We start from the raw sequence: 144,179 nt of genomic DNA, 5'->3' as shown, positions 1-144,179 counted from the left end.
CCACTGAAACAGTCCATTGTTATATATTTAGGCCCAGGCACCCACGCAGAGGAGAGAGGTCCCGTAACAGAGAATCTGGCTTCATGCCAGTAGAGAATCAGTCTGCATGTCATAGAAGAGAATCAGGCTTCATGTCAGCCACCACTGCAACAGTCCATTGGCATATATTTAGGCCCAGGCACCCAGGCAGAGGAGAGAGGTCCAGAAACAGAGAATCTGGCTTCATGTCAGCAGAGAATCAGTCTGCATGTCATAGCAGAGAATCAGGCTTCACGTCACCCAACATTGGAACAGTCCATTGGCATATATTTAGGCCCAGGCACCCAGGCAGAGGAGAGAGGTCCCGTAACAGAGAATCTGGCTTCATGTCAGCAGAGAATCAGTCTGCATGTCATAGCAGAGAATCAGGATTCACGTCACCCAACATTGGAACAGTCCATTGTCATATATTTAGGCCCAGGCACCCAGGCAGAGGAGAGAGGTCCCGTAACAGAGAATCTGGCTTTATGTCAGCAGAGAATCAGTCTGCATGTCATAGCAGAGAATCAGGCTTCACGTCACCCAACATTGGAACAGTCCATTGGCATATATTTAGGCCCAGGCACCCAGGCAGAGGAGAGAGGTCCAGTAACAGAGAATCTGGCTTCATGTCAGCAGAGAATCAGTCTGCATGTCATAGCAGAGAATCAGGCTTCACGTCACCCAACATTGGAACAGTCCATTGGCATATATTTAGGCCCCGGCACCCAGACAGAGGAGAGGTTCATTCAACTTTGGGTAGCCTCGCAATATAATGGTAAAATGAAAATAAAAATAGGATTGAATGAGGAAGTGCCCTGGAGTACAATAATATATGGTTAAGGGGAGGTAGTTAATGTCTAATCTGCACAAGGGATGGACAGGTCCTGTGGGATCCATGCCTGGTTCATTTTTATGAATGTCAGCTGGTCCACATTGGCTGTAGTCAGGCGGCTGCGTTTGTCTGTAATGACGCCCCCTGCCGTGCTGAATACACGTTCAGACAAAACGCTGGCCGCCGGGCAGGCCAGCACCTCCAAGGCATAAAAGGCTAGCTCTGGCCACGTGGACAATTTAGAGACCCAAAAGTTGAATGGGGACGAACCATCAGTCAGTACGTGGAGGGGTGTGCACACGTACTGTTCCACCATGTTAGTGAAATGTTGCCTCCTGCTAACACGTTGCGTATCAGGTGGTGGTGCAGTTAGCTGTGGCGTGTTGACAAAACTTTTCCACATCTTTGCCATGCTAACCCTGCCCTCAAAGGAGCTGGCCGTGACACAGCTGCCTTGGCGACCTCTTGCTCCTCCTCTGCCTTGACCTTGGGCTTCTAATTGTTCCCCTGTGACATTTGGGAATGCTCTCAGTAGCGCGTCTACCAACGTGCCCTTGTACTCGCGCATCTTCCTATCACGCTCCAGTGCAGGAAGTAAGGTGGGCACATTGTCTTTGTACCGTGGATCCAGCAGGGTGGCAACCCAGTAGTCCGCACACGTTAAAATGTGGGCAACTCTGCTGTCGTTGCACAGGCACTGCAGCATGTAGTCGCTCATGTGTGCCAGGCTGCCCAGGGGTAAGGACAAGCTGTCCTCTGTGGGAGCTGCGTTGGGTGCCACCCCGCTGTGACCATGCTTCATCCTCATCCTCCTCCACCTCCTCCTCATCCTCGTCCTCCTCGCCCTCCAGTAGTGGGCCCTGGCTGGCCACATTTGTACCTGGCCTCTGCTGTTGCAAAAAACCTCCCTCTGAGTCACTTCGAAGAGACTGGCCTGAAAGTGCTAAAAATGACCCCTCTTCCTCCTCCTCCTCCTGGGCCACCTCCTCTTCCATCATCGCCCTAAGTGTTTTCTCAAGGAGACATAGAAGTGGTATTGTAACGCTGATAACGGCGTCATCGCCACTGGCCATGTTGGTGGAGTACTCGAAACAGCGCAACAGAGCACACAGGTCTCGCATGGAGGCCCAGTCATTGGTGGTGAAGTGGTGCTGTTCCGCAGTGCGACTGACCCGTGCGTGCTGCAGCTGAAACTCCACTATGGCCTGCTGCTGCTCGCACAGTCTGTCCAGCATGTGCAAGGTGGAGTTCCACCTGGTGGGCACGTTGCATATGAGGCGGTGAGCTGGAAGGCCGAAGTTACTCTGTAGCGCAGACAGGCGAGCAGCGGCAGGATGTGAACGCCCGAAGCGCGAACAGACGGCCCGCACTTTATGCAGCAGCTCTGACATGTCGGGGTAGTTGTGAATGAACTTCTGCACCACCAAATTCAGCACATGCGCCAGGCAAGGGATGTGCGTCAAACCGGCTAGTCCCAGAGCTGCAACGAGATTTCATCCATTATCACACACCACCAGGCCAGGCTTGAGGCTCACCGGCAGCAACCACTCGTCGGTCTGTTGTTCTATACCCCGCCACAACTCCTGTGCGGTGTGGGGCCTGTCCCCCAAACATATGAGTTTCAGAATGGCCTGCTGACGTTTACCCCGGGCTGTGCTGAAGTTGGTGGTGAAGGTGTGTGGCTGACTGGATGAGCAGGTGGAAAAAGAGGAGGAGGAAGCTGAGTAGGAGGAGGTGGCAACAGGAGGCAAAGAATGTTGCCCTGCGATCCTTGGCGGCGGAAGGACTTGCGCCAAACACCTCCCCACCTGGGGCCCAGCTGCAACTACATTTACCCAGTGTGCAGTTAGGGAGATATAGTGTCCCTGGCCGTGCTTACTGGTCCACGTATCTGTGGTTATGTGGACCTTGCCACAGATGGCGTTGCACAGTGCACACTTGATTTTATCGGATACTTGTATGTGCAGGGAAGGCACGGCTCTCTTGGAGAAGTAGTGCCGGCTAGGAACAACATACTGTGGGACAGCAAGTGACATGAGCTGTTTGAAGCTGTCTGTGTCCACCAGCCTAAATGACAGCATTTCATAGGCCAGTAGTTTAGAAATGCTGGCATTCAGGGCCAGGGATCGAGGGTGGCTAGGTGGGAATTTACGCTTTCTCTCAAATGTTTGTGAGATGGAGAGCTGAACGCTGCCGTGTGACATGGTTGAGATGCTTGGTGACGGAGGTGGTGGTGGTGTTGGTGGTACATCCCCTGGTTGCTGGGCGGCAGGTGCAAACGTTCCTCCAGAGGCGGAGGAAGAGGCAGAGGCGGCAGCAGCAGAAGAGGCCGAGGCGGCAGCAGCAGAAGAGGTAGCAGGGGGAGCCTGAGTGACTTCCTTGTTTTTAAGGTGTTTACTCCACTGCAGTTCATGCTTTGCATGCAGGTGCCTGTTCATGCAGGTTGTGCTAAGGTTCAGAACGTTAATGCCTCGCTTCAGGCTCTGATGGCACAGCGTGCAAACCGCTTGAGTGGTGTCTTTAATATATGATGGAATTTTCTTAACTGTGGGTTTAAGGATTTTATCAATGTATTCGGATAGGTTAGCTGTAATATAAACTATTCCAGAGACAATAGGCCGTCCTGGCGGGTTTTTTGGCATCCTTGTGTAGTTTAGGTAAGCAGTAGAAAACTGGGATACGTTGTTGTGTAGTTTGAATGTATTTTCCCTCCTGTTCTGATAGAATGTTTCTTTGTATGCCCTTTTCACACAATTGTATGATATTTTTATAGTATTCTTGAGTGGGATCAATCAATAATTTTCTATATGTATCTACATCAGATAACTGTCTTAGACACTCCTGATTGTATTTCTCATACTCCAAAATGACTGTCACACCTCCTTTGTCCGCCGGTCTTATAACTATATTGTTATCACCTTGTAATTTTTTAATGGCGGCTATCTCGTTTTTCGATAAGTTATGATATTGATGTTTATTCTTAATTTTCTTGACGTCATTCTCTATGGATTGACGGAAGATTGACATTTCTACACTTATTTCTTGTCTAGGGTATTTTTTTGTTTTGATCTTAAGGTTTGTGTGTAGAGTTGAGCGGACACCTGGATGTTCGGGTTCGAGAAGTTCGGCCGAACTTCCCGGAAATGTTCGGGTTCGGGATCCGAACCCGACCCGAACTTCGTCCCGAACCCGAAACCCATTGAAGTCAATAGGGCCCCGAACTTTTGGGCACTAAAAAGGCTGTAAAACAGCCCAGGAAAGAGCTAGAAGGCTGCAAAAGGCAGCAACATGTAGGTAAATCCCCTGCAAACAAATGTGGATAGGGAAATGAATAAAAATAAAAATAAAATAAATAAAAATTAACCAATATCAATTGGAGAGAGGTCCCATAGCAGAGAATCTGGCTTCACGTCAGCCACCACTGTAACAGTCCATTGTCATATATTTAGGCCCAGGCACCCAGGCAGAGGAGAGAGGTCCCGTAACAGAAAATCTGGCTTCATGTCAGCAGAGAATCAGTCTGCATGTCATAGCAGAGAATCAGGCTTCACGTCACCCACCACTGTAACAGTCCATTGTCATATATTTAGGCCCAGGCACCCAGGCAGAGGAGAGAGGTCCCGTAACAGAGAATCTGTCTTCATGTCAGCAGAGAATCAGTCTGCATGTCATAGAAGAGAATCTGGCTTCACGTCAGCCACCACTGAAACAGTCCATTGTTATATATTTAGGCCCAGGCACCCAGGCAGAGGAGAGAGGTCCCGTAACAGAGAATCTGGCTTCATGTCAGCAGAGAATCAGTCTGCATGTCATAGAAGAGAATCAGGCTTCACGTCAGCCACCACTGAAACAGTCCATTGTTATATATTTAGGCCCAGGCACCCACGCAGAGGAGAGAGGTCCCGTAACAGAGAATCTGGCTTCATGCCAGTAGAGAATCAGTCTGCATGTCATAGAAGAGAATCAGGCTTCATGTCAGCCACCACTGCAACAGTCCATTGGCATATATTTAGGCCCAGGCACCCAGGCAGAGGAGAGAGGTCCAGAAACAGAGAATCTGGCTTCATGTCAGCAGAGAATCAGTCTGCATGTCATAGCAGAGAATCAGGCTTCACGTCACCCAACATTGGAACAGTCCATTGGCATATATTTAGGCCCAGGCACCCAGGCAGAGGAGAGAGGTCCCGTAACAGAGAATCTGGCTTCATGTCAGCAGAGAATCAGTCTGCATGTCATAGCAGAGAATCAGGATTCACGTCACCCAACATTGGAACAGTCCATTGTCATATATTTAGGCCCAGGCACCCAGGCAGAGGAGAGAGGTCCCGTAACAGAGAATCTGGCTTTATGTCAGCAGAGAATCAGTCTGCATGTCATAGCAGAGAATCAGGCTTCACGTCACCCAACATTGGAACAGTCCATTGGCATATATTTAGGCCCAGGCACCCAGGCAGAGGAGAGAGGTCCAGTAACAGAGAATCTGGCTTCATGTCAGCAGAGAATCAGTCTGCATGTCATAGCAGAGAATCAGGCTTCACGTCACCCAACATTGGAACAGTCCATTGGCATATATTTAGGCCCCGGCACCCAGACAGAGGAGAGGTTCATTCAACTTTGGGTAGCCTCGCAATATAATGGTAAAATGAAAATAAAAATAGGATTGAATGAGGAAGTGCCCTGGAGTACAATAATATATGGTTAAGGGGAGGTAGTTAATGTCTAATCTGCACAAGGGATGGACAGGTCCTGTGGGATCCATGCCTGGTTCATTTTTATGAATGTCAGCTGGTCCACATTGGCTGTAGTCAGGCGGCTGCGTTTGTCTGTAATGACGCCCCCTGCCGTGCTGAATACACGTTCAGACAAAACGCTGGCCGCCGGGCAGGCCAGCACCTCCAAGGCATAAAAGGCTAGCTCTGGCCACGTGGACAATTTAGAGACCCAAAAGTTGAATGGGGACGAACCATCAGTCAGTACGTGGAGGGGTGTGCACACGTACTGTTCCACCATGTTAGTGAAATGTTGCCTCCTGCTAACACGTTGCGTATCAGGTGGTGGTGCAGTTAGCTGTGGCGTGTTGACAAAACTTTTCCACATCTTTGCCATGCTAACCCTGCCCTCAAAGGAGCTGGCCGTGACACAGCTGCCTTGGCGACCTCTTGCTCCTCCTCTGCCTTGACCTTGGGCTTCTAATTGTTCCCCTGTGACATTTGGGAATGCTCTCAGTAGCGCGTCTACCAACGTGCGCTTGTACTCGCGCATCTTCCTATCACGCTCCAGTGCAGGAAGTAAGGTGGGCACATTGTCTTTGTACCGTGGATCCAGCAGGGTGGCAACCCAGTAGTCCGCACACGTTAAAATGTGGGCAACTCTGCTGTCGTTGCACAGGCACTGCAGCATGTAGTCGCTCATGTGTGCCAGGCTGCCCAGGGGTAAGGACAAGCTGTCCTCTGTGGGAGGCGTATCGTCATCGTCCTGCCTGTCCCCCCAGCCACGCACCAGTGATGGGCCCGAGCTGCGTTGGGTGCCACCCCGCTGTGACCATGCTTCATCCTCATCCTCCTCCACCTCCTCCTCATCCTCGTCCTCCTCGCCCTCCAGTAGTGGGCCCTGGCTGGCCACATTTGTACCTGGCCTCTGCTGTTGCAAAAAACCTCCCTCTGAGTCACTTCGAAGAGACTGGCCTGAAAGTGCTAAAAATGACCCCTCTTCCTCCTCCTCCTCCTGGGCCACCTCCTCTTCCATCATCGCCCTAAGTGTTTTCTCAAGGAGACATAGAAGTGGTATTGTAACGCTGATAACGGCGTCATCGCCACTGGCCATGTTGGTGGAGTACTCGAAACAGCGCAACAGAGCACACAGGTCTCGCATGGAGGCCCAGTCATTGGTGGTGAAGTGGTGCTGTTCCGCAGTGCGACTGACCCGTGCGTGCTGCAGCTGAAACTCCACTATGGCCTGCTGCTGCTCGCACAGTCTGTCCAGCATGTGCAAGGTGGAGTTCCACCTGGTGGGCACGTTGCATATGAGGCGGTGAGCTGGAAGGCCGAAGTTACTCTGTAGCGCAGACAGGCGAGCAGCGGCAGGATGTGAACGCCCGAAGCGCGAACAGACGGCCCGCACTTTATGCAGCAGCTCTGACATGTCGGGGTAGTTGTGAATGAACTTCTGCACCACCAAATTCAGCACATGCGCCAGGCAAGGGATGTGCGTCAAACCGGCTAGTCCCAGAGCTGCAACGAGATTTCATCCATTATCACACACCACCAGGCCAGGCTTGAGGCTCACCGGCAGCAACCACTCGTCGGTCTGTTGTTCTATACCCCGCCACAACTCCTGTGCGGTGTGGGGCCTGTCCCCCAAACATATGAGTTTCAGAATGGCCTGCTGACGTTTACCCCGGGCTGTGCTGAAGTTGGTGGTGAAGGTGTGTGGCTGACTGGATGAGCAGGTGGAAAAAGAGGAGGAGGAAGCTGAGTAGGAGGAGGTGGCAACAGGAGGCAAAGAATGTTGCCCTGCGATCCTTGGCGGCGGAAGGACTTGCGCCAAACACCTCCCCACCTGGGGCCCAGCTGCAACTACATTTACCCAGTGTGCAGTTAGGGAGATATAGTGTCCCTGGCCGTGCTTACTGGTCCACGTATCTGTGGTTATGTGGACCTTGCCACAGATGGCGTTGCACAGTGCACACTTGATTTTATCGGATACTTGTATGTGCAGGGAAGGCACGGCTCTCTTGGAGAAGTAGTGCCGGCTAGGAACAACATACTGTGGGACAGCAAGTGACATGAGCTGTTTGAAGCTGTCTGTGTCCACCAGCCTAAATGACAGCATTTCATAGGCCAGTAGTTTAGAAATGCTGGCATTCAGGGCCAGGGATCGAGGGTGGCTAGGTGGGAATTTACGCTTTCTCTCAAATGTTTGTGAGATGGAGAGCTGAACGCTGCCGTGTGACATGGTTGAGATGCTTGGTGACGGAGGTGGTGGTGGTGTTGGTGGTACATCCCCTGGTTGCTGGGTGGCAGGTGCAAACGTTCCTCCAGAGGCGGAGGAAGAGGCAGAGGCGGCAGCAGCAGAAGAGGCCGAGGCTGCAGCAGCAGAAGAGGTAGCAGGGGGAGCCTGAGTGACTTCCTTGTTTTTAAGGTGTTTACTCCACTGCAGTTCATGCTTTGCATGCAGGTGCCTGTTCATGCAGGTTGTGCTAAGGTTCAGAACGTTAATGCCTCGCTTCAGGCTCTGATGGCACAGCGTGCAAACCGCTTGAGTGGTGTCTTTAATATATGATGGAATTTTCTTAACTGTGGGTTTAAGGATTTTATCAATGTATTCGGATAGGTTAGCTGTAATATAAACTATTCCAGAGACAATAGGCCGTCCTGGCGGGTTTTTTGGCATCCTTGTGTAGTTTAGGTAAGCAGTAGAAAACTGGGATACGTTGTTGTGTAGTTTGAATGTATTTTCCCTCCTGTTCTGATAGAATGTTTCTTTGTATGCCCTTTTCACACAATTGTATGATATTTTTATAGTATTCTTGAGTGGGATCAATCAATAATTTTCTATATGTATCTACATCAGATAACTGTCTTAGACACTCCTGATTGTATTTCTCATACTCCAAAATGACTGTCACACCTCCTTTGTCCGCCGGTCTTATAACTATATTGTTATCACCTTGTAATTTTTTAATGGCGGCTATCTCGTTTTTCGATAAGTTATGATATTGATGTTTATTCTTAATTTTCTTGACGTCATTCTCTATGGATTGACGGAAGATTGACATTTCTACACTTATTTCTTGTCTAGGGTATTTTTTTGTTTTGATCTTAAGGTTTGTGTGTAGAGTTGAGCGGACACCTGGATGTTCGGGTTCGAGAAGTTCGGCCGAACTTCCCGGAAATGTTCGGGTTCGGGATCCGAACCCGACCCGAACTTCGTCCCGAACCCGAAACCCATTGAAGTCAATAGGGCCCCGAACTTTTGGGCACTAAAAAGGCTGTAAAACAGCCCAGGAAAGAGCTAGAAGGCTGCAAAAGGCAGCAACATGTAGGTAAATCCCCTGCAAACAAATGTGGATAGGGAAATGAATAAAAATAAAAATAAAATAAATAAAAATTAACCAATATCAATTGGAGAGAGGTCCCATAGCAGAGAATCTGGCTTCACGTCAGCCACCACTGTAACAGTCCATTGTCATATATTTAGGCCCAGGCACCCAGGCAGAGGAGAGAGGTCCCGTAACAGAAAATCTGGCTTCATGTCAGCAGAGAATCAGTCTGCATGTCATAGCAGAGAATCAGGCTTCACGTCACCCACCACTGTAACAGTCCATTGTCATATATTTAGGCCCAGGCACCCAGGCAGAGGAGAGAGGTCCCGTAACAGAGAATCTGTCTTCATGTCAGCAGAGAATCAGTCTGCATGTCATAGAAGAGAATCTGGCTTCACGTCAGCCACCACTGAAACAGTCCATTGTTATATATTTAGGCCCAGGCACCCAGGCAGAGGAGAGAGGTCCCGTAACAGAGAATCTGGCTTCATGTCAGCAGAGAATCAGTCTGCATGTCATAGAAGAGAATCAGGCTTCACGTCAGCCACCACTGAAACAGTCCATTGTTATATATTTAGGCCCAGGCACCCAGGCAGAGGAGAGAGGTCCCGTAACAGAGAATCTGGCTTCATGCCAGTAGAGAATCAGTCTGCATGTCATAGAAGAGAATCAGGCTTCACGTCAGCCACCACTGCAACAGTCCATTTGCATATATTTAGGCCCAGGCACCCAGGCAGAGGAGAGAGGTCCAGAAACAGAGAATCTGGCTTCATGTCAGCAGAGAATCAGTCTGCATGTCATAGCAGAGAATCAGGCTTCACGTCACCCAACATTGGAACAGTCCACAAGGGATGGACAGGTCCTGTGGGATCCATGCCTGGTTCATTTTTATGAATGTCAGCTGGTCCACATTGGCTGTAGTCAGGCGGCTGCGTTTGTCTGTAATGACGCCCCCTGCCGTGTTGAATACACGTTCAGACAAAACGCTGGCCGCCGGGCAGGCCAGCACCTCCAAGGCATAAAAGGCTAGCTCTGGCCACGTGGACAATTTAGAGACCCAAAAGTTGAATGGGGACGAACCATCAGTCAGTACGTGGAGGGGTGTGCACACGTACTGTTCCACCATGTTAGTGAAATGTTGCCTCCTGCTAACACGTTGCGTATCAGGTGGTGGTGCAGTTAGCTGTGGCGTGTTGACAAAACTTTTCCACATCTTTGCCATGCTAACCCTGCCCTCAAAGGAGCTGGCCGTGACACAGCTGCCTTGGCGACCTCTTGCTCCTCCTCTGCCTTGACCTTGGGCTTCTAATTGTTCCCCTGTGACATTTGGGAATGCTCTCAGTAGCGCGTCTACCAACGTGCGCTTGTACTCGCGCATCTTCCTATCACGCTCCAGTGCAGGAAGTAAGGTGGGCACATTGTCTTTGTACCGTGGATCCAGCAGGGTGGCAACCCAGTAGTCCGCACACGTTAAAATGTGGGCAACTCTGCTGTCGTTGCACAGGCACTGCAGCATGTAGTCGCTCATGTGTGCCAGGCTGCCCAGGGGTAAGGACAAGCTGTCCTCTGTGGGAGGCGTATCGTCATCGTCCTGCCTGTCCCCCCAGCCACGCACCAGTGATGGGCCCGAGCTGCGTTGGGTGCCACCCCGCTGTGACCATGCTTCATCCTCATCCTCCTCCACCTCCTCCTCATCCTCGTCCTCCTCGCCCTCAAGTAGTGGGCCCTGGCTGGCCACATTTGTACCTGGCCTCTGCTGTTGCAAAAAACCTCCCTCTGAGTCACTTCGAAGAGACTGGCCTGAAAGTGCTAAAAATGACCCCTCTTCCTCCTCCTCCTCCTCCTGGGCCACCTCCTCTTCCATCATCGCCCTAAGTGTTTTCTCAAGGAGACATAGAAGTGGTATTGTAACGCTGATAACGGCGTCATCGCCACTGGCCATGTTGGTGGAGTACTCGAAACAGCGCAACAGAGCACACAGGTCTCGCATGGAGGCCCAGTCATTGGTGGTGAAGTGGTGCTGTTCCGCAGTGCGACTGACCCGTGCGTGCTGCAGCTGAAACTCCACTATGGCCTGCTGCTGCTCGCACAGTCTGTCCAGCATGTGCAAGGTGGAGTTCCACCTGGTGGGCACGTTGCATATGAGGCGGTGAGCTGGAAGGCCGAAGTTACTCTGTAGCGCAGACAGGCGAGCAGCGGCAGGATGTGAACGCCCGAAGCGCGAACAGACGGCCCGCACTTTATGCAGCAGCTCTGACATGTCGGGGTAGTTGTGAATGAACTTCTGCACCACCAAATTCAGCACATGCGCCAGGCAAGGGATGTGCGTCAAACCGGCTAGTCCCAGAGCTGCAACGAGATTTCATCCATTATCACACACCACCAGGCCAGGCTTGAGGCTCACCGGCAGCAACCACTCGTCGGTCTGTTGTTCTATACCCCGCCACAACTCCTGTGCGGTGTGGGGCCTGTCCCCCAAACATATGAGTTTCAGAATGGCCTGCTGACGTTTACCCCGGGCTGTGCTGAAGTTGGTGGTGAAGGTGTGTGGCTGACTGGATGAGCAGGTGGAAAAAGAGGAGGAGGAAGCTGAGTAGGAGGAGGTGGCAACAGGAGGCAAAGAATGTTGCCCTGCGATCCTTGGCGGCGGAAGGACTTGCGCCAAACAGCTCCCCACCTGGGGCCCAGCTGCCACTACATTTACCCAGTGTGCAGTTAGGGAGATATAGTGTCCCTGGCCGTGCTTACTGATCCACGTATCTGTGGTTATGTGGACCTTGCCACAGATGGCGTTGCACAGTGCACACTTGATTTTATCGGATACTTGTATGTGCAGGGAAGGCACGGCTCTCTTGGAGAAGTAGTGCCGGCTAGGAACAACATACTGTGGGACAGCAAGTGACATGAGCTGTTTGAAGCTGTCTGTGTCCACCAGCCTAAATGACAGCATTTCATAGGCCAGTAGTTTAGAAATGCTGGCATTCAGGGCCAGGGATCGAGGGTGGCTAGGTGGGAATTTACGCTTTCTCTCAAATGTTTGTGAGATGGAGAGCTGAACGCTGCCGTGTGACATGGTTGAGATGCTTGGTGACGGAGGTGGTGGTGGTGTTGGTGGTACATCCCCTGTTTGCTGGGCGGCAGGTGCAAACGTTCCTCCAGAGGCGGAGGAAGAGGCAGAGGCGGCAGCAGCAGAAGAGGCCGAGGCGGCAGCAGCAGAAGAGGTAGCAGGGGGAGCCTGAGTGACTTCCTTGTTTTTAAGGTGTTTACTCCACTGCAGTTCATGCTTTGCATGCAGGTGCCTGTTCATGCAGGTTGTGCTAAGGTTCAGAACGTTAATGCCTCGCTTCAGGCTCTGATGGCACAGCGTGCAAACCACTCAGGTCTTGTCGTCAGCACATTGTTTTTTTGAAGAAGTGCCATGCCAGGGAACTCCTTGAAGCTGCCTTTGGGGTGCTCGGTCCCAGATGGCGGCGGTCAGTAGCAGGCGGAGTCTCTTGGCGGCGGGTGTTCTGCTTTTGCCCACTGCTCCCTCTTTTGCTACGCTGTTGGCTCGGTCTCACCACTGGCTCTTCCTCCGAACTGTGAAAGTCAGTGGCACGACCTTCATTCCATGTGGGGTCTAGGACCTCATCGTCCCCTGCATCGTCTTCCACCCAGTCTTGATCCCTGACCTCCTGTTCAGTCTGCACACTGCAGAAAGACGCAGCAGTTGGCACCTGTGTTTCGTCATCATCAGAGACATGCTGAGTTGGTATTCCCATGTCCTCATCTTTAGGAAACATAAGGGGTTGTGCGTCAGTGCATTCTATGTCTTCCACCGCTGGGGAAGGGCTGGGTGGATGCCCTTGGGAAACCCTGCCAGCGGAGTCTTCAAACAGCATAAGAGACTGCTGCATAACTTGAGGCTCAGACAGTTTCCCTGATATGCATGGGGGTGATGTGACAGACTGATGGGGTTGGTTTTCAGGCGCCATCTGTGCGCTTTCTGCAGAAGACTGGGTGGGAGATAATGTGAACGTGCTGGATCCACTGTCGGCCACCCAATTGACTAATGCCTGTACCTGCTCAGGCCTTACCATCCTTAGAACGGCATTGGGCCCCACCAAATATCGCTGTAAATTATGGCGGCTACTGGGACCTGAGGTAGTTGGTACACTAGGACGTGTGGCTGTGGCAGAACGGCCACGTCCTCTCCCAGCACCAGAGCGTCCACTAACACCACCACGACCATGTCCGGGTCCGCGTCCCTTACTAGATGTTTTCCTCATTGTTACCGTTCACCACAATAAGAAAAATATTATTTGGCCCAATGTATTGAATTCAAATTCAGGCCTTTTTTTACAGACACCTAACACTATCTGGCTATCTATTTAGGTTCCGTATTACACTAATACAGGCACAGCAGTAAGGACAGATTTAGCTGAATATAAATTTGAGGCCTATTATTTAGGCGCTGGGTGACAGGTATAGGTTTACTGACAGAATTAGACTTGGAAATGCACAGTAGCGTGTGTGTGAAGTTATTCAGAATGACCCTATGTGCACCTTGAATCTTATATACCCTTTTAGGGATAGATTTAAAATAGCTCTGATACAGCAGAAACCACTAAATTAGGAAATTGCTAAATTGGGAATTGTATTTCAACCCAGAACAAAAACTGTGCTTTGACGGACACTAAATAACTTGACCAGCCACAGCAGTAACGACAGATTTAGCTGGATATAAATTTGAGGCCTAGTATTTAGGCGCTGGGTGACAGGTATAGGTTTACTGACAGAATTAGACTTGGAAATGCACAGTAGCGTGTGTGTGAAGTTATTCAGAATGACCCTATGTGCACCTTGAATCTTATATTCCCTTTTAGGGATAGATTTAAAATAGCTCTGATACAGCAGAAACCACTAAATTAGGAAATTGCTAAATTGGGAATTGTATTTCAACTCAGAACAAAAACTGTGCTTTGACGGACACTAAATAACTTGCCCAGCCACAGCAATAACCACAGATTTAGCTGACTATAAATTTGAGGCCTATTATTTAGGCGCTGGGTGACAGGTATACGTTTACTGACAGAATTAGACTGGGATATGCCCAAAAAATAACCACACTATTGATGGTTAAATGCACTTGGTGTGACAGCTTGACCAACCACACTATTGAGGTTTAAATGCACTTGGTGACAGGCACAGCTTGCCCCTGATGTAGTATATGGCCAAAAAATAACCAGACTATTGATGGTTAAATGCACTTGGTGTGACAGCTTGACCCTGATGTAGGATTTAGCCAAAAAACAACCACACCATTGAGGGTTAAATGCACTTGGTGACAGCTTGACCCTGATGTAGTATATGGCCAAAAAATAACCAGACTATTGATGGTTAAATGCACTTGGTGTGACAGCTTGACCCTGATGTAGGATTTAGCCAAAAAACAACCACAGTATTGAGGGTTAAATGCACTTGGTGACAGCTTGCCCCTGATGTAGTATATGGCCAAAAAATAACCAGACTATTGATGGTTAAATGCACTTGGTGTGACAGCTTGACCCTGATGTAGGATTTAGCCAAAAAACAACCACACCATTGAGGGTTAAATGCACTTGGTGACAGCTTGACCCTGATGTAGTATATGGCCAAAAAATAACCAGACTATTGATGGTTAAATGCACTTGGTGTGACAGCTTGACCCTGATGTAGGATTTAGCCAAAAAACAACCACACCATTGAGGGTTAAATGCACTTGGTGACAGCTTGCCCCTGATGTAGTATATGGCCAAAAAATAACCACACTATTGCTGGTTAAATGCACTTGGTGTGACAGCTTGACCCTGATGTAGGATTTAGCCAAAAAACAACCACACCATTGAGGGTTAAATGCACTTGGTGACAGCTTGCCCCTGATGTAGTATATGGCCAAAAAATAACCAGACTATTGATGGTTAAATGCACTTGGTGTGACAGCTTGACCCTGATGTAGGATTTAGCCAAAAAACAACCACACCATTGAGGGTTAAATGCACTTGGTGACAGCTTGACCCTGATGTAGTATATGGCCAAAAAATAACCAGACTATTGATGGTTAAATGCACTTGGTGTGACAGCTTGACCCTGATGTAGGATTTAGCCAAAAAACAACCACACCATTGAGGGTTAAATGCACTTGGTGACAGCTTGCCCCTGATGTAGTATATGGCCAAAAAATAACCACACTATTGCTGGTTAAATGCACTTGGTGCGACAGCTTGACCCTGATGTAGGATTTAGCCAAAAAACAACCACACAATTGAGGGTTAACTGCACTTGGTGACAGCTTGCCCCTGATGTAGTATATGGCCAAAAAATAACCAGACTATTGATGGTTAAATGAACTTGGTGTGACAGCTTGACCCTGATGTAGGATTTAGCCAAAAAAACAACCACACTATTGAGGGTTAAATGCACTTGGTGGCAGCTTGTGCTGGCGCAACACAAGACACAAAATGGCCACCGATCACCCCAGAAAAAAGTGACTGAAAAACGCTCTGGGCAGCCTAAAAACAGTGAGCAATTCAATAGCAGCAGTTCAATCATCCACAGCTACAGATCGATCTCTGAATGAAGTCTTTTGGAGGAGTTAATCACTGCCTAATCTCGCCCTAACGTCGCAGCTGCAACCTCTCCCTATGCTGATTAGAGCAGAGTGACGGGCGGCGCTATGTGACTCCAGCTTAAATAGAGGCTGGGTCACATGCTGCACTGGCCAATCACAGCCATGCCAATAGTAGGCATGGCTGTGACGGCCTCTTGGGGCAAGTAGTATGACGCTTGTTGATTGGCTGCTTTGCAGCCTTTCAAAAAGCGCCAAGAAAGCGACGAACACCAAACCCAAACCCGGACTTTTACGAAAATGTCCGGGTTCGGGTCCCTATTTGTGTGTCTAAAATCATCTTCTATTGGTGCATGGTCTACTACAGTAATTGGGTTTTTCATATAGTATTTTTTAAGACATAGTTTTCTTATAAATTTCTCAATGCTGATATACACTTCAAATTTATTAGTCGGCGCAAATTTTAAGCCTTTGTTTATCAAATCAGTTTCTGCCTGGGTTAAGGATTTTTAATTCAAATTTACAATGGAGTTTAATGTTCCATCTACAAACCGGATTCCAAAAAAGTTGGGACACTATACAAATCGTGAATAAAAACTGAATGCAATGATGTGGAGGTGCCAACTTCTAATATTTTATTCAGAATAGAACATAAATCACGGAACAAAAAGTTTAAACTGAGAAAATGTACCATTTTAAGAGAAAAATATGTTGAATCAGAATTTCATGGTGTCAACAAATCCCCAAAAAGTTGGGACAAGGCCATTTTCACCACTGTGTGGCATCTCCCCTTCTTCTTACAACACTCAACAGACGTCTGAGGACCGAAGAGACCAGTTTCTCAAGTTTAGAAATAGAAATGCTCTCCCATTCTTGTCTAACACAGGCCTCTAACTGTTCAATCGTCTTGGGCCTTCTTTGTTGCACCTTCCTCTTTATGATGCGCCAAATGTTCTCTATAGGCGAAAGATCTGGACTGCAGACTGGCCATTTCAGTACCCGGATCCTTCTCCTACGCAGCCATGATGTTGTGATTGATGCAGAATGTGGTCTGGCATTATCTTGTTGAAAAATGCAGGGTTTTCCCTGAAAGGGATGATGTCTGGATGGGAGCATATGTTGTTCTTGAACCTGAATATATTTTTCTGCATTCATGGTGCCTTTCCAGACATGCAAGTTGCCCATGCCACACGCATTCATGCAACCCCATACCATCAGAGATGCAGGCTTTTGAACTGAGCGTTGATAACAACTTGGGTTGTCTTTGTCCTCTTTGGTCCGGATGACATGGCGTCCCAGATTTCCAAAAAGAACTTTGAATCGTGACTCGTCTGACCACAGAACAGTCTTCCATTTTGCCACACTCCATTTTAAATGATCCCTGGCCCAGTGAAAACGCCTGAGCTTGTGGATCTTGCTTAGAAATGGCTTCTTCTTTGCACTGTAGAGTTTCAGCTGGCAACAGCGGATGGCACGGTGGATTGTGTTCACTGACAATGGTTTCTGGAAGTATTCCTGAGCCCATTCTGTGATTTCCTTTACAGTAGCATTCCTGTTTGTGGTGCAGTGTCGTTTAAGGGCCCGGAGATCACAGGCATCCAGTATGGTTTTACGACCTTGACCCTTACGCACAGGGATTGTTCCAGATTCTCTGAATCTTCGGACGATGTCATGCACAGTTGATGATGATAGATGCAAAGTCTTTGCAATTTTTTGCTGGGTAACACCTTTCTGATATTGCTCCACTATCTTTCTGTGCAACATTGTGGGAATTGGTGATTCTCTACTCATCTTGGCTTCTGAGAGACATTGCCACTCTGAGAAGCTCTTTTTATACCCAATTATGTTGCCAATTGACCTAATTAGTGTTAATTGGTCTTCCAGCTCTTCGTTATGCTCAAATTTACTTTTTCCAGCCTCTTATTGCTACTTGTCCCAACTTTTTGGGGATTTGTTGACACCGTGAAAATTTGAATCAACGTATTTTTCCTTTAAAATGATACATTTACTCGGATTAAACGTTTGATCTGTCATCTACGTTCTATTACAAATAACATATTGACATTTGCCATTTCCACATCATTGCATTCAGTTTTTATTCACAATTTGTTTAGTGTCCCAACTTTTTTGTAATCCTGTTTGTATTAATATTGGTTCTTTTGATATTTTCCATCGTCTCCCTCTCCGCAGATTCTTCTTTCTCTGTATTGGTGGGGTCAATGATTTCTCCTTGGTGTTTGATAATGTTGAAGTTGTGTCCTTGAGTTTCTCATTCCCCGAGCGTTAGGATATTGTTCTGTGTTGTGATGGAAATCTTGGTTGTAGTGATGTTGTCTCAGATTTTATGGAGCATTGTACCTTGGTGGTGTTTGTCGTATTTGTGTCTGTATTTGTGGTGTCGGTGACTGTCTCGACATTTGTCGTGTCCGTGTCCTGTGGTGAGGGGGAGTTTAATCTAAAAAATGGTGCTCAGATAATGCTTCATATAGATTATTGGTAGGCATTGTGATTTTTTTCCCGTTTTGACTGTGGGTCATATTCTCCATATTTGAACAGGTGGATTCTGGAAGTTCTTCTCTTTCTTTATTAATTAAAGGGCATATAAATTACTATTATTTTTTTTTTATTTACATTTTGATTTTGTTTTAATATGTTGTTCATTTTTTTAGTTTTTTTTTTTTTATAATTTCTTGTTCAATCTTATCTAAACTTTGACATAGTCATAGCCATTAATTGTATTCCTCATTCTTGGGTAGTTTGTCTACTTTTTCTTTCTGTTCAATTTGTGTTGTTAATGTTTCTAGGATTTGGGATCTCCTTTTAATGATCAATTACATCAGACCAAATGATTGGGTTCTGAGGACTGTTTCCCATTCTTTATCAAATTCAATGTCTGTAAGATCTTCAGCAGGAGATTTCGTTAGTTGTAGACCTTTTGGTATTTTACCTTGTTGTATATATAAACCTAATGTTCCAATCGAGACATCAAACTGTGAGTAAGGGAATTACCTTTAGCCCGATTACTTATACAATTGCAGGAACCGTTGAAACCGCAACAATCATGAATGTATTTCAATATATGATACCTCATTTCAATACTGAAGTGACACATTGTCACACAATTGTAAACATTCAAATCGATCTATTACTATAGATAATGCCGTTTTTTTTTTTATAGTGGATGAACCTTTTTTTACCTTTTGTTACATTTTAACCATTGCAATTCCACTGTGGTTGAAGTAATCATTGAAAGAATCCTCACACACAGTTTTTTATTATATAGAGGTGGAATCCTCCCTCTTCTTTCCCCTTTTTCTACAGGTGGAACTTCCCATATATAGGTGGAAATACCTTAAACCTAAACGAATGATTTTAATTGATTTTTTTTTTTTTATAGGTGGACTCACTTCTATGAATTTGCTATAATATTTAGGTGGATTCACTTTTATGTATTCACATTTTATTACACATCTCACATTTGTATTTTTTACTTGGTGATCCCATTGTGGATATATTATTTACTGCTCCCACTTGGTCGAATTGTGGATGAATTTTTGATCACTATATTCATGAATTCTGGTTAATGATTATATCCATTTGAAGAGAATTGCCACATTTCTCACTATATATTTAATTTAAATTATTATTTTAATTTATATTATTTACATTTTTCTGAACGGTCAGAGGTCTATACAACCACTTGAGGACGATCTGAGATATTCATTGGTTTACCTGACCTTGGTCCGCCCTTGAATATCTCTGAGATTCTTTGCACATTGGATATTGCCATACATCCATTGGAATAAAATTTTAAGTAATATACATTTGTTCTATACGTTAAAGGGTGAGGGAGAGAACGCAGCCGGCACTGCTGCATGTGTCTGTGCAGTCATTGGAGCGCTTTAAACACTGGAATCCCAAACCTTCACGGTGGTGCTCTCTCGGTGATGTAGTGATTGTAGTAATAATAGCAAAAAAAAAAAAGCGGTACTCACCACTGGTCACAAAGTTGTTGTTTGCAGTTTATTTCTTAGTACATAATAGAAATGGACGCGGACGAAACACAGGTGGATGTGGATTGTGTTGTTTGAACATGTTCTGTTTTAGTATGTTTATACGTCTGAAAATGTTTATGCAAATTTTATTTCCTTATCGCTATAAACATGTCCACTTCAAAATTCACCGCATTAAACTCAGACACCAATCCATAATTGAGACCTTTGGACAATAATGAGAGACAGTCACTGTCCAGAACAATGTCTGTTAAATTTACCACATTATGACCTAATGGGAGATGGTTTGTCTCACCCACATCTAGTACCGTCTCCATGCAACTTGCTTCCTCTTGTATCCGCCCCTGTATGGTCTTGCTGGAAGACCCACCTGGGCGCCCCATAGTGTCGGGGAACGGTTCTTTGACCGAACCCCTGTCCCAATATTTGGATTGGATGTTGAGTCCAGTGTTAAAAGGGGTCCCTTCCTATTTGGAAGATACCACAGATTTTTGGGAGGCTTTGAGAGATATACAATGGCAGGACGGCTTTTATTCAGCTGCGGTAGATGTGGAAAGTCTATATACCAGGATTCTGCAGGAACTGGGGATAGAGACGACCTGGAATATTCTGCGTAAAATAAGTAAGAGTGACGAATACATCGATTTTGTCACGGAGTCTCTTTCATTCATACTGACACATAATGCTTTTATTTTTAACCAAGAATGGTTTAAACAATTGTCGGGTACAGCAATGGGGACACCAGTCGCATGCACCCTTGCTAATTAATTTTTAGCTATTTTTGAAGAGGGGTACATCTACACTGTCCAGAATCCATTCATACGATATATCAAGGTTTTCCTTAGATATATCGATGATATATTTATTGTCTGGACAGGTGACAAATATATGTTTAGTGCATTTGTGGAATATTTGAATCAGGTAAACAATATGAATATGCGGTTCACCAGCACATGCAGTGCAGAGGAACAGAATTTTCTTGATGTCAAGATAAGGGTTAAGGATGGCCAGTTAAATCCTACCATTTATAATAAAAGAAACATCCACTAATGCACTACTACATTACACGAGTTACCACCCGCTACACACCAAAACTACAATTCCATATGGCCAATTCATGCGCCTTGCCAGAATTGGAAAAGATGATACTGAATTTAGGGAGCAGTGTGTAGACATGAAGAGACGCTTTTTACAAAGGGGCTAGTAGATAACGCATACTTGAAATGTGTGCATAGGAGAGAGATTCTGGGTAGAGGCATCAACACGAAAAAAAAAAAAAAAAAAGAGGAGACAACGCGATAATGATGGCGAGCATTGAGCTGTGTTCACATTCTATTATTCCCCAATGGCTTCAACTATTAAAAGTGATTTTAAATAACTGGCAAATGCTGCAGAGGGATGCCTCTCTGACAGCTATAGTAGATAATCACCCTATTGTCAGTTTTTGCAGAAGTAAAACTATAGGGGATGCCATTATTAGGAGCAACCTCCCCCATCCAGTTTCGAATGTGGACACTGCTCTATGTGCGCACATGTACACAAGCAAAAATACCTGCAGCTGGGCCATGTAGGACATGTAGTTAAACAATTCATACACTGCAAGACCCAATATGTCGTATATGCGATTTTTTGCCCGTGCGGGAGATTTTATATTGGTAAGACACACAGGTGTTTATACAGGGTGGGCCATTTATATGGATACACCTTAATAAAATGAGAATGGTTGGTGATATTAACTCCTTGTTTGTGGCACATAAGTATATGTCAGGGGGGAAACTTTTCAAGATGGGTGGTGACCATGGCGGCCATTTTGAAGTCGGACATTTTGAATCCAACTTTTGTTTTTTCAATAGGAAGAGGGTCATGTGACACATCAAACCTATTGGGAATTGCACAAGAAAAACAATGGTGTGCTTGGTTTTAACGTAACTTTATTCTTTCATGAGTTATGTACACGTTTCTGACCACTTATAAAATGTGTTCTATGTGCTGCCCATTGTGTTGGATTGTCAATGCAACCCTCTTCTCCCACTCTTCACACACTGATAGCAACACCGTAGGAGAAATGCTAGCACAGGCTTCCAGTATCCGTAGTTTCAGGTGCTGCACATCTCGTGTCTTCACAGCATATTCAGGAACTTTGGTAATAGTAAATGAGATCCAGACTGGTGATATAATCCAACTTGTCTTTACTTGATGCAGCATAAATCCATACAAGTTACAGCAATAGTCTTGGGTCTCAGCAGGTATAGGCAATGTATGGCAGGGATCAATATCTCTTCTGCAGATATACTATGTGCCTGGAGAATCTGGCAGGTATTTATCTTCTGCTCTGTCTTCTGCTTGAAATGGACCTGACTAGCTGAGGAGGACTTTGGCTTCTCCTGGATTCCAGATATGTGCTCACAGTTTGGCTCACAGGGAATGCCTCTTCCTGGAGGCTGGAGGTGCTGCTTGCTTGTCCACAGTCGAGGCTGAAGTGCTCGGACTGGGAATATTGATCTTTGACCTCAGCCGAGGCTTGATCCTGTCTTGGGATCCCTGTTTCTGGAAGCTCCTACTAACACAGCCTACCCCAAGCGGGGGTAGCTGGTACACTACTCTAAACTTCCTTCTCCTCCCCATGAGACAGGACATGGGACCAGCCCACTTCTGCTCACGTAGGGGGAAGCTAAAACTGGATTGAACTATTCCAGTCTAGCAATACTAAACTGGCTAAGTTCCTAATCACACATTGCTGCCACCTGCTGGTGCACATGGAAATTATAGCATAATATATGAAACAGGCCTAGAAAATACATAAAATGACATTAATGACAATATAATTTATAGACAGACAATATAATTACACTTAACATATGGTAGCAGGGAAAGAGAGTTAAGTAACATACTCCGGGATGTTACACAAACAACCTAAAAGCTATTTGGATCCCCAATAAGTGCAGCAAGGTGTAATAGAATCACTTCTATTACACCCTGTTCTCCTATTCTAGCGTAGATAATGCCTACCTATCCCTTTCCTACACCTTGAACAATAACAATCTTTCCCTGACCTTGTAAATCGTTTTTTCAGCAGAATAAAGCCTTTCCTAGCACTGTCTCTAGCACCTGCTGACTTAGGCTACTTTGACACTTGCGTTGGGGTGTCCGCTTGTGAGCTCCGTTTGAAGGGGTTCACAAGCGGCCCTGAACGCATCCGTACTGCCCTAATGCATTCTGAGTGGACGCGGATCCGCTCAGAATGCATCAGTCTGGCAGCGTTCAGCCTCCGCTCCGCTCAGCAGGCGGACACCTGAACGCTGCTTGCAGCGTTCGGGTGTCCGCCTGGCCGTACGGAGGCAAGCGGATCTGTCCAGACTTACAATGTAAGTAAATGGGGACGGATCCGTTTGAAGTTGACACAGTATGGCTCAATTTTCAAACGGATCCGTCCCCCATTGACTTTCAATGTAAAGTCTGGACGGATCCGTTCAGGCTACTTTCACACTTGGAATTTTTGTTAAACTATAATGCAGACGGATCCGTTCTGAACAGATCCAAACGTCTGCATTATAGGAGCGGATCCGTCTGTGCAGACATCAGACGGACCCGCTCTGAACGCAAGTGTGAAAGTAGCGTTAGTGTGGCCACTTGCTTCACCCCAAAAAGGAGGAAATTCTAGGCCAAAACCCTGTAGTTGCTTTCTATAACTTATTTTCCCCCCTTTCAGCAGTTATTAACCACTCAGCACTCCATCCCCCATTCACAGACTCCACCCCCCCTTTCAGCAATCCCCACAGCACAGAGTCAGACCAGTACGAGTACCTCATCCATGCAGCTGCGCTACTCAGAGTCTGTTACACTTCCAGCACCTGTACAAACCAGAATTGACTGGCGCGATGCAGGCAGCACTGCTGGATGTTTGACGTCAATGCGCTGTGTGAGTGATCCGGTTATGACAGGCCTTGCCCAGTACTTGTCGATAATGTCTGGACACCCTATGCTGACATCTCTCCCTGCACTAAGCACACTGGAAAATGGCAAAATCCAAAATGGCTAAGGCTATTTATAGGGCTATGACATCACAGGTGCTGGCTGGCTGCTAATCGGCTGCATGCATGGCATTGTGGGTGATCCCTCATCCCTAGAGTTCTTGGCTCCATGTCCTAACATGTGCAGCAGCCATTTTAGGAATGAAGCATGAGGAAATTTGGATTTTTCCTGAAATTCGGATCAAATTCTACTTTGTCAACTTCGATTCGCTCATCTCTAGTAGTAAAGTACACATAGCCATTGCCTACAAATGATATCTTCTTTTTCATGTACATTTACATCTTGCAATCACAGAGATAAGGATAATCACCTTAAACTATTTCAAACATCATAAAAAAAAAAATATAAAAAAATTAACCGATTTACTCTTCTTTTACTCCCAGGTAATTGCTAGTGATGAGCGGCAGGGGCTATATTGGAATTTGCGATATTTTCCAAATATTTAGTACAATATTCGTCATATATTCACGAATTTTCGAGAATTCAAGATTATTTTATTGAATGCGATAAATTGGCAATGTAAAAATCATGTAATGCAAATTTGTAACGTGAAATACATGTGCGGGTCACTTTGGCTCCATTTTTCAAGCAAGTTTCCTGAGACTGGAGAAAATGGTTGGCACAGCAGAACATTGCAATAGCTTTATATGCAGATAGAGTCAAGTGCTCCAATATATTTGTGATTGTGCTAATTGGCAATGATTACAATTTTTTTTCCGCACTTTGTTCAACTTCACATTTTAGCAGGTCTGACTGCAGATTACTGATTGTTGCACTAAGTATTGTTATGAACTTGACATTGCTTCCTTCTCACTGGCCCACAAGCAAGAAGCAGAGAAGATGTTCAGATGGAAAAAAAATATAGAATATTTGATATAACGAATATATAGCACTATATTCTAAATATTTGCGAATTCTCGAAGTGGCAATATCCATGATAAAAATTTGCTATTTGAATATTCGTGCTCAACACCAGTAATTGTATACAATGCAAAATCTTTCATTCTTAGTGAAATTTAAGTACACCATATATATATATATATATATATATATATATATATATATATATATAAAAGAAAAGAAGCAGCACACAAACTTGTATGGGGGTGCAAAAAATCCTTCTGGGGGACCGGAGATCAAGGTCCCAAATGTAGACAAAAAGCAAAAAAAGAAGGCAGCACTCCAAATAGTGAAGAAAAATGGACGATTTATTCACCCAACCAGCAGCTGGTTGGGTGAATAAATCGTCCATTTTTCTTCACTATTTGGAGTGCTGCCTTCTTTTTTTGCTATATATATATATATATATATATACACACACACACACACAGATGAAACTCTAAAAATTTGAATATCGTGCAAAAGTACATTTATTTCAGTAATACAAATTAAAAGGAATTGCATTAATGCAGCTTAAAATTAGAATTTTGTGAAAAAATTCAATATTCTAAGCTCAAAGTGTCACACTCTAGTCAGCTAATTAATCCATACCCCCTAAGCAAAGGGTACCTCAAAATTGTGACTTTGGGGTTTCATGAGCTGTAATCCATAATCATCAAAATTATAACAAATAAAGGCTTGAAGTATCTCGCTTTGCATGTAATGAGTCTATTTCATATATTAGTTTCACATTTAAGTTGCATTACTGAAATACATGAACTTTGCAAGATATTCTAATTTTTCGAGTATACAGTGCCTTGCAAAAGTGTTACATTACAGCCTTAAGTTCAATGTTTTGTTAATCTGAAATTTATGTGATGGATCAGAACACAATAGTCTAAGTTGGTGAAGTGAAATGAGAAAAAATATATAAATAAAACTATTGTTTAGAAATGGAAAATAGAAATTTGGTATGTGCGTATGTATTCACCCCCTTTGTTAGGAAGCCAATAAAAAGCTCGGGTGCAACCAATTTCTTTCAGAAGTCGCATAATTAGTGAAATGATGTACATGGTTTCCGACAGGTGGACCCACGAGGTGGCTGTCACAACCAACCTACACTATGAACTTATAATAGGGAGAGACTTCCCGGGCTTGCCGGCACTTTGGCCGGTTATGAGAGTGACCGATACCCATGAGACATGGGTAACCCTAGCAGAATGGCCCGGCTCAGGGGGGAGACCAGAACCCTGGGAAACTGGGTCCAAAGGGCCAGCAGTAGGGGTGACCGCCACTTCAGTGGTAGAGGGGGAGACAACTCCGCTAAGTGTGATGGTGGGAGACATGGAGGACTTGCCACTGGGTCTTGAGCTGGCAGACCTCAATGTCTCCGGGTATAATTTTGGTACCGCCCAGCACCGGGACCCAACCCTATCCTGAGCCTGGGGAAATGTACTAATAGTAGATGGTAAACCACAACAACCAGGGGCATAGTCGTGTCCCCCCGTTTTGTGGTTCATCAGGATATGTTGTATCGGGTAAATCAGCTGCGAGGTGAATCCATTGAACAGTTGATGGTGCCCCGGGCTTATCACAAACTCGTGTTAGAGTTAGCCCACCAGCATGTTCTCGGGGGTCATCTGGGAATTCAGAAAACACAGGACCGGATACTACAACGGTTTTACTGGCCCCGTGTGTTTAAGGAGGTGGACGAGTTCTGTAAGTCTTGCCCGACCTGCCAGGCAACTAGCCCCCATCGCCTTTTTTGCAGTCCCTTGGTGCCTCTCCCGATCATCGAGGTACTGTTTGAGCGAATCGCTATGGACCTAGTAGCCCATTACCGAAGTCCGCTAGGGGACATCGACACATCTTGGTTGTCCTTGATTACGCCATTCAGTACCCGGAGGCTGTGCCACTGCGACATACATCGGCGAGACTTATACTGTAGCTAAAGAGCGAATGGAAATGTTCTTCCAAGTGGGGTTACCTAAAGAGGTCCTGACTGACCAGGCGACCCCTTTTATGTCCAAGGTCATGAAAGAACTCTGTAAGTTACTGCGTATTAAACAGTTATGGACGTCCATGTACCATCCACAAACGAACAGACTGGTTGAAAGGTTTAACAAAACTCTAAAAACCATGTTAAAAAGGGTGGCGTACAAAGATGGAAAGGATTGGGACCTTCTTCTGCCCTATCTCATGTTCGCAGTGCGAGAGGTGCCCCAGGCCGCTACTGGTTTCTCGCCCTTCGAATTGCTATATTGCAGACATATTCATGGTTTATTGGACGTAGTTAAAGAGGCATGGGAACAACAACCCACTCCGCATAAAAGCGTCCTTGAATATGTTACCAAGATGCAACAGCAGATAGAGACCGTTTTGCCTCTTGTCAGGGAGCATATGGAGGCCGTTCAGCAAGCCCAGAGTTGGCAGGCCCGGGTCTGGATCTTTAACCCGGGTGATCGGGTTTTGGTTCTGGTGCCGACCATGGACAGTAAGTTCCTAGCCAGGTGGCAGGGGCCCTATGAGGTACGTGAAAAAATTGGAGAGGTAAATTAAAAAGTACACCAGCCAGGGAGGCGAAAACCAGAGCAGGTTTACCATGTTAATTTACTAAAACCTTGGAAGGCTAGGGAAACCTGTGTGGAAGACAGCCCACGGCCGGGCTTTCTAGGGCAAGAGGTTCCGGCTCCTCTGTCTGATGCAAAAGAAGCAGTTACCACAATAAAAATTGCTGACAGCTTCTCCTCTATGCAGGCTCAGGAAACCAGGGAGTTCATTAGTTGGAATACGGATGTGTTCTCAGACCTCCCTGGACGCACTTCCGTAATCCAACATGACATTGTCACTGAGCCTCAGGAAAAAGTCCAGTTAAAGCCATACCGGGTACCCGAGGCTCGGCGAAAAGCCATCTGGGAGGAAGTGCAGCTCATGTTGCGGCTTGACGTCATTGAGGAGTCTAAAAGTGAGTGGGCCAGTCCTATAGTCTTAATTTCGAAGCCAGATGGGATGTTATGATTTTGTAACGGTTTTTGGAAATTGAAATATCTAAGTTCGATGAATATCCCATGCCTCGGGTAGATGAACTTGTTGAGAGGTTAGGCCAAGACAGGTATTTTTCTGTTTTGGACCTCACCAAAGGGTACTGGCAGGTACCCTTGATGGAGACTGTCAAAGAGAAAACTGCCTTCATTACACCAGAGGGGTTGTACCAGTATAAGGTGTTAACCTTTGGCCTGCATGGCGCCCCCGCCACTTTCCAACGTCTAACGTATATTGTACTTCGTCCACATCTGTGGCTTACCTGGACAATATTATCATTCACAGTACCGACTGGGAAAGTCACCCGCCCAAAGTACAGGCCGTAGTGGACTCCCATTCGAAAGGCGGGACTAACAGCTAATCCAAAGAAATGTGCAATAGGGTGAGAGGAGACTAAATACCTTGGGTATGTCATTGGGCACGGAGTCATCAAACCCTAAGTAAGCAAAATAGAGGCGATACGGAATTGGCCCCGACCTGCCACCTCTAGACAAGTAAAGTCGTTCCTGGGAATGGTGCGCTATTACATGAGGTTTGTCTCCCATTTTACCACTTTAGCGGCTCCATTGACAGGGCTCTTAAAGGGACGGAAGTCCGTGATAGTCTGCTGAAATGACTAGGCAGAAGAGGCTTTCTCCGCTTTGAAATTGGCCCTGTGTGGGTCCCTGGTTTTGGTGACGCCCGACTTCAAGAGGGAATTTGTGGTACAGACTGATGCCTCCGAAGTAGGCCTCGGTGTGGTACTGTCTCAGGAAGTCAACGGGGAGGAGCATCCCGTTGTCTTCCTCAGCCATAAACTCACTCCAGCAGAGACCCGGTACAGTATAGTGGAGAGAGAGTGCCTGACCATCAAGTGGGCACTCGAGTATCTCCGCTATTATCTGTTAGGGAGGAATTTCCGTCTGGTGACTGATCAGTCCCCTCTCAAGTGGATTAGCCAGGCCAAAGAGAGGAATGTTCAGGTCACCAGGTGGTCCTTGTCTCTGCAAAACTTTAAGTTCACAGTAGAACACAGGGCAGGCTGGTTACAGGGAAACGTGGGTGCCCTGTCTCGAGTACACTGGCATTAGTTCACCCCCTCAGGGTTGAATGAAGGGGGAGGTATGTAGGAAGGCACAAGGGTGCATCATTGATGGAAGGTACATGTCACCGAGGTTCCTGGTTCCTCGGTGAGATAAGAACAGGTAATTTTGTGCGTCACTGGCAGCTAGTGCTCGCTGACACTGTTTTACTTAGTGTGGCTGAAAAGCCAATCTGGGCCGGTTCTTATTGGGAGCAGCCAAAGAGCAGGGTTGATGGCTTTTCCCCACGTCCAGGCCAGGTTTTGGGCTGGGTTTAAAAACCTGGCCAGCAGCTCACCTGGGTGTGGAAAGTATCCTCCATCTGATAGTGGAGCACGGTCAAGCTCTGTTTTAGGATCTAAACATTTGGTGCCATGCTGGAGTGACACTGCTGGGAATCAGGTGCCCTAAAGACGGCTGTGGACTGCCGTGGACAATTCAGCCTGCCAGGTGACATCTTTGTTCTGTGGACTTTGTGCGGTGTTACTCTGCAAAGTGTTTGTGTTACTTTTTTCCTTTGGTATGAATAAACACTGAAATTTTTGCTTTACTACTGTGTTCTTGCCTCTGTACTGCAACCGCTTACACTGCCTACCAGAGCAAATCCCTACAATATATATATTGCAACACATCTCCGTCGCATAGAGTTGATCAGGTTGTTGATTGTGGCCTGTGGAATGCTGGTCCACTCCTCTTCGGTAGCTGTGCAAAGTTGCAGGATTTTGGCGGGAACTGGAACATGCTGTCCTATACGCTGATCCAGAGCATCCCCAACATGCTCAATGGGTGACTTGCTTCAAGTAAGGCCTCATGCACACGACCGTTTTTTTTTGCGATCCGCAAAAACGGGTTCCGTAGTTCCGTGATCCGTGTCTGTTTTTTCTTACGTGGGTCTTCCTTGATTTTTGGAGGGTCCACGGACATGAAGGAAAAAGTCATTTTGGTGTCCGTCTGGCCGTGCGGAGCCAAACGGATCCGTCCTGACTTACAATGCAAGTCAATAGGGACGGATCCATTTGACGTTGACACAATATGGTGCAATTGCAAACGGATCCGTCCCCCATTGACTTTCAATGTAAAGTCAGGAGTCCCTATTATACCATCGGAGTTTTCTCCAATCTGATGGTGTATTTTAACTTGAAGCGTCCCCATCACCATGGGAACGCCTCTATGTTAGAATATACCATAGGATTTTAGTTAGATCGTGGAAACTCAGATCCGACAGTATATTCTAACACAGAGGCGTTCCCATAGAGATGGGGACGCTTCAAGTTAGAATATACTACGAACTGTGTACATGACTGCCCCCTGCTGCCTGGCAGCACCTGATCTCTTACAGGGGGCTGTGATCAGCACAATTAACCCCTCAGGTGCCGCACCTGAGGGGTTAATTGTGCTTATCATAGCCCCCTGTAAGAGATCAGGGGCTGCCAGGCAGCAGGGGGCATACCCCCCTCCCTCCCCAGTTTTAATTTCATTGGTGGCCAATGTGCGGCCCCCCTCCCTCCCTCTATTGTATTAATTTCATTGGTGGCCAGTGTGTGGCCCCCCCTCCCTCTATTGTATTAATTTCATTGGTGGCCAGTGTGCATCCTCCCCCCCCCCCCGCCCCCCTGATCATTGGACACGGATGCACACAACGGTCGTGTGCATGAGTCCTAAAAATAAGCCTGCCCCTTACCTGTCCTCTTCACTTTGGATCGCGCAAGTCTCCATGTTACTGTGCGATTTCGTCTCCGGCTCCCACAGTCAGTCGGCAGCTTTGTTCTCACTGCGCATGCGCCAGCTATTTCAAGTGTGTGTGCATGCCCGGCGTTTTGAGGTAATATAATATTTGTGCCCCTGGATAATGTGCCTAAATAGTGTAATACCTGAAGCTGGGGAGACTCAGAGGCAAAGCGTGACCACTGGCTTGCTTCTCCTGCGCCTGAAGCCAGTGATCATGCTGACGCTGCAGACAAGAAACACCGGGCGCATGCGCCCACACTTGAAGTGGCCAGCACATGCGCAGTGGGAACAAAGCTGCCGGCTGACTGCGGGATGGGATTGCGCAGTAACATGGAGCACACCAGGCATGCGTGAGACTTGTGCGATCCAAGCTTCTAGGCAGGATATCAATCAAAGGGAAGAAGACGGGTAAGAGGCTGGCTTATTTTTACTTGAAGCAAGGAGGCCGTTGCTTCCTTGACTTCAAGCTGACTCTGAAGATAGCGAGAAGGGTGATTAAAAATGTGTTTTTTTACAGTATGCAGCAACCGACGGAAGAATGAAAAACATCATTGTGAACACACTGGGGACTACTGTAAGGTAATGATGTCGTTTTTATATGTGTTTTGGAGGTGACAGGTTCCCTTTAATTTCTAGAAAGGAAAATAATAAGACTAGAAGAACTTGGAAGGTTAATACGTTTTTTATCAATATAGAAAGCATGGTTGAAACATTAGGGATAAAAAGATTTTTCCACATGTCTTTTTTATTTATTTTTACTGTTTTTTTATTTATTATAATTTTATTTTTGCTTTTCCTCTCGGGGGGGTTTGTGTATCGGGGGGGTTTGATAAGTGGCTATTTATTTTTATTTTTTCTACTGTAAAAATTGTTCATTTGTGGTATAATGGTATCAGTGGTATTTATATAATAAAGAGTAAATGAAAAAGAAACAAAAAAGAAAAGGGAAAAATGATATTATAACACCTCTATCATAGGCTGGAGACCGCACAGAATCCCATGATTGGCACAGTGACCTCTACACATGCCACAAAGCATGCCCATAACACTCTTCCATTAAACTTAGGCAAGTTCCCCATAATCATATAAAGAAAATATAAATGAAATGTATAATCACACACAAAATGTCCAGGCAATACTTTTCCATTACTGATGCATATAAGATTTTACCAACAAGCCTATTGTTTTATTTCTGGTTTGCAATAATTTGTTGATAGATTCAGCTGTCATTGCTCTGAGTAGAGATGAGATGCTCTGAAGCAGATCAATGAAGAGAGCACTTCACAAGGAAGCTTTGGTCTGGTCACTTTAAACAGCAGGATCAGGCAGTCTAAACCTTTATATTCACACTCCTTCTGATGAGAAAATCTCCACAAACGTTGTTTCTAGTGCTCACCACAGCTCCTACCTAGTGCTATCAGCAGTTTAGCATGGTTAAAACTGCTGATAGTGTCCCTCTATTTCAGAAGTTCTACTGTACTCATAACAAAAAAGTTAATTGCTCAGAGGAACACCACTTCTCCTTTTTGTAATCATGGGGTTCCAGTGGATGGATCCCCATTGACAGAATCTTTAGAAAAGTAAGGGCTCTTTCACACCTGCGTTCTTTTCTTCCGGCATAGAGTTCCGTCGTCGGGGCTCTATGCCGGAAGAATCCTGATCAGGATTATCCCCATGCATTCTGAATGGAGAGAAATCCATTCAGGATGCATCAGGATATCTTCAGTTCAGGACCGGAAAGTTTTTTGGCCGGAGAAAATACCGCAGCATGCTGCGCTTTTTGCTCCGGCCAAAAATCCTGAACACTTGCCGCAAGGCCGGATCCGGAATTAATGCCCCGGGAGCCACACGGACGGTAAGTATACTGCTCCCCCGCTCCCTACTACTACTATGGCAACCAGGACTTTAATAGCGTCCTGGCTGCCATAGTAACACTGAACGCATTTTGAAGACGGATCTGTCTTCAAATGCTTTCAGTTCACTTGCGTTTTTCCGGATCCGGCGTGTAATTCCGGCAAATGGAGTACACAACGGATCCGGACAACGCAAGTGTGAAAGAGCCCTAAGAAGGGGATAAAAGGAAAGGTTTTACCTTAAATATTTTAATGAATACAAAGCATGCTGAGTAGAGATTAGCAACGTTTTAAAAAATTTGATTTGCCAAGAAATTTGATTAGTTTCAAATTACTTGGTCACAAATCGCTTTTTATTGTATGGAGCAGACGCAATGACGGGGAATGGTGGTCTCACCGCCCCTCGTCATTTAACCTCTCAGATGCCAATTTCAACGCTGACCACTGCATCTAGGACACACATTCAGGTGCTCAGGGGTTTATCTGGGGTTAAATAAAAAAAGAAACTATATATATATACATACACATACATACACTCAGTTATACTATACTGTGGTAGAATTGATTTCTTTTCCAATTCCACCCCATTTGGAATTTTTTTCCAGCTTCCCACTACCTTCTATGTAATATTAAATGGTGCTACATTAGAAAGTACAACTTGTCCAGCAAAAAACAAGCTCTCAAACGGCTATGTGAATGGAAAAATAAAAACGTTAGCGCTCCGGGAAGACAGGGAGCCAAAAACGAAAATGCGAAAATGGAAAATCGCTGCCTCAGGAAGGAGTTAATATAGCTCAAAGTTGATTTAAATTATGGTATGTATTATATCAATATCTTGTAACATTCAACATCTTTTCTAATTCAGTTTCTTTACAGACTCTGTGGCATTGAATTCCAGGACTTATTAATATTTATCAGCATTTACTGTACAATTCATACAATATTTCCATAACTACTGGCGGCCATATGAACCTGAAGAATAATAGTACCGTCCTTAGGTTTTTTATAGGTGTCCATAATGTTCCAAAAGGTAAATAAGGAATAATAGGACTTGATTTGTTACGTTTTATTTTAAAGCAGACTGTGCTATTTGATACAGATGCATCCTGTAAAAAAAGCATAATGTGTTATATGTTTTTTTTTTATAATAAAGGGAGTCTACGGGATGTTACTGTATTCCTTCTGACAAATATCCTGTATTTCAATATAAAGAAGGATCAATTGTTATATGTATTTATGCACATATTACATTGTATAAGGCAATAATCAGTAATGGCTTGTTACAGTCTACAGAAATATTTCATTGTATAACGGAACAAAGTGGCAGGAAGCATAGCTTAGAGGCGGTCTATATGTAGCACTGCCACTGGGGTACTGGTGCCAGTTTTGGGGGCCTATATTGCAGTATAAGAAGATCCCTTTATCATAAATGGCACTGGTACATAATATAATAAGAAGATGCAAACCTTAGTTCGTCTGCATATACATTGTGCACAATTACGAAATTTTATTTTATTCTTTACAAAGGTTGCATTGTCTGAAATGGACTAGATCATGCATTTGAGGCATTCAATACAATGAATATTTAAAGTGACTGTCATGGTAACAGCTACTTATGAAATGAAGTGCTGGGTATTATTAAGAATAAGAGATAAGACTTCTATATACATCATATTCAATATGTTCAATTCCTATTTCACAAAAATACAATACAGAGATATCCATAGCAACACTATAGGCATGGTAGGTTAAAAAATACAAAGACATTTTACTTTTAATGACACGGTCTTGATGTTCAGCTAATTGACTGAGTGCTCTATTTCACTTTCTGATGATCTGAGAGCAAGGCATTCTTCCACGCCGCTGCCTTTGCAATTCCACCTCTGAAGCCATGTAATGTCCATTCTAAGGACAATATACACTGCTGAGCATAGCACAGGGTTTTGAAGAAACTGCCTTTTCATGGCTGAGTAATTTCACATGTATTCACATTGCCAGAATTCTCTTTTGTTTTGTTTTTTCGGTGTTGAGTTTTAGACAAATAGTGCAGAACAAAAACAGCACAGTTTTGGATTGCAACCTATTTTATTTGGTTGTATAATCATCACCTGCTTCCTTCTTAGGCTAGGTCTACACGACGAAATTTGTCGCACCAATGTCGTGCAACAATTTTTAAAATGGTAGTCTATGGTGTCCACACTGCATCATGCTGCGTCTGCGACATGACAGTCGCAAAAAACCCATTCAAGATGTATTTTTCTGCGACTGTCACGTCGTAGTCGCAGCATGTCACATGACGCAATGCGACACCATAGACAATCGTTATTAAAATTGTTGAGCGACATTAATGTCGCGCGACACATGTTGCAGTGCAGTTGTGTCGCTAGACTTATTGTCGTCATGCAGACCTAGCATTACATGTCTTTCTCGTTTAATTGAAGAAATCCGTATAACGATGTACCTTCAATAAGATGAATTGGCATTGGTAGTAATTTATGGAATTAATGTAGAACTATACTCTATTTCACAAATGTATGGACGTTTAGAAACCCAGTTGTATCTCCCAATCTTATTTTTTCTTACGTTCTTACAGTATTTAGGTTACTGTAGTTTTGAATATAAATATTATACATAGCACACAATAACATGAGCATCAGGGTATGATTTTGAATATATTTTCTTGGAGAAAGGCACTGTAGATGCTTTTTTGTACATTTTGCACATTTTCACACGTCTAATTTGCCTATGACAGAGACTCCTATTTCTACCTCAGTTGTGCCGTTTGTTGTGGCATGAATCCGCATGATGATCCATGTCCTCAAATTGCGGATCTGCAAAACACGAACACCGGCCATGTGCGTTCCACATTTTGCGGACCGTATATGGCCAGCACCATGATAGAAACGCCTTTTCTTGTCCGTGGCTGCAGGCAATAATAGGACAATGTTCTATTTTTTTGCGGAGCCGTGGAATGAAAATGCAGATGTGGACAGTTTGCTGTCCGCATCTTTTGCGGCCCAATTAAAAATTAAAGGGAATCGCCGGCACTGCGCCTGAGCGGGATTTGGGATGCCGGCGAGAGGAGGATTAGGGTGTTTGAAGCAGAGCGCAGCGCTGAGGAGGGGGGGTGTTGAGCACTTAGCCGCGCCTCTGGGAAGCGATTTAGCTGAACTTGGAGGCGTTATTAGTTTTAAAATTTAGGCGGGCACGGCACTTCAGAGAGGCGTTCCTGTGCACCGTGGAGAAGAAAAACGCCCCTCTGGGCTCCTTACAGCGTCATTGCATATCATAAGAATCGATTTCTAGAAGAAATGACAAGACTCACAATGAAAAGAACAACACAGATGGAAAAAAGGTACTTTATTTAACATGGATTCATGAAAAAAAAAAATTGATAAATTGCTAGTGACAGATTCCCTTTAATGGGTCTGCACCCAGTGCACAAAATGCGGAACAGATGGGAACCCATTTTGCTGACGTGTGAACGGACCCTTTCTCTCGGTATGGTCACATGTTAAGGTATTTTGATGCATGTTTTGAAACCAAAATCAGGAATAGATTAAAAAAAAAAAAAGAGGAGAAGACATATTTGCCCTTAATATTTTCCCTCCTTTTATGATCCAGTCCTGATTTTGGCTTCCAAAACTGCATATAAAAACCTGACTGTTTGGCCGCATCATCGTAGATTTTCTTTCACACAATGTGGACAACAATTTGTGTAATTTATTTTCTGGAGCTTGTGCATGGGGTTAAAGACTCTTTCACTTGCACTGGAGGCAAATTGTCAATGGAATTGACATGAATTTTGGTGCAGAATTCATACAGAAATCATTGACAAATCCACAAGTGAATATATAAGGATTTCTCGTGCCACCAGTTGCTGATTAATTCAGAAAATTAAGTATAGATCACTTTTCCTTAGAATAGGTAATTAATATCTGAAGATGCGGTGGGGTCCGATTCCTGGAACTAGCGTTGTACGTTGTATAGTGGCTGTGCTTGGTATTGCAGCTTAATCCCATTTATTTGAATGGGATTGAGCTACACAAAGGCCATGTGACCAATTTTTTTACATCATAGGCCGAGCAACAGGCCACAATGCTCACCTGAGCTACTTACACAGTCTGTTTCAACAACTAACCGATGGAAGTGTCAGGAGATAAGCCCTACCGATCAGATTTTCATGACCTATTCTGAGGGTAGGTCATCAATATTTAAGTGCTGGACACAACCTCTAAGCACTGATGCTCCTTCACATATGTAATAAACTGAAGTTCTTGAATTTGTGGCTTAGGGAATTGTTGTTTTTGTGACAATGTCTACCTAAATTTTGTTACACTATATGTACATTATTTAATTTATAAGACTAGGAAATTTTGAAGAACTCTGCTAAAGCCGTGACACAGTCTGCTTTTCATCTTTTTCTTTTCAAACCTATTTAATGGCTTTTCAATAGTTTGTTACACATCAGGTTACATAAATGGCAGAAGAGCATGACAATGAATATATGGCACAGTAAACACAAACAAAAAGAAGAGCTTTGGGAACAGTCACAAATGTACCAAACAAGTGAAACAAGACAATGTATGTGACCTGAAAAAGAGGAAAGATTTGAAAATAAAAAAATAAAATAAAAAATCAATAGGGGATCAGCAGGAGATGGGAACTTGTTTTTATCAAAGGACTTACAGTCATGTGAAAAAATTAGGACACCCTTTGAAAGCATGTGGTTTTTTGTAACATTTTTAATAAAAGGTTATTTCATCTCCGTTTCAACAATACAGAGAGATTAAAGTAATCCAACTAAACAAAGAAAACTGAAGAAAAGTCTTTTCAAGATCTTCTGTAAATGTCATTCTACAAAAATGCCTATTCTAACTGAGGAAAAAGATAGGACACCCTCACATGTATTCCCTCTTAAATTGGCTCAGATCTCACACAGGTATATCACACCAGGTGCACATAATTAGTAGATCGTTACTCTGCATGTTGAATGAGGCTTGCCCTATTTAAACCTCAGACATTTAGTTTGGTGTGATCCTGACTGTTGAAGTGAGAGTGAGCACCATGGTGAGAGCAAAAGAGCTGTCAGAGGACTTCAGAAAAAAGATTGTAGCAGCCTATGAGTCTGGGAAGGGATTTAAAAAGATCTCAAAAGATTTTGAAATCAGCCATTCCACTGTCCGGAAGATAGTCTACAAGTGGAGGGCTTTCAAAACAACTGCCAACATGCCCAGGACTGGTCGCCCCAGCAAGTTCACCCCAAGAGCAGACCGCAAGATGCTAAAAGAGGTCTCCAAAAACCCTAAAGTGTCATCTCGAGAACTACAGCAGGCTCTGGCTACTGTTGATGTAGAAGTACATGCCTCTACAATCAGAAAGAGACTGTACAAGTTTAACTTGCATGGGAGGTGTGCAAGGGGGAAACCTTTGCTTTCCAAGAGAAACATCGAGGCCAGACTGACATTTGCCAAAGATAAAGTTGACAAAGACCAGGACTTCTGGAATAATGTTCTTTGGACAGATGAGTCCAAAATTGAATTATTTGGACACAACAGCAGAGGACATGTTTGGCGTAAACCAAACACAGCATTCCAAGAAAAGAACCTCATACCAACTGTGAAGCATGGAGGTGGAAGTGTCATAGTTTGGGGCTGCTTTGCTGCAGCAGGACCTGGTCAGCTCACCATCATAGAATCCACGATGAATTCTACTGTGTATCAGAAGGTGCTTGAAGAACATGTGAGACCATCAGTTAGAAAATTAAAGCTGAAGCGGAACTGGACCATGCAACATGACAATGACCCAAAACATACTAGTAAATCAACCAAAGATTGGCTGAAAAAGAAGAAATGGAGAGTCCTGGAATGGCCAAGTCAAAGTCCAGATTTGAATCCCATTGAGATGCTGTGGGGTGACTTGAAAAGGGCTGTACGTGCAAGAAACCCCTCAAGCATCTCACAGCTGAAAAAGTTCTGCATTGAGGAGTGGGGTAAAATTTCCTCAGACCGATGTCGAAGACTGGTAGATGGCTACAAGAACCGTCTCACTGCAGTTATTTCAGCCAAAGGAGGTAACACTCGCTATTAGGGGCAAGGGTGTCCTATCTTTTTCCTCAGTTAGAATAGGCATTTTTGTAGAATGACATTTACAGAAGATCTTGAAAAGACTTTTCTTCAGTTTTCTTTGTTTAGTCGGATTACTTTAATCTCTCTGTATTGTTGAAACGGAGATGAAATAACCTTTTATTAAAAATGTTACAAAAAACCACATGCTTTCAAAGGGTGTCCTAATTTTTTCACATGACTGTAGATTAAACACTGCATATTGAGAAAAGGAAGGAAGGCAAGAGGGTGACTACTTGGTCTTCAAGAAACTTAGATTTTTAAGGTTGGTCAGAGTTTCTACAGGTTCATAAATTTCTGCTGTCTATCATAGCAGTCGGAAATATCCTTGAACCAGAATAATGAATCTATCTTGTTAATCCACTGAGACAATGATGTTTAGATAGCTAATCCAACTCCCAAGTGTAGAAGGTGTAAGAGAATGTCTGGAGTGGTAGTGGATGGAAGATACGTACCACCGGGGGTCGTAGCCCCGGTGGAGTAAGAGCAGGGTGGGTGTCTGTTCCCCACGGACCACCACAGGTGGACGGGTTTCAGTTGTTGGTGTCAGTCTACATTGATCCTGGCAGGTTGGTTAGCTCTGGCCTTAGTTGGGTAGGGAAGGAGTTAATCCTTCACTATGCTTGCTGGGTGTGGTCTGCCTGCTATACCCAGGGCTGTGAATATAGGGTTGATGCTCACTGACTGTGGGGCTGATGAAGTGTGGTCTCCTGTCTCACTGCAGGAAGCTGTATGGGAGGCTGATCTCTGTAGTCCGCTTGTCTAACAAGGACTGCCCAATTGCTGCAGGCTCAGCGAAGGACCAAAAGAAGGGATCCTGTGGCCGGAGCCAATCCCTTGTCTAGGCCGACACAAGGCCTGTCTAACTTGCACCAAGTTGCACGAACTTGGACAAACCCGCCCCACGACAAGGTGTAGTACTGATCACGGATGTGAGAGACTGTGTGAACAGGCACCAAGACGCCTGCAGCGTTTGGGGATCCTTTGTGGGATGTGGGGTTTATGGACATTGCTGTTGTGTGAATTGCACAGTTTTGATGTGATGCACTGAAGTGAATAAAAGAGCACGGTTTGGACACAAAGCCTGTCTTCTGTGCCTCTATACTGCCACCGCTACCATCTGCCTACCAGAGCAAACCCCCCACAAAGATTATAGTAAGTTGATGCTTTGTGGTCATAGCATGAGGAAAGCATTTTTGACCATGACTAGAAATGGATATGTATTATAGCATAAATAATTTCAATAGCAGAGATGATTAAGATAAGATTGCATGACATATCACCATGTCATATGTAAGTTGGACCCAATATCCTGAATGCATATTTACAATAAGATATAGCAGTTTTTTGTTTTAGTTTTTTAAAATATGAAATTACTTTATCCAGCACTTCCTAGACATTATTCACATATTTCAAATAATTGCAATCTTTGTGAAAGAGATTAGTGTAGCTTTTGACTAAGTCTGCATGTAGCATAAAAAAATGTGCAAGGGATGGAGTCTGCCCCTATCAGGAAGAACTTTTTAATGTTTTAATTATTTTTAACAATGCGCCGGATCAGTTATTTTCATATATTATAGAAGTAGCAATGTTCAGTTTATAGTAGTGAATGCAGCAGAGTAGGAGAAGAAGTGGCCACATCCATTTGGGAACTGGCTGGAAGAGCTTGCAGTATTTGTCAGACCAGCAAAGATGGTGGCATTGGGCGAGCGATGGATGGTTAAGTACTGTGTAAAATATCTTATTTCCACTAGCTTGGCATTAAAACGCTTAAATAGGTTGTATACAGTCCTAGGAGACCACAGAATGTCTTCCACAACTTTTCAGGGCAATTTGACCACTTGCGAGTTGGGTCCACTGGCAAATTTATTCGTACCCGAATCTAATCTTCTGACCAATCCAAATCAAATTTCGAGAAGTTTGCTCATCGCCTATTTAAATCTCCACTCTTTTTGAACTGGTTCAGGGTTTAAGTTTGTATACCTAGATTTAAAATGAATAAACAGGGCACTCAAGGATAACCGAGACCAAGTACTATAAGCAAATATTAGCTTTTATTACTACAGCGAAAAAAGTTGATAAAACAATGTAGCACAATATATCACAAATATAACAGATAAAACTATGTATCATAAGGATTGTAACATGGGTAAGCTGTAGACAGAGTAAATTGTATTTGATGACCAGCTGATAAATGTTCAACAATGCGACCTAATAGGCCTCTTAGTCCAATGGGAATGACTCCGAAAATAATGTCAATATTTCATTAACTGCAGTATTTCAAATAAATATGGCGACGTCACGCCAAAGCAATCTAGGTAGCGGCGTCCCGCTCCTGAATAGCTTGCAAAGAGAGATAATCCGTTACCTTTCCTTCGACCTGTTGTTAATCCGATGATATTACTTTGAGCCTTCAGGTGTTTTTACTCCCAGAATATGCCTTTAGTTGTTTTTAGCACTATTCCATCAGGATGTTGAGGTCGGCTCGTTTTTTCGGTTGCGGTCGGTTGGTTGGTAAATTCAATGTTTCAGTACAACAATGGGGTGTAGCACCAAATGGTGCTACACCCCATTGTTGTACTGAAACATTGAATTTACCAACCAACCGACCGCAACCGAAAAAACGAGCCGACCTCAACATCCTGATGGAATAGTGCTAAAAACAACTAAAGGCATATTCTGGGAGTAAAAACACCTGAAGGCTCAAAGTAATATCATCGGATGAACAACAGGTCGAAGGAAAGGTAACGGATTATCTCTCTTTGCAAGCTATTCAGGAGCGGGACGCCGCTACCTAGATTGCTTTGGCGTGACGTCGCCATATTTATTTGAAATACTGCAGTTAATGAAATATTGACATTATTTTCGGAGTCATTCCCATTGGACTAAGAGGCCTATTAGGTCGCATTGTTGAACATTTATCAGCTGGTCATCAAATACAATTTACTCTGTCTACAGCTTACCCATGTTACAATCCTTATGATACATAGTTTTATCTGTTATATTTGTGATATATTGTGCTACATTGTTTTATCAACTTTTTTCGCTGTAGTAATAAAAGCTAATATTTGCTTATAGTACTTGGTCTCGGTTATCCTTGAGTGCCCTGTTTATTCATTTTAAATTATTTACTGTATTGAGAGAGTGGTCTCAATTCACAGGAGCACCTGGTGTGGTTTCAGTGTCTTAGTGCGACATTCCTTAATTTATTGTATACCTAGATTGCAAACTTTCGTACAGAAGGAGCAGATGTTTAAATTACACTTAAACATGGCCTCCCACAATACTATATATCTATCTGCTCAGTCCCTCCTGCTGTATGACACGCTGCCTGCAGACTGCAGTGCATTTCATGGTGACAGGTTCTCTGTAGCTGTTCTTGCGGACCTGTTTTGTGAGATAAGTTATTCAAACTGCACAACCTCTTTAAAGGATATGTACACCTTTGAAGGCCATTTTTGTTTGATTGCATTTGATTTTTTTTTTGGGCTAAAAATCTTATTTTCAATTGCCCATTATTTAAAACATTGATCCAAGGTTTAACTCTTTTTCTAAGACCCCTTGCAGACGAGCGTTCCTCCCGCTGCGAGTCCGCTGCGCAGCTCCTAGCCTGAACTCCCAGCGCTCCCGGGGTCACATAGTATTATATTGATTTATGATGCTGTGTAACCCCTAGGGTAGTTTCACACAAGTGAGTCCATTGCGGGAATCACGCTCCGTGTGTGAGTGTGATCCTCCGCTCTGGACTTGCAGGAGCGTACGGCATTATCATGATTTATAATGCTATGTGTCTCTGCATGGCCTTTTTTCCACAGAATCATAGTGACATAAAGCTGTCAGTATGATTCTGTATCAAGCAGAGACACCTAGCATTATAAATCATGATAATGCCGTGCGCTCCTGCAAGTCCACAGTGGAGGATCTCACTCCCACACGGAGCGTGATTCCCGCAATGGGCTCGCTCGTGTGAAACAGCCCTTACAGTTCTGGAATGTATTGGATAACACTGGCATAACGCTAGTCTGCAAGGGGCCTAACTGTGTGACTAGTACTTTTACTTTGTGCTGGTCAACTAATAACCTTTATCTCTAAACTACTGAGAGGTCATAAACACTTATTTAAGAGACATTCTTATCAGTAAGATAAGAACTGAGCTATAATGGGTGTTTATACTGTCAAAGATCAGAGATAAGGAGCCCGTCAGCTCTCGAACTGTATATTTTTAATATAGACCAATTGAAAAAAAATGATTTTTAGTTCAAAATAAATACAATGCAATAATTTTACCCCAGAGGTGTACATAGCCTTTAAGGTTCTAGAATAGATAAATCAATATGAGAAAAAAAATACTTTAAATATGTTATTTTATTGTTGTGCTGTATCAAGCCAAAAACACACAACTGCCTAAATGCTTGCAAAGCAAAATTCTTCCAAGATTGTTTTTCGAAGCTTTTTTCATATTGACTTGCTTAGAAACTGCCAACCATTAGCCGTATCATTCTACCTCTCTTCTTATTTGTTTCTTTGACAGCTTCTTTTCTATGGGACAATTCAGTGCCATCTTTTACCTAAATAAATGATGTGTAGCTGAATAGAAAGCATAGTTACCACAATAAAGATGAAAAATAAATCATATATGGCCATAAGCAGCAATTCCACTGCTTTTGCAATTTTAAAAGCTGTTGTGATTACTGTCTTAACTGCGCCATAGATGATGGTGATGACAGACCTAATTCACACATACTGTACAACAACAGCACACAGCATGTGCCCGGTGCCATCGATTTACAGTATGTCAAGAATCTTTCTCCTAGACTCAGCATATAATAGTTTACACTTCTAAAAGCTTTGCTGAGAAAGTTATATACAATTCTATTTTTAATTTTTTTTTAGGTGTTATCTCACACTGACTATCAAATTAATTAAATGCTCTGCTCGTCAACCTGACAGCCTGGCTAGTGAAGAGTTGAAAAGCCAATTATAACCTACATGGCACAATCATTATGGAGGAACAGGGCACAGATCTCGTGTTTATTACTGAAGCAGTTTAGGAGCAAATGGCACAAATCCAGACCGCAATTTACTAACCCAGAAATTTTCATATACATCTAAAATGGCATTTCTTTTGTATTTTTTCTTTGAAAAATACAAAACTGGATATATTTTAGATTGTGTTCACATCACATTTTTGTCCTATGTTTGACATATACTGTACATATATACATATACAAGAAAAAAATAAATAAATATATATATATATATATACACACACACACATTCATTAACATATACTGTACATATACATAAACGGATGCCTCAGATATATATATATATATATATATATATATATATATATATACACATACACATTTATTTTATTTTTTTATATACGGGACCCCAATTAGCGATTGTTGGAGTGATACATGGAAATTGTTTAAAGGGAACACTATTCGGGGTTGCCGAAACCGACGGCACTATTGTCCATTCATTTTACAGTTAGAACCCTATAGGTCCAGAGACATCAAGTGCCACCGGTTCCTGCATCATTGGATAATTTAGATTTTTAGGATTTTAATGTATTGATTTAGTTTAATTGTATTTCAATTGTATGTACATTGTATTTTATTGAACATATATGTATGACAGGTGATAATCTTCCTATTTTTAACTATTAAACCGTGTTCCTATTCCATATATGAGTGCCAGTCCAATATATTATATCAATTGACTTTTCTTTGAGGGGTGTCTCAATCCTTGGACTAGAACACCTACCTTGAGGGGACAGTGGCGAGCGGGTCCTTTTTTGATTAAATTTTGGACATATGTATGTATATATATATATATATATATATATATATATATATATATATTAATTTCATTAACATATACGGTTTATGTTGGACTCTGCCGGATGGAAAAGCGTAAATGGAAAAATGTGATGTGAACAGCCCCTAAGGAAGCGAATCATATGACTGGTGTATATAATTTATTCAATAACTAAAGATGAGTTTGTCAGTGAAAAATGAATTAAAACTCTGTAAAGACAAGAGCAAGTTCTCTATTAGGGCTTATTCATATATCAGTGAATCGCAGACATGTGCTGTCTATGTTCTCCATTAAAAGCACATAAATCTATTTATTTGAGTGTATTTATTCACACATCCTTGTTTTAGCATTGACCATGGGTCAGTAGAAAAGCCGTGGAAGTATGCATTACTTTGGGCCGTTTTGAGGACCATGCACGTCAAAAGGGAAAACTATTTTTTTTAAGCCTAGCAGTGTATGTGGAAAACTGATGACACTCAGAGGGCAAAGAAAAGTACAGATGGACCAAAACAGACCCTTCATGGACATCTTCAAAAAAATAAAAAAAATGCCAGCTAGATGACAATCGCACAGAGCAAGCAGCAGCCAAGCTAACCAAGCCTTGGTCTGGCATGTTTTGAGCCTGTGCCCACAATATCAGTAACATCAACAGTTTCCGAGGTGACTACTAGAGACGATTGAAGTTCTCAAAAATTTGATTTGGTTGCTTCGCCGAATTTCACAAAAAATTAGTTTTGAGAAGAATTATTTCATCACGAAACTCATTTATTTGTGAGCAGAGGGCGCAATGATGCGGAAATGCGATTAAAACGTCCCCCACCCAGTCATTGAACCCCTCAGATGCCGCGTTCATCACTGATCGCAGCATCTGAGATGACCATTAAGGGCTGTCAGGGGTTATTCTGGGGGGAAAAAAATGTTAAAATACCCACCATATCAATTTTCTCGTGAAGAGTCCCCTGCAGCTATCTTGACTGAAGATCCTGCGTGAAATCTCGCGTGGTGCATGATGATGCAATCATACTGGCCAGTATGGTGACGTCATATGTGACTGCGCACAAGATTTTGCACAGGATCATCATTTTAAGATGGCTGAGATGGACTTTTCATTAGTTTTGAGCACGAATATTCAAAAAGTGAATTTTTATCTTGAATATCGCCACTTCGAGAATTCGGGAATATCTAGAATATATTGCTATATAATTGTTATATCGAATATTTGTTATTTTTTCCTTCTGAACACTTAATTCCTCCCTGCTTCTTGCTTGTGGGCCAATGAGTCATTGTCCCACAAGCAACTTAAAGGGAACCTGTCATGTGGATATTTGATTATAATCTAACTAATTATAGACAATCATTAACTACCAAAAAGTGACTTAGATGTATTCACTTACTGGTGTGACAGATGGTTACCTCATAATATACACACAAAGATGCCGCATGCTAATGAGCTGATTCGAGTCCAGCGTGATGTCATTGAGTCCAGCGTATATTTAATTCAGAGCTATAGCCACTCCCCTGCCCACCTGCTGATGATTCCTATGGAAACAAACTGTCATTCAGCAGCAGGTGGGTGGGGAGAGTCAGGTGCTCATAAATATTCATGACTCATCATTATCAGCTGGAGCTTTTCAATACAAGATGTTGGCAGATTGACTGGGTCAATTAAAGAAAGTGACCCAGCATTTTGCAAAAAGAATCAGTCACTTATTTATGTTGCCCTTAGTTAGGACACCATAAAACTGGTGACAGGTTCCCTTTAAGCAGGGAGGAATCATGACTTCAAATATGAATATTCTAAAAAACAAATATATAGCACTATATTGAATATAGTGCTATATATTTATTTTTTAAATATTCGTTATTTTTTTCCACCTGAACTGAGCACTGTTCACTTCAGATGGAAAAAAATTATAATTATTCTAAAAACCAAATATATAGCACTACATTGAAAGAAGTGATTAGCTATGGCTCTTGGTGCACTGCACAGTTATGTATGTACATGGCAATAAATTGTAGCAGAGTCTCCTATGCTCTCCCTGCAGTCTCCCTCTCCAATATTGTCCTACCCTCTCTGTTAAGAATTTTAAGCAACACTGTCCCTAGTGCATGAGTGTCTTGTCACGTCTCTCCCTATGCTCTGCTCACAGGAAAATGCCCACAACAGCGCAGGATCAGGTTTTTATAGTGCTCTGCCTAGCAGTGACATCATGGGAGGGGGGGGGGCTACCTGCGGATTGGCTGGCTGCACAGCATTATAGGTAATCTCGTGTTCCCAAGTTTGTATTTTCTACACTAACTTTCACTTTATCATTACCTCGAAGCGTGAGGAAATTCAGATTAGTTTAGAACTGAAGTTGTCCTAAGCTTCGCTCCATGTCAGGGGCGGACTGACAACTCATGGGGTCCCCGGGCAATAGGAGATTATGGAGCCCTTGTGTCTCCGCCCACCCTCAAGCCACACCCCCACACAGCCCCACCCACATATCACGCCGCGCCTGCTTCAGGCTCATGTTGGCACTTGGGCGATAAAGTCTCAGTGGGCCCCCCTATACAGTCATAACTCTGAGTACAGAAAATATAGTAGATGTCCCCTGCAGTCCTATGTAACAACACAGATAACACAGTGATGACTCTCTGAGTACAGATAATGTAGTAGATGTAACCTGCAGTCCTATGTAACAGCACAGATAACACAGTAATGGCTGAGTACAGAAAATGTAGTAGTGTTACCTGCAGTCCTATGTAAAACCACAGATAACACTAGTCCTGATAATGTGGTAGTGTTAATTACGTCCTTAGTGTGCCTCCCTGTGTCTCTCCCATGGACTTAATGCTGGCAGCGCTGCCTCCTCTTCCATCTTCTTCTTCTTGCCTGCACAGAACATCCTGATGCAGCTGCGTCAAGACATAGGAACACTGTGGGCATGGTGATGGTGACACACACAGGTAGAGACACACAGACACACACACACGGGCAGAAAAACACACACACACAGGGACACATACACACAGGGAGAGACACATACACACAGGGAGAGACACATACACACACACACAGGGAGAGACACATACACACACACAGGGAGAGACACATACACACACACAGGGAGAGACACACACACAGGGAGACACACACACAGAGACAGACACACACCCAGGGACAGACACAAACACACCCAGGGACAGACACAAACACACCCAGGGACAAACACAAACACACCCAGGGACAGACACAAACACACCCAGGGACACACAAACACACACAGGGGCAGACACACACACACGGACAGACACACACACGGACAGACACACACAGGGGGAGACACACACAGGGACACACACACACACAGGGACACACACACACACAGGGACACACACACACACACACACAGGGACAGACACACACACAGGGACAGACACACACACAGGGACACACACACACAGGGACACACACACACACACACACACACAGGGACAGACACACACAGGGACAGACACACACACACACAGGGACACACACACAGGGACACACACACACAGGGACAGACACACACACACACACGCAGGCACAGACACACACACACACACGCAGGGACAGACACACACACACACACAGGGACAGACACACACACACAGGGACAGACACACACAGGGACACACACACAGGGACACACACACACAGGGACAGACACACACACACACACACAGGGACACACACAGGGACAGACACACACACACAAGGACAGACACACACACAGGGACAGACACACACACAGACACAGGGACACATACACACAGGGAGAGACACATACACACAGGGAGAGACACACACACAGGGAGAGACACACACACACAGGGAGAGACACACACACACAGGGGCAGACACACACACACAGGGGCAGACACACACACAGAGACAGACACACACACACAGGGGCAGACACACACACAGAGACAGACACACACACACATACAGGGAGAGACACACACCCAGGGACAGACACAAACACACCCAGGGACACACAAACACACACAGGGGGAGACACACACACAGGGGGAGACACACAGACAGACACACACACACAGGGACACACACAGGGACAGACACACACACAGGGACAGACACACACACAGGGACAGACACGCACACAGGGACACACACGCACACAGGGACACACACACACACAGGGACACACACACACAGGGACAGACACACACACACACAGGGACACACACACAGGGACAGACACACACACACACGCAGGGACAGACACACACGCAGGGACAGACACACACACACACACAGGGACAGACACACACACACAGGGACACACACACAGGGACAGACACACACACACACACACGCAGGGACAGACACACACGCAGGGACAGACACACACACACAGGGACACACACAGGGACAGACACACACACAGGGACAGACACACACACACACACAGGAACAGACACACACACACAGGGACAGACACACACACACAGACAGGGACACACACACACAGACAGGGACACACACACACAGGGACAGACACACACACACAGGGACAGACACACACACACAGGGACAGACACACACACACACACAGGGACAGACACACACACACACGGACAGACACACACACACACAGGGACAGACACACACACACACACAGGGACAGACACACACACAGGGACAGACACACACACAGGGACACACACACACACACAGGGACAGACACACACACACGGACAGACACACACACACACACACAGGGACAGACACACACACACAGGGACAGACACACACACACAGGGACAGACACACACACACAGGGACACACACACACAGGGACACACACACACACACAGGGACAGACACACACACACACAGGGACAGACACACACACACACACACAGGGACAGACACACACACACACAGGGACAGACACACACACACCCACAGGGACAGACACACACACACACACAGGGACAGACACACACACACACACACACACAGGGACAGACACACACACACACAGGGACAGATCCACACACACACACAGGGACAGACCCACACACACACACACAGGGACAGACCCACACACACACACACAGGGACAGACCCACACACACACACAAGGACAGACCCACACACAGGGACAGACACACAGCTAGGCGTCACCACATTCCAGCCAGGCTCCTCTCTGTACAGGAACACACAGGGTCACTAGTGGAGGGGAGCAGGGTTACTAGTTGGGTGACAGGAAGAGGGGGCTACTTTCAAGCTAGTAGCACGGACCTCCGGCAGGCTGTTCCGTCGGATCCATCCTGCCGCTAGTGAACGTGTGCCTCCCGACTGCCGCTCTGTCCCCATTGACTATAATGAGGGCGGGGGTGGAGTTCCGGTGAGGCAAGGCAGCGCACGGCAAAAGGCTGCCGGAATAAAACTACTACATGTCCGACATTTATTCCGCCAGCCTCTAGCTGTTCGCTGCTGTGCCTCGCCGGAACTCCACCCCCGCCCCCATTATAGTGAATGGGGACGAAGCGGCAGTCCGGAGACACGCGATCACTAGTGGCAGGACGGATCCGACAGGCTGTTCACCCGAGGCTGAGGGGCTCACAAAAAGAAAATGAATATTTATAATTTTACATTTAGGAGTCTTAGAACCCCCTAATTTAGTTTTTTTTTTTGTTGCACCAAAGTGCCACGCCACCGACCAGCCACTGCCCACTACTAACACAACAACTTAGTTAGCTACTATTTAGCTAATAACTTACTAGTTTGTAATAACTACTAAACTACTTCAGACTCAGTCAGTCACAGACTACAGTCACTATATTTGTTCAACTTCAGAATCAGATTCAGTACATACTACGTAGATTCAGTGAGGGGCCCAGGTTCAGCACGGTGGGAGGTTGGGAGCAGACAGGCCGGCCGGAAGGCAGCGTAGCGTACATCACTCACTGCGTCACGAGCCGGCTCCTCCCACTAAGCAGGCGGAGCAGACACGTCACCGTGACAAAGTTAGTGACGTCCGTTACGCTGCCTCTGCGGTTCAGCCAAGGCTCAGGCGGCCTGCCTGCTGCTGCGCTAGTTGTTGTCTAATCTTCTTGTCTCTTGACTAGTAAAGTTGTTGTTTTTAAACTACAGGTCAGTGAGTAGTATTATAATTGGGAGTCGGGCCGGCCCTGCAGGAAGAGCAGCGGGCTGGCCCCCTAATGGCCGCGGGCCCTCGGTCCATGACCGTGTGACCGAATGGTCAGTCCGCCCCTGCTCCAAATTCTGCTTTGGATGCTTTACTTTGCTCAACACTAGAGATGAACGAATTTTTTAAAAATTTGATTCGTCCGTTCGCAGAATTTTTGGGGAAAAATTTGGTTTGATTCGAATAAATTTGCGTGAATTACATTAAAAAGCATCTTTTTCCTAGCTTCTCAGAACTTTTATAGTGGTGTAGAACACTGTTCCTTGCAGTAACATGCATAGGGAGTCTGCTTTGGTAGTGAAGCAGTAAGTTTGTGTTGACATCACTGACTGAGTCATGAGTAAGGGCTGAGATTGAATTGCGCCCGAAACATGTAGACTCTGCATTTTTGCACCTGGATTTTATTGAATATTGAATAAAGCCTTTTTGGATTACCACAACCACAAGCTGGACAAAAATTATTTTTCCATATTTTCGTCATTGCTCCTGATTCGGGTGAAGGAGTTGTTCCGTGCTATAACAGTGGAATCCTTGGCAGGTGAGAGCTGCTCAAATCTTTGATTTTTTTTTCACTATATTCTATAGTGCTATATATTAGTTTTTGACCCACTCCTGTATTGATCACGTGATATTCGCAGATCATTACCTTGCTGATTTTTGAGTAAAAAAAAAAAAAAGAATGTAGAATAGACCGAATATTCGAATTCACAAATTTTCGATGAATGTTCTACAAAATATTCACAAAATATCACTAATCCTGTCCCCAGAGTAACTGACAGGTTGTCTGCATTTTGGGTAAGACTGTCAGCCGGGGCCCCTCCCAGGGTCATGTGATCCCCCATCTTCATCCTGCTGACAGGTTCCCTGTAAAAGTAAACTGGCAAGCACAGTTCACACGAACGTATTTTGTGTTCCATATGTGGGCCATTTTCTGCTTTCCGCATACGGTCCATATACGGAACCATTTGGCCCCGCAAAGATTCTTTCCTATTCTTGTCTGTTTTGCGGACAAGAATAGGCATTTCTATAATGGGCCCCCTGTCCCATTCCGCAAATTGCAGAAGGCACCCGGGCGGAATCAGTTTTTTGAGAATCCGCAATTTCCGGACCGCAAAAAACGGCACAGTCGTGTAAACAAGCCCTTATAGAAATCTTTCTAAGCAAACTGTCAAAACTTCTGATTCATTAGTCAGAAGAATATTTGGGGAATATTTATTTCATTCTTTACAGAGTCCAACGATCTTTCATAATCCAGAATCATTCCTACTGTATATGATCAACATCATCCATTATCAATGCAGCCATTACTCCATGCTTACAAACCCTTTTCAGCCTGCAAGGATTACAAAATGCTATCATTTCATATACTGTATATAGCTCTCAGTCTAATAAGGGTGCAGTTAACAGTGTTCTATGGCTGGTTTCACACTAGCGCTATATGTAGGGTTGCCACCTTTTCTTCAAGCCAAACCCGAACAGAAGGGAGGGAGGGCCCCCTTCCAGGCGCCACCCATGTCCCGCCTCCAGCCACTCCCATGTCCCACCTGCAGCCACGCACATGACCCACCCCCACCCCTGGTCGCTGTCACACCGCAATCGTTACGCCCCTGATCCCGTCACTACAGAAATACAGCGCCTCATACCTCTTACATCCAGTGACGTCTCCTTTGATGTAGATGTTCTCTTTCCTCATCTTCTCCTTTCAGACCTTCAGACCAGACTACCATTTTGTCGCCATTTTTCGTCTCTGCAGTTTGACAACAACAACAAAAAAATCTTAGTTTGCTACTTTTCCATCATCCTCCCATCTTCTGGACAAATCATCCTACTACCCCCAATACTGTGCCGCTGTGCTTCCCAATACTATACTGCAGAAACAAATAAATTCCTTGATAATACTAGTACAATGCAGAACCCCCCCCCCCATATAAAATACCCCTTATTTGTGGCCCAAATAATGTGCCAGTAAGAAGTGCCCCCCATAGATGCCCCCCATGTGTCAGTAAGAAGTGCCTCATTTCTCTCCCCCCAATATGTACCAGTATAAAGTACCTCTTCCCCCCTTCCTTTATATGTGCTTGTATCAAGTGCCTTATTTCTCCCCCCCAATATGTGCCAGTATAAAGTGCCTCAGTGCCTCTTCCCCCCCCCTTCCCTTATATGTGCCAGTATCAAGTGCCTCATTTATCTCCCCCCCCCCCAATATGTGCCAGTATAAGGTGCCTCTTTCCCCCCCATCCCCCATATGTGGCAGTTTCAAGTGCCTCATTCCCCCCCCCCCCATATGTACCAGTATAAGGTGCCTCTTTCTACCCCTTCCCCCATATGTGGCAGAAAATTATATAGATCATGATCTAATGCTTTCACTATCCTGCTGTTATGTCTGCTGCTTTAAGAACACGTTAAAACTTGAAAGTCTACAACTCCGGTTGCAGACCACAGTGGTAAAATGTATAATTATATACAAGGGATAACACACATCACAAGAATAAGGCCCCATGCACATGACCATATGTGCTTTGCGGTTTGCAAAATATGGATAGTGAACGTGTTGCATCTGAATGTGTTTTTTTTCAGACCCATTGACTTCAATAGGTTTCAGTTAGTGGTCTGGATTTTGCGGCCAAGTATGGACATATATTTCCATTAACCCAAAAAACATGGAGTCCAGAGTATAATTCTTTGAAATTTCAAAGAATTGATAAAACTGACCACAGCTATCCATTTTTATTATGCAAGAACATTTAAATAAAAACAAAAATATAAAAAAAAAAAATAATTGGACTATCTGCATGGTAGGCGCCCTGCAAACTGCCCTTCAAAAATATATAAAAACAATGAGCATACAACTGTAATTTTAACCCCTTAAGGACCATACCATATATCACCTTAAGGACTAGGCCATTTTTTGCAAATCTGACCAGTGTCACTTTATGTGATGATAACTTTAACCACTTCAACCCCGCTAGCTAAAACCCCCTTCATGACCAGGCCACTTTTTACACTTCTGCACTACACTATTTTCACCGTTTATCGCTCGGTCATGCAACTTACCACCCAAATGAATTTTACCTCCTTTTCTTCTCACTAATAGAGCTTTCATTTGGTGGTATTTTATTGCTGCTGACATTTTAACTTTTTTTGTTATTAATCAAAATGTAACGATTTTTTTGCAAAAAAATGACATTTTTCACTTTCAGCTGTAAAATTTAGCAAAAAAAACGACATCCATATATAAATTTTTCGCTAAATTTATAGTTCTACATGTCTTTGATAAAAAAAAAATGTTTGGGCAAAAAAAAATGGTTTGGGTAAAAGTTATAGCGTTTACAAACTATGGTACAAAAATGTGAATTTCCGCTTTTTGAAGCAGCTCTGACTTTCTGAGCACCTGTCATGTTTCCTGAGGTTCTACAATGCCCAAACAGTAGAAAACCCCCACAAATGACCCCATTTCGGAAAGTAGACACCCTAAGGTATACGCTGATGGGCATAGTGAGTTCATAGAACTTTTTATTTTTTGTCACAAGTTAGCGGAAAATGATGATTATTTTTATTTTTTTTCTTACAAAGTCTCATATTCCACTAACTTGCGACAAAAAATAAAAAATTCTAGGAACTCGCCATGCCCCTCACAGAATACCTTGGGGTGTCTTCTTTCCAAAATGGGGTCACTTGTGGCGTAGTTATACTGCCCTGGCAATTTAGGGGCCCATATGTGTGAGAAGTACTTTGCAATAAAAATCTGTAAAAATTGACAGGTGAAATCCGAAAGGTGCACTTTGGAATGTGGGTCCCTTTGCCCACCTGGGCTGCAAAAAAGTGTCACACATCTGGTATCGCCGTACTCAGGAGAAGTTGGGGAATGTGTTTTGGGGTATCATTTTACATATACCCATGCTGGGTGAGAGAAATATCTTGGCAAAAGACAACTTTTCCCATTTTTTTTTATACAAAGTTGGCATTTGACCAAGATATTTATCTCACCCAGCATGGGTATATGTAAAATGACACCGCAAAACACATTGCCCAACTTCTCCTGAGTACGGCGATACCAGATGTGTGACACTTTTTTGCAGCCTAGATGCGCAAAGGTGCCCAAATTCCTTTTAGGAGGGCATTTTTAGACATTTGGATCCCAGACTTCTTCTCACGCTTTAGGGCCCCTAAAAAGCCAGGGCAGTATAAATACCCCACATGTGACCCCACTTTGGAAAGAAGACACCCCAAGGTATTCAATGAGGGGCCTGGCAAGTTCATAGAAATTTTTTTTTTTGGGCATAAGTTAGCGGAAATTGATTTTTTTTTTGTTTTTTCTCACAAAGTCTCACTTTCCGCTAACTTAGGACAAAAATTTCAATCTTTCATGGACTCAATATGCCCCTCAGCAAATACCTTGGGGTGTCTTCTTTCCAAAATGGGGTCAGTTGTGGGGTGTTTGTACTGCCCTGGCATTTGAGGGTCTCCGCAATCATTACATGTATGGCCAGCATTAGTAGTTTCTGCTATTCTCCTTATATTGAGCATACAGGTAAAAAATGAACGGCACAGATTTCTTCATTTGCATCGATCAATGTGGATGAAAAAATCTCTGCCAAAGTGATTTTTATATACAAAGTGTTTGCCAAAGCATAGGAACGCCGCCTCCTCCTCAGCTCGTATGCCTTGGCAAACGTATCTGTTACTGCAGAGGAGAAATCTCATCTTGCAGCGCCGCATACACCGACTTGCGTGTAATCTGACAGCAGCGCAATGCTTCTGTCAGAATGCACATCAGTGCTGCAGCTAGTCGATCGGTTGGTCCACCAGGAAGGTAAAAAAAAAAAAAAAAAAAAAAGAAAACAGGCCGCAACGCAATAATTGTATTAACTTTGGAACAGAATATATAAACTTTAACTTTTTGAACTAAACATTAACCTTTTTGCTTACTGGTGCTTTTTTTTTTTTTTTTTTACCTTTATAGAACAAACCTCTCCTTCCCCATGGGTCAATGTGCAAAGCGCAAATCGCCCAAAGATGTGGCGAAGTGCGTTATGCACTTTGTCCCAGGTGAAAGGAGAGGTTTGCAGCAGCTGTGTGAGTGAATGGGCCCTAATAGCCCTGTGTGCCTGTCCTGGTGAGATGATCCCTATGCTAATAGTGTACCTGTGAGTGGTACTTCCGGAAACACTCTCCAAAGCATACGGCAGGGTTGTCAGGACAGTCAGGACAGAAATAGCGGGTGTCACGCCTTATTCCACTCCTGCTACAGACACAACATCTTTTTCGGGGTGACGGTTGGGTTGAGGTACCAGGAACGACATTGGGGAAATGTCGCTCATGTAGACGGCTAACTACACTGGTGGATGGGGCCACGGAACCTCCTGGGTACAGGAGGTTCTCGATGATCTCTTCCTGAAATTTGAGGAAGGATCCAGTTCTCCCAGCCTTACTGTAGAGAACAAAACTATTATACAGAGCCAATTGAATTAAATATACAGACACCTTCTTATACCAGCGTCTGGTTCTGCGGGAAACTAAATACAGAGACAACATCTGGTCATTGAAGTCCACCCTTCCCATGTGAAGGTTATAGTCGTGGACTGAGAGGGGCTTTTCAATGACACGGGTTGCTCGCTCAATTTGTATTGTCGTGTCTGCGTGAATGGAGGAGAGCATGTAAACGTCACGCTTGTCTCTCCATTTCACCGCGAGCAGTTCTTCGTTACACAGTGCGGCCCTCTGCCCCCTTGCAAGACGGATGGTAACGAGCCGTTGGGGGAAGCTCGCGCGACTAGTTCGCGCGGTGCCAAAGGCGCCAGTCCGTTCTAGAAACAAATGCCTAAAGAGGGCCACACTTGTGTAAAAATTGTCCACATAAAGATGGTACCCCTTGCCGAATAAGGGTGACACCAAGTCCCAAACTGTCTTCCCACTGCTCCCCAGGTAGTCAGGGCAACCGACCGGCTCCAGGGTCTGATCTTTTCCCTCATAGATCCGAAATTTGTGGATATAGCCTGTGGCCCTTTCACAGAGCTTATACAATTTGACCCCATACCGGGCGCGCTTGCTTGGGATGTATTGTTTGAAGCCAAGGCGCCCGGTAAAATGTATCAGGGACTCGTCTACACAGATGTTTTGCTCTGGGGTATACAAATCTGCAAATTTCAGGTTGAAATGTCTATGAGGGGCCGAATTTTGTGGAGCCAGTCAAAAGCAGGGTGGCCTCTGGGAAGGGAGGCGGCAGGGGCGTAGCGTGGGAGGGGCCGGAGGGGCCGTTGCCCTGGGCGCCAAATTGCAGGGGGCGCCAGGCATCTGAAATTTCAATGAGGGCTACGGGAGCCTATGGCTCCGTTATGCCCCATAGGTTTCAGGCCTAGTGGCCTGAAGCCTATAAGGCAGTAGAGGCGAGCGACGCAGGACTCGGTCACGATAACCTCACTGTGACCTCCTGCGTCGGGTCTCGCGAGATGACGCGGCGCAGGAAGGCACAGTGAGGCGTTCGTGACCGCCTGCGGCGGGAACAAGCGGGGATGGAGATAGGTAAGTATTTTTTTTTAATGTTAACTTACCTAATTGCAGAGGCTCTGGCGGCAGTATGGGGGGTGGGAGAGGAGAGGAGAGGACTGGAGCAGAAAGGCTATATTCAATGGCATTGGCACAGCAATAAGAGGGGCGATTATATTAGCAAAGAGGGGGGCCAGTACATTAATAACAGAGGGGCCATTACATTAATAACAAAGAGGGGGACATTATATTAGCAAAGAGGGGGGCCAGTACATTAATAGCAAATAGGGGGACATTACATTAGCAAAGAGGGGGCCAGTACATTAATAACAAAGAGGGGGACATTATATTAGCAAAGAGGGGGGCCAGTACATTAATAATAAAAAGGGGGCCATTATATTAATAATAAAGAGGGGGCCAGTACATTATTATTATTAATGTAATGACCCCCTCTTCATTATTAATGTAATGACCCCCTCTTTATTATTAATATAATGGCCCCCTCTTTATTATTAATGTAATGGCCCCTCTTTATTATTAATGTAATGGCCCCTCTTTATTATTAATGTAATGACCCCCTCTTTATTATTAATATAATGGCCCCCTCTTTATTATTAATATAATGACCCCCTCTTCATTATTAATGTAATGGCCCCTCTTTATTATTAATGTAATGCCCCCTCTTTATTATTAATGTAATGGCCCCCTCTTTATTATTAATGTAATGGCCCCTCTTTATTATTAATGTAATGGCCACCTCTTTATTATTAATGTAATGGCCCCTCTTTATTATTAATGTAATGACCCCCTCTTTATTATTAATGTAATGGCCCCTCTTTATTATTAATGTAATGGCCCCCTCTTCATTATTAATATAATGACCCCATCTTTGTTATGAATGTAATGACCCCCTCTTTGTTATTATTGTAATGGCCCCTCTTTATTATTAATGTAATGACCCCCTCTTTGCTAATATAATGGCCCCCTCTTTGTTATTAAAGAGGGGGCCAGTACATTAATAATAAAGAGGGGGCCATTATAATATACAGGGGGAATGAAAGCTATCTGTCTGGCTCTAGCTCAGTATTGGGGGGCAGCAGGATGACAGTGTTGAAGGAAGGAGAGCATGATAGTAAAGTGAGGAACCTAAATTTTTTTCGGTGAAACTCTGCAGAGACGAGAAGCGGCTGAAAGAAGTTATCATGGTGGTCTTATTTCTGAATGAAGACGTCGAGGAGAGTCTACATCACAGGAGACGTCACTGGATGTAACAGGTATGGTGCGGTATTCTACTGTAATAATAATGTCCATCCACATATCTGTTTCATGGTAGGGTTGGGGGAGAAGATTGAGAATTTGGCCCATACTGCCGCATTCTGGCCCCAGACTTCAGGTCACACTGTGTGTGTTCTGAATTCTGGGGCCTCACACCCATCTACTACATTATCTGTACTCAGAGAGTTATCTCTGTGTTATCTGAGGTGTAACATAGGACTGCTAGTGATCTACTACAGTATCTGTTAAAAGTGGCGTGCCTGGGGTAGGCGCGGGGGGGGGGGGGGGCGCAATTTTTGGCTTGCCCCGGGTGCTGGCAACCCACGCTACGCCACTGGGAGGCGGTGTTGTCGCTAAAGTGCAGGAAACGCAGGATGGCCTCAAAACGTGCCCTGGACATAGCAGCAGAGAACATGGGCATGTGATGAATTGGGTTCGTGGACCAATATGACCGCAATTCATGCTTTTTAGTTAGACCCATGTTGAGGAGGAGGCCCAGAAAAGTTTTAATTCCGGAAACTTGGACTGGTTTCCACCGGAAAGGCTGGGCATAATAGCTTCCCGGGTTGGCGGTTATAAATTGTGTGGCATACCTGTTTGTTTCGGCCACAACTATGTCTAAGAGCTCCGCAGTCAAGAACAGCTCAAAAAATCCCAGGGCCGAACCGATCTGAGCTGTCTCAACCCAAACTCCAGACTGGGCAGTGAAAGGGAAAACTACAGGTGTGGCTGAAGTTGGGGACTGCCAATCAGGGTTCGCCAGCACCTCAGGGATTCTAGGGGCTCTACGGGCACGTCTTTGCGGTGGCTGCAACGGGGTCACTACTGCTCGTGCCACCGTACCAGCTTCAACTGCCCTTCTGGTGCTCGCCACTTCACCAGGTTGTACGGCAGTGCTGGTACTAGGTCCAGGGAGGGCTGCGCTGCTGGTGTATGCCTCACCACGTAATCCGACAGCAGCAGCCCCACTCTGCTGCTCTTGAAGCGGATCCTGCGCAACCTGCGGTCTAGCGACACGGGGCCGGGTACGCCTGGTGCTATCAGGGACCTCAGCCTCCTCGTCCGAACTTTGGGTCAGAGAGCCACTGCTTTCTACAGGTTTGTATTCTGACCCGCTAGATTCATCAGATGAGGGTTCCCATTCCTCATCCGACTGGCTCAGAAGCCTGTAGGCCTCTTCAGAAGAATACCCCCTGTTTGACATTTGGCCAACTAAATTTAGGGGTATTCCCTGAGACTACCCAAGAAAAAAAAGCAAGCCTGTCTTACAAAGGGGAGGCTAGCGAAGTACCGGAGGCCGCTGCGGTTGATAAAACATATCAAAACTGATTTTTTTATCGCCACAGCGCGTGTAAAGTGAATATGCAGTGATAAAAAAAATATATATTTTTTGTCACTGCGGTGGGGCGGGTGTGGGCGAACGCATGTGTGGGTGACCGATCAGGCATGATCGGGCAAACACTGCGTTTTGGGTGGAGGGAGAACTAAAGTGACACTAATACAATTATAGATCTGACCGTGATCAGTTTTGATCACTTCCAGATACAATAAAAGTACAAATGCTGATTAGCGATACGCTAATCAGCGAATAACGGACTGCGGTGCGGTGGGCTGGGCGCTAACTGATCGCTAACTACCTAACCAAGGGGCCTAAACTATACCTAAAACCTAACGGTCAATACCAGTGAAAAAAAAAAGTGACAGTTTGCACTGATCACTTTTTTCCTTTCACTAGTGATTGACAGGGGCGATCAAAGGGGTGATCAAAGGGTTAATAGGGGTTCAGGGGGGTGATCTGGGGCTAGTGTGTGGTGTTGGTGGGTACTCACTGTGTAGCCTGCTCCTCTGCTGGATCCAACCGACGAAAAGGACCAGCAGAGGAGCAGGCAGCCATATAACAGATCATATTTACAAATATCTGGTACTCTGATTAAAAATTAAAAATTAGCAAATGTCAATTTTTCTACTCTAAAAATAGTTATTACTTTACATTTCCCATATGTCTACTTCATGTTTGGATCATTTTGTAAATGCCATTTTATTTTTTGGGGACATTAGAAGGCTTAGGCTACTTTCACACCTGCGTTAGGTGTGGATCTGTCTGGTATCTGCACAGACGGATCCGCACCTATAAATGCAAATGCTGCTATCCGTTCAGTACGGATCCGTCTGCATTAATTTGGCAAAAAAAAAAATCTAAGTCTAAGTGTAAGTCAAACGGATCCGTCCTGACTTACATTGAAAGTCAATGGGGGACGGATCCGTTTACAATTGCACCATATTGTGTCAGTGAAAATGGATCCGTCCCCATTGTCTTACATTGTAAGTCAGGACGGATCCGTTTGGCTCTGCACCGCCAGGCGGACATCAAAACGCTGCAAACAGCCTTTTGGTGTCTGCCTCCAGAGCGGAATGGAGGCGGAACGGAGCTAAACTGATGCATTCTGAACGGATCCGCATCCATTCAGAATGCATTGGGGCTAAACTGATCCATTTGGTGCCGCTTGTGAGAGCCTTGAAACGGATCTCACAGGCGGACCCAGAAATGGCAGTGTGAAAGTAGCCTATTTGCTTATGGGAAACTACATTTCCTGTGAGATATTCTTCACTCCAGGCCTCTTTCCCCCCCTTCCCCCCCCATAAGTGGCAGTTTCAAGGGCCTCATACCCCCCCAATATGTGCCAGTATGAGGTGCCTCTTTCCACCCCTTCCCCTATATGTGCCAATGTCAAGTGCCTCTTTTCTCCCCCCAAATATGTGCCAGTATAAGGTGCATCTCCCCCCCTTCCCCCATATGGGCCAGTTTCAAGTGCCTCATTTCTCCTCCTCCCCAATATGTGCCAGTATAAGGTGCCTCTTTCCACCCCTTCCCCCATATGTGCCAATTTCAGGTGCCTCTCTTCTCTAAAAAAAAACAAAAAAAAAAAAAAACTTTCACTTACCTCCAACGATGCGATGCAGGCCTCTTCCCGGCCTGTGTACCGTGCTGTACGGCTCAGGCGGCGTGATGACGTCATTGCACCGCCTGCATCGGCCTCTGATAGGCTGCAGGCCCGCAGCCTATCAGAGGAACAGGGGAGGGAGACGCCTCTCCCTCCCCTGCCGCAGCACAGCCGTCTGTATCGCTGTCCTGAGGACGGCGATACAGATGACTATGGAGATGAGCGGTTCAACAATGGAAGCGCTCATCTCCCTGTGCCCAGCCGCCGTCGCCATCATTCACAGCTGATCCTGTGCCCGGGTCTGAGAAAGGCTTGTACCCGGGCACAGGATTGCAAACCCAGACTGTCCGGGTCATTCCTGTACGGGTGGCAACCCTGGCTATAAGGTACATACAGTATATATACCTCTTTGCATTCCGGCATTGCTGGCATTGCGTTCGGCAGTTTTCTTCTGGCTAATTCTTCATTTATTTGCCAGAATGTGGCTGGATCTCTGAGACTGCTGGCACTGTGACTGGTGGCTGTGGATGGTGGTACTGACTGATGGCTGAGATGGCTGGCACTGACTGGTGGCTGATGATGTCATAGGCAACCATTACTTTAGAAAAAAGACAATCACACGTAATCAAAGTAAATCAATTGAAATTTATTTAAATTTATGGTACTTAAATGGCCGCGATGCTTATTACGTTTACCAATAAATTATTGATGTATAACCAACAGAAAACCAATTAATCATCAACCAATCAAATTAATCAAAATAATAATTAACCGTCAGTCCACTCAGAGAGTGACTTAACCCCCGTCAATAAGCAAGCGACTAATCGAATAAAATTAGGGAGGGAGGGTGTCTGTTGGAAAAACTTACGTGAATGTGCCAGTAATGAGGGTTTCTTCTTTTATAGGCTCAGAAAGACCGTTGAGAAGCCATCCAATCAGCTGTCAAGAAGACCCCGAGATCAACAGACCCAGGGATTAATCCAAACTCATATAAACAGGTAAGAAATAATAAGTTTAAAGCCATAACTTGTAGGTTGCCATGACATCATGGCTCCCCACAAGTTATGCACAGTGGTTCGCTCCATGATGTCATAGGCAACCATTACTTTAGAAAAAAGACAATCACATGTAATCAAAGTAAATCAATTGAAATTTATTTAAATTTATGGTACTTAAATGGCCGCGATGCTTATTACGTTTACCAATAAATTATTGATGTATAACCAACAGAAAACCAATTAATCATCAACCAATCAAATTAATCAAAATAATAATTAACCGTCAGTCCACTCAGAGAGTGACTTAACCCCCGTCAATAAGCAAGCGACTAATCGAATAAAATTAGGGAGGGAGGGTGTCTGTTGGAAAAACTTACGTGAATGCGCCAGTAATGAGGGTTTCTTCTTTTATAGGCTCAGAAAGACCGTTGAGAAGCCGTCCAATCAGCTGTCAAGAAGACCCCGAGATCAACAGACCCAGGGATTAATCCAAACTCATATAAACAGGTAAGAAATAATAAGTTTAAAGCCATAACTTGTAGGTTGCCATGACATCATGGCTCCCCACAAGTTATGCACAGTGGTTCGCTCCATGATGTCATAGGCAACCATTACTTTAGAAAAAAGACAATCACACGTAATCAAAGTAAATCAATTGAAATTTATTTAAATTTATGGTACTTAAATGGCCGCGATGCTTATTACGTTTACCAATAAATTATTGATGTATAACCAACAGAAAACCAATTAATCATCAACCAATCAAATTAATCAAAATAATAATTAACCGTCAGTCCACTCAGAGAGTGACTTAACCCCCAAAGCGCCAAATCGGAAACGAAGTGGCCAACAAAGCATCGCAATCAATTAAGTAGCATATTTCTCAATCATATTTTGAAGGTCAGAAATGAAGATATCACAACCAATTTCTGAAAGTTGATCCGAACCAGGACAATACATTCCTTTTAAAAAACCTTCAAGCTCTACATGTCTGTAAGAGAATTGACCAATACTTTGCATAAACTTCTCCATTTTATTATTGACTCTTTTTCTTATTTTGTCCAAAAATGACAATTCAGGACTGGACCAAGAGAATTTAGGAATAATATCCGAGAGTATAAGAACAGAATTCAGTAATATTTGTCTTATCTTGCAAATCAATTCCTGAAGTTCGTAGATCAACAAATGAGTTTTTATCTTACCTATGTCAAAAGACCCAACATGTAAAATTACTAATTCAGGAATGTAACCTTTCGAGAACAAATAGTCAACTTCAAAAAGAACATTTGAGATCCGGAGGTTAGGAAATGCTTTCCACTGGATACAAAATTCCTCCGAAAAACCTAAATTTTTTGTGGATTTTCTGATATTGGAACGGTCCATTACACATCTAATTAATTCGTCACCAATTATCCAAATATTCCGTTTGGTTCCTGCAATTAATGAACAAGTAGATTAGGTCTAATATAACGCTTGTAACAGTTGGAATTCCATCTTCCAATGCGTTTTATAATGGAAGAATCCAAACCTATTTTTGCCGCAAATGTTGCTGCACCTATTCGAAAAGAATGCGCTGAAATTTTTTGATTAGAATGACCTAAATTTTATAAACATTTATGTAAAACAAAGTTAAATTGGTATTTCGTTAAATATGAGCCATCCACATGAGTGAATAAAGCTGAAAAAGATTTCTCTCTCATACTTAACCACTTTGACATAAGTTCATATGGGCATATACCTTTATAAGAGAATTTATTAAGAGTAAGCCAAATACCTTTTCCCATTTGATCGGTCTTAGATTTTTTTATGAACAATTGAACTTGTTCATTAACAATTAATAAGTCAGAAATGACCAGAGGAGGATCGGAATACTTATTTTCTGCTGCAATCTCTCCAATTCGAAGGGCGGCAAAAAAAGTTAAAGAAAAAGCTGCAGAAAACAAACACTCTTCGTAAGCCGAAGAACAAACTTTGGATAATAAATTTAAAATTCCAGCCAATTGGGGAACGGACAATGGATTGGTTCTTTCCCTCGGAATCGAAGATTTTTTGATACCTTTAATTAATTGTTTAATTCTGAAATTATTTAATATTGAATTATGACCATTCAATTTAAAAAAGAAAGAAATAGCAGATAATCTTTTTGAGATAGATTCAGCTGCTAAACCTTTTTTCCATAAATGAATTATGAAAGCGTTGAAATTCTCCAGATTAAATTCCGTGGCTGATAATCGACCCAATCCACAAAACTCCTTCCAATCGAACCATGCAGCAGAATAGGCTGCCCATGTATTTTCAGCTAACGAATACATTAATAATTCGTTATTTATTCTTCTGTAAGACTCCATAACTGATCTGGACACGGTATTCCTTTCAAAGATGCTTGGGGTGCCATTGTGAAAAATTTCGAAAACTGCTGACGAGATAAAGCATCAGCAATAATGTTACTTTTACCTGGAATAAATTTTGCTTTTAACCAAATGTTAAATTTAAGACAATGTAAAACCAATTTACGTAATAAAGAAGATACAAGAGGAGACTTGGATGACAAACAATTTATGGCAAAAACCACACCCATGTTGTCTGAACATAATAAAATGCGCCTGTTTTTAAAATCCTCTTGCCAGATTAATAGAGAAACCAAAACAGGGAAGAGTTCAAGAAAAACTAAATTTTTTGAATAATATTTGTTTTCTAGCCAAGATTGAGGCCATTTTTCAGCAGACCAGTTATTGTTGAAGAATGCTCCATAACCAATGGCACCCGAAGCATCAGTGTAAAAAGATAGAGAGTCGGAGTCTATAAATTCTTCCTGCCAAATTGTATGTCCATTGAAGTCTTTCATAAAATGTAACCATATGTTAATATCACTTTTTAATTCCCTTGTTAATCTAATGTGAGAATAATGAGAGGACTTACCTGCTGTTGCTGCGTAAAGTCTTTTAGAAAATACCCTACCCATGGGAATAACTCTAGTGATAAAATTTAGGGATCCAAGTAATGACTGTAATTGTTTCAGAGTAGTTTTTTTCCTTGCTTGCCATAGAAGATAATAGCTGAGTGGTTTCAGAAATTTTAACCATAGGAATACTGAATTCCATAGTAACCGTATTGATGCAAATACCTAAAAATTTTAAGGTAGTAGTAGGAAAAACAGTTTTTTCCACAGCCAACGGTATGTTGAAATAATCCGCTACTGCTATAAATTTATTAAGAAGATTCAAACATTCTGGAGTATCCATACGACCTATGAATAAAAAATCATCTAGGTAATGTAAGATAAATCCAGAATAAGAATGAATTTCTACTAACCAATGTAAAAAAGTGGAAAAAGCTTCGAAATAGAAGCATGAAAGAGTAAAACCCATGGGTAAGGCCATGTCATAAAAGAACTTATCCAAAAATTTAAACCCAAGAGAATTATAACCTGTAGGATGTATTGGTAATAATCTGAATGCAGATTTTATATCTGCTTTAGCTAGAAGAGAGTGTCTACCAGCTTTCCGAAGAAAATCCAGAGCTTGATCAAAGGAAGAATATTTTACACTAGCTTTATTCTTATCAATTTCATCGTTTAGGGAAGAAAATTTTGGAAAAGATAAATTATGAATGAGACGATAAGAATTACACTCTTTCTTAGGGACAATAGCTAGAGGAGAAACACGAAAATTAATAAAGGGAGGAGAATCAAAAGGGCCAGCTATTCTACCTGCGGACATCTCCAACAAAATTTTTTCCTTAACAATGTCTAAATTTTTCTTGACAGAATATGCGTTTTCCGCAATAACACAACCCGGACCTTCAAATTGAGGTACGTAAAAACCTTCAGATAAACTTTTAAACAGTAAATTAGCCATCTGTGTGTTTGGATAAAGTTTTACCCACTGCAGTAATCTTCGCAAATTCAGAGGTGTCACCTGGCTTATTTGCATGAAAGTCTCTGATGGAATTTGGGAAATGAATTCCTTGCTTCTTAAAACATTTGATAACTGGGTGAGGACCTGAACAGAAGGAACATTCGTGGCGATATCTGCAGTTGGATTGCCATCTGCAGAAAGCCTCGTTAAAGGCAAAACAAATACCTTTTTTGAGATTACTGGGACTTGATTGTTGGCGAAAAAGATAATTTTTATTAGGGAGCATAAGGCTCAACCAAAGTCCTACATCTTTGTTACCCCAGTTTAAATTCGGATAGACTGCAATCTTTTGACGAAAAGATTCGTCATAAGAGCACCAGCCCATACCTCCAAAGTTCCTATATGCCTCTAATATGGAATCTATGTGATAAAAGAGACCGGTACATAAAGATGGGTGTTTTTCCCCTAAAACTGAGGAATAGATACAAAAAGCCTGAATCCAATTAAGAAAAGTTTTTTGTACCGGTTTCTTTTTCTCATCAGAATCGGATTTTTTATCCTTAGCAGATTCATTTTTTAAAATTTCATTTGAAGAGGGCAATAATGAAAATAAATCGATGTAATCCTTCCTCCAGATTTTTTCCTTAATGGCCTGAGGAAGATGAAATCCTAAGGGAGAAATTTGGCAAGCCATAACTTCCTTAACTACAGATTGTCTAATTCCAGAACTATTTTCTAGTTCCGGAACAAAGAGATCGGAAGATTTTTTAATAGAATTAGAAATAGAAACATTTGGAATACAATCCGTTACATCAGAGGCAATATTGGATGGGTTAGAAATGACAGGCTCAGACCAAACATTGCCTGATGTAACGGATTGATTGTTAAGAAATTGCATAAATTCATTGAATAATTGCAACTTAAAAGATGAGTTAATTATAGTATTAGGAATATCTTGGGCAGAAGTGCCCTGCAATTTGCAGTCACTTAGATAGATGTCAGTATTTTTCTCACCACTTAATTGCTGCTCCAGTTGACGGTTGGGCTGCATAACCGAAGCTGACTGAGAAGTGACAGTTGCTGAAGAAGTGCGTCTATGGTGAGAGGCACCTTTACTGGATGATGGCTGCTGTGCGGATCTCTTTTTTGAAGAAGGAGGCGCATATTGGGATGGAGAATATGCCCTCTTTTCCTTGCGGTTGCGTTTCTTTGCTGGCGAAATAACCTCCGGTTCACTGCGCATGCGCGCGCCAGTGACGGAGGTTAAATCGATTAGATTAGGGCTCGCGCTACGGACTGGGCAGACGAAATCAGCATCAGGAGTAGCAGGGATCATTTCTTCCTGTCCGGACGGTAAGCGCAGACATTGCTGTAGCCACTCTTCACCTCCGTTGCCTTCCGCCTTCAAAATGAGTTGTTTGAGTAATTCCTCCATGGATAGAAACAGCGCAGGTGTTTGTCTGTTGGAAAAACTTACGTGAATGCGCCAGTAATGAGGGTTTCTTCTTTTATAGGCTCAGAAAGACCGTTGAGAAGCCGTCCAATCAGCTGTCAAGAAGACCCCGAGATCAACAGACCCAGGGATTAATCCAAACTCATATAAACAGGTAAGAAATAATAAGTTTAAAGCCATAACTTGTAGGTTGCCATGACATCATGGCTCCCCACAAGTTATGCACAGTGGTTCGCTCCAGACTGCTGGCACTGTGACTAGTCCTGTGACTGCTGGCGCTGTTACTGGTGGCTGTGACGGCTGGCACTGACTGGTGGCAGAGACTGCTGGCAGCGGCTGCTGTCTGTGGCTGAGAGTGCTGGGACTGTTCAGATCTGTGATGCATGAACAGTAATGGCGGTGCTCCGATGTGGAGAGCACACCATAACCTGTGAGCATCGGTGGTGATTGGCCGATGCGCTGGTGTGGGCGGTGCAAACGGCAAGTGGAGCATCGTGTGAAGATTGGGCGGCGCAGTTTGTATGGCGGTCAGTGCGTCAGTCTCTCGAGGTCGCTTAGACCTCTTATGTTCTGTTTACCCAGGTGATCAACGTCACAGGAAATATCTGGCAGCTGCTTATCACATACACCTCTATGCAGGACAATTACCAGTGGTCAGGGGCCAGCAGCCAGGCAGTGAGGGGGAAAGGGGCAACTTTTTGGGGTCATTGATGGGTAACCATATAAATCTAATTCCATGCTGCAGGTGACAGTTACACTGGCTGGTCACTGAGGGGCCTCCTATGGTGGTAGGTCACGACACGGCTGTCAGGTGCAGTAAGCCACTCCCTGGTACGACAGGAGCAGCTGTCACTTTACACTCTCCCAGCCAGTACAGGGTTAACCCCCCGATCTGCCAATCACCCGCCCCACCCCCGATCTGCCAGTCCCCCCCCTGCAGTGCTGCTCTCCATCTTTCGCACCTCCATCCTCCTACTTATCTTCTTCGCTGATAGCCACCACATTCGCCTTACCTTGCTGCCGCGGCCAGTGACAGGGCTGAGTGCAGTGGAGTCATGTAGGGACATTGGGGGAGTGGGCTCCATGATGAGGGAGGACAGAGAGGAGGGGTCTCCGGGCTCCCCACCCCTTTCCTCAGCGGCGGTTTCCCCCCTCACACGGTGCACCATGTACTGATTGGTGGGGGCTCTGGTGTGGGCGGTGCGGGCGAACTGAAATCGCCTTCCGACCCGCTTGCCAGCACGATGCTGTGGCCGTGTGTGGAGAGATGTGTCCGGATTGGACGCCGCGCATGCCCAGTGCAATACTGGTGACACACACACGGATACAGCACACTCACGCAGGGATTTTATTATTATAGATGTGAAAAAGTTCACTCTTGGTTTTCGTAGTTTTGATATATTAGGTGCGCTCTCGCTCTCTGAAACTAGGGTATTATATATGGTTACCAATTTTCTGGTCAATAGGATAAACTCTGGTTTGGGTAGAATTGGGTCTAAACTGAATAAAAAAAATAACTGAATCTCAAAAGGTTCGCTCATCTCTAATCTATTTTATGTGACTGTATGTTGTGCTGTTCCTTTATTATTCCTTCTAGATGTTATGAATGACTTGCTAGCAGTTTGTAATGAAGGCCCAGCTGAGTGTTACCAGGTTGGAGAGGTTGTCCCTGCTGGCAGTGTCAGACTGTGCAGGGACACACCCCAAACTGGTCACATCCAGCTTGACCTTCAGTGCAGACTGCGGGCAGCAAATTCATAACTTCTGGCAGGAATAATAAAGGAATGGTACAAAATAGAGCCATAAGAACAAATGCTCCAGAATGGTTATTATGTGGAGCATGCAAGTAGTTACTACAACACACATGTCCGGAGAGGTGACAGGTCCAATAGGGCAACTCCATTCTGGGGTAATCGAATTGGAGATAAAATACTTGCTATAAAATGAAATGATTATACAAAGGATTTTAAATGTACTCTAGTGTCAAAGATGTGCCCAATATGTAAATGTTTTGTCTCACGAGGGGATATCTCATTATACAGTTTAAGGGCTCATGCACACGACCGTTGTTGTTTTGCGGTCCATTTTTTACTGATCCGTTGTTCCGTATCTGAGTTTTTTTCCGTTCCGTTATTGCACAAAACATATCCGTATGGTTTCCGTATTTGATCAGTTTTTTTTGCGGATCGTATACAGAAACAGTAACTTATTAATCACCAAACACATGAGCAATATGGGCTGGGCATAGTATTTCTACAGTATGGATCTGCCAAATACGCATTAAATACGGATGACATACGGATGTGTTCCGTCTGCTTTCCGTATTTTTTGCGGACCCATTGACTTAAATAAGGCCTCGGACCGTGATTTATAATAGGACATGCACTACTTTTTTGCGGAACGGCCATGCGGACAAATGGAAACGGAATGCACATGGAGTTCCACATACGGTCCGCAAGAAAAACGGAATGGAAGCAGAAGAAAACACGTTTGTGTGCATGAGCCCTAACTAGTGTCTACAATGCAAGAGAGCATACTCCAAAATTTTCCATAATGTTATACTGCACTGTGTAATTAACAACTTAGCTGAAGCTGGCACCGTACTGGGCTGAAGCCTTGACTATGTTCTTTCTGCAGAATATTAAGATATCTTATTTTCTGAAAAGTGCAATCGGGAATATCTGCTAATACTGTTATACCACATATTTATTGGTTTGCTAGCTTGTAATCACAGTGTAGCATGTGTCATATACCCCAAGAAGGTGTACAGTATGTGGATTGAAGAAAATTATATAGCTCATGATCTAATGCTTTCACTATCCTGCTGTTATGTCTGCTGCTTTAAGAACACGTTAAAACTTGAAAGTCTACAACTCCGGTTGCAGACCACAGTGGTAAAATGTATAATTATATACAAGGGATAACACACATCACAAGAATAAGGCCCCATGCACATGACCATATGTGCTTTGCGGTCTGCAAAATATGGATAGTGAACGTGTTGCATCTGAACGTGTTTTTTGCAGACCCATTGACTTCAAACAGGTTTCAGTTAGGGGTCTGGATTTTGTGGCCAAGTATGGACATATATTTCCATTAACCCAAAAAACATGGAGTCTGAGGTATAATTCTTTGAAATTTCAAAGAATTGATAAAACTGACCACAGCTATCCATTTTTATTATGCAAGAACATTTAAATAAAAACAAAACCCTTTTTTTTGACACCCCGGAAGAAGCTGAGGACTGGCTTGACCGAAATAATCGATAATGTAATTGGGTTATGATCTGGCGGGAATAGTTAGTACTATAAGGGGCCTATACCCCTAAATGTATTTTTCTCTGCTTCCTAATGGGGATGGCTGTGTTGGGGGGAGTGCGGGTGGGTTGGTCATAGGAAAGAAATCTACTACAATATGTGGTGGATTGCTTGTGGGGGCGGGGGGAGGGGTGGGGGGGGGGTGGGTTGGGTTGTGGTGCGTCAAAGTAGGTGTGGTTCCCCTTTTTTTTTGGTTTACTACTTTTCTTCTTTTTTCTCTTTTCTCCCTCTCTCCTGTTTCTTCACTTAACCATTGTTGATGACGATGATTAGAATTTTTGCTTGGAATATACGGGGTTTGGGGGAAAGAGGTAAGAGACAAGCGGTTTTTGACCTGACTCAGGCCCATCTACCAGCAATAGTATGCTTGTTAGAGACCCACCTTACTGAAGAGACCACTAGAGTGGTCGACAGGGGATGGGCTGCGCATTCGTATCATTCGACCCTCTCCAATTATTCAAGAGGTGTCACGGTGTTGATACATAGACTTATTGATTTCGTCTGTGAGGCATCCTCTGTCGACCAACAGGGGAGATTTATCTTTTTATATTGTAGGTTAGGGGGAAAGCTATGTATTTTGGCCTTTGTCTATATCCCACCGCCATTTTCTTTTTCGGTTCTCAATTCTCTTCTATTATTCATGGATAAATGGCCAGAATGTCCAACATTGATTATTGGCGATTTTAACTGTGTCATCGATCCTATACGTGACAGGGTTTCTATGAGTGCTGGGAGGGACAGTCCGGTCCAGGGGTCTCCCCTTGCACGGTTTTGCCTGGAGGCTGGATTTGAGGACGCTTGGGAAACTCTGGGACAGGGGAAAAGGGTTTTTTCATGCTTTAGTAATGCAGGTAAATCGTTGTCTAGAATAGATCTTGTATTGATAAATAGTAAACATCTGAAATTGATAAAGCGAATGAAATATGAAACAAGGTCAATATCCGATCACTCTCCGCTATTACTTGAACTATGCTTATCTCAGGAAAGATATACACCAAAACCTCCCTTTAGACTAAACCCTTATTGGCTATCAGTTATAAAGACACATGAAATAATTCAAAATGAAATAGGCCGATTTTGGGATATAAACCATGGCTCAGCAAAAATTCAAGTGGTATGGGACACCTTTAAGGCGTATATGAGGGGATTGATGGTTAGTAACATTACGAATCTTAGAAGGGAATATGCTAAAAAACAGAAAAATCTAGAAAAAGATGTAGTGTTGGCGACAGAATCCTTCCATATAAATAAGACGCAGAAGAATAGGGAAAATATGCAAAAAGCCACCCAAATATATGCTAACTTTTTATTGGATAAGGCTCAACAGAGTCTTTTTTTTAAAGGGCAAAAATACTTTACAGAGTCAGGGCGACCTGGTAAACTCCTTTCTAGAGTAATCTCCAATCAACAACCAAAAAAACATATAGATAAGGTTCGAGCGAGTGATGGTAGGATAGTCACTAGACAGGGCCTGGTGGAGAAGGCCTTTCTTGATTATTTCCTTGACCTGTACAAAGCTGATTCCAACATTACAGAGGATAAGATAGATTCCTATCTAGATAGGATCAACTTCTCAACTATTACTGAGACGCAAAAAAAAGCACTAGAATTGGAGGTTTCAATGCAAGAACTTGAGGGAGCTATTAAACTATGCTCAGCTAACTCCACTCCTGGTTCAGACGGGCTTCCATATGAATTCTATACTAAATATGGGGACTGTATTTTTCCCAGATTGTTGGAGGTCTTTGCTGAATCAATGAAGGATGGGATACTACCAGATTCAATGATGGAGGCTATAATAATATTAATCCCAAAAAAAGGCAAGGACCCTCTAGATTTAGAATCTTATAGACCAATTTCTCTGCTCAATGCAGATGTAAAGCTTCTTGCGAGGGTCCTCGCTACAAGGCTTTCTAGGGTCATTTCCTCCATTGTACATCCGGACCAGAGCGGTTTTATTCAAAATAAGGGTACACATCATAATCTACATCGGCTCTTTTCTAATATCCAGGCCCCTGGGGGGACCGCCCGCTCCATCCTGTCATTGGATGCCTCTAAGGCCTTTGACAGGGTGGAGTGGCGCTTCCTCTGGAAGGTTCTTGCTAGGATGGGCTTTGGAGAAAGGTTCATACGCATTCTTAAGTTATTATATAGATCTCCGAGGGCCAAATTGAGCCTTAATGGAATTTTGAGTAGTAGTATTGATTTAAACAGAGGCACCCGTCAAGGTTGCCCATTATCTCCCTTATTATTTGATGTGTATATCGAACCCCTTGCGATTGCTATCAGGCAGGATGATCAGGTCAAAGGATTTGGGACACTAGGAATACAAGACCGTATTTCATTATATGCAGATGATGTTTTGTTCTTTATAGATCATACGGAAACTACTCTCCCTAGGATTATTCAAATGGTTAAACTATTTGGAGAGGTGTCTGGTTTTTTTATAAACTGGGCCAAGACCAGTCTGCTCCCAATAGACCCCCTGCTACAGAAAGAGGTTCCTTTTACACAGTTGGATACTGTTGATACTTTTCAATACTTGGGTTTGACTATATCGCCTCGAGTTGAAAATTTTTTAGAACTTAATTTGATCCCTATAATGGTAAAGATCAGAGCAAAAATAGGAATCTGGCTGAAACTTCCCCTATCTAGAGCTGATCGCGTTTCATTAGTTAAAATGGTGATACTACCACAATTTCTTTATGTGCTTAGGAATACACCTATTTGGATACAAGATAAACATTTTAAACTTATGGAAAGAATAATTAATGATTTAATCTGGGGAAGAAAGCGAGTTCGAATTAAGTTGGAATATTTGTATAAATCTGTGGAGTGTGGGGGTTTAAATCTCCCCTACTTTAAGGGGTATTTTATTGCAGCCCAGTTACTAATGTGTTATGAATCAGAGAACAGTGCACTGCTGGGGAAGTTGGTAACTAGTCACGCTCACAATAATATTTTCACTTTGTTGGAATCTGGGCTATTGAAGACCTATGACCAAGGCTACAGAGAGACTATAAAACTACTCCTGAAAGTGTGGGCCACAATTAGGACATGGTTGAAGGTTAAGGGTTCACTTATATTTACGCCTCTTTGGCATAATTTCTATTTACAAGGGCTGGATGAAATTGCAGCTGACACATTTTGGCAGAAGAATAACATTTTATATATTTCACAGGTAGTTAAAGATAGAGAAATTAAACCTTTTATAGAAATGACACACACTATAAAAAATCTTTCATGGTTTAGGTATTTTCAATTGCGATCTGTATTATCTAGTTTGGATGATAAGCGGCTGTTGGATATAGATAATCTATCTTTTCTGAATGATTGGGTAGGGGGTACACCTTCTAGAATAAAAATTTCCAATATATATAAGTTATTACTAAAGACACGGTTTAGTGATACACAGTCACCAGGACAAAAAGCGTGGGAGGTGGATTGTCCGAATTTACAAATAGAAGGGTGGGAGAATATTTTTGGGAATTTATCTTTATTATCCCAGAACTTCAACCATGTTCTAATACAATTCTATATTTGTCACAGATTATATATTACTCCCTTGTGGATGAATAAATGTGGGTTAAGAGATTCGTCCAACTGTCCCAAATGTGACACTGTAGGAGCGGACTTTCTCCATATGATATGGACTTGTCCAGAACTTATAAATTATTGGAATAGTATCAATAACTGTATTATGTATAAACTAAAAATTCGAATTCCTTTTGAACCACAAGTATTTGTTCTTAATGATCTTTCCAAACTAAAAAATCACAAGTATCAAAAGATTTTCCTGAGCAGAATACTGATGTTGGCTAGAGTTCTGATCAGTCGGACCTGGTTTGCCCGTTCCGCTCCAGACATAAATACATGGTTAAACTTAACTGATAAGGTAAAGAACTATGAGAAAATTATATATAAACGGAGGGAAACTGAGTACCAGTGGAGCAGGATATGGGGTGGTTGGAGGATTTGAATAGCTGAGGTCAGGTTGTTTCATATTTGGGGGTCCTACTTTGACGCACCACAAATTGGGGGGGAGGGAGGGGAGGGTTTTCTAATTGCTATGAAAAGACGAGTTGAATATATTTATGTTTATATATAATTAGCTGGGTCACTAAGAATTGAGAGATTGTAAAAATCTTATTTATTGTAAATGTTTTGTATTTTGCCCAATAAATTTTTTGAAACCAAAAAAAAAAAATAAAAAAAAAAAATAAAAAAATAAAAAAAAAAAAATAAAAACAAAAATATAAAAACAAAAAAAATTGGACTATCTGCATGGTAGGCGCCCTGCAAACTGCCCTTCAAAAATATATATTATATCTAAAATAATAAAAATAATGACCATACAACTGTAATTTTAACCATGCCATATATCACCTGAAGGACCAGGCCATTTTTTGCAAATCTGACATGTCACTTTATGTGATGATAACTTTAAACCGCTTTTATTTATCCAGGTCATTCTGAGACCATTTCTCATCACATATTGTACTTCATGACAGTGGTAAAATTAAGTTTAAAAAAAATATTGCTATTTATAAAAAAGAATACCAAATTTACCAAAAATTTAGAAAAATAAGCAAATGTCAATTTTTCTACTCTAAAAATAGTTATTACTTTACATTCCCCATATGTCTACTTCATGTTTGGATCATTTTGTAAATGCCATTTTATTTTTTGGGGACATTAGAAGGCTTAGGCTACTTTCACACCTGCGTTAGGTGTGGATCTGTCTGGTATCTGCACAGACGGATCCGCACCTATAAATGCAAATGCTGGTATCCGTTCAGTACGGCAAAATAAAAAATCTAAGTCTAAGTGTAAGTCAAACGGATCCATCCTGACTTACATTGAAAGTCCCCATTGTCTTACATTGTAAGTCAGGACGGATCCGTTTGGCTCTGCACCGCCAGGCGGACACCAAAACGCTGCAAGCAGCATTTTGGTGTCTGCCTCCAGAGCGGAATGGAATCGGAACGGAGCTAAACTGATGCATTCTGAACGGATCCGCATCCATTCAGAATGCATTGGGGCTAAACTGATCCGTTTGGTGCCGCTTGTGAGAGCCTTGAAGCGGATCTCACAGGCGGACCCAGAAACGCCAGTGTGAAAGTAGCCTGTTTGCTTATGGGAAACTACATTTCCTGTGAGTTATTCTTCACTCCAGGCTCCGTACCACTTTCAACAACTTCACCAAATAATTAACATGTTCAGAGAAGATTAAAGTAGGTAGCCGAAACAAGCAAAAAAAATGGATGCCTTGGAGGGATGCATAGTCCGGGCACACTAAGAAGACCAGAGGAGGTAGCAAAATAGCAAGCACCGGGGATGTGAGGTCAGGGCTGGTGCAAGGATTTTTGCCAACCTAGGCAAAAGCTAATTTTGCCGCCCCCTTGACTCCACCCATTGACCACACCCCTTTACCCGCCCCTTTTTCAGCCACCTATTGCATGTAACATTTAACTATGGTCATGTACCCTGTGTCAGTCTGACTATGGTCACGTACCCTGTGCCAGTCTGACCATGGTCATGTATATATAATATCCAGCCATTGTCTGCCACCTAGTACCATCCCAGTGATGCCAATCACTCTGCGCTGTTCAGCAGGTTGGCACACCAAACACGAGCAGTGCCACCTATTCACTGCCAGGCGCCATTCAACCACTGTCTGAAATCCTGTGCCACCAGGGCAACATAAAACAGTATGCTGCCTTGTGCCCTCTGCCAGTCTGGCACTCTACTGCACCCTGTACCATTCATAGACCTTTAGACAGTCTGTGCCACCTATTAGGCTCCATGTGCCAGTGCCATGTGCAATGTGCTCCTCTGTGCCAGTCAGAATCTATGGCCCCTAGTCAAGCAGCAGGTGTGCCCTAACCCCTGTACACAAGTGTGTGCCACCCTACTGCCAGTCACTGTCCTGCAGCCTCTGACACCCTAGTGCAGGTTGTCAGAGTGCGGTTGCCAGGGGTGCTCACCAGGTTCTGCTCCTCGCTGTGCTCCAGGTCCACATTGCCTTGGCTCTTGCCAAGATCATGTGTCTTCGCCGCTTGATCCCGCGAGCCCCACCTCTGGAGGTCACTGGTCTTGCGGGATTGCGCGCCCGAAGTCAGGGCTGGTGCAAAGATTTTTGTCAAAACAAGCAAATCTACATTTTGGTGCCCCCCCCCCCAATCATTTCACATTTCTGCCCCTCATGATTCATGTCCATTTCTTGCCCCCCCATGTGCTAATATCATAGTGCCATCCTCTCCCCCTGCCCCCTAATGTGCCAGTATCAAGTGCCTTTCTCCTCCCCTCTCCATGTGCCAGAATCATGGCGCCAATAGCCCCCCCTCCCCCGTGGCAGTAAAGTAACAGTCCGGTATTTAAGAAAAGAAAAAAACACTTTCAGAATAGTTTCTCCTGGGATTCGAACTCACGACCTTTACACATCAGAGGCAAGGCATTTACCCATATATCTATGAAAGCTGTCTTGCCTATTACATAAAAAAAATATATATAAGACTTCTACTGTAGGTAACTTTGATACTTAGTGTACATCCATACACATGACAGCTGCCCCAGTACACTGTGTATGGATGTAGCAGAGCTGGGTGTGTTGAGGCAGCTGTCAAGTGTATGGTTGTACACTAGGTATCAAAGTAACCTACAGTAGAAGTCTTATATATTTTATTTTATTTTAAGTACCTGGCAGGACAGCTTTCATAGCTGTGAGGGTAAATGCCTTGCCTCTGATGTGTAAAGGTCGTGAGTTTAAATCCCAGGAGAAACTTTTCTGAAAGACAGTCTAAATGAGATTTAAATACACCAGGGTCTTGTGGCTGCATGCCGCTTGCTCTGTCCGAAGTGACTGAACAAACTGGCAAGTACAGAAAGAGTAAAGTGAAGGAGATTATGTCAGATGGATCGCGGTAGCCTACTCTGCTTATGGGTGGCGCCGGCCCTGTGTGAGGTGTAACATCAGGAAAATCTACGTGGTCTGATAACAGGGTTCACCATGCTGCAAGGCACTCTGCACCACAATAGGCATACAGAGAGGTAAGTGCAGCGTCCTACTACGTGTGTGTAAGCACTGCTTAAAAGGACTTTTTACCTTGACAATTGCACTGTGTTGTATTGTGGTACTTTGTATTAATGTATCCGCCTGTTACCAGGCAGATTAGGTGTAATTTATACATCCCACCACTAGATGGGGATATAGTTCCGGTCTTATATATATACCTAGGTCAGGCCTAGTGAGGGAGATTAGGAATGTAGTTCAGATTAGAGCAGATCTGAGGAGGTCAGATCAGTGGGAGAAAATGTAGAGTGAAGACTCCATGACACAGATTAGTGAGTGGAGCCAACTTCGCTAGGAGGTGATACTAAGATGTGAGGCGCAGAAGAGCGTTTTCCTTCTGTGGCCGGACTATAGACTTGCATCCCTGACCAGTAGGAGAAGAGTTTGCCTCCCTGGAATAAAAACAAGCTTCCTAGGAAATCATCGGTGATAAGAGCCATTATTGAGGGCCACAGACATTGCATGGTGGAGGATTTATAGCTTCTGGCAGCCACACCATACTTCTGAGAGACAGTTGAGTTTTCCTGTCTAAATGTTCAGCTTGTAGGGAAAGAACAAGGAATAGGATCCAGCACATCAATAGGAACCAGGTACACCTAACCCACTGCTCCAAACTAAAACCTGAAAAGCCTAGAAACATTGGATTTGCTGAATCAACTCTGTACCATCAAGAGACTGCATTTTTGTACTGCTGCAACCAAAGACATCAACAGTAAAAGTTGTGAGTTGCATTTGACCTCTGTCTACCTCATTATTACCACTATTGGTTGTACCACCATTAACGGTACTGGCGTCACGACAAAAACCATCAAGGGACTCAGCCGCAGCAAGAACCCTAAGCACCCCTAACATCAAGGGCACATCAACCACCATCTTGGCTGATGCTTCCGTACCACAGAGCGTGCCCCGGAGGATGTCGTGCTGTCCACCTCAACACTGTGCTGCCAGCCCATGGAGGCTTTCTGCTAACAGTGAGTAAACTGATGAACTGTGTGTTATTATTTGGCCCCTCATCGGTCCAGCGTGCACCTCACGTGTTGCCCCTGTGCTACTGGCTGGCTGCATAAGGAGTTGCTTCTTTATTACTAGCAGCTTGTGTAAAGTATCTGTATTGTGTAGTGAGGACGGTATTACTGAGAATGGGCAACCTCACTGCGTAGAAAGGAAAAGGTACCTGCAATTGAAGATTAGCAGATATCAACTAGGCCTGCTTATCTTGGATCATTAGAATTACCAGAGAATGGAGGTCTAGCTGACCAGGTACAAATATATTTGGACCATGGGGGTTTTGAGTGGCGTTGAAATCTGGAGCTGGGGGTCACTTTTGAAAATTAGTCCACAAAACATTGCCGTGTGAACTCCATGCTGCAGTGCAGACCAATTGACTTGAATAGGCCCACAATCCGCAAGATACTGCAAAAGGTAGGACATGTCCTATCTATTTCAGTACAGAGGCACAGACCCGGAAGGCCACTCGGAAGCCTCTGCACCAGAAAAGATAGGCGATGTCCTATCTTTTGCCGTTTCTTGCAGATTGTGGACACAGTCAATTGAGCAGCATGGAGTTCACACGGCCAGTGCCTGTGTTTTGTGGACCTACGGTTCACAACACGAGCACGGCTTCAGCACTGTCATGTGTAGCCTTAAAGTGTGATCAGAATATGATGTTGTGGGTGTATGTGAGTAAAAGCACTATATATATTCATATATGACTTATATTTGCATTTATCACCAGTTTTTCTGCTTAGCGCGGTCTATCTCTAATTATCAGTTTTCCATACTTTCAGCTCCAGGTGGGTTAGAAGCCCCAAATTGTGATCCCCAGAATAGTCTTCAGCTGTCCATAGTCTGTGATAGCCAAGGTCTACCTGCAGCAGTAAAGCACACCATGGATCGAGTAGAATCTAATAACTGGCACTGAGGCTTGTATGCAGGTGACTTACATGAAGTGACCAGTCCTCTCAATGGCAGGTTCTTTACAATAACTTGTCAAGATACCTTTTTGAATCATGCCAAATAAATTTACTGCACTTCTACTGTACTGATAAACTCAGCTCTATAAATCTAGTATGTTAGCTCCTGTCATTATTTGATAATAGAAAAACATTTTTCTTTTTAATTTTCAGTCGAGGGTTAAAAATAATTTGCACAAGTAACAAATAATGTAATAGACTTGTCAACACCAGAACATATTGAGAAGGCTATTTCACAAAATGTTTTTGTAATACGTTTTTGGCCTGCAATCAATCATTTGATTAACAAACGAGGCTTTTAAAATCATTAAAGACACTCATCTCCTTTCTTGGCAATGTAGATTACAGAGATGTCCTAAAGGGCTCTATAATAGCTTTTATCTGTGGCTCCAAAATACATTGTCATTATGGAAGATAAAGAAACATACTGTAACACTGATACTCTACTTACAACAAGACCTGGATCCTGATAATGATAAAAAATAAATATTTCTATTACACTCTTCTACATGAAATAAGCATATAAAAATAGGAACTAAAAGGGCATTCTAAAAGCACACAGATACATTAAATGGCAGATTATTTCTATCTATGGAATTTTATAATAATTATGTTTTTCATAATAAAACTGCACATAAAAACGCCATCTCCAGCAGACCCATACAGATGATTGGAGTAATGGAGGACATGCTTGACAGATGATCCAGTTAAACAGTCAGGAGACACAGGTCCCCCATTTTTCATGATTGATTTGTGTCCCAGTTGATATAACAGTTACTGGATCTGCAATTTAGTGTATTGTTATGTGTGAAATCTGCACAGACACAGACTGGCCCTGAGGAGTACAGGTGAATCCACCGTGGGCCCATGAGCAAGGTGGGCACATGACACAGTAGACTCACTGTCCTACATAGAGAGAGGCATCGTACAGCATCTCAACCAGTTTATGTATGATCAAAAAATGGATAATTATCTAACAAAGTACCCAGTTTATTATTATAGACACATCGGGTAGCTGATATTACTTCTAGGCACAGAGTCAGGCTAGCCTGTATCATCTTTTTCCAGGGTATAACTTGTCAAACTTGTTGTAGTCTGTTGCTGCTATGTGAGGAAGAGGTACCTGTACTACATGAGCATTTTTGTTAAATACTATAGTAATCCCAGAAAAACCCTTTAAGCGTCCTTTCACCTGGTCTGATTTTAACCAGAAACGAGCACTGATAGACTTTTTGCCAGTTCAGGGGTACAAGCCCACGGTGTGGATGGCTGATGATTTTGTGGTAATATGATGTGCCAACCATTGGGGGAGGGGTGGTGGTGGTGGGGGGGTGAACATTGGTTTCACATACAGTTTGCATATTGTTTATAGTGCATTCCCCATTTACACTGGAGGATGTGCTGCCAACAATGGTGACATTATTACGATCTCTCGATTATCCGATCTCTCTCCTGTTTATTTGGCCCAATAAATAGTCATTTGACTCATTTTGCGGTAGCTTTAAAAAAAAAAAAAAATCTCATCCATATGCTGTGAAAAATATTCAGAACATATCCACAATAACTTGATATATGGAGCATATGAGACAGATGGACACCAGTGCAATAAAATCTGCGGGAAAATCCACAGCCAATTCAGCTACAAAATGTCTTCTACAAAATATGTCCCACATTGTCCCAATGTGTAATGCCCCATAGAGCAGTTTAGCTGATCTCCTATAAGTGTGAACATGAAATTAAATGATGTATTTACTGCAAGTTAGATTTCACATGGTAAAATATTAGCCATTATGCCATAGATCATATATGGTAAAGTCTCTGACCGACACGCTTTTTCTATTTATCTTTCATAAATATTTTAATTCACAGGGAATATTTTCTATGAATATTACATTTTCCACTTCTTCTCTTCTTAGAGACCAATATTTAATGCATTCTCCATTGCCATGATTAAACATTCCAAAGACTAACATGAAAATTACATTCAGAGGTCTTCATTTTCCCTCTTCTATACGCATATTCAGCTGCATTGTTATGCGTTCCATTATGCATTAATTCTATATTATTTATATAGCACTTTTATATGCTGCAGTGCTCAATTATAACACGTACTCATTCACATTAGTCATTGGACATTGACAATTAACTCAGGAGGGGGGGTATTTATCAAAACTAGAGCAAGGTAAAATGGTGCCATTTCTCATTGCAGCCAACTAGACTCAAGCTCTAATTTCTCAGAGGGAATTTGGAAATTGACCTGATTAGTTAAACTATGAGTAACAGGCCCATTTTACCCTTGCACTAGTTTCGATAAATCTCCCAGAATGTTCTAGTGCTACTTATAATGCCACATAGACATAGGTGTGCGTAGCCTATGTGCACCCTTAAGCAGAAACTGCGCGTGTGCGTATGTATGTATGTATAAATGTATAAATATATTATATACACATATATACATACACATATATACATACATATATATATATATATATATATATATATATATACACACAAATACACTCTGCATATATACATACAGACCCGCACTCATATCATTATCAATATAAACAAAAATAAAAGTTATATAATCCCTGTATAATAACGTACCCTGATACCCCTAGTTATATTACCCCCTGTATAATTTACCCCTCGGGAGGGGCACTTCCAGATTGAAATAATGTGGTGCTTACTTTTTTTTTTTTTTTTTTTTACAATGTGCAGATAGTATTGTACCCCTCCATCCACCCCTCCCTCCCCCTTCTCTAACCACCCAGCACCCTTACTCACATAAAACAAGCAATGTATATAATATAGCTTACAGTGAATTACTGTAAATACTTCCAGTTCTGAAGACTCCAGCAGGCTCAGGATCAGTGCTCTGGGCATCTGGGCTCAGGGATGGAAGTAGGCACCGCTCTTCAGTTCTGGAAGGAGACCTATAAGACGCACCTAGGTTTTAGAGGGGGACAATAAGAAAAAAATGTTTCATTACACCTCAGGTCAGACCCCCAATGTTATTCAGACCTCAGCTGACAGCTCCAATCAGACCCCCAATGTTAATAAGACCCCAATAAGACCTCAAATTAGACCCCCAATCAGACCTCAGCTCAGACCCTAATGTAAATGACCCCCAATCAGACCTCAGATAAGAGCCCCATTCCTCTCATCACCCCCCTAATCAGCCCTTATGCCTCTCAGCCCCCATTATCAGCCCTTATGCCTCTCAGCCCCCATTATCAGCCCTTATGCCTCTCAACCCCCATTATCAGCCCTTATGCCTCTCAGCCCCCATTATCAGACCTTATGCCTCTCAGCCCCCATTATCAGCCCTTATGCCTCTCAGCCCCCATTATCAGACCTTATGCCTCTCAGCCCCCATTATCAGCCCTTATGCCTCTCAACCCCCATTATCAGCCCTTATGCCTCTCAGCCCCCATTATCAGCCCTTATGCCTCTCAGCCCCCATTATCAGCCCTTATGCCTCTCAGCCCCCATTATCAGCCCTTATGCCTCTCCGCCCCCATTATCAGCCCTTATGCCTCTCAGCCCCCATTATCAGCCCTTATGCCTCTCAGCCCCCATTATCAGCCCTTATGCCTCTCATTAGCCCCATAATCAGCCTTTTTGCCTCTCATTAGCCCCATAATCAGCCCTTTTGCCTCTCATTATCCCCATAATCAGCCCTTTTGCCTCTCATTAGCCCCATTATCAGCCCTTATGCCTCTCAGCCGCCATTATGCCGCTGAGGAGTCTCAGCCCCCATTATGCCATTGCCTCGCCGAGTCAGCCCAATTTATGCCTCAGCCCCCCCATTATGCCTCTCAGCCTAATTTATACCTCAGCCCCCCTGATTATGCCTCTCAACCAAATGTATGCCTCAGACCCCCATTATGCCTCTCAGCCCAATTTATGCCTCAGCCCCCCTATTATACCTCTCAGCCCATCTTATGACTCTGCCCCCCCCCCCACATATTATGCCTCTCAGCCCCCAGCAACCTGGCCATTATACCCCAATTGCCCCCAGAGCCTCAGATAAAATAAATAAAACACTTACCTCTCCTGCTCCTGGATGCCACCGCTTCTCACCGGCACCTCCCGCGATCTTCTTCCTCCTGCTGTTGGCTGGCACGCACAGCGTGACGTCACAGAGCGACTCACGCTGTGCGCGGCCCTGAACAGCAGACAGCCAAGGACCAGGAGGCTTCCCGATCCTCCGATACTAATCAGCGCTGATTAGTTTTCACAGCTTTAAAGGGGAATTAGCGGTGGGGGGGACACACCCCGGAAGCATGGAGGTGACCGGCACACCCCATGCGCACACCTATGCACGTAGATATGAAAACACTGATCAGTCAGAACATTAAAATCACTGTAGGTGAAGTGATTATCTTGTGACACAGGAACCTGTCAAGTGGTGGGATATATTGGGCAGAATGTGCTCTTGAAGCTAACATGTTCGAAGTAGGAAAGGTGGCCAAGCGTAAGGATCTAAGTGACATTAACAAGTAAATTGTGATAGCTAGATGAGTGTGTCAGAACATTTCTAAAACAAAGTCTTGCAGAGTATTACTTCGTCACAGAGTGCATTTCTTTGTAATTAGCGGGCGCAATGATGGGGAATGGTAATTGCTCTTCCCCATCATTGAACCCCTCAGATGCCACATTCATTGCTGATCGCTGCATCCAAAATGAAAAAGATGGCTTTCAGGGTTAATTCTTACTGGTAATTACTGTTAAAGGCAGTAGATGTTTGCGTGGATTAGAGAATTGTGTGGTTTAGGGGCTTAACAGTAGGGAATAGTAGCTGAGGCGGTAGCAGCAACCAAACCATATGGAACATGATTGTATAGTGGTGCTTTCCAGTCACTGTATGGTGGTGTTATCCTGTCACTGTATGCTGGTGTTATGCATTCACTGTATGGTGGCATTATCCAGTTATAGTATGGCGGTGTAATCCGGTCACTGTATGGCGGCATTATCCTGTCACTGTATGGTGGTGTTATCCATTTACTGTATGGTGGTGTTTTCCAATCACTGTATGTTGGTGTTATACAGTCACTGTAAAGCTATGTTATCCAATTACTGTATGGTGGTGTTATCCAGTCACTGTATGGCAGTGTTATTCAGTCACTGTAGAGTGGTGTTATCTAGTCACTGTATGACGGTGCTATCCAGTTACTTTATGGGGGCGTTATCCAGTCACTCTATGGTTGTGCTATCCAGTTACGGTATGGATGCTTTATACAGTCAATGTAGGGCGATGTTATCCAGTCACTGTATGGTTGTCTTATGAAGTCACCGTACAGTGGTGCTATCCACTATGTTATGAACTTGGATCTTATATTGTATTTGTGTTATGAGCTTGGATCTGGTGCTATATTTATGTGATGAGCTTGGATCTGGTGCTGTATTTATTTTATGAACTTGGATCTGTTATTGTAGTTATGTTATGAGCTTGGATCTGGTGCTGCATTTATGTAATGAGCTTGGTTCTGCTGCTGTATTTATGATATGAGCTTGGATCTGGTGCTGTATTTTTGAGCTGAGCTACGATCTGGTGCTACAATTATGTAATGAGCTTGGATCTGGTGATATATTTATGTTATGAGCTTGGTTCTGGTGCAGTATTTATGTTATGAGTTTTGTTCTGGTGCTGTATTTATGTTATGAGCTTGGTTCTGGTGCCTAATTTGTGTAATGTGTTTGGTAGTGATGGCTGAACATCGACCGGGACGATTCTCAAACGCGCGTTTGCGATCAAATGTTCGCGAACCGCGCGTTTGCGGCGGGCCCCATTCACTTTAATGGCAGGCGAACCTGAAAAACCTTCAGGTCATATTTGCAGCCAGAAAACACTTACTAGATGTACACAAATAGTCCCACAACATAGACAGTGATATACCAGAGGGGGATCATTGGCAAAAGTTCCCACAAAAAAGATGTAAAATCAGGGGCCATTATTTGCGTCTTAAAGGGAAACTCTCAAAAATGTGCCCTGCTGGAGCCTAGAAAAATGTTATTTCCTATCGGTTTGATGTATACAAATGTGCAGCACTTCATGTTTAAAAAAAAATGCATATGTTAACGTACATTTTTTTTCTATCATGGAACTGTATGGTGAACGGACGCCACTGTACGGCATCAGTCTGAGGCATCTGTTAACATTTTTGGTATGCATTAAATAAATGGCCAAAATAGGATGTGAACCCAGCCTTAGTGTCAGAATAAGCACCAGTACACAGTGGAGCAGCGTGGTGGAAAGAGGAGTCCGCCATGTACTGACAGAGCGCTACCTGGTGCTGGTGGTCAGGGATGAGGACTGTGTTTCCTAAGCATCATTTTCTACTGGGAAATACAGGGCACAGTATAATACACTAGAATCTATATAATATTAAGATATTAGCCCTACCCCCGAATAATAATACAATTAGGTAGTCATTTATTATATAGAAATACGTCTATGTAAGGCGTATTTCTGACACAGATTGTGGCGCAAAGGTCCTTAGCACCGCAATCTGCATATTTTTCCCACTTATGCCAGGTCTAAAAAAGGATGGCGTGGGCAGGGAAAGGGATACAGTTATGGCCATCCAGTTATTGGATACCACTACCATACATTGACCGGATAACACCTCTGTGCAGTGACCAGATAACACTGCCATACCGTGACGGGATAAAAGGGTATAAGAGGGCACAATGCAGGGTATGAGGGGGCATAGTACGGTGTGGGGGCACAGTTACATGACCCGGTGGCATTAGAAGGTCGTTATGGTGAATGTGGTTCATACGCAGCCATAATGAGCTGCAGAGGAGTAAGACAAGGGTGTGATTATGTGGCTAGAGAATTTTTTTTTACTGTCGGCCAGTACAGGCCCCAAAAATTAGGCAATAGGCATTCACCTGACAGCAAAGAACATTTTTGGTATGCATTAAATGGATGGCAAAAATAGGATACAAACCCAGCCCTAGTGTTAGAATAGGCACCAGTACACAGCGGAGCAGTGTGGCGAAGAGGGGAGGTCTCCATGTACTGACATAGCGCTACCTGGTTCTGGTGGTCAGGAATGAGGACTGTGTTTCCCAAGGATCATTTTATACTGTGAAATACAGGGTACAGTGTAATACACTAGAATCTATATAATATAAAGATATTAGCCCTACCCCCAAAATAATAACACAATTTGGTGGTCATTTATCATATAGAAATATGTCTATGTAAGGCGTATTTCTGACACAGATTGTGGCGCAAAGGTCCTTAGCACCGCAATTAGCATATTTGTCCTACTTATGCCAGGTCTAAAAAAGGAAGGCGTGGGCAGGGAAAGGGATACAGTTATGGCCATCCAGTTATTGGATAACACCGCCATACATTGACCGGATAACACCTCTGTACAGTGACCAGAAAACACTGCCATACTGTGATCGGATAAAAGGGTATAAGAGGGCTCAGTACAGGGAATGACTAGGGGCACTACACAGGGTGTGGTAAGAAAGCACAATGCAGGGTATAGGTGGGCACAGTATGGGGTGGGGGGCACAGTCACATGACCCTGTGACATTAGAAGGTCCTTATGATGAATGCGGTTCATAAGCCACCATAATGAGAGGCAGAGGAGTGAGACAAGGGTGTGATTATGTGGCTAGAGATAAGAAATGTAACTGTTGGCCAGTGCAGGCCCCAAAAGTTAGGCAATAGGCGTTCACCTGACAGCAAAGAACTTTGGATTCTGTGTCTGGAGGTATATTAGGCGGTCACAGAATAAAAATGTAACTTTCGGCCATTACAGGCCCCAAAAAATCTGGCATTCACCTGCCATGAAAGGCCTTTTATGCCGCTGTATATAAATAAGGCAAGGATCATTCTTTGTTTTGGGTGGTGGCGGATATGTTTGGGCTGGCATGAGGAAATTCAATTGCATGTGGTGAGCTAGGTGAGTGAGCTAGGCGAGTTCTCTTATCGGTCACGATCCCCCCCTGCTGTGCTGAACGTCCTTTTAGACAGGGGCAAGCCAAGAGTTCCATGGCAAATTGTCCCAGCTCTGGCCACAGGTCAAGCCTGCACACCCAGTAGTCCAGGGCTTTCTCGCGTCGCAGAGCGCATCCACATCGGCCGTTTGCCCGAAGTAGTCAGACACACGGTCTAGGTGTTCCCTGAGGCTGGATCCAGAGGGCAGCTGTTGATGGGTTGGCTGCAAGAATGATCTCATATCCGAAGTGACCAACACATCTTCAAACCATCCTCTTTTTGCAGGCGCGATAGGATTGGTACCCGTACCTGTTTTGCTGTGGGTGGAAATTCCTCTGCCAGTGCCCGCAACAGCAGAATGCAGCATCTCTCGCAGCAAGGCCTGGAAATGCTGCATTCTGATAGCCCTCTGTGATGCTGGTAACATGTCTGCCATTTTGTGTTTATTACCGGGGGTCTAAGTACGTTGCCACCCAGTACAGGTCCTTGACCTTTATTCTTTTTATACGGGGGTCCCGCTTCAAAGACTCGTGCACCAGGGATCCCCAAAAAGTTTAAAGCCTGTTGTTCTTGATCCTCCTCCTGCCCCCAGCCACCATCCTCCTCTTCAGACTCCTGCTGACTTGTCTCAGATGGAGTAGCCCCCCTGGAAATTCATTCAGCATTGCAACTTCCTCATCTTCCTGCTCCTGCTCCTCTATGGCACAATGCACACTCCAGAAAGAAGGCATAAGGTATGATGTCACTGATGGCGCCCTCGCTGCCACTGACCAGTTTGGTATCTCATTAAATGGCTGAAGAAGAAGTCTGCATGCGTCACACATGAGCAGCCACTGGCGTGGTGAAAAAAAAACAAGCTCCCTAGAACCTGTCCTGCCGCAGAGTTCATACAGGTAGTCATTAACGGCACGTTTCTGCTGGGACAATCTATCAAAATATACAAGGTGGAGTTCCAGTGCGTCGGGCAGTCACAAATCAGACGTCTGACGATGAATCACTGCACGACTAAGTTCAAGACATGTGCAATGCATGGCACGTGTGTCATTTTGCACTGTTTCAGTGTGTTCAGCATATTGGCACTGTTGCCGCACACCAAACTGTCCATTTGAGCGGGGTTAGCCACTGATCGGCCTGTGACCGCAGAGCTGAAAGGAATGCAGGATGGGTGTGGCTCTTTCCTTCCAGGCACAACAGCCGCAGCACAGCATGATTGGATGTAGTAGCCGTAGCCGTTTATCAGGCTCCCTCTCCGGAATCGAACACTGATTCCATGTTACCGGTAATCACAATGGTTTTGAGCTGTCTGAAAGTTGATAAGGAAGATTATATATATATATATATATATATATATATATATAAAAAAAATATATATATATATATATATATATATATATTTACAGTACAGACCAAAAGTTTGGACACACCTTCTCATTCAAAGAGTTTTCTATATTTTCATGACTATGAAAATTGTAGATTCACACGAAGGCATCAAAACTATGAATTAACACATGTGGAATTATATACATAACAAAAAAGTTTGAAACAACTGAAAATATGTCATATTCTAGGTTCTTCAAACTAGCCACCTTTTGCTTTGATTACTGCTATGCACTCTTGGCACACTGCCATATCTAATTTCCAAACTGTTGTTTGGTTTCCCTAAACGTCAATTACCCAGTGACAGTACCCTATAGGGAACCTCCCTAACAAATCTGATGTTACCTCATCCTACCTTGTAACTTAGACTAGTTCTACCCATCTATAACACTTTTTTTTTTACCAACAAAATGAGGCAAATCCACTATTGTTATAATTCAGAAACCCATGCAGATTCCTCCATATAGGAATTTCTTGATCTTTTCCTTTATTATGATTTAAGAGTTGTTTTTATAAATTCTTAACATTGTGTTATTATTACAGGTCAACCCATTCCCTCGGTCCGCCACCACTAAAAAACAAAAAACAAAAAAACAGAGAAGGTGCCCATGGAGGAGGAGAGTGAGGAGCAGGAGGAGGGAGAAAATGTGGAGGCCACTTCCCCCCAAGATGTTGGCAAGACAGAGGCGACAGAGGAGGAGGCCAGACCTTCCCAGCCACCATATTCTGCCCCCGCAGCTCCAGAAGAGGAGGAAGAGTTGGTCTACTCCCCCAACCGGGAGCATAAATATGTGCACACATTACTATAATTTGGTATACATAACATATTCACAAGCATCCCACCACCCTGCATCTCCGGAGTTGCAATGCACATGTGTAATGAATCTGAAAAATAGCAGCCCTTAGTTAACATGGCTGTCTGTTTAGCTGAGCTGCATTTGCACCCCGGTTCACAAGCGTTTATGCCTGGGGGCAGGGTGTCTGTTGGTCTGTAATAGACTGTCCCTCTGCGTCAAGTCACGTCCCGCTGAGGCCTACTCTTAATGGCCGGCCGTGAAGTGGTTAAAAGTGGCAACAATGAGCGGACAACAGAAGCTAGTGTAATAGGAAAATTAAAAAATGCAAGAAATCACAAAAAAAATTGATTATAAAAAAAGATTATAGCACTACATTAGTGAAATTGCAGTCTATATGTGTATTTTACGAATATTCGCTATATTGCCATAACTTTGTTTTTTCTAAAACAAGAATATATAGCAATATAGCGAATATTCGTAAAATACCAATACCATTAGCAAACCAATAGGAAAGTTGCCTTATACAGTTAAAAATCGCAATACGCAAATAATTAAATCACATATTATTTGCGATAAATAGAATAATGACGAATATTCGATTTCAGCGAATATAAGACAAATATTCAATCTAATATTCGCGAAATATTGCAAAATTTAATATGGCAACTCCCGCTCATCACTAGTCAGAACCCACAAAGCGAATCTCCCGACTCTCCACATCCTGCCTCTTCTCCATCTCCTCTCTTCTCCCATTTGTCCTCAACTCCACCTTCCACCGTGCCGTCATCGCGTTCCTTTGGCTTCCGTGTCCCAAATGTTCGAACGTAAAAATTTTATGACGCCGAAAAACCCTCTTGCCTAACGGCTGACTGCCGGCTTCTTGCAATTGCTAGCCCGCCAACTACTGCCATATAAACTGGTGGACTCGGAGGCCTTTAGAAAATGTGTGGCTATTGGCATAACCGCAATGGAAAGTCCCCGGAAGGAAATATTTCTCCCAGAAGGGCATATCAGAGCTATATGGCCATGTTCAGCGGCAAGTGAATGTGTCTCTGGCACACAGTGTCGGTGCCAAGATACATCTGACCACAGACACATGGTCTAGCAAACACGGGCAGAGAAGGTACATAACTTTTACTGCCCACTGGGCAAACCTTCTGATAGCTGTCAAGCATGCAACCTGTGGCACCCGTGTGGATTTGGTGTTACTGCTATGGATTGCATGCAGGCCTGCCTCTTCTTCTCCGCCTCCTACTCCATCCTCCTGTCTCCTCCTCGGCTGACTCCTCCTTTTCCGCTGCACCCCCCCCCCCCTCAGCTCCCCAGAACCTATTCGATGTGCCAGGTGAGATATTGCCATGCTGTGCTGCGGCTGTTGTGCCTGGAAGCCAAGAGCCACACTGGTCCTGCACTCCTTTCAGCTCTGCAGTCACAGGCTAATCAGTGGCTAACCCCACTCAATTTGACAGTTTGTAAAGTGGTGTGCGTAAACGGTACCAATCTGCTGAGTGTGCTGAAACAGGGCAAAATGACACACGTGCCGTGCATGGCACACGTCCTGAACTTAGTCCTGCAGCAATTCGTTGCCAAATACCCCGGGTGTCCAGGAAGTCTTGCGACAGGCCAGGAGAGTCTCTAGCCATTTTAGAAGATCTTACACAGCCATGGTTTGCCTTGCTGATGTTCAGCGGTGACACCACTTGCCCGTCAGACGTCTGATTTGTGACTGCCCGACGCGCTGGAACTCCACCTTGTATATGCTTGATAGGCATCTCTAGCAGAAACGTGCCGTTAACTACTACCTGTACGAACTCTGTGGCAGGACAGGTTCTGGGGAGCTGTCTATTTTTTTCACCGCGCCAGTCGCTGCTCATGCGCAACACATGCAGACTTCTGTGCCCATTTGATGAGATCACCAAACAGACAGGGCACCATCATTGATATTGTACCTTACACCTTCTTTCTGGAGCGTGCATTGCGTTGTGTCATTGATCATGCCGTCAAGGAGCAGGAGCAGGAAGATGAGGAATTTGCAATGCTGAATGAATTCCCAGGGGGACTACTCCATCGGAGACAAGTCAGCAGGAGTCTGAAGAGGAGTCAGATGAGGATGGAGCCTGGGGGGAGGAAGAGGATCAGGAAGAGCAGGCTTTAAAATTTTCTGGGATCCCTGGTATTGTCCATGGATGGGGGGAGGAGACCGAGGACGACATTCTCCTGGGCGATGAGCAGGAGCCAGGCCACTCCACCACTTCCAATTTAGTGCAAAAGGGGGCCTTCATGCTCCAGTGTTTGAAGAGGGACCCCCGTATAAAAGCATAAAGGGCAAGGACCAGTACTGGGTGGCAACGTACTTAAACCCCCGTTACAAACACAAAATGGCGGACATGGTACTAGCATCACAGAGGGCTGTCGAATGCAGCATTTCCAGGCCTTGCTGTGAGAAATGCTGCATTCTGCTGTTGCAGCTGCTGGCAGATAAATTTACACCCACAAAGAAACAGTTGTGGGTACCAATCCTACAGCGCATGCAAGAAGAGGGCAGTTTAAATGTGTTGGTCACGTCAGATATGAGATCATTCTTGCAGCCAACCCATAGACAGCAGCCCTCTGGATCTAGCCTCAGAAAACGCCTAGACCGACAGGTGTCCGACTACATCGTGTTAACAGCTGATGTGGACACTCTGAGAAGCTAAGAACCCCTTGACTGTTGAGTGTGCAGCCTTGACCTGTGGCCAGAGCTGGCACAATTTTCCATGGAACTTTTGGCTTGCCCTCATCGAGTGTCCTGTCCAAAAGGACGTTTTAGCGCAGCAGGGGGGATTGTGACCGATAAGCTCACTCGCCTAGCTCACGACAGTGTGGACTACCTCACATTTCTAAAAATGAGGCATGGATCTCTGAGGAATTCAACCCCTATGACGACCACGTGTAAATGAATTTCCTCATGCCAGCCCACACATATCTGCCACCACCCAGAACAAATAATGGTACCTGTCTTATGTAATTACAGTGGCATAAAAGGCCATTTCTGTCCAGTTAATGCCTAATGTTTGGGGCCTCGGAGGAATTCCACACCTGTGACGACCACGTGTTATCGAATTTGAACTATCTTTTTTTTTTTTTCAAGAGGGGGGATTTTGTTAGCCATGTTTTTAATCCAATTTTATATTTTAAGTTCTTTTAAAACATATGTATTTGACTTGCCTGCAGTAAAATTGATATCCAATGACCGTCTAATATGCCTTCAGGCAAATAATCACTTGTTCTTTTCTTTACGTTGAATGAATAATTTTTGGGGCCTGTACTATACTGGCCTGCATTAAAATTGTTATCCAACGACTGTCTAATATACCTACAGCCACATAATCACTTGATGTTTTCTTTCATGTGAATGCCTAATGTTTGGGTCCTCTAGTCCCGTTGTCCAAAAGAAAACTTTTCTAGGCTCCAGCAGGGCAAATTTTTGATGGTTTCCCTTTAATATGCATAAAAATAGCCCCTGAGTAAAAATACATATTTTTTGTGGAAAATTTTACCATTGATCCCTCTGTGGTATGTCACTGTCCATGTTGTGGGACGATTTGTGCACTTCTAGTAAGTATTTGGTGGCTGCAAATATGACCTGAAGGTTTTTCAGGTTCTCATGCCACTAAAGTGAATGGGACCCGTCGCAAACTTCCGGTTCATGAACATTTGATCGCGTTCATGATCAGTCCCGGCGGATGTTCGTCTATCACTACTTACATGGACTTTGGGTCTCTGAAACATTTTTGTACAAAAAAATTATTCAATTACACTCCCTACACTCTCTGTTCCTTCCTATGCTCATCTCTCCCTGACTACGAATGAGCTGAACATGTGTCATCGGGTGCTATATTGCACCTGATGACGCGTTTCGGTCAGAAAATCACTGTAATGCCAGTAGTCAACATGGCTACTGGCATTACAGTTAAGACAGCACTTACCTGCACATTTATTGGCCAAGAATGGTGCGGGGAGGAGACTTGAGCATGTCGCACGTGTGGTACTCGGCCGAGCATGCTTGATCATCACTACACCAGCCCAACAACTTTCCCTTCTCTGGTGCATGGGGACCAGGTCGGCTTTATCTCAATTAAACAGGCTCCCAACATTAGAAAAGTTCTGGAAGTTATCCTGTAGCTGAATACCTCAGCAACTCCCTTGAGTATTTTAATTCTAAATATTGAAAAAGCTTTCAATAATGTTTTCTAAGTGTACTTTTTTGGAGTACTTGATGTCATAGGCTTCCTTTGCCCTTCTATTCAGTTATTGAAAGCTTTATACTCTAATCCCTCAGTCTTATCAATCTCTGTGCTTTATCACAACTAACCTTGGTACTAGACAAGGCTCTCATTATCACCAGCCCTTTTCATATTAGCAATACAACCCCTAGCTATCCTTATTCATAACAATCCAGATATAGATTGTCCTTAAATAGCAGGAGAGAGAGATATACTATTAAATATATACATATTTATCTCATATGGTGAGCAATATAATGGAAACATAAATCAAAGCGGCCAATTTGCCAACCCACTGCAAAATTATACATACTTCCCCACAAAAAATGAGCCCTAACACAGCTCTATATATATATATATATATATATATATATAAAATAAGGTTATGAAGGTCAAAATATGGTGAAACAAAACTTTTTCAAAGTTTTTATTTTTTAAGTAGTGAACACTAGAAAAAATATAATATATAGTATAGTATTAAACAGTAGAAAAAATATATAAGATAGATAGATAGATAAATAGTATCACTGTAATCTGATCTGGAGAATGATGGTAGCAGGTTAGTTTTTGTTTATAGTGAACACCAGAAAAACAAAACCCATAAAATTATAGCAGAATTGCATTTTTTTCCCCAATTCCACCCAATTTTTTCAGCTTGCCACTGTATTGTATGTAATATAATCGTTTCATTAGTGAGTGCAACTTGCCCTGCAAAAATATAAACCTTAATAGGGCTATGTGAACAATAAAAAAAAAATAAAATGAAAACATTATGGCTCCGGGAAGGAGTCCTCAATGGGTTAATAACTTGATGTGTGTTTTTTTTTTTTTTTTTTTTATTACAAAAATGAACTGCTGTTGATGTCAATGATTATACTTGTGTCTTGTCAGCATTCACTGAAACAGCTGATCGAACAGCTGTTCAAACTGATCTAAGCTAATGAATGCAGCATATTTCTAGTCACAAAGAGTTTGTGCTATTTTATGAATTACTTGCACCCGTCTCTGGGACATTTTTCTAAAAAATTCAAATAGTGGATTAGTTATTATACTATAGATAAAATCACCAATTAATTTGCTTTAGTTTTCAGACTAAGGCCTCATGCACACGACCGTTGTGTGCATCCGCGGCCATTGTTCCGTTTTCCCTTTTTTTTTCATTGACCCATTGACTTTCAATGAGTCCGTGGAAAAATCGGAAAATGCACCATTTGGCATCCGCGTCCGTGATCCGTGTTTCCAGTCCGTGGAAAAAGTGTCCTATTTTTTTCACGGACAACGGTTCACGGACCCATTCAAGTCAATGGTTCCGTGAAAAATCACGGATGCACACAAGATTGTCATCCGCATCCGTGATCCGTGTCCGTGATCCGTGTCCGTTTTTTCCTACCTATTTTTTTTTTATTTTTCATGTCCGTGGATCCTCCAAAAATCAAGGAAGACCCACGGAAGAAAAAACGAACACGGATCACGGAACAACGGAAACCGCCAATAAAAGTCTGTGTGCATGAGGCCTAAGGCTGGGTTCAGACCTGAGCGTACTTAACGTACGCTCTGTATGCACGATTGTACAGGCGTTTGCAATTGCGCATACAGAGACAAGCGAACGCCCATTGTCGCGTGTTCCCACTGAAGTCTATGTACGGGAACACGAGACAAGACGCCCCAAAGAAGCTCCCGTACTTCTTCGTACACGCTGTAAAACGCTCAGGTGAGAACCATTCCCATAGGGAATCATTGGTTCTTGCCTGTTGAGCGTTACAATCGCCCGTACAATCGCGCATACAGAGTGTACGTTCAGTACACTCAGGTCTGAACCCAGCCTTCAGACTAGGTCACATTTATGGTACTGGATCAACAGTTCAATCTAATGTAAAAATATTGGCAGTCATTTATCATTGTTGTTTGCAACAACTACCGTATCTTTATTATTTAGTTTGCACCTGGTTGTTCATCTGATTTTCCAGGTTCAACTGTTTTTGGTTTCCGACTGATTTTGGGTTTATTTGCCATACCTAAGGCCTAGTTCACATGAACGTTTTTTTCTTTTTGCGACTGTACAGGTTGTTTCTTTGTGTTCCGTATACGGTCCGTATATGGAACCATTCATTTTAATGCTTCCGCAAGAAAAACGGAATGCACTCCTATGTATTTCCGTTCCGTTGAAAGATAGAACATGTCCTATTATTGCCCGCAAATCACGTTCCGTGGCTCCATTCAAGTCAATGGGTCCGCAAAAAGAAACGGAACACATACGGAAATGCATCCGTATATCTTCCGTATCCGTTCTGTTTTTTCTGAGCCATCTATTGAAAATGTTATGCCCAATTTTTTCTATGTAATTACTGTATACTGTACATGGCATACAGAAAAACGGAATGGAAAAACAGAACAGAAACAGAAACACAACGGAAACAAAAAACGGAAAAACGGATCCGTGAAAAACGGACCGCAAAACACTGAAAAAGCCATGCGGTCGTGTGAACTAGGCCTAAGTTAGGCCTCTTTCACATGGGCTTCCCGGATTTTCTCCCGATGCGCTGCGTTTGCTATGCAGGAAACCCGCGCGAGTAGGCACGCAATTTCAGTCAGTTTTGATTGCGTTGCGTTGTTCAGTTTTTATTGCGCAGGTGCAATGCGTTTTGCACGTGCGTGATAAAAAACTGAATGTGGTACCCAGACCTGAACCCGGACTTCTTCACTGAAGTTCGGGTTTGGGTTAGGTGTTCTGTAGATTTTATTATTTTCCCTTATAACATGGTTATAAGGGAGAATAATAGCATTTTTAATACAGAATGCTTACTAAAATGTCCATTGAGGGGTTGACAAATGAAAAAAATGTACTCACCTTGGGAAAATAATAAGGTAAATTTACTTTAATGGGGTCCTAGATTGCTCATCCCTATCATCTCCTAGCAACCATGCGTGAAGATTACACCGCATCCGCACTTGCTTGTGGATACTTGCGATTTTCACGCAGCCCCATTCATTTCTATAGGGCCTGCGTTGCGTGAAAAAGACAGAATATGGAACATGCAGCGATTTTCACGTAACACACAAGTGATGCATGAAAATTACCGCTCATCTGCACAGCCCCATTGAAGTAAATAGGTCCGGATTCAGTGAGTGTGCAATGAGTTCACCTTACGCATTGCACCCGCACTGAATTCTCGCTGTGTAAAAGGGACCTTAGGGTACTTTCACACTAGCGTTTTTCTTTGACTTCATGGGATGGAAGAGACTCTGGCTCCTACCCTCTACCCTTTTACCCCCCATCCTGATCAATAAAACACAACAACCGTACTTGGTGTAAAGGCCGTAGCGGCAATTTATTATATATTTTTTTTAAATCACTTTTTTACCCTCGGCCGCACTCTCCGACCCAAGGGCCCCAAATGCACGATTTATATCCCTGCAAGGCTATTAACCCCATCAGGGTCCCCAGTTTTCCATTTACCACCAAAACCTCATAGATGCACGCCGTAAAGATAAAGCCATGCACCTATACCAAAATATTGCCTCCCAGGATCCCCTTCTTTACTGCCCGCTGCAACAAATAAACAACACATAAGGGAGGGCGGGTGGGCAACTTCTACGCACGCTATCCCTCACTGAATAAGCCCCACCCCAATTTCCTCAAAACTCACATCCCATAACCTGCTCCACCCCTTCCTTTCTCCTACCGGAACACTCCCCTCATAACATAATTAACCCTATCCGCCACTTACTTCCCCCTAAGTCAAGCCGCATTTCGCTACGGCTGCGCCCCGCTCCATTGCTTTTCTTCCAGTGCTGAGTACCGTCCTAGAGGCTAAAATCCAGAAAAGAACTGATCAGTTTTATCCTAATGCATTCTGAATGGAGAGTAATCCGTTCAGGATGCATCAGGATGTCTTCAGTCCAGTCTTTTTGACTGATGGGGCTTTTCAGAAAACCGTAGCATGTTGTATTTTTACCTCCGGCCAAAAATCTGGAACACTTTGACTGAATGCCGTTTTCCCATTGACTTGTATTAACGCCGGATCCGGCGCCGTGTGTTCTGTCAAACCGGATCCGGCTTTTGCATGTTAAACCCGAAAAATGTGAAAAAAAAGTTCAAGTCCATAATCGGCGGATCAGTTTTTTTTTTCAATGCATTTTTTCATTGTGATCAAAATCCTGATCAGGATTCAAATGTAATCCGTTTTTTCACACGTTTTTCCGGATCCGGCGGGCGGTTCTGGATACGGAATTGAACGCCGGATTCAAACAACGCTAGTGTGAAAGTAGCCTTAGTGTGATTTATGTATTTGCACCTTTTTTTTGTCTGTTTTAGTCTCAAATTTTGTCTCTATAGGATTCTTCATGGGTGGTGTAGTTTTCCTTGGTTGGTCTAAAAAGTATTAATGGACTACAAAGTATCAAGAGAATCAAAGTACTTTCTTTGTTTAAAAATCGCAATAATGCCATAAGATGTGATCTAATTTGAAGAAAGGAATATCCAGAACTTTTGTGAGCGGTATACAATCTAATATTCTTTATTTTTTTTAAATCAACATGGATACATCTTCAATATCTTTGCTTATGGGTTTCGGTCATAAAATCTTAGTCATAGCATTGTTGCTGATGAATTGAAATAAAGCATAAAATATTTTATTCCGCTCAGAGGAAGGGCTCATGCACACAAACGTATTTTCTCTCCGCTTCCATTCCGTTTTTTTTGCGGACCGTATGGGGAACTATTCATTTCAACGGGGCTGTAGAAAATACAGAAGTTACTCCGTGTGCATTCTGTTTCCCTTTGTCCGCATGGCAGTAGTGCATGTCCTATTATTGTCCACAAATCACAGTCCGAGGCCCCATTCAAGTCAATTGGTCCGCAAAAAATACGGAAAGCACACGGAACACATCCGTATGTCATCCGTATTTCATCCGCATTTTGCGGATCCATACCGTAGAAATACTATGCCCAGCCTATATTGCTCATGTGTTTTGTGATTAATAAGCTACTGTTTCTGTATACTATCCGCAAACAGATCAAATACGGAAACCATACGGATATGTTTTGTGCAATAATGGAACGGAAGAGGACTTAAATGAGAATAAAAAAAACTCAGATACGGAACAACGGATCAGTGAAAAACCGACCGCAAAACAACAACGGTCAAGTGCATGAGCCTGAATGCTGGATATTCTGTTCATGTTTGAAGCTTTGTCTGTGCTATTTTCGATGCTCCCAGAGGACTACAAATAGGTTGTCAGGTGAGCTGACCACAAGTGTGTACTTGAACTTGCTATCTAATTTGCGACTTTTCTATAGCACATTTGGAACTTTTTCCTACACAGATGTACCAAATAAGACAGAAACCAATAGACACACCTTAAAACTGCCAAATAAGAATGCATATATGCGGGAAAGCAGCTGGATCCCTGCCGGATGCAATTACAGTGAATGGGGATCCAGCAGTGCAGGGTGGTCTTTGGCTATGTATTCCTCCGCCGGAGCAGACTGCAGGAGTTCAAAGATCATATCTGAACCAAGCCTTAGCGTTTTGTTCTTCTGATTCTGATGATGTATCAGAAGAACAGAAAGCTAAACGGTAATGTGAACTCGCTCTAATTACTCACCTGTCCTGCGCCTCATCATAAATACTTGGCAAGACACACACAACTAGTGATGTCCCGAACTATTCGCCGGCGAACAGTTCCCGTCGAACATAGCTTGTTCGCGTTGGCCGCGGCGGGCGAACATATGCGATGTTCGGTCCGCCCCTATACATAATCATTGAGTAAACTTTGACCCTGTACCTCACATTCAGCAGATACATTCCAGCCAATCAGCAGCAGACCCTCCCTCCCAGACCCTCCCACCTCCTGGACAGCATCCATTTTAGATTCATTCGGAAGCTGCATTCTCAGTGAGAGGAGGGACAGTGCTGCTGCTGATTCAATAGGTAAAGTGTTAGCTAGGGCATTGTTCTGTGTCCACAAACTTTTCACATTTGCAAGCCCGTGTGTGTCAGGCCCACACAGACTGTACTGTGCCCACTGCCCACCACTTATATAGGGTGGCAAAGTACCTTGCACGCATAGTACCACTTATCTAAAAAAAATGACAGGCAGAGGCAGGCCACCCCGAAGGGGCCGTCGTGGGGGTGGTGCTGTGATTTCCACTGGCCCTGGAATAATGCCCAGTGTTCAGAGGCCACGTACCCTGAACCCCAAAAATTCAGAGAAAATAGTTGACTGGCTTACACAGGACACCCAGCTTCACCAGCTTCCGCTAAGAACCTTGACGCACCATCCTCCTCCAGATCAGCTTTGGTCACCTGCTCTCAAGTTACAACTCTCCCGCCCGCCGCCACCACCACCACTACCACCACAGCCACCAAAGCCACTTTACTTGATCCCTCAGAGGAGTTATTTACACATCAGTTGGATGAAATTAGTGATGCGCAACCATTATTGCCAGAGGATGTAGATAACAGGGATATGTCTCAGTCAGGCAGCATTACACACATGGACGTACAGTGTGATGATGATGATGATGATAATGTTGTACCCGCTGCTGCTTCCTTTGCTGAGGTGTCAGATACAAGTAAAGAGGTTGATGATGACGATGTGTCCGTGGATGCCACGTGGGTGCCTGCTCGTAGAGAAGAAGAAGAGGGGGAAAGTTCAGAAGGGGAGACAGAAAGAAGGAGGAGACGACTTGGAAGCAGGGGGAGGTCGTCGCAAGGAGCTAGTGACAGTCAGACAGCATGTATCGGCACCCGGGGTCAGCCAGACAGCACGCCAATCAACGCATGCTGTTGCCACCACCAGAATGCCGTCATTGCAAAGCTCAGCAGTGTGGCATTTTTTTTGTGTGTCTGCCTCTGACAACAGTGATGCCATTTGCAACCTGTGCCAAAAGAAACTGAGTTGTGGGAAATCCAACACCCACCTAGGTACAACTGCTTTGCGAAGGCACATGATCTCACATCACAAACGCCTATGGGATCAACACATGATGACGAGTAGAAGCAGCACACAAGCTCAAAGCCACCATCCTCCTCCTGGTCCAGCATCTTCAGCCACGTCAATCACTGCTGTCCTGCTTGCCCCCTCTCAACCACGCGCCACTCCACCTCTCACCTTCAGCAGTTCCATCTCATCTGCCCACAGTCAGGTGTCTGTAAAGGAAATGTTTGAGAGTAAGAAGCCAATGTCACAGAGTCACCCCCTTGCCCGGCGTCTGACAGCTGGCTTGACGGAACTCTTAGCCCGCCAGCTTTTACCATACCAGCTGGTGGAGTCTGAGGCCTTCAAAAAATTTGTCGCTATTGGGACACCACAGTCACAGTGGAAGGTACCCGGACGATTTTTTTTTTTCAAAAAAGGCAATCCCAAACCTCTACTCAGTGATTGAAAAGGAAGTCATGGCAACTCTGGCATACAGTGTTGGGGCAAGGGTCCATCTGACCACTGATACCTTGTCCGCAAATCACGGTCAGGGCAGGTATATCACCTACACTGCGCATTGGGTCAACCTGCTGACGGCTGCCAAGCATGGAATGCGTGGCTCTGCAGCGGAGTTGGTGACACCGCCACGACTTGCAGGCAGGCCTACTGCCACCTCCTCTACTCCTCCTACTCCATCCTCTTCCATAACCTCCTCGGCTGAGTCCTCTTCTGCTGCGGCGTCTGGCTGCACATCAACTGAATCCCCCCAGCTCCCCAGGGGCTATTCCACATCCCGGATACGACAGTTTCAAGCTGTCTTGGGGTTGACTTGCCTGAAAGCAGAGAGCCACACCGGACCAGCACTCCTGCCCGCCCTGAACACACAGGTGGATCAGTGGCTGACCCCGCACCAACTGGAGATCGGCAAAGTGGTGTGTGACAATGGAAGCAATTTGTTGGCGGCATTGAATTTGGGCAATTTGTCACATGTGCCGTGCATGGCACATGTGTTGAATCTCATCGTAAAACGCTTTGTGTCTAAGTACCCAGGCATACAGGATGTCCTCAAGCAGGCCAGGAAGCTGTGTGGCCATTTCAGGCGTTCCTACACGGCCATGGCGCACTTTTCAGACATTCAGCGTCGAAACAACATGCCAGTGAGGTGCTTGATTTGCGACAGCCCAACACGTTGGAATTCAACACTCCTAATGTTCGACCGCCTGCTCCAACAAGAAAAAGCCATCAACGAGTATTTGTATGACCGGGGTGCTAGGACAGCCTCTGCGGAGCTGGGAATTTTTTTGCCATGTTACTGGACGCTCATGCGCAATGCCTGTAGGCTCATGCGTTCTTTTGAGGAGGTGCCAAACTTTGCCAGTCGCACCGAAGGCACTATCAGCGACCTCATCCCATTTGTTTTCTTCCTGGAGCGTGCCCTGCGAAGAGTGCTGGATCAGGCTGTAGATGAGCGTGAAGAGGGAGAGGAAGAGTTGTGGTCACCATCACCACCTGAAACAGCCTTGTCATCATCGCTTGCCGGACCTACGGCAACTCTGGAAGAGGAGTCAGAGGAGGAATGTGGCTTTGAGGAGGAGGAAGAAAAACCACAGCAAGCATCCCAGGGTGCTCATTGTTGTCACCTTTCTGGGACCCGTGGTGTTGTACGTGGCTGGGGGGAAGAACAGACCGTCAATGACATCAGTGAGGACGAGGAACGGGAAATGAGTAGCTCGGCATCCAACCTTGTGCAAATGGGGTATTTCATACTGCCATGTCTGTTGAGGGACCCTCATATAAAAAGGATGAAGGAAAACGACTTATATTGGGTGGCCACACTACTAGACCCCCGGTATAAGCAGAAATGGCGGAAATGTTACCAAATTACCGGAAGTCAGAAAGGATGCAGCAGTTCAAAACCAAACTAAAAAATATGCTTTACACAGCTTATAAGGGGGATATCACAGCACAACGGGAATCTAACAGGGGAAGAGGTGAAAGAAATCCTCCTCCTACCACGACCACGGCAGCAAGGACAGGACGCTTTACAGATGTGTTGTTGATGGAGGATATGCAGAGCTTTTTCAGTCCTACACATCGCCACAGCCCTTCGGGATCCAGTCTCAGAGAACGACTCGACCGACAGGTAGCAGACTACCTTGCCTTAACTGCAGATATCGACACTCTGAGGAGCGGCTGCAACAATACCTAATTTTTCAGGCATGTGTACATGCCTAATTTTTCTGGCCTCTAGTGCTGCACTGTGGCTGCAAAAACAAAACAAAAGGCACATACATGTGTCAATTCCCCTTTGTGATCGGTACCTTGTTGTGGTGAAGGGGCTTGCGTATCACAATGAAGCGATCATCACCTCTATGAGTGTGTTGCCAATATTGCCACACCCCAGATAAGGCCGTTGCTTCATTATGATCAGACTAAAAGCGATCGGCTGGATAATTTTTCATAGAAAAAACTTTTTTTTTTTTTTTAAGTTGTATGGGTTTTTAATACATAAAATAAAAAAACATAATAAAGTCTCTTAATAGTTTATTAGAAATAATGCAGGCAACTTAAAAAAATCTCCATCAATTCCAATACAAAGCAAGTACAGAGCTCAGAACAAAAAATTTTCAGGATGTCGTTTATTCGACAATGAATAATCAATTCGACACACGTCCCCGGACAGGGGACGTAACAGGGACTAAACTGATAGGAATAGTACTAGTTAAGACACCACTCATATAGGGTGTCACAGCACATTGCTCCGTGCACGCGCAGTGCCCCAACTTGGGAGTAAGAGGACCGACCAAGCTGCTTTTTCCATCTCCCGGTTCCTAAAATCAATTCAGTTTGGTGTATCAGAGTTTGGTCTGTCACTGTGAAGGCAGTCGAAGGTACCCAGCCTAAATTTTTTTTCACAAAAGGCAATCCCTGATATGGGACGTAACAGGGATTAAACTGATGAGAAGAGAACTACAGAAAATACCACTCATATCAGGTGTGACAGTAAATTGCACGGCGCAGACGCAGTGACCGTGGCGAGGATTCAAACAAAGGGGAGGGAGCCAGCGTTTTTTTAACCATCTCCCCGTTCGAAAAATCAATTCAATTCACCTCTCGGGGACCCTTGGTGTTGTACATGGCTGGGTGGAGGAAGAAACCTTCAATGACTAGAGTTGAGCGAACACCTGGATGTTCGGGTTCGAGAAGTTCGGCCGAACATCCCGGAAATGTTCGGGTTCGGGATCCGAACCCGATCCGAACTTCGTCCCGAACCCGAACCCCATTGAAGTCAATGGGGACCCGAACTTTTCGGCACTAAAAAGGCTGTAAAACAGCCCAGGAAAGAGCTAGAGGGCTGCAAAAGGCAGCAACATGTAGGTAAATCCCCTGCAAACAAATGTGGATAGGGAAATGAATTAAAATAAAAATTAAATAAATAAAAATTAACCAAAATCAATTGGAGAGAGGTTCCATAGCAGAGAATCTGGCTTCCCGTCACCCACCACTGGAACAGTCCATTCTCAGATATTTAGGCCCCGGCACCCAGGCAGAGGAGAGAGGTCCCGTAACAGAGAATCTGTCTTCATGTCAGCAGAGAATTAGTCTGCATGTCATAGCAGAGAATGAGGCTTCACGTCAGCCACCACTGCAACAGTCCATTGGCATATATTTAGGCCCAGCACACACACAGGCAGAGGAGAGAGGTCCCGTAACAGACAATCTGGCTTCATGTCAGCAGAGAATCAGTCTGCATGTCATAGCAGAGAATCAGGCTTCACGTCAGCCACCACTGCAACAGTCCATTGGCATATATTTAGGCCCAGCACACACACAGGCAGAGGAGAGAGGTCCCGTAACAGAGAATCTGGCTTCATGTCAGCAGAGAATCAGTCTGCATGTCATAGCAGAGAATGAGGCTTCACGTCACCCACCACTGCAACAGTCCATTGGCATATATTTAGGCCTAGCACACAGGCAGAGCAGAGAGGTCCCGTAACAGACAATCTGGCTTCATGTCAGCAGAGAATCAGTCTGCATGTCATAGCAGAGAATGAGGCTTCACGTCAGCCACCACTGCAACAGTCCATTGGCATATATTTAGGCCTAGCACACAGGCAGAGCAGAGAGGTCCCGTAACAGACAATCTGGCTTCATGTCAGCAGAGAATCAGTCTGCATGTCATAGCAGAGAATCAGGCTTCACGTCAGCCACCACTGCAACAGTCCATTGTCATAAATTTAGGCCCAGCACCCAGGCAGAGGAGAGAGGTCCCGTAACAGACAATCTGGCTTCATGTCAGCAGAGAATTAGTCTGCATGTCATAGCAGAGAATCAGGCTTCATGTCAGCCACCACTGCAACAGTCCATTGGCATATATTTAGGCCCAGCACCCAGGCAGAGGAGGGAGGTCCCGTAACAGAGAATCTGTCTTCATGTCAGCAGAGAATCAGTCTGCATGTCATAGCAGAGAATGAGGCTTCACGTCAGCCACCACTGCAACAGTCCATTGGCATATATTTAGGCCCAGCACACACACAGGCAGAGGAGAGAGGTCCCGTAACAGACAATCTGGCTTCATGTCAGCAGAGAATCAGTCTGCATGTCATAGCAGAGAATCAGGCTTCACGTCAGCCACCACTGCAACAGTCCATTGGCATATATTTAGGCCCAGCACACACACAGGCAGAGGAGAGAGGTCCCGTAACAGAGAATCTGGCTTCATGTCAGCAGAGAATCAGTCTGCATGTCATAGCAGAGAATGAGGCTTCACGTCACCCACCACTGCAACAGTCCATTGGCATATATTTAGGCCTAGCACACAGGCAGAGCAGAGAGGTCCCGTAACAGACAATCTGGCTTCATGTCAGCAGAGAATCAGTCTGCATGTCATAGCAGAGAATGAGGCTTCACGTCAGCCACCACTGCAACAGTCCATTGGCATATATTTAGGCCTAGCACACAGGCAGAGCAGAGAGGTCCCGTAACAGACAATCTGGCTTCATGTCAGCAGAGAATCAGTCTGCATGTCATAGCAGAGAATCAGGCTTCACGTCAGCCACCACTGCAACAGTCCATTGTCATAAATTTAGGCCCAGCACCCAGGCAGAGGAGAGAGGTCCCGTAACAGACAATCTGGCTTCATGTCAGCAGAGAATTAGTCTGCATGTCATAGCAGAGAATCAGGCTTCATGTCAGCCACCACTGCAACAGTCCATTGGCATATATTTAGGCCCAGCACCCAGGCAGAGGAGGGAGGTCCCGTAACAGAGAATCTGTCTTCATGTCAGCAGAGAATCAGTCTGCATGTCATAGCAGAGAATGAGGCTTCACGTCAGCCACCACTGCAACAGTCCATTGGCATATATTTAGGCCTAGCACACAGGCAGAGCAGAGAGGTCCCGTAACAGACAATCTGGCTTCATGTCAGCAGAGAATCAGTCTGCATGTCATAGCAGAGAATCAGGCTTCACGTCAGCCACCACTGCAACAGTCCATTGGCATATATTTAGGCCTAGCACACAGGCAGAGCAGAGAGGTCCCGTAACAGACAATCTGGCTTCATGTCAGCAGAGAATCAGTCTGCATGTCATAGCAGAGAATGAGGCTTCACGTCAGCCACCACTGCAACAGTCCATTGGCATATATTTAGGCCTAGCACACAGGCAGAGCAGAGAGGTCCCGTAACAGACAATCTGGCTTCATGTCAGCAGAGAATCAGTCTGCATGTCATAGCAGAGAATCAGGCTTCACGTCAGCCACCACTGCAACAGTCCATTGTCATAAATTTAGGCCCAGCACCCAGGCAGAGGAGAGAGGTCCCGTAACAGACAATCTGGCTTCATGTCAGCAGAGAATTAGTCTGCATGTCATAGCAGAGAATCAGGCTTCATGTCAGCCACCACTGCAACAGTCCATTGGCATATATTTAGGCCCAGCACCCAGGCAGAGGAGGGAGGTCCCGTAACAGAGAATCTGTCTTCATGTCAGCAGAGAATCAGTCTGCATGTCATAGCAGAGAATGAGGCTTCACGTCAGCCACCACTGCAACAGTCCATTGGCATATATTTAGGCCTAGCACACAGGCAGAGGAGAGGTTCATTCAACTTTGGGTAGCCTCGCAATATAATGGTAAAATGAAAATAAAAATAGGATTGAATGAGGAAGTGCCCTGGAGTCCAATAATATATGGTTATGGGGAGGTAGTTAATGTCTAATCTGGACAAGGGACGGACAGGTCCTGTGGGATCCATGCCTGGTTCATTTTTATGAACGTCAGCTTGTCCACATTGGCTGTAGACAGGCGGCTGCGTTTGTCTGTAATGACGCCCCCTGCCGTGCTGAATACACGTTCAGACAAAACGCTGGCTGCCGGGCAGGCCAGCACCTCCAAGGCATAAAAGGCTAGCTCTGGCCACGTGGACAATTTAGAGACCCAGAAGTTGAATGGGGCCGAACCATCAGTCAGTACGTGGAGGGGTGTGCACACGTACTGTTCCACCATGTTAGTGAAATGTTGCCTCCTGCTAACACGTTGCGTATCAGGTGGTGGTGCAGTTAGCTGTGGCGTGTTGACAAAAGTTTTCCACATCTCTGCCATGCTAACCCTGCCCTCAGAGGAGCTGGCCGTGACACAGCTGCCTTGGCGACCTCTTGCTCCTCCTCTGCCTTGGCCTTGGGCTTCCACTTGTTCCCCTGTGACATTTGGGAATGCTCTCAGTAGCGCGTCTACCAACGTGCGCTTGTACTCGCGCATCTTCCTATCACGCTCCAGTGCAGGAAGTAAGGTGGGCACATTGTCTTTGTAGCGTGGATCCAGCAGGGTGGCAACCCAGTAGTCCGCACAGGTTAAAATGTGGGCAACTCTGCTGTCGTTGCGCAGGCACTGCAGCATGTAGTCGCTCATGTGTGCCAGGCTGCCCAGGGGTAAGGACAAGCTGTCCTCTGTGGGAGGCGTATCGTCATCGTCCTGCCTTTCCCCCCAGCCACGCACCAGTGATGGACCCGAGCTGCGTTGGGTGCCACCCCGCTGTGACCATGCTTCATCCTCATCCTCCTCCACCTCCTCCTCATCCTCGTCCTCCTCGTCCTCCAGTAGTGGGCCCTGGCTGGCCACATTTGTACCTGGCCTCTGCTGTTGCCAAAAACCTCCCTCTGAGTCACTTCGAAGAGACTGGCCTGAAAGTGCTAAAAATGACCCCTCTTCCTCCTCCTCCTCCTCCTCCTCCTCCTGGGCCACCTCCTCTTCCATCATCGCCCTAAGTGTTTTCTCAAGGAGACATAGAAGTGGTATTGTAACGCTGATAACGGTGTCATCGCCACTGGCCATGTTGGTGGAGTACTCGAAACAGCGCAACAGGGCACACAGGTCTCGCATGGAGGCCCAGTCATTGGTGGTGAAGTGGTGCTGTTCTGTAGTGCGACTGACCCGTGCGTGCTGCAGCTGAAACTCCACTATGGCCTGCTGCTGCTCGCACAGTCTGTCCAGCATGTGCAAGGTGGAGTTCCACCTGGTGGGCACGTCGCATATGAGGCGGTGAGCGGGAAGGCCGAAGTTACGCTGTAGCGCAGACAGGCGAGCAGCAGCAGGATGTGAACGCCGGAAGCGCGAACAGACGGCCCGCACTTTATGCAGCAGCTCTGACATGTCGGGGTAGTTGTGAATGAACTTCTGCACCACCAAATTCAGCACATGCGCCAAGCAAGGGATGTGCGTCAAATTGGCTAGTCCCAGAGCTGCAACGAGATTTCGCCCATTATCACACACCACCAGGCCGGGCTTGAGGCTCACCGGCAGCAACCACTCGTCGGTCTGTTGTTCTATACCCCGCCACAACTCCTGTGCGGTGTGGGGCCTGTCCCCCAAACATATGAGTTTCAGAATGGCCTGCTGACGTTTACCCCGGGCTGTGCTGAAGTTGGTGGTGAAGGTGTGTGGCTGACTGGATGAGCAGGTGGAAGAAGAGGAGGAGGAAGCCGAGAAGGAGGAGGTGGCAACAGGAGGCAAAGAATGTTGCCCTGCGATCCTTGGCGGCGGAAGGACGTGCGCCAAACAGCTCTCCGCCTGGGGCCCAGCTGCCACTACATTTACCCAGTGTGCAGTTAGGGAGATATAGCGTCCCTGGCCGTGCTTACTGGTCCACGTATCTGTGGTTAGGTGGACCTTGCCACAGATGGCGTTGCGCAGTGCACACTTGATTTTATCGGATACTTGGTTGTGCAGGGAAGGCACGGCTCTCTTGGAGAAGTAGTGCCGGCTGGGAACAACATACTGTGGGACAGCAAGCGACATGAGCTGTTTGAAGCTGTCTGTGTCCACCAGCCTAAATGACAGCATTTCATAGGCCAGTAGTTTAGAAATGCTGGCATTCAGGGCCAGGGATCGAGGGTGGCTAGGTGGGAATTTACGCTTTCTATCAAATGTTTGTGAGATGGAGAGCTGAACGCTGGCGTGTGACATGGTTGAGACGCTTGGTGACGGAGGTGGTGGTGGTGGTGTTGGTGGTACATCCCCTGTTTGCTGGGCGGCAGGTGCCAACGTTCCTCCAGAGGCGGAGGAAGAGGCCGAGGCGGCAGCAGCAGAATAGGCCGAGGCGGCAGCAGCAGAAGAGGTAGCAGGGGGAGCCTGAGTGACTTCCTTGGTTTTAAGGTGTTTACTCCACTGCAGTTCATGCTTTGCATGCAGGTGCCTGGTCATGCAGGTTGTGCTCAGGTTCAGAACGTTAATGCCTCGCTTCAGGCTCTGATGGCACAGCGTGCAAACCACTCGGGTCTTGTCGTCAGCACATTGTTTGAAGAAGTGCCATGCCAGGGAACTCCTTGAAGCTGCCTTTGGGGTGCTCGGTCCCAGATGGCGGCGGTCAGTAGCAGGCGGAGTCTCTTGGCGGCGGGTGTTCTGCTTTTGCCCACTGCTCCCTCTTTTGCTACGCTGTTGGCTCGGTCTCACCACTGCCTCTTCCTCCGAACTGTGAAAGTCAGTGGCACGACCTTCATTCCATGTGGGGTCTAGGACCTCATCGTCCCCTGCATCGTCTTCCACCCAGTCTTGATCCCTGACCTCCTGTTCAGTCTGCACACTGCAGAAAGACGCAGCAGTTGGCACCTGTGTTTCGTCATCATCAGAGACATGCTGAGGTGGTATTCCCATGTCCTCATCATCAGGAAACATAAGTGGTTGTGCGTCAGTGCATTCTATGTCTTTCACCGCTGGGGAAGGGCTAGGTGGATGCCCTTGGGAAACCCTGCCAGCGGAGTCTTCAAACAGCATAAGAGACTGCTGCATAACTTGAGGCTGAGACAGTTTCCCTGGTATGCATGGGGGTGATGTGACAGACTGATGGGGTTGGTTTTCAGGCGCCATCTGTGCGCTTTCTGCAGAAGACTGGGTGGGAGATAATGTGAACGTGCTGGATCCACTGTCGGCCACCCAATTGACTAATGCCTGTACCTGCTCAGGCCTTACCATCCTTAGAACGGCATTGGGCCCCACCATATATCGCTGTAAATTCTGGCGGCTACTGGGACCTGAGGTAGTTGGTACACTAGGACGTGTGGATGTGGCAGAACAGCCACGTCCTCTCCCAGCACCAGAGGGTCCACTAACACCACCACGACCATGTCCACGTCCGCGTCCCTTACTAGATGTTTTTCTCATTGTTATGGTTCACCACAACAACAAATATATTATTTGGCCCAATGTATTGTATTCAAATTCAGCGGGATATAAATTTGAGGCCTAGTATTTAGGCGCTGGGTGACCGGTATGGATTTAGTGACAGAATTAGACTTGGAAATGCACAGAAGCGTGTGTGTGAAGTTATTCTGAATGACCCTATGTGCACCTTCAATATGATCTACCCTTTTAGGGATAGATTTCAAATAGCTCTGATATAGCAGAAACGACTAAATTATGAAATTGCTAAATTGGGAATTGTATTTCAACCCAGAACAAAAAATGTGCTTTGACGGACACTAAATAACTTTCCCAGCCACAACAGGACAGCGGTAACGAGAGATTTAGCGGGATATAAATTTGAGGCCTAGTATTTAGGCGCTGGGTGACAGGTATGGGTTTAGTGACAGAATTAGATTTGGAAATGCACAGTAGCGGGTGTGTGAAGTTATTCTGAATGACCCTATGTGCACCTTGAATATTATATACCCTTTTAGGGATAGATTTCAAATAGCTCTGATATAGCAGAAACCACTAAATTATGAAATTGCTAAATTGGGAATTGTATTTCAACCCAGAACAAGAAATGTGCTTGAACGGACACTAAATAACTCGCCCAGCTACAGCACTAAGGACAGATTTAGCGGGATATAAATTTGAGGCCTAGTATTTAGGCGCTGGGTGACAGGTATGGGTTTAGTGCCAGAATTAGACTTGGAAATACACAGTAGCGGGTGTGTGTGAAGTTATTCTGAATGACCCAATGTGCACCTTGAATATTATATACCCTTTTAGGGATAGATTTCAAATAGCTCTGATATAGCAGAAACCACTAAATTATGAAATTGCTAAATTGGGAATTGTATTTCAACCCAGAACAAGAAATGTGCTTGAACGGACACTAAATAACTCGCCCAGCTACAGCACTAAGGACAGATTTAGCGGGATATAAATTTGAGGCCTAGTATTTAGGCGCTGGGTGACAGGTATGGGTTTAGTGCCAGAATTAGACTTGGAAATACACAGTAGCGGGTGTGTGTGAAGTTATTCTGAATGACCCAATGTGCACCTTGAATATTATATACCCTTTTAGGGATAGATTTCAAATAGCTCTGATATAGCAGAAACCACTAAATTATGAAATTGCTAAATTGGGAATTGTATTTCAACCCAGAACAAGAAATGTGCTTGAACGGACACTAAATAACTCGCCCAGCTACAGCACTAAGGACAGATTTAGCGGGATATAAATTTGAGGCCTAGTATTTAGGCGCTGGGTGACAGGTATGGGTTTAGTGCCAGAATTAGACTTGGAAATACACAGTAGCGGGTGTGTGTGAAGTTATTCTGAATGACCCAATGTGCACCTTGAATATTATATACCCTTTTAGGGATAGATTTCAAATAGCTCTGATATAGCAGAAACCACTAAATTATGAAATTGCTAAATTGGGAATTGTATTTCAACCCAGAACAAGAAATGTGCTTGAACGGACACTAAATAACTCGCCCAGCTACAGCACTAAGGACAGATTTAGCGGGATATAAATTTGAGGCCTAGTATTTAGGCGCTGGGTGACAGGTATGGGTTTAGTGCCAGAATTAGACTTGGAAATACACAGTAGCGGGTGTGTGTGAAGTTATTCTGAATGACCCAATGTGCACCTTGAATATTATATACCCTTTTAGGGATAGATTTCAAATAGCTCTGATATAGCAGAAACCACTAAATTATGAAATTGCTAAATTGGGAATTGTATTTCAACCCAGAACAAGAAATGTGCTTGAACGGACACTAAATAACTCGCCCAGCTACAGCACTAAGGACAGATTTAGCGGGATATAAATTTGAGGCCTAGTATTTAGGCGCTGGGTGACAGGTATGGGTTTAGTGCCAGAATTAGACTTGGAAATACACAGTAGCGGGTGTGTGTGAAGTTATTCTGAATGACCCAATGTGCACCTTGAATATTATATACCCTTTTAGGGATAGATTTCAAATAGCTCTGATATAGCAGAAACCACTAAATTATGAAATTGCTAAATTGGGAATTGTATTTCAACCCAGAACAAGAAATGTGCTTGAACGGACACTAAATAACTCGCCCAGCTACAGCACTAAGGACAGATTTAGCGGGATATAAATTTGAGGCCTAGTATTTAGGCGCTGGGTGACAGGTATGGGTTTAGTGCCAGAATTAGACTTGGAAATACACAGTAGCGGGTGTGTGTGAAGTTATTCTGAATGACCCAATGTGCACCTTGAATATTATATACCCTTTTAGGGATAGATTTCAAATAGCTCTGATATAGCAGAAACCACTAAATTATGAAATTGCTAAATTGGGAATTGTATTTCAACCCAGAACAAGAAATGTGCTTGAACGGACACTAAATAACTCGCCCAGCTACAGCACTAAGGACAGATTTAGCGGGATATAAATTTGAGGCCTAGTATTTAGGCGCTGGGTGACAGGTATGGGTTTAGTGCCAGAATTAGACTTGGAAATACACAGTAGCGGGTGTGTGTGAAGTTATTCTGAATGACCCAATGTGCACCTTGAATATTATATACCCTTTTAGGGATAGATTTCAAATAGCTCTGATATAGCAGAAACCACTAAATTATGAAATTGCTAAATTGGGAATTGTATTTCAACCCAGAACAAGAAATGTGCTTGAACGGACACTAAATAACTCGCCCAGCTACAGCACTAAGGACAGATTTAGCGGGATATAAATTTGAGGCCTAGTATTTAGGCGCTGGGTGACAGGTATGGGTTTAGTGCCAGAATTAGACTTGGAAATACACAGTAGCGGGTGTGTGTGAAGTTATTCTGAATGACCCAATGTGCACCTTGAATATTATATACCCTTTTAGGGATAGATTTCAAATAGCTCTGATATAGCAGAAACCACTAAATTATGAAATTGCTAAATTGGGAATTGTATTTCAACCCAGAACAAGAAATGTGCTTGAACGGACACTAAATAACTCGCCCAGCTACAGCACTAAGGACAGATTTAGCGGGATATAAATTTGAGGCCTAGTATTTAGGCGCTGGGTGACAGGTATGGGTTTAGTGCCAGAATTAGACTTGGAAATACACAGTAGCGGGTGTGTGTGAAGTTATTCTGAATGACCCAATGTGCACCTTGAATATTATATACCCTTTTAGGGATAGATTTCAAATAGCTCTGATATAGCAGAAACCACTAAATTATGAAATTGCTAAATTGGGAATTGTATTTCAACCCAGAACAAGAAATGTGCTTGAACGGACACTAAATAACTCGCCCAGCTACAGCACTAAGGACAGATTTAGCGGGATATAAATTTGAGGCCTAGTATTTAGGCGCTGGGTGACAGGTATGGGTTTAGTGCCAGAATTAGACTTGGAAATACACAGTAGCGGGTGTGTGTGAAGTTATTCTGAATGACCCAATGTGCACCTTGAATATTATATACCCTTTTAGGGATAGATTTCAAATAGCTCTGATATAGCAGAAACCACTAAATTATGAAATTGCTAAATTGGGAATTGTATTTCAACCCAGAACAAGAAATGTGCTTGAACGGACACTAAATAACTCGCCCAGCTACAGCACTAAGGACAGATTTAGCGGGATATAAATTTGAGGCCTAGTATTTAGGCGCTGGGTGACAGGTATGGGTTTAGTGCCAGAATTAGACTTGGAAATACACAGTAGCGGGTGTGTGTGAAGTTATTCTGAATGACCCAATGTGCACCTTGAATATTATATACCCTTTTAGGGATAGATTTCAAATAGCTCTGATATAGCAGAAACCACTAAATTATGAAATTGCTAAATTGGGAATTGTATTTCAACCCAGAACAAGAAATGTGCTTGAACGGACACTAAATAACTCGCCCAGCTACAGCACTAGGACAGATTTAGCGGGATATAAATTTGAGGCCTAGTATTTAGGCGCTGGGTGACAGGTATGGGTTTAGTGCCAGAATTAGACTTGGAAATACACAGTAGCGGGTGTGTGTGAAGTTATTCTGAATGACCCAATGTGCACCTTGAATATTATATACCCTTTTAGGGATAGATTTCAAATAGCTCTGATATAGCAGAAACCACTAAATTATGAAATTGCTAAATTGGGAATTGTATTTCAACCCAGAACAAGAAATGTGCTTGAACGGACACTAAATAACTCGCCCAGCTACAGCACTAAGGACAGATTTAGCGGGATATAAATTTGAGGCCTAGTATTTAGGCGCTGGGTGACCGGTATGGATTTAGTGACAGAATTAGACTGGGATATGGCCAAAAAATAAACAGACTATTGCTGGTTAAATGCACTTGGTGTGACAGCTTCACCCTGATGTAGGCTTTAGCCAAAAAACAACCACACCATTGAGGGTTAAATGCACTTGGTGACAGGCGCAGCTTGCCCCTGATTTAGTATATGGCCAAAAAATGAACAGACTATTGCTGGTTAAATGCACTTGGTGTGACAGCTTCACCCTGATGTAGGCTTTAGCCAAAAAACAACCACACCATTGAGGGTTAAATGCACTTGGTGACAGGCGCAGCTTGCCCCTGATTTTGTATATGGCCAAAAAATGAACAGACTATTGCTGGTTAAATGCACTTGGTGTGACAGCTTCACCCTGATGTAGGCTTTAGCCAAAAAACAACCACACCATTGAGGGTTAAATGCACTTGGTCGCAGCTTGTGCTGGCGCACCACAAGACACAAAATGGCCGCCGATCACCCCAGAAAAATGTGACTGACAAACGGTCTGGGCAGCCTAAAAACAGTGAGCAATTGAGGATCAGCAGCTCAATGATCCACAGCTGCAGATCGATCAGTTAATCAAGTCCTTTGGAGGAGTTAATCTGCCTAATCTCGCCCTACTGTCGCAGCCGCAACCTCTCCCTACGCTAATCAGAGCAGAGTGACGGGCGGCGCTATGTGACTCCAGCTTAAATAGAGGCTGGGTCACATGGTGCTCTGGCCAATCACAGCCATGCCAATAGTAGGCATGGCTGTGATGGCCTCTTGGGGCAAGTAGTATGACGCTTGTTGATTGGCTGCTTTGCAGCCTTTCAAAAAGCGCCAAGAAAGCGTCACAAAAGCGCGAAGAAAGCGACGAACACCGAACCCGAACCCGGACTTTTACGAAAATGTCCGGGTTCGGGTCCGTGTCACGGACACCCCAAAATTCGGTACGAACCCGAACTATACAGTTCGAGTTCGCTCATCCCTATCAATGACATCAACGGGACATGCATAGATTGGTATCAAACCTTGTGCAAATGGGAAGTTTGCGGTGTATTAAAAGGGGAGTTTGGTCTGTCAATGTCTGTGAAGCGGGCGTAACCCTTACACTACCTGTTCGATACAACATCATACCTGATAGTATACACACACTGGATGTTTTAAACCACGTTGTTCAAAAAAAATTAGGATTGTTAGGTGATTTATGCCCTTTATGGATTAAAATCCAACTCTGCGTCGACTATGTAATTTTCCATGGGAGTTTTGCCATGGATCCCCCTCCGGCATGCCACAGTCCAGGTGTTAGTTCCCTTGAAACAACCTTTCCATCACTACTGTGGCTAGAAAGAGTCCCTGTGGGTTTTAAAATTCGCCTGCCTATTGAATTCAATGGCGGTTCACCCAGTTCGCCCGTTCGCGAACATTTGCAGAAATTCGCGTTCGCGACATCTCTACACACAAGTACTCCAGCGAAAAAGTCATCTGAAAACAGACGCACTTCATAAATGACCCCCATTAAGCCATTAAAAATGCCATCTTTAAAAAAAAAAACTGAATTCCATAAGAAGCAAAAGACAAGTTGCCAACCCATATTATGGATACACACATGTAATTGAAGTGCAGCAAGAAAGTACTATACAGTAAGGACAGTATGTAAAAATTCTGTCTCTCTGACATTTACTTTAGATGTAATGCTACTGTAGATGTGCTATATTTAGTCACGACATCTATCTTTCTATAGGATTGTTTAAGTAACTTTTATCATTGCACTACAATGTGACTGATATCTGCAATTAGGCATCACCACCAGCTAATTTATGGAGTATGCTGGTACATTTGATGGAGTCATAAACCTGTATCTACCCACACACTGCTTTTTAACTCCTTAGTGACCAGCCAGTTTAAGTTCTTAACCCCTTAAGGACTCGGCCCTATTTCACCTGACGAACTTGGCCATTTTTTGCAAATCTGACCAGTTTCACTTTAAGTGCTGATAACTTTAAAACACTTTGACTTATTCAGGCCATTCTGAGAGTGTTTTTTCATCACATATTGTACTTTATGACACTGGTAAAATGAAGTAAAAAAAAAATCATTTTTATTTATTAAAAAATACCAAATTTACCACTTTTTTTTTTAAATTGCACATTTCCAAGTTTCAATTTCTTTACTTCTATAATACATAGTAATACCTCCAAAAATAGTTATTGCTTTACATTCCCTATATGTCTACTTCATGTTTGGATCATTTTGTTAGAATTTGTATTATGGCAAGAAAAAAGCAGCTAAGTAAAGAAAAACGAGTGGCCATCATTACTTTAAGAAATAAAGGTCAGTCAGTCCGAAAAATTGGGAAAACTTTGAAAGTGTCCCCAAGTGCAGTCACAAAAACCATCAAGCGCTACAAAGAAACTGGCTCACATGCGGACCGCCCCAGGAAAGGAAGACTAAGAGTCACCTCTGCTGCGGAGGATAAGTTCATCCGAGTCACAAGCCTCAGAAATCGCAGGTTAACAGCAGCTCAGATTAGAGACCAGGTCAATGCCACACAGTTCTAGCACCAGACACATCTCTAGAACAACTGTTAAGAGGAGACTGTGTAAATCAGGCCTTCATGGTAGAATATCTGCTAAGAAACCACTGCTAAGGACAGGCAATAAGCAGAAGAGACTTGCTTGCGCTAAAGAACACAAGGAATGGACATTAGACCAGTGGAAATCTGTGCTTTGGTCTGATGAGTCCAAATTTGAGATCTTTGGTTCCAACCACCGTGTCTTTGTGCGACGCAGAAAAGGTGAACGGATGGACTCTACATGCCTGATTCCCACCGTGAAGCATGGAGGAGGAGGTGTGATGGTGTGGGGGTGCTTTGCTGGTGACACTGTTAGGGATTTATTCAAAATTGAAGGCATACTGAACCAGCATGGCTACCACAGCATCTTGCAGCGGCATGCTATTCCATCCGGTCTGCGTTTAGTTGGACCATCATTTATTTTTCAACAGGACAATGACCCCAAACACACCTCCAGCCTGTGTAAGGGCTATTTTACCATGAAGGAGAGTGATGGGGTGCTGCGCCAGATGACCTGGCCTCCACAGTCACCGGACCTGAACCCAATCGAGATGGTTTGGGGTGAGCTGGACCGCAGAGTGAAGGCAAAAGGGCCAACAAGTGCTAAGCATCTCTGGGAACTCCTTCAAGACTGTTGGAAGACCATTTCAGGTGACTACCTCTTGAAGCTCATGAAGAGAATGCCAAGAGTGTGCAAAGCAGTAATCAAAGCAAAAGGTGGCTACTTTGAAGAACCTAGAATATGACATATTTTCAGTTGTTTCACACTTTTTTGTTATGTATATAATTCCACATGTGTTAATTCATAGTTTTGATGCCTTCAGTGTGAATCTACAATTTTCATAGTCATGAAAATAAAGAAAACTCTTTGAATGAGAAGGTGTGTCCAAACTTTTGGTCTGTACTGTAAATATATATATATGTATGTATGTAACCCATTATTTTGGTGTTGAGATACACTCAGTAGAGTACATCCTCTTTAGTGAATAGGACTTATGTCCTTTGAATTTCCTAACAGTGCAACATTCAGTAGCTAGTATAATTTAAAGTTGGCTATGCAATCAAAATCACCATTCATACATGTTTGGCCATGCAGTCGTTGGTTTGAAAAGTATGAAAATAAAAAATAGCATCTAGATATGTCCTTTACAGTATGCATAGTTTTCATACAGCACATATATGCCAAGAAGGGCAAGTTTACATCTGGATGCCATTTTACCACAGCACTGAAAATTGTATGCTTTTTTGCATATCATAAGAAGAAGAAGTTACAAATGGTATCACAATGGATGTCAATAGCAGACATATCCAAACATATGGGCATATGTATGCATACATTTGCACAGGAAGATTTTCCTTCTGAGGAAAAAAGGGCAAAAAGCTTCAACTTCCCTGTTAAGTTAAATAGAAGGAAACAGTATAGCAACTGAATACTGTACCTTTTTTGACTATTCATTTGGCTCCAATTGGTGGGAATCTAGCTTTACATGTATGAGGTAACCCAAAAACTGTGTAGTTAACATTAAAAAAAAGTTAAATCAAACTTGCCGCATCTATTTGTTCCCGAGGGCATCGCTGCTGCCATCTTGCTTGAAGATCTAGCATGAAATCTCGAATGGCGTTGTGACGTCATACATCACCACGCACGAGATTTCGGCCGAGATCTTCAATCAAGATGGTGGCTGGCGGCCCTTCGCAAGCAAATGGAGGAGGTAAGTAAGATGTTTAGTTTTTTTACACTACTTCAGGTTAAATTAATTTTCTAACACGAAACACTAGGAAATTTGACTTCGATGCGAATTTATCCTGAAATTCGTGTCGAATTTGTGGGATTCAATTCACTCATCTCTACTTATAACATCAAGGTGCCCATTCCCTTTTTTCTCCTGCTGCCTTGCAGGAGTATATCCCCCCTGCATGCACACTGTCATAGTGGGGAGTGGGGAAAACCCCCAAATGTACAATGTCATAGATATAAAGGGGAGCAGCTAGTCCAGGATGCCGAAATCAGGGAGCAGGTCACCTCTTATTGCGTCCCTAATCCTCACCTTAACTCCTAACCGAATGATGGTAGGACGACTCATACCCTGGATACCTTTGGCCCTGAGTCGCCCTGAGAATCTCTCACCAAAGAGCAGGGGAGAGACGACCTGTTCTTCCCAGACATGGATGAACAGGAGTCTTAAATGGCCTAGCAGCAGGGAAAGGAAAAGACCATATGCAGCAACAGAGTCGGCAGGTAACAACACCAGAAACACACTTACCTGCCGCAGCCACCACGACTGGAACCCATGCATAAGTACAGGTGCCCACAAACCAAATAGGACACTGTACAGACAACACACACAGGTAACCATCACTCCTGATACTGCCTGGACCCCATGCCGCAAGGAGCAGGGCAGCCCCAGGCAGCACTGCATACAGACTTATGGTTTACTCCTCAGGGAAACCAGCCCCCTCACGGAGGTACAACACACACAGGGAAAACATCTTGCACACATGCAGGGACAAACACCAACAACAGCCCAGACATGTAACAACAAACAAGATGTACAACAAACCCTGAACATAAACCCACACCAAACATACAACAAGTGAGGTTGGGTACATAGGGGATACAAGGGAGACAAAGGAATGACATTGCAGATGACATCTATGGCCTACAAGGTGGCCCTCAAGGACTGGACAGATAGAACACCCTGGACTGGAGCCGAGCTTCAGCACCAACAACAGCTGAAGTACAACTAACTCCAGCCAGGAAGCCACAGGAGATAAAACCCAAGTGACCACACCCAGTCAGGGAGTTAACCCTTACAGCACCAGACAGAGGAAGGCTACAACTTAAATGGTGAAGTGCACACACCAGCCAACACGCAACACATAGCCAACAGAATGCGTGGCAACCATGCCACGGCGCACACAGACAAAGCCGAGACTCTGCCACCACATGCCTTAACAACAACATGTTGCCACTGGCAGCCGCAAGCATGGCACAAAAGTCACGGCGCACACAGCAAAGGCCATGACACACACTCAATTGAACTGATCAATCATGTTTATAGAGGAATTGGGAAAGACAGATGTTGGCCAAGACAATTATTATCTACAATGTGTATGGTTAGCTTTTGATCAAGAGAATAGCTGCTAAGATAACGAAATGTTGATTCCTGAGAAAAGATCCTGAAGATATGATGCATATGAGGCTACTTGGGGTTTGCCCTGTAACAACTGGTCTGGTCATAGAACACATAGAATACAGCAAATACAACACAGAATTTGGACAGTTCCTATCTACGTAAATATACAACAATTGAACTTCTTCACAACAAGGTAAAATCTAATACATGAGTTCATATTGATATATTGGTATACTAAAATTCTATATGCTGTAATATCACTCTATACATAATACACACAATAATGAATTTTTATCCCCATCAGTGGTGGAGTGAAATGATTAGCACCAACATGAAAGATTCATCCCTGATTTATGACATTCTGACATTATTTTTTTTAAAACATCTCTTACCATATTTTAGAATTAATACAGCAGCACCTGACCCTCTGGCATGTCCACCTCCCGGGCAAACAGAATTCACACCATGTTCTCAAGCAGAATGAAGGAAGTCTCCACTGATTTAACAAAATGGTTATGCCAAGGAATAAATGCATAACAAACCTAGAGGGGATCCACTGAAGCCAATTTAGAAATAACATGGAAGATTGTAGGACTTATTTATATGCTAGTATAAGAGAAAAACAAACTATACCTGTAAGTTGCTACAAAAGCAAGACCAGATGAAGCACATGCCTTTTTAGCATTAAAAACATGGTTAACATTTTTATATATATATTTTTTTTAACTTTTTTAGAGAAAGGGATTAATTATCCAAAAGGGAACAAATACTGTATACTACAGTATATGAATATATTACAAAATAGCAGAGAGCAAATCAAACATGTTGTTTGAAATATAATGTCATACTGATAGTAAAATATTGCCTTATAATACCCTCATAAAGCCCCCTTCATATGGCTGACTACAACGCTATCAAAGACTGCCACATGTAATCCGGCATAAACTGCCAGGGTTTCTGTCATGGTTGTTTACTTTGGATGTTGTGGACCCGCTGGCGGCTAACCACCATTGGATGGAGTTGTGTGGTAAGAGGAAGCCTATTTCGGCTTAAAGCGCCAGCTGTCCGCACACTACTTAAAGTGCTTGAAGTCGCAGCTTTAAATAGCACACATGCACAAATTGTTATAATGCTATCATTAAAATTAGTCATTTTACCATTTTATCTGCAGTGACTCACAGTGAAGTGGAAAGTGTCAACTCAAAGGCACTTGAGTGGCATATGCTATTAAGTGATAAAAGCTCCTAAAAGTTCAACTCAGTCTTAATTTGTCCCTGAATTCAGTTCCAAAATGCCATTCTAAGGATCAGCATGTACAAAAGGAGCATTGTTCAACATGGCTAGTATGTTTAGCATGAAGATTCAGTGGTTACCACTAGTGTGGTCCTGGGTTTGAATCTGACCACATCTGCATGGAGTTGGCATTTTAAGGTGTGTTTAAAAGGGTGGGCAAAATCAAAAGTTGGTCATAAAAGGAGAGAAAGTATAAAGGACAGATACAACTTTTTTGAATTTGGTCCTGGTTTTGCCTTCCAAAACTGCATCAGGAAACCTGAATGTGTGGCTATGCCCTAAGACCCTTTTAAAAAGCCATAACAAATTCAAATCTATAAAATTAGCCCAGAATTACAAACACCTTCTCTAATTTAAAGTTTAACTGGCAGCTTCCCGCCGTCGCCGCGCTGCTCACTCACCAGTCACGCCCCCGTGGCCTGAGCCTGTACAGGACCAAATGTCAGACATTAGTTAACTCTGTTGTGAAACACGCTCCAAAATGGTCATAAAGGACTTACATCCAGGCATGGGATCCAGTCGGTTCTCTCCGGTTCTGCCCCAACCGTTTGTTAAAATTACAGCAGGTTCGCGGGACCGGTGAGAAGCAGGAATCCCGACCCGGTCCTGCAGCATAACATAAATGATTAGTTTCAAAACCCGATGCTCCAGCAGCTGCTCACTGAAATCTCCCGCACGCAGCAACGTGCACCCTGCGCAGGGCCGAGAGGTGAATTGCTTTTTTTTCCCTACTTATTAGTACTGCTGCCGCAGTGCCACAACCATCTGCCCGCCAACCCCCAGCCTGCTTGTGCCGGCCGCTTGGAGTCATGGCAACACACAGTCACATGGGCTCGGGCCACTGGGCGTGACTGGTGAGTGAGCGGCGCCGCGGCAGCGGGAAGCTGCCAGAGGGACTGTCTAGAGGCGAGCTGACTGACTGTGTTGTGTCTGACTCACACAGTCCAAGCACAGCCGTCAGCAAGATTGAAGAGTTGCAGCCAGCAGGAGTCAGGACAGGTCAGGTCGTGTTAGGGTAGTGACAACATGGATGGAGGGTGCCTGCTGGGGGGAATATGACAACATGGATGGGGGGAGAAATGTGACAACATGGAAGATGGAGGGGGCCGGGGGGAAGAAATGTGACAACATGGATGGGGCCGGAGGGGGGGGGAGAAATGTGACAATATGGATGGAGGAGGCCAGGGGGGAGAAATGTGACAATATGGATGGAGGAGGCCAGGGGGGAGAAATGTGACAACATGGATGGAAGGGGCCAAAGGGGGAGAAATGTGACAACATGGATTGGGCCAGGGGGAGAAATATGACAATATGGATGGAGGGGGCCGTGGGGGGGGAGAAATGTGACAACATGGATGGGGGGAGAAATGTGACAACATGGAAGATGGAGGGGGCCAGGGGGGGGGGGGAGAAATGTGACAACATGGAAGATGGAGGGGGCCGGGGGGGAGAAATGTGACAACATGGATGGAGGGGGCCAGGGGGGAGAAATGTGACAACATGGATGGGGGAGAGAAATGTGACAACATGGAGGGGGCCAGGGGGGATAAATGTGACAACATGGATGGGGGGGGGGAGAAATGTGACAAAATGGAGGCTGGAGGGGGCCAGGGGGGGAGAAATGTGACAATATGGATGGAGGAGGCCAAGGGGGGAGAAATGTGGCAACATGGATGGGGGGAGAAACGTGACAACATGAATGGGGCCAGGGGCAGAAATGTGACAATATAGATGGAGGGGGCCAGGGGGGAGAAATGTGACAACATGGATGGGGGGAGAAATGTGACAACATGGATGTAGGGGGCCAGGAGGGGTGAAATGTGACAACATGGATGGGGGGGAGAAATGTGACAACATGGAGGATGGAGGGGGCCAGGGGGGTGAAATGTGACAACATGGATGGGGGTGAAATGTGACAACATGGATGGGGCCGGGGGGAGAAATGTGACAACATGGATGGAGGGGGCCAGGGGAAGAAATGTGACCACATGGATGGGGGGAGAAATGTGACAACATGGATGGAGGGGGCCAGGGGGGGAGAAATGTGAAGCTGCCAGAGGGACTGTCTAGAGGCGAGCTGACTGACTGTGTTGTGTCTGACTCACACAGTCCAAGCACAGCCGTCAGCAAGATTGAAGAGTTGCAGCCAGCAGGAGTCAGGACAGGTCAGGTCGTGTTAGGGTAGTGACAACATGGATGGAGGGTGCCTGCTGGGGGGAATATGACAACATGGATGGGGGGAGAAATGTGACAACATGGAAGATGGAGGGGGCCGGGGGGAAGAAATGTGACAACATGGATGGGGCCGGTGGGGGGGAGAAATGTGACAATATGGATGGAGGAGGCCAGGGGGGAGAAATGTGACAATATGGATGGAAGGGGCCAGGGAGGGAGAAATGTGACAACATGGATTGGGCCAGGAGGAGAAATATGACAATATGGATGGAGGGGGCCGTGGGGGGGGAGAAATGTGACAACATGGATGGGGGGAGAAATGTGACAACATGGAAGATGGAGGGGGCCAGGGGGGGGAGAAATGTGACAACATGGAAGATGGAGGGGGCCGGGGGGGAGAAATGTGACAACATGGATGGAGGGGGCCGGGGGGGGAGAAATGTGACAACATGGATGGGGGAGAGAAATGTGACAACATGGAGGGGGCCAGGGGGGATAAATGTGACAACATGGATGGGGGGGGGGGAGAAATGTGACAAAATGGAGGCTGGAGGGGGCCAGGGGGGGAGAAATGTGACAATATGGATGGAGGAGGCCAGGGGGGGAGAAATGTGGCAACATGGATGGGGGGAGAAACGTGACAACATGAATGGGGCCAGGGGCAGAAATGTGACAATATAGATGGAGGGGGCCAGGGGGGAGAAATGTGACAACATGGATGGGGGGAGAAATGTGACAACATGGATGTAGGGGGCCAGGAGGGGAGAAATGTGACAACATGGATGGGGGGGAGAAATGTGACAACATGGAGGATGGAGGGGGCCAGGGGGGTGAAATGTGACAACATGGATGGGGGTTAAATGTGACAACATGGATGGGGGGTGAAATGTGACAACATGGATGGGGCCGGGGGGAGAAATGTGACAATATGGATGGAGGGGGCCAGGGGAAGAAATGTGACCACATGGATGGGGGGAGAAATGTGACAACATGGATAAGGGGGCCAGGGGGGGAGAAATGTGAAGCTGCCAGAGGGACTGTCTAGAGGCGAGCTGACTGACTGTGTTGTGTCTGACTCACACAGTCCAAGCACAGCCGTCAGCAAGATTGAAGAGTCGCAGCCAGCAGGAGTCAGGACAGGTCAGGTCGTGTTAGGGTAGTGACAACATGGATAGAGGGTGCCTGGGGGGGAATGTGACAACATGGATGGGGGGAGAAATGTGACAACATGGAAGATGGAGGGGGCCGGGGGGAAGAAATGTGACAACATGGATGGGGCCGGGGGGGGGGGGGGGGAAATGTGACAATATGGATGGAGGAGGCCAGGGGGGAGAAATGTGACAATATGGATGGAGGAGGCCAGGGGGGAGAAATGTGACAACATGGATGGAAGGGGCCGGGGGGGGAGAAATGTGACAACATGGATTGGGCCAGGGGGAGAAATGTGACAATATGGATGGAGGGGGCCGGGGGGAAGGGGAGAAATGTGACAACATGGATGGGGGAGAAATGTGACAACATGGAAGATGGAGGGGGCCAGGGGGGGAGAAATGTGACAACATGGAAGATGGAGGGGGCCGGGGGGGGAGAAATGTGACAACATGGATGGAGGGGGCCGGGGGGGAGAAATGTGACAACATGGATGGGGGAGAGAAATGTGACAACATGGAGGGGTCCAGGGGGGGATAAATGTGACAACATGGATGGAGGGGCCCAGGGGGGGAGAAATGTGACAACATGGATGGGGGGGGAGAAATGTGACAAAATGGAGGCTGGAGGGGGCCGGGGGGGGGGGGGGAAATGTGACAATATGGATGGAAGGGCCCAGGGGGGAGAAATGTGGCAACATGGATGGGGGGAGAAATGTGACAACATGGATGGGGCCGGGGGGCAGAAATGTGACAATATAGATGGAGGGGGCCAGGGGGGAGAAATGTGACAACATGGATGGGGGGGAGAAATGTGACAACATGGATGTAGGGGGCCAGGGGGGGAGAAATGTGACAACATGGATGGGGGGGAGAAATGTGACAACATAGAGGATGGAGGGGGCCAGGGGGGAGAAATGTGACAACATGGATGGGGGGTGAAATGTGACAACATGGATGGGGAAAGAAATGTGACAACATGGATGGGGCCGGGGGGAGAAATGTGACAATATGGATGGAGGGGGCCAGGGGAAGAAATGTGACTACATGGATGGGGGGAGAAATGTGACAACATGGGTGGAGGGGGCCAGGCGGGGAGAAATGTGACAATATGGATGGAGGGGGCCAGGGGAAGAAATGTGACCACATGGATGGGGGGAGAAATGTGACAACATGGATGGAGGGGGCCAGGGGGGGGGGAGAAATGTGACAATATGGATGGAGGGGGCCGGGGGGGTGAAATGTGACAACATGGATGGGGGGGTGAAATGTGACAACATGGATGGTGGGGAGAAATTTGAGGGCTGATGCGACACAGATGATTTGACAGGGAGGGGTGAGAAATGTGACATTTAGGGGGTTAAATGTGACATTGAGGGGGTGAAATGTGACATGGGGGCATGATGGCTGACATGGGGGGCTGATGGCTGACATGGGTGGCTGATGGCTTACATGGGGGACTTATGGCTGAGATGGGGGCTGATCTGTGGCATTGGGGGTCTGATCTGAGGTCTGATTAACATTGGGGGTCTGATTGCTGGTCTGACCTGAGGTGTAATGGAAAATATATTTTTCTTATTGTTCTCCTCTAAAACCTAGGTGCGTCTTATAGGGCGAAAAATACGGTCCTCAAGGGGGCGCCAAAATGTAGCTTCACTTGTGTTGGCAAAAATCCTTGCACCGGCCCTGCTTGTCTTCTCTTCTTTTCTAGCAGCCAGCCCCGAGGTCTCCATCAAGTGCAGACTGCACACACAAGCCAGCCTGCAGTGTGCAGTCTGCCTCCCCTGGTGCTGGCCAGTTTCACTCAGCGAGTGAGCACACACAGTTCAATGAGGAGGAGATTCACATTAGCATGTAGTGTGGCTCCTCCTTCCTCCTCTCCCAAGAGTAAGATCCACAGTACTGCTTCTGTTATTCTATTGGCTGGAAGCCTGCTCTGACATATTTAGCTGCCAGCCAATTATAGGGGCCAAGTTTGTTATAATAGTAGGGATTGGTGGGCAGTTTACAGACAGCCCAGCCTCAGTTTATTTAGGCACATTCTTAGGCAGGACATGTTCTTTCCTGCTGTTTACTGGTTGTGTGAGCACTGTGAGGTGACCACTAGAGCAGTGTTTCCCAACCAGTGTGCCTCCAGCTGTTGCAAAACTAAAATTCCCAGCATGCCCAGACAGCATTTGGCTGTGCGGGCATGCTGGGAGTTGTAGTTTTGTAACAGCTTGAGGCACACTGGTTGGGAAACACTGCACTAGAGGAACTGTGTAGGTAAGCTTGGCTGTTCTAGTGCTTTGTTTCTGCCCGTGACCCCAGTTGATGTACCCTTTTGATCAGAATAAAAAACTGAACAAAGAATTAACAATGGCAAAAAAACACCTACATGTTTTGTGACTATAACCACTCTCCTCCATATCAGTGCTATGTGCAGCTGTGCTATCAGTGCCACCATGTGCTCCTCTGTGTAGTGATGCCAATGCCATTACCTGTGTACAGATATGGGATTCAGCCAGTTCCCTCAGGTTCTCCAGATCCGGTTGTTAAAATTACAGCGGAAGCGGGAGATGAGCGCTTCCATTCCATAGTTTAGCTCCTAAGGCTTTTTAAAAGTTGGGTGGTATGTGTGTAGTGTATATATGGTATATATGTGTATGTGCACCATGTATATGGTGTATGTATATGTAAACATGTGTCGTGACGCTGCATGTCCGCCGCTGAGTAGGGAACCTGTTGTTAAAAATTTGAATCCCACCCCTGCTTACATATGAAACAAAATGAATACATGTGGGCAATAGACTCTCATTCATGAACTTGGTTGGTCACATGATGCTGAAAAATACTCCCTGGATTACATCATTGACACTATCGGAACTTCTGGTATTTGTAAATAGAGCCTTAATGAAATTTTGGGCAACTTTTCAGCAGTGTCCTAATCCTATATGGCCTCCTCTAATTAATGAATTTAAAGTTAAATACATGATACATTCTTGTAATGTTATTATATACAAAGAAAAAAATGTGGGGGGATCAGCCCGCACAACCCTGTATGCAGGTGCACATTGCTATGGCGAAATACAGATACAAACGCAAAAATACAAATGCAATCGCACTCTGCAACCAGCACTCTGCCCTGCCTCTATGCTGGATGTTGAATGAGGCATTGGTGTACATTTTGGCCAAAGCGTAATAAGCCACTCACCACGTCAAGGTCGCCTCCATGAGTGGTCCCTAACACTAATTCCTACCTGTAATGGGCCATGACAGCCACACAAAGTCCAGGGAGTGCAGGTACAGCATGCACGCCAAGCACACACTGCTTTTAACCCCGTCCGGTGCCATTACAGCTTTCATCGGATCCAGGGATGCAAGTACCAACATGCATGCTGAGCCCACTATATACTTCTCCTGGAACCAAATGGCTACTGGTAGGTGCTATATAAGCAGACTCAATTTTATACTGACTTTAAAACCAGCCTCCAGGGCAGACTAACTGGTCAGGTGTGCATGACTGCTTGGAGATCGCCAAGCCTCCAATATATACTACAAAGAAAAAAATGTGGGGGGTTCAGCATACAGGGTTGTGCGGGCTGAACCCCCCACATTTTTTTCTTTGTAGTATATATTGGAGACGTGGCGATCTCCAAGCAGTCATGCACACCTGACCAGTTAGTATGCCCTGGAGGCTAGTTTTAAAGTCAGTATAAAACTGAGTCTGCTTATATAGCACCTACCAGTAGCCATTTGGCTCCAGGAGAAGTATATAGTGGGCTCAGCATGCATGTTGGTACTTGCATCCCTGGATCCGATGAAAGCTGTAATGGCACCGGACGAGGTTAAAAGCAGAGTGTGCTTGGCATGCATGCTGTACCTGCGCTCCCTCGACTTTGTGTGGCTGTCATGGCCCATTACAGGTAGGAATTAGTGTTAGGGACCACTCATGAAGGCGACCTTGACGTGGTGAGTGGCTTATTACGCTTTGGCCAAAATGTACACCAATGCCTCATTCAACATCCAGCATAGAGGCAAGGCAGAGTGCTGGTTTGCAGAGTGTGATTGCATTTGTGTTTTTGCGTTTGTATTATATACAAAGTGCATGTGGCTGGTGGGCAGAGCAGGAAGAGTGTAAGATGTTGAGTTCAGCCAATAGCTGCAGAGCTAAGTGATGTCAGAGAAGAGGGCATTGATTTGGCAATGGTTACTGTATGGTCCAGTTGTGGTGTTAATGAATTATACAGAGCACCTCAGAAATCTGTGTTTTAGGGATCAGACAAGAAGACAACAGTGCTTGCATGTTATCATAATCATATCATAATAAGGTACATTTTACTATACAGAACATATTTCCTGGAGCTTTACTTTAACCAAGCATTAAAGGGGTATTTCGGTTTGGTGATTTGATGACCTGTTCTCAGGATAGGTCATCAATTTCAGATTGGTCGTGGCGTTAATGCAAGAGCTCTGTTCTCTACAATGCTTACCTGCAAGCCATCTACATTGTAGTGGTGGTACAGCTTCCTCTCCCATTCGGTTCTTCAAATTTTCCTAAAAAAATTGATTTCATCTGAATTTATTTGTGATGAATTGCGTTACAAAAATGCTGTTTTCTGGCTGCAGAGAGCATGTATAGTGACGTTGAACACGGTGCCTTGCAGAAACATGCATAGGGAGAACGCTGTGGTAGTGAACAGGTGTCACTCTTAGACTCACTTCACACTTCACTTATTTGGTCAGTTTCGGGCCCAAAACTGATGAAATAATTTATGTGTGAACTCAGCCTTACAGGTCAATGTAAGCGTCAGGTATGAAGAACCGTGCAGCTGCCCAAGATCCGACTATAGCATGGAAGAGCGCACTCCTTTTACACCATCAGCGTATTCCACATAGATTTCTACAGAACCTGTTCTGTTAAACGCTGATACAAGTTAAGCCCCACCCACCCCGACAGAGTGGTGAGAGTGTCAGCAGTGTTTGCGTTGATGTCACAGATTTTTTTCCCTTCTTCTAATCCGTCAAAATAACAACCTCCAAAAACCGGATCCAATCTGTTGAGCATCCTCCTTCACTCGGTCAACATTTGATCAATAACTCATTAGTAAAAACAGAGATAACATGTGAATGGAATATTTGCATGTCTTCTGTGTTTTGCACCCATTTCTGCTTTTGTGAAGAAACACACAGCAAAAAAAGGTCCAAGGATGCGTTCACCCGATATCACTTGTAATGGAGGCACGGACTGCGCTGGGAACCAGGCGCACAATAGTAGAACTAAAAGAGAATGAAGGGCCCAGCTTCCAAAAAGTGAGGTTCTTTATTCCAAAAAGCACATGTACATTAAAAATCCAACATAGCAACCAGGTCTACGTGTTTCGGATCCCCTAATACTGATCCTTACGTATGATAGGTTTCAAGATGACTAGCTAGGATTTAGCTGGAGCCTTGCAGATCACAGCTGAATGTGATCGGCAAGAGGAAAAGCCGCTCCCCCTACTCACATAATAATCAAAAAAGAAAAAGTTGGACACACTATAAGAATACACGCAATTCTAAAATCTTCAATAAACATAAATATATAGAAAATGATCAATAATGTAGGATCAAATCATGCTTGCAATTTAATCCCTTTGGGACACAGGAGCCCATATGGAAAATCCACTTTTGATCTTAAAGGGCTTCTGTCACCCCACTAAACCGTTTTTTTTCCGTTTACTTATAATCCCTATACTGCGATTTATGCATACATAATCTTATTAATCATTTCGGTTCAGTAGATTGTGTTAAAAACGTGCTTTTAAAATATGCAAATTACCTTGCTACCAGCAAGTAGGGCGGCTACTTGCTGGTAGCAGCCGCATCCTCCGATCCTAAAGACGCCCCCTCCGCATGTTGATTGACAGGGCCAGTGAACGGGATCGTCCTTTGCTGGCCCTGTCTGCTATCAAGATCTCGCGCCTGTGCCGTAACAGTATTCAGTCGGCGCAGGCGCACTGAGAGGCGGCCGCTCGCTCGGCCGCTCCATCCTCAATGCGCCTGCGCCAATGATATCACATCTACACCCGGCACAGGAGCATTGAGGATGGAGCGGCCGAGCGAGTGGCCGCCTCTCAGTGCGCCTGCGCCGATTGAAGACCGATACGGCGCAGGCGCGAGATTTTGAATGCAAACAGGGCCAGCAGAGAACGATCCCGTTCCCTGGCCCTGTCAATCAACATGCGGAGGGGGCGTCTTTAGGATCGGAGGATGCGGCTGCTACCAGCAAGTAGCCGCCCTACTTGCTGGTAGCAAGGTAATTTGCATATTTTAAAAGCACGTTTTAGGCTACTTTCACACTTGCGTTCGCAATTCCGCTCGTGAGCTCCGTTTGAAGGAGCTCACGAGCGGACGCGAACGCCTCCGTCCAGCCCTGATGCAGTCTGAATGGAGCGGATCCGCTCAGACTGCATCAGTCTGGCGGCGTTCAGCCTCCGCTCCGCTCGCTTCCGCACGGACAGGCGGACAGCTGAACGCTGCTTGCAGCGTTCAGCTGTCCGCCTGGCCGTGCAGAGGCGTGCGGATCCGTTCAGACTTACAATGTAAGTCAATGGGAACGGATCCGCTTGAAGATGAGCCCATATGGCTCAATCTTCAAGCGGATCCGTCCCCCATTGACTTTACATTGAAAGTCTGAACGGATCCGCTCAGGCTACTTGCGAACTTAGAAATTTTTCAGAGTTATTAATGCAGACGGATCCGTACTGAACGGAGCCTCCGTCTGCATTAATATGATCGGATCCGTTCAGAACGGATCCGATCAAGCGCAAGTGTGAAAGTAGCCTTAAACACAATCTACTGAACCAAAATGATTAATTAGATTATGTAGGCATAAATCGCAGTATAGGGATTATAAGTAAACAAAAAAACAAAAATAACTACGGTTAAGTGGGGTGACAGAAGCCCTTTAAACAATATGTTAATTGTAATACTAGTCATGTGGTTTACTGTATTACCTGCTCAAAATGTTGTCTTCAATATGTTGGTTGTACCACTAATAGCCTAAAAGTTAGACTATGCAGAGACTTGTCGGATATCCCACACACTAAAACTAGAAATGTCTCAGCTATTAGTCTTCATTTTGTGGTTGCACATCAGGGCAATACCGCATAGTTCCAAGTAAACTATCACCATGTCTTTAGTAAAAGGCGAAAGATGTATATGTTCTGAAGAGAAACCAGAGTATACTCTGTCACCATGTCTGCAGACATGGTGACAGCGCTGAGTCCCCGGCTGTTAGACACAGCCAGGCACCCAGGGTCAATGCTGAGTCCTGTGACCCCCTGTATCGGCGATCGCTGCAGTAAGAAACTTTAAAATGGGCAAATAAAATATTTTTCACCCCCCCCCTGCACCCCTGAATGATTTTATGCCAGTGGGGTGCAGTAGGGGGGGGTTTGCGGGCGGTGCGGCAGGCGGGATCGCGATCCCTCGCCCGCCTCCTCTTCAATTTTCATTGGTGTCCAGTGGTTATATTGCACATTGCTGAAACTCTGGTATAAACGGCTGACATCGGTGTTGCGATGTCATCCGTTTCACCCTTTCCATACCGCGGTCCGTAACAGTCAGGGAGCTCCCTCCCTCTCGCATCGGGGGGCTGCTGTGCCTTTGCAGCCCCCATATGGATGGGGTGACAGAGGGAGCTCCCCTCCTTCCCCTTCCCCGTCTGCTCAGTTGTGGCAGACGGCGAAGGTTCCCATGGCAACAGGATGCCTTCTCAGGCATCCTGCTGTCCATGGTGCTGAACAGATTAATGCTAAAGGCATAGATCTGTTCAGACAAAATTTAAGTAAAATACAGTACAATACACTATATAGTCCGTAACAACCTGATCTATAAAACGATCATGTTACTTTCCCCGCACGTTGAACGCCATAAAATAAAAAATAAAAACTATGAGGAAATTGAAATTTTGCCCACCTTACTTACCCAAAAAAGGTAATAAAAGTGATCAAAAAAGTTGCATGTACGCCAAAATCGTACTAAACCGTCACCTCATCCCGCAAAAAATGAGCCCCTACATGAGACAATGGCCCAAAAAATAAAAAAACTATGGGACTATGGAGACACTATATACATATTAGGTATCGCCGCATTCGTATCGACCAGCTCTATAATAATATCACATGACCAAACCCCTCGGATGAACACTGTAAAAAATAAAAACTGTGCTAAATAAACAATTTTTTGTCACCTTACATCACAAAAAAGTGTAATAGCAAGCGATCAAAAAGTCATATGCACCCCAAAATAGCGCCAATCAAACCGTCATCTCATCCTGCAAAAATCATACCCTACCCTACCCAAAATAATCGCCCCAAAACTGAAAAAACTATGGCTCTCAGACAATGGAGACACTAAAACATGATTATTTTTGTTCCAAAAATGAAATCATTGTGTAAAAATTACATAAATAAAAAAATTATATACATATTAGGTATCGCCGCGTCCGTGACAACCTGCTCTATAAAAATACCACATGATCTAACCTGTCAGATGAATGTTGTAAATAACAAAAAAAGGTGCCAAAAAAGCTATTTCTTGTTACCTTGCCTCACAAAAAGTGTAATATAGAGCAACCAAAAATCATATGTACCCTAAACTAATACCAACAAAACTTCCACCCTATCCTGGAGTTTCTTAGATGGGGTAACTTTTTTGGAGTTTCTACTCTAGGGGTGCATCAGGGGGGCTTCAAATGGCACATGGTGTCCAAAAAAACAGTCTAGCAAAATCTGCCTTCCAAAAACCGTATGGCATTCCTTTCCTTCTGCGCCCTGCCGTTTACCCATACAGCAGTTTACAACCACATATGGGGTGTTTCTGTAAACTACAGAATCAGGGCCATAAAAAATGAGTTTTGTTTGGCTGTTATCCTTGCTGTGTAACTGGAAAAAAATAGTAAAATGGAAAATTTGCCCCAAAATTTTAATTCTGAAATTTTATCTCTATTTGCCAATAACTCTTGTGGAACACCTAAAGGGTTAATTACGTTTGTAAAATCAGTTTTGAATACCTTGAGGGGTGTAGTTTCTTAGATAGGGTCACTTTTATGGAGTTTCTACTCTAGGGGTGCATCAGGGGGGCTTTAAATGGGACATGGTGTCCAAAAAAACAGTCTAGCAAAATCTGCCTTCCAAAAACCGTATGGCATTCCTTTCCTTCTGCGCCCTGCTGTATGCCCGCACAGCAGTTTACGACCACATATGGGGTGTTTCTGTAAACTACAGAATCAGGGCCATAAATAATGAGTTTTGTTATACCCCATCAATCTCTCAGTGGAGAGAGAAAGTTGAAGCATTAGCAAGATTAGAAGAATTATCTCATTGGGAATTATGGTCCCATCACAAATATGCAAAAATATGGCATCCCTGGACAGCTGGGAGGGACATTGTGTTTCCTTACCAACACAATGAGTTGGAGATTCAGGCTCATGACCACCATAGATCGCTAGATCATTAGATCACTAAAGTTCGCTGTTAAAACCAACTCTAAAGAACATTTAGTTAGACTTATAATCTGCCATTGTCTCAAAATCTGGTTGCCCAGCCTCCTCCTCCATTATATATATATATATCAAGCCTCTTCCCCCTCACCCCCCCATAATTTGTGTTTACAACAGTTTTATTGTTGGATTACGAAGTAAGATAAGAATACGCTTCTAATGTGTACTGATCAGAGTTTTGCTTAGATAAGACAGTCAGGCTGATTCTACAGGTCTAAAGGCCTGCTTGTTTTGAGTGACTCGGCACGCCCACACATTGGGGGAACAGACCCCTTGATCTGGGTCTGGTGTTGATAACCATGGGAGTCATATATTAAGCCCTATTCCTGTGTACTTGCAGTTTCTCTCTCTCTCTCATTTAACTTATATAAGATACTTGCCTTTGCCCTCCTACTGTGTTAATTATTGCATCTAATCTCATTATTTGTTGATTCATTGATACATATTGGTTTGTACACCAGTGTCTGTATTACTTCACTTCATGTTATAAAAATCAATAAAAAGATTTTCAAAAGAAAAGAATAATGAGTTTTGTTTGGCTGTTAACCCTTGCTTTGTAACTGGAAAGAAAATAGTAAAATGGAAAATTTGCCCAAATATTGAAATTCTGAAATTTCATCTCTATTTGCCAATAACTCTCTTGTGGAACACCTAAAGGGCCCAAAAATTTTAATTCTGAAATTGTATCTCTGTTTGCCAATAACTCTTGTGGAACACCTAAAGGGTTAATGACGTTTAGCCATTTGGCTGTAAACCCTTGCTTTGTAACTGGAAAGAAAATAGTAAAATGGAAAATTTGCCCAAAAATTGAAATTCTGAAATTTCATCTCTATTTGCCAATAACTCTTGTGGAAAACCTAAAGGGTTAACGACGCTTGTAAAATCAGTTTCGAATAGCTTGAGGGGTGTAGTTTCTTAGATGGGGTCACTTTTATGGAGTTTCTACTCTAGGGTGCATCAGGAGGGCTTCAAATGGCGTCCTACCGGGTGCCCGTACAGTGGTTTACAACCACATATGGGGTGTTTCTGTAAACTACAGAATCAGAGCCATAAATAATGAGTTTTGTTTGGATGTTAACCCTTGCTTTGTAACTGGAAAAAAATTATTAAGATGGAAAATCTGCCAAAAAAGTGAAATTTTGAAATTGTTTCTCTATTTTCCATTAATTCTTGTGGAACACCTAAAGGGTTAACAAAGTTTGTAAAATCAGTTTTGAATACCTTGAGGGGTGTAGTTTCTAGAATAGGGTATTTTTGGGTGGTTTCTATTATGTAAGCCTCACAAAGTGACTTCAGACCTGAACTGGTCCTTTAACCGCCTCCGGACCGCCTAACGCAGATGTGCGGTCCGGAGGCGGCAGCGCTGCGCACAGTCACGCATATACGCGTCATCTCGCGAGACGCGAGATGACGCGAATATGCGCGCGCACATGCGCAGTTCGCGCCGGCATTTCGTAGAGAGGGGTCGGGTCACCAGCCTGTCAGCCAATGATCGCGGCTGGCAGGCTGGCGATTTTTAAAAAAAACAATCAAAGGCCAGATATCAGATCATATTAGTAAATATGATCTGATATATGGCTGCCTGCTCCTCTGCTGGTTCTTTTCGTTGGTTGGATCCAGCAGAGGAGCAGGCTTCACAGTGAGTACACCAAACAGCACACTTTAGCCCCAGATCACCCCCCTGAACCCCAATTAACCCTTTGATCACCCCTTTGTCAATCACTAGTGAAAGGAAAAAAGTGATCAGTGTAAACTGTCACTTTTTTTTTTCACTGGTATTGACCGTTAGGTTTTAGGTATAGTTTAGGCCCCTTGGTTAGGTAGTTAGCGATCAGTTAGCGCCCAGCCCACCGCACCGCAGTCCGTTATTCGCTGATTAGCGTATCGCTAATCAGCATTTGTACTTTTATAGTATCTGGAAGTGATCAAAACTGATCACGGTCAGATCTATAATAGTACTAGTGTCACTTTAGTTCGCCCTCCACCCAAAACGCAGTGTTTGCCCGATCAGGCCTGATCGGTCGCCCACACGTGCGTTCGCCCACACCCGCCCCACCGCAGTGACAAAAAAAAATTTTTTTTTGGTTCACTGCACAATCACTTTACACGCACTGCGGCGATAAAAAAATCAGTTTTGATATTTTTTATCAACCTGCAGCGGCCTCCGGTACTTCGCTAGCCTCCCCTTTGTAAGACAGGCTTGCTTTTTTTTTCTTGGGTAGTCTCAGGGAATACCCCTAAATTTAGTTGCCCACATGTCTAACAGGGGGTATTCTTCTGAAGAGGCCTACAGGCTTCTGACCCAGTCGGATGAGGAGTGGGAACCCTCATCTGATGAATCCAGCGGGTCAGAATACGAACCTGTAGAAAGCAGTGGCTCTCTGACCCAAAGTTCGGACGAGGAGGCTGAGGTCCCTGATACCACCAGGCGTACCCGGCCCCGTGTCGCTAGACCACAGGTTGCGCAGGATCCGCTTCAAGAGCAGCAGAGTGGGGCTGGTGCTGTCGGATTACGTGGTGAGGCATACACCAGCAGCCCAGCCCTCCCTGGACCTAGTACCAGCACTGCCGTACAACCTGGTGAAGTAGCGAGCACCAGAAGGGCAGTTGAAGCTGGTACGGTGGCACGTGCAGTAGTGACCCCGTTCGCAGCCACCGCAAAGACGTGCCCGTAGAGCCCCTAGAATCCCAGAGGTGCTGGCAAACCCTGATTGGCAGTCCCCAACTTCAGCCGCACCCGTAGTTTTCCCTTTCACTGCCCAGTCTGGAGTTCGGGTTGAGACAGCTCAGATCGGTTCGGCCCTGGGATTTTTTGAGCTGTTCTTGACTGCGGAGCTTTTAGACATAGTTGTGGCCGAAACAAACAGATATGCCACACAATTTATCACCGCTAACCCGGGAAGCTTTTATGCCCAGCCTTTCCGGTGGAAACCAGTCCAAGTTTCCGAAATTAAAACTTTTCTGGGCCTCCTCCTCAACATGGGCCTGACAAAAAAGCATGAATTGCGGTCATATTGGTCCACGAACCCGATTCATCACATGCCCATGTTCTCTGCTGCTATGTCCAGGGCACGTTCTGAGGCCATCCTGCGTTTCCTGCACTTTAGTGACAACACCGCCTCCCGTCCCAGGGGCCACCCTGCTTTTGACCGGCTCCACAAAATTCGGCCCCTCATAGACCATTTCAACCAGAAATTTGCAGATATTTATACCCCAGAGCAAAACATCTGCGTAGACGATCACATTTTACCGGGCGCCTTGGCTTCAAACAATACATCCCAAGCAAGCGCGCCCGGTATGGGGTCAAATTGTATAAGCTCTGTGAAAGGGCCACAGGCTATACCCACAAATTTCGGATCTAAGAGGGAAAAGATCAGACCCTGGAGCCGGTCGGTTGCCCTGACTACCTGGGGAGCAGTGGGAAGACAGTTTGGGACTTGGTGTCACCCTTATTCGGCAAGGGGTACCATCTTTATGTGGACAATTTTTACACAAGTGTGGCCCTCTTTAGGCATTTGTTTCTAGAACGGATTGGCGCCTGTGGTACCGCTGCGAACTAGTCGCGCGGGCTTCCCCCAACGGCTCGTTACCACCCGTCTTGCAAGGGGGCAGAGGGCCGCACTGTGTAACGAAGAACTGCTCGCGGTGAAATGGAGAGACAAGCGTGACGTTTACATGCTCTCCTCCATTCACGCAGACACGACAATACAAATTGAGCGAGCAACCCGTGTCATTGAAAAGCCCCTCTCAGTCCACGACTATAGCCTCCACATGGGAGGGGTGGACTTCAATGACCAGATGTTGTCTCTGTATTTAGTTTCCCGCAGAACCAGACGCTGGTATAAGAAGGTGTCTGTATATTTAATTCAATTGGCTCTGTACAATAGTTTTGTTCTCTACAGTAAGGCTGGGAGAACTGGATCCTTCCTCAAATTTCAGGAAGAGATCATCGAGAACCTCCTGTACCCAGGAGGTTCTGTGGCCCCATCCACCAGTGTAGTTAGCCGTCTACACGAGCGGCATTTCCCCAATGTCGTTCCTGGTACCTCAACCCAACCGTCACCCCGAAAAAGATGTCGTGTCTGTAGCAGGAGTGGAATAAGGCGTGACACCCGCTATTTCTGTCCTGACTGTCCTGACCACCCTGCCCTATGCTTTGGAGAGTGTTTCCGGAAGTACCACTCACAGGTACACTATTAGCATAGGGATCATCTCACCAGGATAGGCACACAGGGCTATTAGGGCCCATTCACTCACTGCTGCTGCAAACGTCTCCTTTCACATGGGACAAAGTGCATAACGCACTTCGCCACATCTTTGGGCGATTTGCGCTTTGCACATTGACCCATGGGGAAGGAGAGGTTTGTTCTATAAAGGTAAAAAAACAAAAAAACAAAAAAAAAAAAACCAGTAAGCAAAAAGGTTAATGTTCAGTTAAAAAGTTAAAGTTACATGTTCTGTTGCAAAGTTAATAAAATTATTGCGTTCGGCCTGTTTTTTTTTTTTTTTTTTTGTCTTTTTACCTTCCAGGTGGACCAACCGATCGACCAGCTGCAGCACCGATGTGCATTCTGACAGAAGCATTGCGCTGCTGTCAGATTACACGCAAGTCGGTGTATGCGGCGCTGCAAGACGGGATTTTCTCCTCTGCAGTAACAGATATGTTTGCCGAGGCATACGAGCTGAGAAGGAGGCGGCGTTCCTATGCTTTGGCAAACACTTTGTATATATATATATAAAAAATTAAAAAAAATCCCGGCAATGATTTATTCATCCACATCGATTGATGTGAATGGAGAAATCTGGTTTGCCAGGGCATACGAGCTAAGTGGGTATGGATGTAGGGCGGAGCTCCTATGTCCTGGCAGACGCCTTTCCCCTCCATTTTCTTTTTTTTGGCAGAGATTTTTTCATCCACATTGATCGATGCGAATGAAGAAATCTGTGCCGTTCATTTTTTTCTTTCAGCCCAGAGGCTGAACGGAAAAAAAAAATCTCTTTACCTGTATGCTCAATATAAGGAGAATAGCAGAAACTCCTAATGCTGGCCATACATGTAATGATTGCGGAGACCCTCAAATGCCAGGGCAGTACAAACACCCCACAACTGACCCCATTTTGGAAAGAAGACACCCCAAGGTATTTGCTGAGGGGCATATTGAGTCCATGAAAGATTTAAATTTTTGTCCTAAGTTAGCGGAAAGTGAGACTTTGTGAGAAAAAATAAAAATAAAAATCAATTTCCGCTAACTTATGCGAAAAAAAAAAAAATTCTATGAACTTGCCAGGCCCCTCATTGGATACCTTGGGGTGTCTTCTTTCCAAAGTGGGGTCACATGTGGGGTATTTATACTGCCCTGGCTTTTTAGGGGCCCTAAAGCGTGAGAAGAAGCCTGGGATCCAAATGTCTAAAAATGCCCTCCTAAAAGGAATTTGGGCACCTTTGCGCATCTAGGCTGCAAAAAAGTGTGACACATCTGGTATCGCCGTACTCAGGAGAAGTTGGGGGATGTGTTTTGGGGTGTCATTTTACATATACCCATGCTGGGTGAGAAAAATATCTTGGTCAAATGCCAACTTTGTATAAAAAAATGGGAAAAGTTGTCTTTTGCCAAGATATTTCTCTCACCCAGCATGGGTATATGTAAAATGACACCCAAAAACACATTCCCCAACTTCTCCTGAGTACGGCGATACCAGATGTGTCACACTTTTTTGCTGCCAAGGTGGGCAAAGGGGTACATATTCCAAAGTGCACCTTTCAGATTTTGCAGGCCATTTTTTACACATTTTGATTGCAAGGTACTTCTCACACATTTGGGCCCCTAAATTTCCAGGGCAGTATAACTACGCCACAAGTGACCCCATTTTGGAAAGAAGACACCCCAAGGTATTCCGTGAGGGGCATGGCGAGTTCCTAGAATTTTTTTTTTTTGTCACAAGTTAGCGGAAAATGATGATTTTTTCTTTTCCTCTTTTTTCCTTACAAAGTCTCATATTCCACTAACTTGCGACAAAAAATAAAAAATTCTAGGAACTCGCCATGCCCCTCACGGAATACCTTGGGGTGTCTTCTTTCCAAAATGGGGTCACTTGTGGCGTAGTTATACTGCCCTGGCAATTTAGGGGCCCAAATGTGTGAGAAGAACTTTGCAATCAAAATGTGTAAAAAATGGCCTGCAAAATCCGAAAGGTGCACTTTGGAATATGTGCCCCTTTGCCCACCTTGGCAGCAAAAAAGTGTCACACATCTGGTATCGCCGTACTCAGGAGAAGTTGGGGAATGTGTTTTGGGGTGTCATTTTACATATACCCATGCTGGGTGAGAAAAATATCTTGGTCAAATGCCAACTTTGTATAAAAAAATGGGAAAAGTTGTCTTTTGTCAAGATATTTCTCTCATCCAGCATGGGTATATGTAAAATGACACCCCAAAACACACTCCCCAACTTCTCCTGAGTACGGCGATACCAGATGTGTGACACTTTTTTGATGCCAAGGTGGGCAAAGGGGCACATATTCCAAAGTGCACCTTTCGGATTTCACCGGTCATTTTTTACAGATTTTGATTGCAAAGTACTTCTCACACATATGGGCCCCTAAATTGCCAGGGCAGTATAACTACGCCACAAGTGACCCCATTTTGAAAAGAAGACACCCCAAGGTATTCCGTGAGGGGCATGGCGAGTTCCTAGAATTTTTTATTTTTTGTCGCAAGTTAGTGGAATATGAGACTTTGTAAGGAAAAAAGAGAAAAAAAAAAATCATAATTTTCCGCTAACTTGCGACAAAAAAAATAAATTCTAGGAACTCGCCATGCCCCTCACGGAATACCTTGGGGTGTCTTCTTTCCAAAATGGGGTCACTTGTGGCGTAGTTATACTGCCCTGGCAATTTAGGGGCCCATATGTGTGAGAAGTACTTTGCAATCAAAATCTGTAAAAAATGACCGGTGAAATCCGAAAGGTGCACTTTGGAATATGTGCCCCTTTGCCCACCTTGGCAGCAAAAAAGTGTCACACATCTGGTATCGCCGTACTCAGGAGAAGTTGGGGAGTGTGTTTTGGGGTGTCATTTTACATATACCCATGCTGGATGAGAGAAATATCTTGACAAAAGACAACTTTTCCCATTTTTTTATACAAAGTTGGCATTTGACCAAGATATTTTTCTCACCCAGCATGGGTATATGTAAAATGACACCCCAAAACACATTCCCCAACTTCTCCTGAGTACGGCGATACCAGATGTGTCACACTTTTTTGCTGCCAAGGTGGGCAAAGGGGCACATATTCCAAAGTGCACCTTTTGGATTTCACTGGTCATTTTTTACACATTTTGATTGCAAAGTTCTTCTCACACATTTGGGCCCCTAAATTGCCAGGGCAGTATAACTACCCCACAAGTGACCCCATTTTGGAAAGAAAACACCACAAGGTATTCTGTGAGGGGCATGGTGAGTTCCTAGAATTTTTTTTTTTTTTTGTCGCAAGTTAGTGGAATATGAGACTTTGTAAGAAAAAAATAAAAAATAAAAATCATCATCATTTTCCGCTAACTTGTGACAAAAAATAAAAAGTTCTATGAACTCACTATGCCCATCAGCGAATACCTTAGGGTGTCTACTTTCCGAAATGGGGTCATTTGTGGGGGTTTTCTACTGTTTGGGCATTGTAGAACCTCAGGAATCATGACAGGTGCTCAGAAAGTCAGAGCTGTTTCAAAAAGCGGAAATTCACATTTTTGTACCATAGTTTGTAAATGCTATAACTTTTACCCAAACCATTTTTTTTTTTTTTGCCCAAACATTTTTTTTTTTATCAAAGACATGTAGAACAATAAATTTGGCGAAAAATTTCTATATGGATGTCGTTTTTTTTGCAAAATTTTACAGCTGAAAGTGAAAAATGACATTTTTTTGCAAAAAAATCGTTACATTTTGATTAATAACAAAAAAAGTAAAAATGTCAGCAGCAATGAAATACCACCAAATGAAAGCTCCATTAGTGAGAAGAAAAGGAGGTAAAATTCATTTGGGTGGTAAGTTGCATGACCGAGCGATAAACGGTGAAAGGAGTGTAGTGCCGAAGTGTAAAAAGTGCTCTGGTCATGAAGGGGGTTTCACCAAGCGGGGCTGAAGTGGTTAAAAGTGGGTTTTTGAAAATGTCTTAAAAATTTCTAGATTTGCTTCTAAACTTCTAAGCCTTGTAACATCCCCACAAAATAAAATGTCATTCCCCAAATGATCCAAACATGAAGTAGACATATGGGGAATGTAAAGTAATAACTATTTTTGCAGGTGTTACTATGTATTATAGAAGTAGAAAAATTGAAACTTGGAAATTTGCCATTTTTTACAAATTTTTGGTCAATTTGGTATTTTTTTATAAATAAAAAAAAAAATGTTGACTTCATTTTACCAGTGTCATGAAGTAAAATGTGTGCCAAAAAAACAATCTCAGAATGGCCTGGATAAGTCAAAGCGTTGTAAAGTTATCACCACATAAAGTAACACTGGTCAGATTTGCAAAAAATGGCCTGGTCCTGAAGGTGAAAATGAGCCTGTCCTTAAGGGGTGAGCCCTGTTATTGGAATGACTAATAAAAAAGTATAGTGAATGTCACTAGGGTATTTTGGATTTGGAAACATTACACAGTAGAGGCCCTGCTGCCGCTTTGTTGACTCTAGATAACTTCTGCCTGATCGCACGTCCCCATGATGTTCACAATCCAATTGGATATCTTCTCTATCAACTTTCGATATTCTTTTCTGCGCCCACCATGTTGATCACGGTTAGCAGCGAATCAGGGTTCCACGCCGGAGAGGGAGCGTCAGAAAGGGATACCACATCCAAGGGAGGTCAATGGCTGAAATGTGATTGAGCGGAAATGTGGGACAAGTTGTTAAAGCGGAAGGATCGAATGAAAGGAGGGGGCACGCGTCAATTAAAGACAAAAATTTAGAAAGTTAAGTCCCTGTCCCTTTTCATCCGCAAAAATGGGTTAATATCACCCACCAATGGAACAAACGATTTTAAAAAATGTCGGTCCCTGTCAATTATGCAGAGCTGGGGTTTATTCACGGCAAAACTGTGTTCATGTCACCCACCATTTAAAAAGACGATTTTACAAAAATTAGGTCCCTGTCACCTATGCAGAGCAGGGGTTTGTATAAGGCAAAAATGGTAAAATGTCACCTGACAATGTAACAGACGATTTTTAGATATTTAGGTCCCTGTCACCTATGCAGAGCAGGGGTTTATTCATGGCAAAAATTCTAAAATGTCACCCAAGAATGTAACAGACACTTTCTCTATTGCTGTGCTGGTGCCTCTGTGCGACCACCACCTCTTCCTCTGAACTAGACAGGTCACTCGCATGACCTTGATTCCATGTGGGGTCTAGTATCTCATCATCCTCCACATCATCTTTCACCCACTCTTTACCC

This window comes from Bufo gargarizans, chromosome 2, assembly GCF_014858855.1.
Source record: "Bufo gargarizans isolate SCDJY-AF-19 chromosome 2, ASM1485885v1, whole genome shotgun sequence".
NCBI lineage: Eukaryota > Metazoa > Chordata > Amphibia > Anura > Bufonidae > Bufo > Bufo gargarizans.
The sequence above is the reverse complement of the archived record's forward strand: the minus strand, read 5'-3'. Positions refer to the sequence as shown.